This window comes from Phasianus colchicus, chromosome 8, assembly GCF_987193195.1.
Source record: "Phasianus colchicus chromosome 8, bPhaCol1.hap1.1, whole genome shotgun sequence".
Taxonomy (NCBI): Eukaryota; Metazoa; Chordata; class Aves; order Galliformes; family Phasianidae; genus Phasianus; species Phasianus colchicus.
Genome location: NC_143443.1, coordinates 29,459,059 through 29,602,635, shown reverse-complemented (window position 1 = coordinate 29,602,635; position 143,577 = coordinate 29,459,059). Strand labels below are relative to the sequence as shown.

General features: G+C 41.6%; 3 protein-coding genes across 12 annotated transcripts; 2 read left to right on the top strand and 1 right to left on the bottom strand.

Annotated features, from left to right (window-relative positions):
• Positions 1–12,065: 12,065 nt before the first annotated feature.
• Positions 12,066–15,456, top strand: VAX1 (ventral anterior homeobox 1). Its single transcript, XM_031597263.2, has 3 exons — positions 12,066–12,303; positions 13,862–14,049; positions 14,905–15,456. Exons 1-3 carry the CDS (start codon positions 12,066–12,068, stop codon positions 15,454–15,456), a joined length of 978 nt encoding a protein of 325 aa, XP_031453123.2.
• Positions 15,457–39,599: 24,143 nt separating this feature from the next.
• SHTN1 (shootin 1) lies at positions 39,600–119,844 on the top strand. Of its 5 annotated transcripts, none has more exons than XM_090145550.1 (22): positions 39,802–39,938; positions 40,018–40,149; positions 40,987–41,123; positions 41,348–41,506; positions 41,966–42,034; positions 60,879–62,163; positions 70,038–70,090; positions 77,077–77,137; positions 80,795–80,889; positions 82,936–83,104; positions 86,288–86,385; positions 87,378–87,459; positions 89,448–89,542; positions 99,207–99,353; positions 99,440–99,593; positions 101,520–101,625; positions 103,397–103,479; positions 105,918–106,027; positions 106,227–106,280; positions 109,512–109,632; positions 109,858–110,041; positions 117,825–119,844. In XM_090145550.1, exons 6-22 carry the CDS (start codon positions 62,106–62,108, stop codon positions 118,033–118,035), a joined length of 1,881 nt encoding a protein of 626 aa, XP_090001676.1. In that variant the 5' UTR covers positions 39,802–39,938; positions 40,018–40,149; positions 40,987–41,123; positions 41,348–41,506; positions 41,966–42,034; positions 60,879–62,105; the 3' UTR covers positions 118,036–119,844. The 5 variants fall into 5 exon arrangements, with proteins under 5 accessions (XP_090001679.1, XP_090001676.1, XP_090001677.1 ...); XM_090145551.1 differs by having other exon boundaries at positions 39,802–40,149; positions 60,879–61,102; positions 61,602–62,163; XM_090145552.1 differs by having other exon boundaries at positions 39,802–40,149; positions 41,966–42,030.
• ENO4 (enolase 4) lies at positions 104,213–137,734 on the bottom strand. Of its 6 annotated transcripts, none has more exons than XM_090145554.1 (15): positions 137,518–137,734; positions 136,305–136,433; positions 135,273–135,463; positions 134,298–134,431; positions 132,374–132,540; positions 132,039–132,170; positions 130,628–130,693; positions 129,818–129,880; positions 128,780–128,947; positions 126,722–126,847; positions 124,358–124,553; positions 123,352–123,419; positions 122,673–122,790; positions 120,295–120,491; positions 104,213–104,660 (listed from the first exon to the last, which is right to left on the bottom strand). In XM_090145554.1, exons 1-14 carry the CDS (start codon positions 137,650–137,652, stop codon positions 120,316–120,318), a joined length of 1,869 nt encoding a protein of 622 aa, XP_090001680.1. In that variant the 5' UTR covers positions 137,653–137,734; the 3' UTR covers positions 104,213–104,660; positions 120,295–120,315. The 6 variants fall into 6 exon arrangements, with proteins under 6 accessions (XP_090001680.1, XP_090001682.1, XP_031453279.2 ...); XM_031597418.2 differs by lacking the exon at positions 104,213–104,660 and adding an exon at positions 119,988–120,169; XM_090145556.1 differs by lacking the exon at positions 122,673–122,790.
• Between the last annotated feature and the right edge of the window lie 5,843 nt (positions 137,735–143,577).

Sequence of the window (143,577 nt, the reverse complement as noted above, 5' to 3'; positions counted from 1 at the left end):
AATTCAAAAAACAATCCATGAGAATTACCCTGCAGACTTGAGAGGCTGTTATACTCCCAAAGCTCAGAAGAGAGAGGCAATGTTAATAAGGGTTGCTAAAAATGTTTTCTGATGATCAAGTGCATATTCGTTCTGGAGGTCTGATTTTAACCCATAGCTTTATGATGAACATCCCTCTGACAGCTTAAACATGTGTTCTCTGCTCTCCATCCATACACCTGTCAGCACGACCCTACCAGGTTCTTAATGCCTTTTTTATGTTCCCTTACAGAAGGTTAACAGAGAAGTGCAGTTTAGGGCCTCGTTCTATGCAGGAACATGACTACTTAATTATGTCCAAATTCTTGCTTTTTTTTTTGCTTTTTTTTTTTTTTTCCTTCCCATTTAGGCACAGCGATGACTGATTTTTTTCTCTGAAGCAATTGGAGAAGCTGGAATTTTCTTTGGTTTGGCCCCAATAGGCATTCAGTGCTGTTTGTCAGACCTTCATGCTGGACAGGTGTACCCATCACAGAACAAGCACACGGTGTGACAGCACAAGGGAGCTCTCTGGGGCAGGTGAGTGCATTTCATGTCAGATTCTTGGTGTGGTTTTACCCCTGCCTAAGGGATGGTGCCATTCACCCTTTCCTGGCAGCTTTCCTGACTTGGGCAGCTTCTCCATCCTCACCTCCAACACAGAGAGAAGCCCTGGGATGAGGTGACATAGCCTGTCCTTGCCCTTCTGCTGGTGGTCAGAGGGCTGTGCAAATCTAGACTCAAACAAAGCTGTCCATTAGTGGTCCTCCTGCCTCCACAAGCCGTGCTCTGTGTAGGATAGGTGCAGTTCTCCCCCAGGCTGAGCTGGATGCAGACCAGGAATTGCCCAGGAAACAGTGAAACAAATGTGAGACAAAGCATTCATTTACACCACTTTATTTCTGTAACAATCAGAGAAACTGGGATGGACCATTGTTAGAGATCACTATTTCCTGCGCTGCAATAAATGCCTCATCTTCCCTGATGCTTGTTTATTTTATAAATGTCTCTGCTTTGGCTTTCATATTTAGCTACCAGCAGGACACCATTATTCCCTGACAGCTTTCTGTTCCTTCTCCATTGTCCTTACGGCCAAAGTGATGCTATATTGCTGTGCATGGCTGGGGTGGTGGGGCTTTCTTACCTTGCTTTTCCCTTTGCTTTTCCAAGCTGGACTCACAAAGAGGCACATAGGTTGCAATGCTAAAAAAGCAATGCTTTCTTGATTCGGCACTGCTTTTCGCTTTAAAAAGCAAAACAAAAACCACAGTCCTTTATTATGATTTTTCCAAGCACCACGGGAAGAAGCCGGGTTTCTGCACATGGGCTGTGCCTGCATTGCAGCCCTGAGGCTGAAGGCACTGAGCAGAAGGTTGGGGGATGCAGGAGGAGATGCTCTGGGATGAGGGCAGCAGCAGAGCCCAGTGGGCTGGGAAGCAGTGACTCTGAGGGCTGCACCCTAACCCTGTGCCCATGCAGTGTGATGGGGACCTGCCCATCTGCACATGGGAGTAGATCCGAGTGCCTGTGAAACACAGCAAGATTAGCAGTGTAGGGCCTGCTGTAGAGCTCCTTGAAGTCAATGAGAGCATTTCCATTGATTTCAAGGGCTCTGGATTAGACTCTTTAGCATCCACAAATGAGAGATACTGTATTAGAGCAAACCGTTATTATTGAGGGCCACACTGCCCATCTGTTGTGCTGCTCTCAGAGCATCACCAGCAGATCAGCAAAACCAGCAGAGCCCCATTGCGTACCACTCTGCCTCTCCTTCAAAATGCTGAAATCTAATAACCCACCTAATTCTCACGGCCCTCAGAAACAAACACTGCATTCCCTTTAACGTGGTCTCTCTTTTCTTTTCTTTTTTCTTGACAAAATTCCCACGTGGAGGTATCAGGGCTTTCCTACAGCTCTATTTCGTTTACAAAATAAGTGGATCGTTATTTTTCTTTAAGAACCAAACTTCAACTATAAGTAATTTCTAGAGATGTGTCGAGTGGCTCAGCATAAACGTTAATCTTGATCTATTGGTTTGGTAGATATGTTTACATCCAATCAGTTAGCTCTCCTTAAACAAAAGTGATTTAAAGCCCTTTCTGGAGAGCATGAAAATGATTCCCCCGGCACTCAGGGCCATAATCCAACAAAAGCAGGCTTATCTTTAAGCATATGAGTAGTCTTGCCAAAGTCAATGGGGCTCCAGATGTGTTTAAAGATAAACACACACTTGAGTGCTTCCCTGTGTTGGAACTCTGAATGTTTTATTTGCATTTCATTTCCATAGCAGACTTTCATGTATATTGAATTTTGTATGCAGCAGGAGGGGATTGTTGCTGGGTGTTACACTGAACTATGATTTTTAAGAATATGGAAAGAAAATCCCCCAGTCAACCATATGTCTTTTAATGATTTAAATTAGTTATCTGAACAACGGGTCCACATTTGAATTGATTTATTTTGGGCTTGTAGCAGAAATGCTGAGTGATGGCTTGACCCAGCAATTTAGCACCTGGTGGGAAAGCAGGGCCAACCCAGGGGAGCTCAGGTGCATGCAATGCAATGCACTGCACCTGAGTAACCAGAAGGGGTGAAGCCAGGTTCCACCCCTTCCCAGACCTCATTTAAGGGTTGGCAGTGGAGGTGAAGGTATTTTGCTGGAGATCCCTGTGTACCTGAGGCCTTCTGAAGGTAAGCAGCTTTTTTTCCTTTATTTCTATGGATGTTGTGTTTGAGCAAGTCCTCACTTGCTGCAGCCTAGGGCATGGCTGCTCTGCTGTCATTGCTCACTTTCCATCCTGTTACAAGGCTTCAGAACAGAAGTGCTGCACACATGGAATTGGGTGGCAAAGCCCTGCAGGTCCCCACCCCTGCTGTGCTACAGGTCTGTGTCCCACTGAAAGCGTGTTACCTCATGTGCATCCCCTCACTGCTGCAAATGTGAATGCTGTCAGCATTCAGTTCACCTCACTGCAGCTACCCATGGAATGTTTGGGTTGTGATTTGGCAATAGGCAAATCTGAAAGCTGCTTCTGTGGATAAAATAAAATGGTGAAATTCCTGATCACAAAACCTTACTTGAGCAAAATATGCTTCTTGAGCCATGCAAGTGTCCTAGGGGTTAAATTAACCTAACAGCAGCTTTATGCAAACATTTCTGAGTGGTTCTTAGCATTTCTCAGAATGAGCCCAGTTATGGATGAGTGAGCTCAAGGTGAAGGTGTAGCACCAAAATCACCCCAGAGAGTTAAACTAAGCAAGGTGAGCTTTCTAACACAGGCAGTGGCCTGCATGGCCCTCTCTATAAACTGCTTTGAGCTGAGCTGTGTTGTTTGGACACTTGTTAAGGCTGTTCTATAAACATCTTTGGCAGGAGGAAGGATGAGTACTGCATGTGTCACCCTGCTCAAAAGCTCTACAAAATCTGTGGTGTTTTGCCCATCTGATACCGAACTCTTTTTGGCAACTCATCTTCTCTTTTTCCCTTGGGATTTCTTGGTGAAGAAATCTGCTGGCTGCTTTTTAGCCTTGAAGACCAGTTTTTCTGCTGTTCTCTGCCTCTGTGCAGTCATTTGTCCTTTCCTTCCAAATCAGCCCCACTCCAAACAGCCCTGCGAGGCTCAGTCCATTATTCTTTCTCCATGAAGTGTTTTTGACTCTTCATATGTAATGCTCTCTATAAAAATAAAACACATTGTGCTGTTTTAATAGCATAATTCTTTAACAGTTATGGCCTCGTTCTCTTTCATTCAAAGTGCATAATTCCCATTGACAGTAGTAGGAGCTCTGCCAACACAATAGTGAATTAGTTCTGTGATAAAGGCAAATGGTTAGATACTGGAAGGTCCAATTCTCATCTTCATTAGGATGAAATGAAGGTGTAATACACACAAAGATAGAACTGAGACAAAATTGCATAGAATGGCTTTATATGAACCAGGCAGCAGGTTACCAGCTGAGCATTCCTGGGAATTGACCCCAATCTGGTAGGAGCCTAAATCAAGAGTGATTTTAATAACATGAGCAACACTGAATCTTGGTGACAGAACTTCAGGTGTGTCACAAAGTCATAGAGTTGCAGAATCATTTGAGTTGGAAGGAATCTTTAGAGCTCATATGGACAAACTCTCTCAAAATGGGGTCCACAGATCTGCATTTTGCTGGGCTAGAAAAGGCTGCTTGGAGTGGATGTTGGCTTCCCATGCAGGTATGTGGGGATTTGAGCATTTTAAGAGCATGCCTTTGGAAACAAGCCAAGAAATACTTGCTCTTCACAGCCAGATACCACGTCTTTATGTCATGTGTGTCTTACTGAAAGGTAGAGAGTGGGTAGCATCATTTCCACACCTTAGAGCTTAACAATGTACCTTGGCAGGTGTTCAGCAACCCTGCTGAATAACCCTTCTGTTTTCTGAATGTTTTTTCTCTTCTGGTGGTTTAGAGCATGGCCCTGAAGACCTCATTCTGTTCCTCTGATACTATTGATAGGGCATAATGTTTTTTGTTCTTCTCCTCCACCAAACCAAAATGTGGTTTAATACAATAATATATCAAAAATTAAACATCTTCTTCCATCTATAAATGTAAAATAAACCTTATTTCTTTCTTTATCCAATTGGTCTTGTCCAGGTTGTAAGCATAGTCTCCAAGCATTTGCCAGTGCTACAGACTTCAGGCTTTGCTTTACAAACACAACTTGTGGAACCAAGCAAAGGACAAGCAGAAAACAGCCCGTGTCCTCAGCCTCACAGTGCATGGATACCTCTTGTAACTTCCTTCCTCTGAAGTCCCAACTGAGCACAAAAAGTAATGGAGGAACCTTCTTCAGAGAAGAACAAACCTAAACTTAATGGCAATGCGCATCTCTCACCTGTAAATATCTCCTTTGGGTGATGGATTTCCATCTTGGGATGTAAGATTCAATCACGGTTATCACTGTGTGCAGCCCTGTGTAATGAGATAATCCTAACAATGTCCAATTCACTTTAAAATCAAGCCATGATACCTTCTTCCATAACTGTCTGCTGCAGGAGCTCTCACAGGTGATGAAACGTGTCTGGGCATTTTCTTTTCATTCTAAATTTTTCACTTTTTAATTTAACTTGATTCTTGTCCTCGTATTATGTGATAAAATGAAGGTCTGATGCTGCGTTCTTGAGAATTTTGACTTCTGCAATCAGCTCCACTTTAATCTTCCTCTCAGCAAAATAATTCCAGACTGTGCCATCTCTCATATATTAATCCTATCAGCTCTGTAATTATTTTCATTATCATTTCTCGAGCATTTTTTGGACTCTTCTCTCAGGAGATATAGCAGCGGATAAAAATATGAACGCAGAATTAATGGAGATCTGTGGCATAATCCTGTGTTATCCCAATGGTTTGGGCATCCTGCTCTAGTTTTGTTTAATAAATGTAAACAATCCCTTTATAGTTTTAGGCTGCTGCTACAGATTGAGCAACATCAGATGCTGATGACTCTCAGTGCAGGTTCTTTTCCCTCAGAGGTAGCTGGAAATTCAGAGCTTTTCAGATCACTGGAGCTATATGGCTAATCACTGATGATTTGCATTACCTTGTGTTTAGCCATGTTCAGAGCTGTCTGCCATTGTGATGCTCAGCTTCCCACTGTGTTTAAATTCATTAGGCAAAGTATCCTTCAGAAATCCATGCACTGTCTCTTACAGATCCTTACAAACCAAATGGTGATGATATTTTGTTGTTTTCCATCATTTTCCTTGACAAAGTGTTGTTAGGAACTTTGCTGAAGCATTCCTTTTGGCACCCATCTACAGGTAGCAAAAACCTTTCTACATTCAAGCTAAAGATCCAGCCCAAAGACTTCCTGTAAATGTGGTCACACTTCTCTTTATGATATGAATTAACCTTCAAGTTCTATAGCTCAGGGATTCCCAGTTTAGCTTGCACCTCAGTGTTCTAGTTGGCCATGACTGAAACACTCAGGCAGGCAAACCCTCTAAAACATTTAATGTTTATGGTTTATTCTCATGGCTCTGGCTGAAACTTCCTGCTTTCATGTGGGAGAAATAACAGTAGAGCAAAGCCAGTAATAAAACACCAACATCTGTATTTTAAAGATCTCCACCAAGTCTGCTGGATGCTATACCACACCAGCACCAGGGTGATGGCAGAATTATTTCACTCTGTAGTGCAGAGTGTAGTAGAGACAGTGTTTGTTCTCTGAAACCCCTCTAGCTGTGAGATGATGCCTGTGGGGCAGGTTCTACCCAGCAAGGCTGTGCTGCCAAGCCTTCCCCCAATGGCAGGAGGTTGGGATTGTGTGATCCTTAAGATCCCTTCCAGCCATCACCATTCTGTGATTTTCCTGGAGAACACAATGATATTTGAGGCATGCTTTGTGTTGACCCCGAACTGAATGAAGCACTTAAAAGAAAAGAACTGAATTGTTTTAACCCAGAATAGGGCTTTTTTTTTTTTTAAATTTATTTTTGTATTTTTGCTTTTGTTGTAGAGTATATCTTCATGGTTTAAAATGGAAGTGCTGAAAAGAGTACACGCTGGGTCTGCTCTCCTGACCGTGTCACCTTAGCAAACTTCTCCTCGTGAGCTGTTTAAACCTTCAAGCTTGCTTGTATTTGCTATGGGAATGAATAGGATTGCAGGAGCTTTAGCACGCAGCAGAGGCTCGTGGGCTAGCAGCTTTTGAGGTTATACCCATGAGTGCTCGAGCAGAGCTGGTACAGCTAATTCCTCTGTCTGCAGAGGGTGAAGTGAAGGCAGAGGGAAGCTGAGTGTTCAGTGCTGATGGTCACGGAGGGAGCCAGAGACACGGCCGAGGCTGAATCTGAAGGCTCTCAATGTGCTGTCAGAGAACAAATAGTATTTCCTCTTAATTCGCTGTTTTCCCTCATGAAAAGAATCATGTCTCATGGTTTTCTCTCCCCATTGTTCCTATGACTCACATAAGCCACGGGCATGATACAGGCAATGAAGCTTTGCATTAATCTACTGTCCAGATTGATAACTCTAAGGAGCAGCTCATAATGACCAAAATGTGATTAATCATGATACACGTGTGATACCCATGCTCATTATTACTGGCCTCCAGAACAGTGCTGCTGATTCCTGCCAATATGCTCATTTTCGTATCTGGAAGAGACAATACTGTAATTACTGCCAAAGTATGCAGGAAAATTAAGCAGCAGCTCGGTCTGCGTTCTGCATCAGGCTAGTGAGGAGGAGTATAGAAAAGCATGGGAATCAACAGCTACAAGGAATAACAAGTATTTTCTGTGTATACTTTATTTTAAATAGATGTTGTCTGACGCAGCCATTTAGTTTGAACTGTTGCCCTGCAGAATTCTTTCTGGAAGAGGAGAGTGTAGGGCATGTTGGACACAACAGCAGGATTAAAAAAAAAAAAAAAAAAAGGAGCTGATGAAGCATATTTAGAAAAGGATCTGTCCCTTTATGATATCAACGCATTTTTCTGCAGAGCTGTTTGAACAAACTTGCCTACCTGTAAGACAAATTGTCTTGCTGCAATTGAGTTCTTGTGCACCTGTGGCAATAACTTCACGTAGAACACACCAAGAGATAGCTTTTGTACCATGGTATGGGGGCCCATGTGGCAGTGGTCAACACAGTAGTTTGTATATGTTGAAATTCACAGATATGCCCATTTTCTGCCTAGGACTGACTAATGCCAGGGGGCAACAGTGGCTCATTATGTCATGCACTGTGTCAGGGAGGTGCCCCACGCTCGTGGTGACCAGAATCCCTATGAGAGAAGAACTCTCTGTGTGTATGCACACAACAAGGAGGGATTTGGGTTTCCCATTCATTTGCCTTTTGCAGTGCCCAGGGGTTGGATGTGTTGGAGCATGTTCTTGACCCTTTTACACTACGTAACTCTACCATTTTCTGTATGTTAGAAGCAACCAGGAAGGTATTCAGGCCCCGAGATTCCAGTTTAGGAAGTTAAAGCAATGATGGACATCTTTCCTACTCATTGTTTGAAAGATCATGATAACAGCAATAGAAATGAGGGCAGGCAGTCAATGAGAAATGAAGTTCTTAGTTCTCCTCTGCATCGGAATACTCTGCAAGCTGATAAACTGTGTATGGAAAGCATCACAGTAGTCTGTGTAGCAAAGTACAGCCAGGGAGTATGCATGTGCTAAAGCATTTTTAAGCAATATTTAAGAGGAAAAGAGGTAACCCCTAATCTGCTTATCCAGCGGTGCGTGGGTAAACGTGCTGATGCTGAGGAGATCCCTGGAGCTATGGCAGTAAGAAGGGAAAGCAGGGAACCTCATTCCAGGGCATGAAAGAACATAATATGCAGGAGTGTTGTATATATGTCGACTAGGGGAAAAAAATGGACAAAAATAGGGGAATGGAGTTGTAGTGGCTGTTACACTACAGAAGATGTTGACTTTAGGGATGGTCATAATGTGGATTTCCTGCGTGTGCTGTTTGTAATGTGTGAGAACAAATTTAACTCATTTGGTGGGGAAGTTCTGACCGAACTGATGTCTGTGGACAGAAAGGGGTTTGTAACACAGTTGTTAAGATACTGCATGTTCAGAACAAAGTTTCCTTGGCCTTCACTGGGTTTTGGATCAGGCCCTCTTTGTGAATAAAAAAAAAAAAAAAGAGTATCACATAAATACTGTATTAATTCTGCAGATATTCTGCTTCAGAGTAACTGAGTTCAGCTGCTCCATTTTTATTATTACAACAAATATCCCTATTCCATTTCCCTATTAGCATAAGGAGAACCGAGGGCTGAAATGCCACACATGCTCCCATGCATCTAAACAAACAGAATCTCTCTCAGCGTTTTGCAGACCTTCTGCATGAATCATTGTGCCTGTCCTGCCTTAACAATTATTTCTGATGTAAAAAGTGCTCGCAAGAGAACTTTGTTTTATTTAGCATTAAAGAAATGTATCCAACAATACGCTGTATCCGTATTTATGTGCCTCACGCAGCAAAGCTGCTACCTGCTAAACACAAATCTATACTTTGGCCACGTGAGAATGCCCCGCTCATCAGCTCCACTTGTTGCACCTCTCCTGGGATGGCCAAATCTCTCTCAAATGTGTAGTTTTATGAGCATCCCTCGGCACGGCAGGTGTCAGGCAGCACTGCAAATTCATGGAGGAAACGAACTCACTCCATCCTCTCTCTGGATCTGCATGGAGCCTCACACAATGGGGCTGTGATTTATTTGGGGCCTCTGGGTATGACTGCCATACAAGTAGTAACTAATGACAACAGACCACCAGAGATTGCTGAGGTTCGTTTGCTGTAAGGAGGAATAAAACCGGTCCGTAGGACAGACGTTGCACATCTGCTTACGTGCATAAACACAGCTGATTAAAATCTTGGGGGCACCTCCTCAACGGCGAGCTGGATTTTTAGGCAACAACAACAATAAATGATTTTATTATTTGTGGGAAAACAACCAAGATTTATAATCTCCACTAGAGTCCAACTCTCTGAGGTGTGTCTGTGAACTGCCCGTTTCTTTCCTCCTTCTCTCTTTCCTGCTTTCTTCTTCCTTTCTCCTCCTTTTTATTTTTTCCTTTTTCCAGTTTGTTCGGTTTTCTTTTTTTCCTTCTTTTGTTTTTTCTTTTTTCCTTTTTTTTTTCTATTTTCCTTTTTTCTTTTTTTCTTCTCTTTTCTCCCTTTCTTTTTCATTCTCATTTTTCTTTTTTTTTTCACTTTCTTTTCTTTTTTCCCTTCTTTTTCCTTTTTTCTTCCTTCCCCTCCCCCTATTTTCTTTCCCAGTGTGTTTTCCTATTCTTTTTCTTCTTTTTTTCCTATTCTTTTTTTTCTTTTTCTTATTCTCCTTCTTTCTCTTTCCCTTTTCTTTCCTCTTCCATTTTTCTTTTCCTTTTTTTTTTCTTTTTCTTTTTCATTTTCTTTTTTCTTTTTTTCTTTTTCTTTTTTCTCTTTCTTTTTCTCTTTCTTTTTCTCTCTCTTCTTCCTTTCCCTTTTTCCTCTCTCCTTTCCTCTCTCCTTTCGTTTTTCTTCTTTCTTTTTTCCCTCTTCCCCTTCCCCCCACCCCCCTTCTTTATCCTGCGTCTTCCCTCCTTCATCCTGCTTTTTCCCCTCCCTCCCTTCCTCCCCCCTGCGACCACTACACCGGACGGTCCCTTCCAGGGCCGGTCCCAACAGCAGCTCTCACACCGCGGGGCCGTGCGGGAGGCCGGGGTTCTCCAGGTGGGTGAGACGTGCCCTGGGGGTGACACGTCGATGGGTGACACGTCGGGGGTCGGCAGCCCGGGGCTGAGACAGGAGCCGCCCGCCCGGTGTTCGGCGCTTGTGTGGAAAATTCTCAGGGAAAATTCTTTCTCTCTCTCTCAGGCCCCCAAACGCTTTGTGAATGGGGCAGTGCAACATGTGGCCTTTCACCTCGGCCGAGAACCACTGCCAGACAGCCACACTCGGAGAATTGTTTGTTAATAGTCCAATTAGATAATTGCCATCTTTCACTCCTTTCGTTCTACGTTTCCCATAAAGGAATGAATAAGGAGAGCAGCATGAAGAGGGCTTCTGCCCCGCAAGGTGACAAGAAGGGCTGGAGCATGCTCTTTGCACAAGGCCATTTGCTTGAATTGAATCATTGTCGCCTAATCAATGGTCTTATTGGATTACGGGCTGTTGCGGTTCTCAGAGATATTGTAGCCCGGACAATGAAATCGCTAGAGTAAAACTTTTTTCCCCCTTCAGCGGATCACGCAGCTGAGATTTTCCACGGGCTATCTCCGCTCTCCCTCCGTCCCCCTCTCTCCTACATTCTCCCCCCTCCTGGATCCACTGCACACACAAAGCTGGCTCTTTTATTATTTTTTTTTTCCTCCTTCTCCCCCCTACCCTCCCCTCAACGAGCACAGCCTCTGCGAATAGGTTCAGTGTTTGTGAAGGTGCGGAATTCACACACACACACACGCACGCACGCACGGCCGCAGCGCGCAGAGCCGCGGGGCGCAGCGCAGCGCACGGGGATGGCGCGCAGCGGGGAGAAGCGCTGAGCGGCCCGGCCCGACCCCGCGGAGCCGCAGACGGGAGAACTTCGGAGCTGCGTACGCGGTGCGACCCGTCGGGTCTGGTGGGATCCGCGGGGGCTTTTTTTTCCGCACCCCCCTCCTTCCCCCCCCCCCCCTTCTTCATACACACACACACACACCCCTTTTACCCCTCCCTTCCCTCCAACTGCATTTTTCCAGCCCTTCCCGGCAGCGTTATTCACATTTATTTGGCGTGCTCTGGAGAAAGCCACTCTATCATCGGGAGGTCAAAGGCGTACCGAAGAAAGTTAATAATGGCTGCTAATGGTGCGAACAATTCCGGGTGAATCTTGTCAAAAGTTTTTTTTTTTTTTTTTTTTTTCCTCCTCCCCCCCTCCCCTTTTCTCTCTCTCTCTTTTTTTTCCCCCTCTTTTTTTTTCCCCTCTCTCTTTTTTTTTTTTTTTTTTTTTTCCTCTCTCTCTCTCTCTCTCTCTCTCTCTTTTTTTTTTTTTCGGGAAGTCTCAGTCTTTTGATTGTGTGTTTCCTGAAAGCAAGACCAATCATTTCGGTTTATTCACTGGCTAAACTCCGCTTGATTGGGGACAAGCACACAAACCATCCATTACGATCTGATATATTATCCAAACAATTTAGTGTATTCATGAGGTAACCTAAATGTGGAGGCTGCAAAATTACCCGTAATCAATTGAAGCAGCGAGTGCGCGTCCCCGGGCGCCCAGCAGCCGCGTGGCTCCGTGATAAGGCGGACACAGCAGCGCGGAGCCGGAGCGCGGTACCTGCGCGCGGAGCGCAGCGGGACGCGGGGAGCGACGGAACCGCAGCTTTGCCAGTGGGATCGACCCCGACCTTCCCTCCTCGAGGTGCTGTGCGGATCCCACCGGTGTGACCTGAGCCGTGCAATATCCAGCGGAGACTTCGCCTTCTTCTACCGCCGCCACTCTCTCTTTTTATTATTATTATTTTTTATTATTTTCTATTTTTCCTTTTTTTTTGTTTTGTTTTGTTTTCTTTTTATTGCACTACATGTTTGGGAAACAAGACAAAATGGACGTTAGATGCAGCACAGAGACTGAAACCAATCGGGTCTCGAAGAACGGACACAAGGAGGGCAAGGACAGCAAAGGGGCTGAAGGAAATATCTCTACTTCTTTTCTGAAGGAGCAACAAGGGACTTTTTCTGCCTCCGCAGCTACCGAAGACTGTAACAAAAGTAAATCTGGTTCGGCGGACCCGGACTACTGCAGGAGGATCCTGGTCAGAGGTACGAGCCCGGGGTGCTCCGCGGGGTGGGGAAGGTGCTCCGCGCTCACGCCGCCGTATTTCGGCCGCATCGTTTCGCTCTGCCCCGGGCTCGGGCCGGGCACAGCCCCCGGGGGTGCGGCGCTGCCCCGTTCCGGCGAAGGAGCCCCGGAGAGACGCGGTGCATCGCGGCGGAGTTCCCCGCTCGGTTCCGCCGCCGCCCGCGGGATCCGCCCGGCCGCGGCCCGCAGCGCTTCTTCCGCGCCCCACGGGGGCCGGGCAGGGTGCGGGGCCGTCCCCGTGTGCCAGCGCTCAGCCTCCCCGGAGCGGGGGTGTGGGTGCAGCCACCCGGCCCGAAGTCAATGAGGAGATGACGAAGGGCTTTGTGTGCTTTTTACACTCGGGCGGTTTGTTTCTTTCCTTTCTCTCTGGGCCGAAATGAACGAAATCGTTCCGTTATCACCCCCTTCCAGGAAAAAAAAAAAAAAAAGAAAAAAGAAAAAAAGAAAAAAAAATAGATATATCCGCGAAGGAACGGTGGTTTTCTCAAGGTGCGATGTGGGGGGAGGAGGGAGCGCAAGGCGGAACGTGGGGCCTTGGAACAGTCCTTAATCCTCGCGCGACCGATTGACCCAGAGAGGGGCAGATTACGGCGGGTGCTTCCCTCTGATTTCATTTTAGAGGGGAGGTAAATTTGCGGGCAGCGAAGTTGGGAGGGATTCAGGGAGCGCGGATGTCTGCCCTGGCAGTGGTGCCAATTGGGTCTGTCCCTTTCCTTCGCTCGGTGCTACAGAAAAGGGTTCGGGGCCGCTGGGAGCCTTCCATGGGGTTATTTCTACCCTCGTTGCTCTCCTGTTTGCCAAAAAAATCCCCCACGATGCCGAGCCCTGGTGTCCCCATGCTGGAAATGGGCAGGCGGGCCGCAACCCGCTTTTATAGCCTGAGAAACTTGTTTAAAGAAATAAAAATTAAAAAAAAAAAAAAATTAAAAGAAATCTAAAAAGATGGTTTTATATTTTAGGAGGCTGCCGTTGGGGGCTCCCAGCACACCCACAGCCCCGGGGAACAAAGGGCTGCCCAAGCCCGTGGCCACAAAGCCCGGCCCGAAGCATCCCGACCTCTCGAAGGCCGAGCGGGGCCGATTCGAGATGGGTTCAGAGAGGCTGGTTTATTGCCCCATCGCCCCCTCCTTCCTGCCCTCTCGGGTTTGTTGTTTCTTGTTCCCTTCCTTGGGTGCGGCCCCGCAATATCAGGGCCAATACCCCAAGCCTGGCTGGGATCTCTGTCTTGAAAGAGGGGAGTAGAGGCTCTTCTTGCATCCCTTAGGAAGAGAAAAGGGAAAAAAAAAAAATAAGGACGGAAAAAGGAATAGAATAAGAAAGGAAAATAAAAAAAAAAAAAAAAGGAAAATGGTCTAAAAAGAAAGAAAGGAAAAGGAAATAAAGGAAAAAGAAATGAATGAAAAAAAAAAAAAAAGAAGGAAAAAGAAAAAAAAAGAAAAAGAGGGGAAAAAAAAAAAGAAAAAGAAAAAAGGAAAGGGGTTGCCTGTGTGTAAAGCTGACTGCGCCTTGCTTTGCCAGATGCCAAAGGTTCCATCCGAGAGATCATCCTGCCCAAAGGCCTCGATTTGGACCGTCCCAAACGGACCCGCACCTCCTTCACGGCCGAGCAGCTCTACCGCCTGGAGATGGAGTTCCAGCGGTGCCAGTACGTGGTGGGGCGGGAGCGCACCGAGCTGGCCCGGCAGCTCAACCTCTCCGAGACTCAGGTACCACCGGGACCGGCCCTGTTCGGGCTGCGAAATGCCGCGTCTCCCGTATTCCGGCGGCTCCGCGGCCCTGCGCGCATTTTGCGCGCCCCGCGCAGGCTCTTGGAACGGAGGGTTGGGAAGGGTTGTGTAGAGGCCGGGCCCGAGGTGCCCACAAGCCGCGAGGACGCGGAGGGGGAATCGCGGAGCTGCGCGGGGAATCGGAGGCCCTGAGCCGGCTGTGCGCGCTGCGGACAGCTCCGAGAGCTGCTGCCGGGCTGCGCTGCGCTGCGGCCGGCTCTGAGAGCCCGTCGTGTGTCCGAGGGGAGGAACGGCCCCGCCGGGAGAGATGGCACTGAGCAGGGAGCGGCCCCGCAGCCGCCTTCATATTTCTGCAAAACATCATCCAGCAATAAATCCCCCTGACAAGCTAATTGGCTTTTTTTCTTTCCCCTGCCGGATAGCGGTGACAAGTTCAATAGTGGTAGGTTACAGAGACCGCCATGCTTTTTTTATTTGGGGGGGGGGGGGGAGTGGGGAGGGTTGTTTTTTTTTTTTTTTTTTTTCGTATGGGCGCAGGTTTCCTCTCTAAAGCCGGTTTAAAGAGACGAGGGAAGTGGGAGAGAGAGCCCGTGTGGGCCCGGCGGTGCGGGAGCAGTGCGGACCCGGGATAGACACGGCCCGAACGGGGCGTGCGGGGCTGCGCGGAGCTGTGCGGGGCTGTATGGAGCCGTGCGGGGCCGCAGCGGAAGGAAAAGGGCCGGATCCGCTGGCAGGAAGCTCCCGGCCTGCCCTAACCCAGCGGAAGGCCGTGGGGGAATCGGGGCACCTCTGCTGCCCCCGCACCTGACCCTGCCCTCTCTCCCCGGCCCGCAGGTAAAGGTGTGGTTCCAGAACCGACGCACCAAGCAGAAAAAGGACCAGGGCAAAGACTCGGAGCTGCGTTCGGTGGTATCCGAGACCGCCGCCACCTGCAGCGTCCTGCGGCTGCTGGAGCAGGGCCGCCTGCTCTCCCCGCCGGGGCTGCCCGGCCTCCTGCCGCCCTGTGCCAGCGGAGCTCTGGGCTCGGCGTTGCGGGGCCCCGGCCTGGCTGCGGGCAGCGGCACGGCGGCGGCGGCGGCGGCGGCGGCGGCTCCGGCCGGGGGATCCCCGCACCCCCCGAGCGCCGGCACCGCGGCGGGGCCGCCCCCTCCGGCAGCGCTGCACGGAGCGGCCGCCGCCGCCGCCGGGCACGGGCTCTTCGGGCTGCCGGTGCCCACGCTGCTGGGCTCGGTGGCGGGGCGGCTCTCCTCCGCGCCGCTGGCCGTGGCGGGCTCGCTGGCGGGCAACTTGCAGGAACTGTCGGCCCGCTACCTGAGCTCGTCCGCCTTCGAGCCCTACTCCCGGACCAACAATAAAGAAAGCGCTGAGAAAAAAGCACTGGACTGACTCGAAGTAACTTCCCCGTATTTATATTTATAGTATCTATTTGTGGCGATATTTATGCCCCCCTCCCTCCGTCCCTCTCTGTGAGGCTCCTTCCGAGGGCCGGGGCGGAGCGGGGACCCCGCAGCCCCCGCCGGGCCGGGAGCGTCCGTCCGTCCGTCCGTCCACCCGGGGCCGTCTGTCCGTGCGTTCGTCAGCTTCGGTAGGAAAGGGAGAGCGCACAGGGCGCTCGATGCCCGGAGAGGAATCGGGGAGAGGAGCTGCCAGGTGATGCCCGGGTTGTTTTGTTTTGTTTTTCTTTCTTTCTTTCTTTCTTTTTTTCTTTCCTTCTTTCTTTTTTTTTTTTTTCCCCGGACTTCAGTGACTTAAGCACAAAGGTTTGGCTTTACACACCTCCTCACAGCACCGCTGCCCGGCCCTGGCCGCAGCCGGGCACTTCCCGGCGGCCGTTCCGTTCCACGGTCGATCCCCGCTGCGGACGGAGCGCTCCGAGCCCTGCGGGACGCAGCACCGCTCCGTGCCCAAGCCGCGCTCAGCCCGCGGGTTGCAGCAACGCCCTTTTTGCCTTCCGCCCCGCTCTGCTAAACGAGTCCGCAGAGAGAGAACGGAATCGCGACTCGATTTGCACCCAGATCCGTTGCGATGGTCGATTTTATTTTATTTTTTTTCCTTCTGTTTGATTTTTTTTTTCTTTTCCCACATAACTGCAGTGCGCATCACAAAGCCGTCAGCGTTCTTCCTCCTAAATAACCCTCTCGGTTATCGCTCACACTTCAATTAAAACGAACGTAAAATATACAAAGCGCATCTTTTGTTGTTATTTTTGTACTTTAAGATACATCTCTGTAACGGCCTTATCCCCACCGCTTCCCGCTGCTGTTTTCTCCACCACCGCGTGTATCACACCGGCCACATCCCGCATCGATCTCCCGTTCGATTTCAGTACTTGAATTTGCCAGAAAAGGGATTCTGTATTTACTTAATTCTTCGGGAAAATAATAATAATAATAATAATAATAATAATATTTCTTTGCTTTGGTTTGAAGTTTCTTTCTCTAAACTTTAACACATGGCGTTTACAAACTGTATAAATGCGTGCCACCAAACTGTAACCAAAAAAAAAAAAAACAAAAAAAAAACAAAAAAAAAAACAGACTGACAACGAGTGGAACGGTTTCTGTAGTGCATAGAATTAATAATAGACCAGAAGTGGACAGAAGGAGCTGGACAGAAAGAAAATAGTAATTTTATTGTAAATTATTGACGTCGGAAGTCTCTAGGCAACTAGTCGGGAAATACGGAACGAACCGAGCGCTGAGCCCTTGCTACTAACTTTTGTTCTGAATGTTTTGGATATTTGGATGTTTTGTATTTATGTGGTGAGAGTGAAATATATTATATCTATATGACGACGGAATTAGGTGTATTTTCGTCTTATATTCGTAGCACCCGAACTGCCTCGATCGAACACTCGCGCTGCCACAAGAAAAACAAACAAACAAACAAACAATCCCATCCCTACAGAACTTCCCTAATTTTGTATTTTTTTAAATTGATTTATTTTTAATTTCTTTTCTTTGAAGCGGATGCGGGAGCCGCGAGCAGCCGGGCCGGATGGGGACATCGCGCTCCTCCCGCAGCGCCCGGCGGCCCCGGCCCCGCTCCGGCCCCGCTTCTCCCGGTGCTCCCGGCCCACGGGCGGCTCCTGCCCCACTGTGCCGGGCCTGGGCACACTGCGAGTGTATCTGTCTCTCTTTAAGTGCATGGAAACACACACGCGCACACAGGCACGTCTACAGGCGTGCGGAATGATGGTTATTTAGAAGGGTTTTCTTAGCAGCTGGTGCTTCCATCCCGCTTGGCAGCTCAGCCCTGAGAGCGGCGCGGGGCAGTGGCTGCGGGCAGCACCCACGTTTCTCAAAGCTCCCCCAGCTCTCGGCTCCCCCAGGGCCGCTGTGGGGCATCAATGTGCCTCTCCCTGTGTCCCACCGGCAGTGCACTGCTGGGATGCTATGGGGCCTGTCCCGGATGGGATGAAGAGGGAATGATGAGGTGGCCATAGTGGTTATTTTTTAATATTATTATTATATTTGTGTCTTTTTTCTTTCTTTTTTTTTTTTTTCTTTTTCTTCTTTTTTTCTTTTTCATGATCTGAGGAACGGCAATGTGGGCAAAGGAGGGTTTCGCAGGTGACTTTTGAAGAAGCAACACTGCAACTGCTGGTCAAGGTTGAAAAAGTGCAAGGGGAAGCAGCGTTAGAAATATAAGAGCGGAGCGTGGCAAAGCAGAGCTGCCTGTGGGAGATGGTGGTGTTTGGACTTTGCCTCGCCCGTATGGTCGGTGCAGCATCACCACAGCCCCATGCAGAATGGGGAGCCCAGACCTGGCTGCCTTTGCCGAGGAGGTGACCACCATCCCTGGGTCCCCAAACCAGTGTGATGGGTTCACCTCATATCACAGGGAACTGTCTGCTTTGTTGGTGGCTGATTCCTCACTGAAACCCACTGCCACACGGGGACATGAGCGGCAGTGCCTTGCCAGGGCTGCCCGTGTGCCTTCAGCCCAAGCTGAGATTTATCCACTACTTTATGTTTTTCAGCTGGGGGTTTCAGTCCCTTCATACGGCTCTGTGAGGCCCCTTTTCCTCCCCAGTCCAAGGAGTCATGTTCAGTGAAAGCTCTCTGCTCCTCACCTAGGACCATTTGAGCCACTGTCAAGCTCAATAGTCTGCACCAGCACCGCGGCCACAATCCTTATTTTGCAGCTTTGCAGTCCTCTTCAGTGTACACATGAAAAGTAAATATTTTTTATTATATTATTAATTATTTACAAATATTTCTGAATAAGGATGTGCCCTTGGCTGCAGTGGAGTCTTGTCGAAACATTCAAGTAAAAGAAATACTTTGAGAAGTTCTTTTTTCCTAATACATTTTTATTTTTTTTTCTTGGCTCCAAATCCCACCTGCCCCAGCTTTCTTATGGAGGCTGCACTAGGGCTGGAGGTAGCAGAAATACCATACACTGCACCCCACCCGGGAGGGAGATTATTTGTTTGTATTTAAATTCCCCACACCTCAGATCCATGGGGTTCTCCCATTTTTGTAGCTGGAAAAACTAGAGTACATTCACCTGATTTTTGTAAAAAGAAAAGGAATGCCACCTGTGGCTGTGTTGCTGCATAGAGAAGTTAGAAGCCGTGCTCACACACATCTATATGTACTGTATGTCTGAACCAAAACTGCTGACAAACGATAGCCCCATTTCCTTTCTTTGCCAACTGCATCAGCACTGTTCTGAGCCAGGCACGCTGCCTGCTTCTGTTGATGTGTTGAATTTCTTTCTCCTGGAGCAATGAACACAAACCTCCCTCCTGGAAGTACTTGCTGCTAAAAGCGTTAAGCTACATCTCATGTGGAATCATTATTTGTGCCCATCCCTGAGCTTAAACAGAGGAATATTTAGTAGTCAAATACGTAAACAAGATATAGACATATCTCCAGTGTAATTTTTGAAGGAAATAGAGGAAGAGTTTCTGTGGCAGGCAGACCCTCATCAAACTTCAGCAGCAGCTGCACTTACTCAGGGTGATGAAGCAACAATAAAAGAAAGGGCTGCTCAGGTTATCACAGCTGGTTCTGCTGAGTCTGAGGACTATTTCACAGGTACATCACACAGTGTTAGGTCCTGCAGCTCTCAGGAGGGTACAACTCCCAGAATCAGCTCCAGGGTGAACACAAGACAGCGTTCACCAGGTCCATGTAGGGGGAAGAGGAATTAGTCTATTTAGAGGGGTTTTTCAAAAGCATTTGTCCACCCACTTAACGTGGGCCCTGCTTTATTTGCTGCTCCTCCACTTCCCTCATGCCAGGGATTAGTGCAGCCCCTGGCCACTTTGTCTCCATTTGCAACCCTGTCATCAGCCCGAGATACATGACCTTGTGACATGTAAAAAAGCACACAAGGTCCCTGATTAACTTCAGAGTATTTTATTTCTTTAGAGAAAAGAAAAACACTTCAAAAGAATAACTCTTGAACAGAATCAAATCGCAGTCACTGGCAAGTGTTTAACAAAATTACCAGGGAAGCGAAAGTGAAATCCATCGATGTAATGCTGTCTGTGCAGCAGCCATAGCACAAACCGTGACCCTGCATCGCCGCCGTGGTCCTGAGCTCTGTCTGGCAGGAGCCAACGTGAAACGTTGCTGACACAGAGGTAAGAAGCCTTCAATACGCAGCTTAATCCCCACGTTAATTTTCTTCTGATAAGTATTGAGGAAATTTAAGCTCAGTGTTATTGCTTCTACACGTCGTCGTTACAATTAATGCTGTTGCTCGTATCTATAGGGGTGAATGACTCTAATTTGAATGCTGTCTTAAATGTTTTTAGTGGCAGCGAGTCAATCATATGGAGAAGAAAAATTACATTTTGCGTATCCGTCTTCTAGTCTGTAGCAGTGTGACTGGTCCCTTGTTCTGTCATTAGAAGCAGGCAATGTAGATTTCACAAGCTATCTTCTGAAACACCTTCCTTCCTTTTTAATTCTCTTTTACACGTTATCTCTCCTTCGTTTTCTTTCTATATGAACAATCAAAATCCTTTCAACTTCTTTTCATATGTGATTCTTACAAACTGCACTTAATATAACTGTTAGCCAAGAGGGCTGCTTTTTCTTTTTTATTCTCCCTGTGAGAAAAAGAAAAAAAAATCCCACAGAAATAATAAAAATCCCAGAGCCTTTTTTTCCCTTCGACTCTGCATCTCATTCTTCTGTTTGATCCCCCTGCTGTGAGCAAAGATGAAAACATCTCATCGGTAGGGACTCACCCTGAACACAAACCTTTGCCTGACACATGGTGTTACGACCAACACAAGAGGGCTGGATCACAGGGCACATCTTCTGAGCTGCCAGAGTGAAGGAAATGGCATTTCTGACTTTCAGCTGAAGCAGCTATCCCACGAAGCAGGTGTAGCACAGGACAGATAACACAACCCAATCCACACAAAGCTAAGGAATTGGTTATTCCTTATGTATTTAGTGATTCTGAATCAACAGGATTGGAACTAGATCTTTAAGGTCTCTTCCAACCCAAGCCATTCTCTGATTCAACGATTCTCTTTCCAATAGCCTGTCTGTGCTGGGTGACACCCATGAATCTGCAGAACATTTTGCAAGGAAACCTCTTGGCATTCTTATCTTTTTCAACTTCCTTCTCTACTTTTGTTTGTCTTATTTTAGAGCACAGAAAATGCAGAGGTATAAAAATAAACTCATGCTGGGAAGCATCATGTTGGCAAGTCAGGAGTTGCAGCTTCAGAGCTTTAGAGTGGACATTGGAAGGAAGTGACCTAGAATGGACAGAACTCAGGAAGATTCCTGAGACCTCGTTTAGGAAAAATTTGAAGACTGCCGTTCAAAAAGTCAAACAAAAGAGGCCCTCACCCCACATACACAAATGTTGTCAGAGAGAGGTCAGTGAAGGACAGAACTGTACATACAGAAGCATGGAAGGATGTTCTTCATGGCTCCAGAAGAAACACAAGAAATTAAGAACAGGAGAGCAGTCCTTGTTTTATTCAAGACAAATTTAACAACTACTATAGTCAGCCATTTCCTGATACTAGCCTGATCTTTCTTTCTTTCTTTTCATGGCTGTTCTTTTTAATTTAAAGCCTCTAAACACAGCCTACTGCTATATGATCATAATCTCCTTGAGGCCTTTGAAAAATTTCTGAACCTAATCCTAAATGGAAATCAGAAGAAGGTAGGAGAAATGCCTGTTTCCACAGTGAGCTAACTGGGGATAAATACGCAATCCTAGCCATTCTGAGTGCACACTCCAAGATAATCTCCACACTTCTCTGGACACAGCATTACAAGCATCCTCAAGATCACCTGATTACTGAGATGAATTAGTAAATAAGAACCCATTTCATCAGGTGTTGAGGAGGACTTTAATTGTGCTTGAGCTACAAATGTGAAACTTCATACCATGGCCACAGCTGTTAAAACAACAGAGTCTTGTGAAAACGGTCTTGGATTACTGGCCCCATGGAGTGAAACATTTTTAATGAAAAGGGATTACGCTTATTTTTTCTTAATGCATTGTGTCTTTTTAGATATCCTTACTGTCATTGTTATTATTTACCAAAAGAGCTGATACACACTCCCACTTAAATATGTTCTGGCACATACTTAATACTTTATTCTATTGGCATAGTTCTCATGCAGGCTTACAGAAAATAGTATGAGATAAATGAGTTAGTTACCCTTCAGCATGTACAAGATCCTGAGAAACTCAGTGTGTTTGTCTGCTTCTCTCTCACTTGCCAATTCTCCTATTGATTTACTTGATGAAATCAGATCCCTTGTCAGGTAGAACTTAAATAGTGTTTTATGAGCAGATGATCTACACAGATGACACTAATGCTTCTGTCTTAATATAGGCAATTTGTGTTTATAACCACTTTTCTTTTTAAAGTGCATTGGGAGATCCAAGTGAGTAAAAACCTAGGAGAACTGATTTAAAATTATAAGTGTGAAATTTATCCTTTGCAAAGTGAAAGCATCAGCCATATAAGCTGCATTTTCAGCTTTATACATTAGGCTGTATTTGATTTCCAACATGAGATAATGAGGTTTTTATCCAGAATCATGGCAGTCGGATCTACCAGCAAAGCTGCTCTAGGGAAAAGCCTTGTACAGTTCGCACAGACCTTCACAGAAGTAAGGTTTAAGATTTATACATGGGTGAAGAAATGTCTATTGGCCATCTAATCAGCTAGTGAAACTCTTGGCACTCTATGGCACATCTTCAATGCCTAAGAAATACGTTCGACACTGAGAACGAATACATGAAAGCTGTTTAAGCAGACTGGATTAACAGGGAAAAGATGAATAGGATAGAATAGGGTAGAATAGAATATAATGCAACACAACACAATAGAATACAACAGGCCTCTCAGCCATCTCTTCTCTAGACTAGACAACTCAAGTGTCCTCAGCCCTTTACCAGCCTCGTTGCCCTCCTCTGGATGCTTTCAAAGACTTTAACACCCCTTTTATATTGTGGAGCCCAGAACTGCATGCAACACGTATCTCAATGTATATAACATTTGCTATAAATCTGTTTCAAAGCTAGTGATGAAGAAAAGCCATAATCTTAATGGAAGATACTGAAATTGTGCTCTTTAGACTATTTCCCTAGGAAGCTCTTTCTTTGAATGTCAGTTCTGAGTATGTAAGTACCCATTGTGAGCATTGGGGGACAGTGAATACTGTTTCAATGATAACATGGTGTTACTGACAGAAAACACTTCTGTGAGTCAAACCTTGCATCCAACAGGATATAACGAGTATAAAAACTAAGATTTGAGCTTTGTCTCTGCCTTTTCGCCTGTAGGACAGTCAGGCTTGTGAATCTAGAAGGGGAAGACACAATGCAATCCTTCACAGAACCAGCTCAGCCAATGAGGACAAAGGTATCACACTTTCAGACAGAAGCTTTCTGTGCAAGCGTCCTGAGCAACAGTGATGCTATGAAAAAATTAGTAACAATATCAATAATGTCTCCTTTATGCACGTTCAGAGAGAAGCCTGCTCCCACGCGGTGCAGCAGGCCCAGTTGTGTCTGGTAGGCTTCTGTTGGACTTCGCGTTGTCTTTCTCCACAAGGAGCATGATGAAGGCATAGACACCTCTAAACTTGAGACCTGACAGCATATCCATGGCAATCTCCACCAAACACGGTTGCAAGAAACGTGACAGCGAAGCTTTTCCCCTGTGCGCAGGGAGGTGGACGCGCGGACCTCGGGCGCCGCACGGGCTCAGCACCGCGGACAGCGCCCGCCCCGCCGCGTGGCCGCGTTCCCGCGTGTGCGCGGAGCCTCAGGGGCTTCAATCTGAAGCCTCCACTGCTCTTTCCAGCCCTATAATTGTGTCTGGGAATCTGCTAGGAATATTGCACTGTGACAGTCGGTCAGGCCAGACCATGCAGACCTAGGTTGGTATTCAGAAAGCCCCGGTTCTAGCACTTTGTCCATTAGTTTTCCCTATACGTACTCCTCCCACGCTCGTTTATACCATTTGCAGGTATAAACTCTCCCCTGCTATGCATTTACATAATTAGGCCAGTCATTAAGCACTGCTTTAATATGAATAACAACAATAAATTGCTTTTCTATACTTCAGCATACAGTAAATGCTGAAAACTATAGCTTCAACACCAAGCTATTTAATGAACTGTAATGCCAGTTTATATTAAAACCAAGATAAATGATAATTTTCTACCTGTGGATACAACACCACTATTAAATACAATTGTTAACTTCCATGAGACTATATTAATGAAAAAGAGATTTAAGGAATTCAGTTGTTTGAGAGCTTCCAAGAAGTTAACTTGCTGGATATATTTACACATAAACATATGTGTATATGCTATGAGAGTCTTTGAAACAGCCCAAACTTTGTGACTAACTGGCATGCTGCAGATAACACAGAAGGCAAGATGGAGAATTTCAGTGACAAATAAGATTTGCCATGTTTAATTCTATTGGCCAAACAGTGAGAATTCCAACAGGAGAACAAATCCAGGACAGACAGGTAATAGTAAAGGAATAAAAGCATAAAGCAATTTATTTCCTGTAAGCTGCATCAACGTGGAGGGATCCTTGAGGAAGTGTTTCTGCCTCTACATGGCTCCCTAAGGTATGTAGATGGGAAGTATGATTTCTTTCAGTCAAGATTCTGAAATGGCTCTGGTGCAGTAACTGGTGAAAAGCTGAGTATTTTGACCTTGATTACCCAAAACTTCATTGCTTAAGATTCAAAGGCAGAGACAACAAAAGTTCCAGCAAGGATTTTCTTGACTTTTCATACAGAATTATTAGATGTCCCCCTGTAAGTTCTGGATGTGTGAGGATTTGTGGCATTAGAGGCAAGAGGTCACAAATACCAGAAGAAAGAGAAAACCTCATTCAGCTTATGTCAGATACAATTCTTATATATGATGTGCTTCCTGTTTAACAGCTGCAGATTAAGAAGGTGGAGGACTTCTGTACTTGCAGAGTTTGATTTGGCAGGCAGTTGTAGTTAGCAAAGCATGGGGATTACCCAATTGTGTATGGGTTAATATCAAATCTACTAGTTCCTGACAGTTCTTGAATACCAATCAAATGAGTTCGTTCCTTTTAATACATCTTGCAACAACACTAGCAAGAAATATCTTTAGTTTCAATTAATGTAAGAGTTCATCTGCTGGAAGATTTCTAAAGTACTGTTCTAGAGCTGGTATAGCAAAGGGGTATAGGACTTGCATTTACAATTTTTCCATAGTTGGAAATGTTTATTAAGAATGGACAAATTTGCCTCTGCATTCAGGATTCAGGTCCAGAACTCAATGGGATTCAATTCACATGAGGTGCTGTGCTTTCGTATACCTAACAATTTAAAGAGATATCGAAGAAAATTTGCTTTTGGAGCAATGCATTCTATAACTTAGAATGTGATCATTTAGTTCACTAGTTATGATCACTATTAATATAATGTGGCCTATTGCTATGTCATAAACACAGTTCCAAGCATAGTTGAACACAGAGTGCATTGAGAGAGGGGAAAAAGAGTAGTACAGTCAGCACCTCTATTTTCATTGATCACGCTAGGAGAAAAAAAAAAAAAAGAAAAAAGAGTAGTAAATATTTCCAAAATTACACAGAAAGAAGAAATTCTCTTATGAGCAGGAAATAATTTGCCAGCCTTAATGGTAGGTTATTTTTTTTACAGGAGAATATTTTTTTTAAAAAAAGGTGTTTAGGAATTCTCCAGTGGAGACCTTAAAACTTGTATCGCAGAATTGCACAAGAGAAAGCTGAAGGGAAAGCTTGGAGTACAAGCTACCATTTATCTGGTGCTAAATACTGGAGCATGATCCTGCAGCCCCATTTACAACAAATTCTGTCTGACTGTATTTGGCATCGTAAGGCCTTTGGGGTCAAGGTGCTCAGTTTCTAGTTTTGCCTTTTGGGTCTCAGAAGTATGGAAGCATTTCAAACCTTGTGCTTCAAAAAGAATTTAGGAAATGCACAAGAGAGCCAACTTTTAAATGAACTGGAAAGATTTTATGAGGACAGAAGATCAACAAGTGACCAGGACTCCAACTGTGAAAGAAAATGTGAGAAACAGGCACCTCTTCTACTGTGAAATTGGTCTAATTCTTGGGGCCTTTAGAGTGGCAGTATCAAACAACTGGCCAATATCGTGTACACTTTCTGCCATCCACATGGCATCAACTCCATTACCACATTCTGTGAAGCACTCAAATTTGCCACAGGTTTGTTTAACCCTTCATTTGAAAGTGGAGATGGAAATTTCTTCCCTCACTGAAAGCTGAATGTGCTTTTCCTACCACACCTGGGAAGCCAATCTCAGCCCACAGCTCCAACCTACGCAGAATTAGCTCTTTAGAAAAACAACAACCCTGTACAGCTAGGTGCCATATGAAGTGAGGATGCAGAGGTATCTGATCCATGGGCTGCAGGTGCAACTCCCTTTTAGGAGGCTGCAGGGTAGGTATGTGGTGTCACGTGGAGGAATGAGTATCACTGGGTCTGGTTGCCGGCTCTGCCGTAGTTTTTATTCTGTGTCTGCATCACTAGTAGTGGATTTCAAATCCACTACTGTAAGACTCTATGGTAGCAAAAAATGCAGTGTACAGAGTACCTTTTCCTTGTTCTTTGGGAAGCAACTCTTGCTAGTCTAGCCACCATTACTGTTTATTGACAGCATGCAGGAGTAGCCTTTTAACGAATGTATGTGTTCTTGTGTGATTGTGTCTCTTTCTGAAGGGCAAGTCAGGTAAAACTGCTTTTTAGTAAAAGTGCAAACACAAAGAGAAAGAACTGTGAGATTCCTTAAACCAGCATTCTGGTTCCTTAACTGACACAAATTCATAACAGATCCTGGTTCACAAAGATGTATTGATCATCTTTCCAAAGGAAGGAATCTCCGCAGCGATATTATTGAAGAAAGGAGGAACATTTTGTTGAGGAGCTGTATTTCAAGCAAAATAACCCTCCAAAGAGCATTCACTTTCAAATCAGTAACATGCAAGTATAGCTAACTCACAAAACAGCAGCCAGTTATATGCACAGATTTCAATGAGGCTTTTACAAGAAACAATGGGTCTGTTTTTAAGGGCGGTTGCCCTGTTGAAGTGCATTTCTCTGAATGGATACAATGCTGTAGTGCTGAATGGATTCAATGGTTCTGTCTCAAACACGTCCAGGAGTGTCTAGAAGTGGGTGGAGGTAGAAAGAGCTGGTGAGACCCTTCTGGTGGTTGACTCAGGCTGCCTCCTCCAATCTTTTCTTTGCTCTCACTGGGGCCGAGGTTTCCTTTCCCTCTGCAAAAAGCTTCCTTCTCTGCATGAATTTTCCCTGTCTGGATATAATAGACTGATTTTTTTTAAAAGTGGACTTAAAGAATTCAGGCATAACTTTGCCCAAATGAGATGTCTGAGAGGCAGAGGAATCTCTTAGGAGAAGTCAGTAATGTCTTGGTGCCTTGGCTATTTGAAACTAGGGAGGAAAAATACATGCACAGATAGAATATAACATAGGAATCAATCCTGCCTTGGCCTCTGTAAGGAAAACAAGTGACCTTAATGATCTATTCTCTGTCTAGAGCACTCACAGAGAAAGCCGTGCTCGTTCCAATTCAGCTGTGTGCCCAGCACACAGCACAATGGATCTCACTCCTCAGGAAGCTCTAAGTGCCACTGCAATACAAATAAACAAGTTCTGTGCAAGATGGTGAGGGCACCAGCAGCCTACAAAATGCAGCTCTTGGGGCCACACGGAGATTGGGAGCGGGGGCTGTGCAGCAGCAGCATTTACTTAAGGAAATTCACTTCCCTCGTGGAAGGCTACACTTCAGTTCAAAATGTATGCTTCCCATTTACCTTTGTCTAATTTCACATGCCCGCTCCTCTGTATGTCAAAATAGAAACACAATGACTGCAAGCTTATGGGTGACACCAATGAACAATGCCATAAAATACAAGAGATGAGGCAGAAATATATAAATAGCTGCAGGCCATGATCTGCTCTCACTGCTTGTGTGCAGCTCTATTAATACTAATAGGAGTTAAGTGTGCAGAATAAAGTGACAGCTATTGCCCCTCAGCTTTGCCAGCAGTTTTTAAGTACTGCAGTGTCCAGCCAGCACTTCTACATGCTAAACAGGGCTGCCTCTGCCATCGTGCAGGAGCTGCCATCAGACCTCAGGAATAATGTGCTCTTCTGGTCCTGCCTTGTGGTGTAGGATGTTTTTTAAGGTTTTCACCTCCAGTCTCTTCCAGGCTGGGATGAAACTGCTGAGTGTGGGCTGGTAGGGCAGACAGTTTCGTGAGCACTGTGTAATATTCCCAAAGAAATCCTTGGTCTGTTCTCGGAATGGTATTAGAGGGGTGAGAGGGATCCTCACTACTTTAGAAGGTGGTGAAGTTATTCGATGTTGGAAAGGATGATGAATGAATAATGTATAAAATAAGGATGGTGGCTACTTCTCTGTTCTTGGATCCCATTTTCAAAACCAATTTCCAATATATTTTTAAAAGCATTTTAAATGCAGCTCACCTACGCTCCAGTCCCATTCCAGTGGTTAGCAGGTTTTTATGCACTGAACCAGACCTTCAGGGGAAGTTGCTGCGTGAATTACTTGAAGCTTTTATTCATCCTAAGGTCTAACCATGTATGTGTTAGCTCACACACAAGTAAAAGAAGTTTTCTGTTTGCTGTGTGCTCTGCTGTAGAGCAGATTGCCCTTGGAGGTTCAGCACACTTGGACACCTGTGCTCTACTGCCAGTGTTCAGGGTACATGTTGGCCAACTCATCTCTGCTGCAGGTGTGCCATCATAACACCAGCCCAGCCCCACTCAGTCACAGCCCTCACACCCCTACAGACCCCATGTTCCCATGCAAAATCATGGGAGCTTGGGACATGATTCACACATCACCCCTAAGAGGATTCTAGGGACCTGGAAGAGATTCTAAGACAAGGCTGTTGCTGCAAAATTAAAGCTACAGGCAGAACTGCAAGGTAAATTTTCTTCTAATCCACAATTTAAAGGGAGTGATTTCTCCCTCTTGCCCCTACTGCGATGCCCACTACTCAGGCAGGGTACTCAGACTTGGCTCCAGAAGCAGAACTTGAAGCTTACTGTGCCTTTTGAAAGAAAATATCGAAGGGCCCGTTATATCTCTTTATTAATAGGTTTTGACTAATCCTCTATTCATTGATGTCCATTATGAGATTATACAGCTAAAATTAAGTTAGTACATACAGTATGTCTACAATGAATTCAATAATTGTGTGTTTCTAAAGGAAAAAATGGTTCAATAATTATGGCTGAGACCAGCAACTGGCATCACAGTCTTTGTTGGCTGAGGAATATTGCTAAAGTGGGGCAGCTTTTATTTGCCTTTACGAGTTAAACCCCAAAATTGAAGTGGTTCTGCTTGCTTGGAAGAAATGTTAAGGAGTAGTAGTAGTGTGCAAAGGGCACAAGCATGCATTTTTAGGAGGAATCAAAAGCCCCAAGCTGGTATCAGCGAGACGTCTGGTGGCAGGAGCTATTCTCAGAGGAGAAGAGATTTATTAGCGGTTACATTTGCGGTTTATTTCTGTCAATAGGATTTGTATTATGGGAAAATATGTCGTATGGTCTAAATCCTTTTTTGAAATGACTATATAAGTGAAAAATTAAATAGCTTTTTTTTTTTTTTTTTTTTTTTTCCCCCCCAACTAATTACATGTATTTTTAAGAAGTCTTTTTAGTGCGTATAGTGCATATACTTGCTTTTGACTCTTGCTATTTCTCATTGATTGACAGGTCATTTTCTGCAGAACTTAGATCTAAAACGAGGTAACTCCATGACAAAATAAAAGGGAGGGGGAGGATGCAATTAATTACCCAATCCTTGGGTTTATAAAGCATTTAATTCCATGTGGTAGCTTGGAGGTGGATTTGTGACAGCAGCACTGGACCTGAAGGCCAGGGACCTGGTATGAATCCAAGCTCTACAGCTGTCTGACAGCAATGACAGCAAAGACCCTCTGCCCCCTTAGGGCACAACACTCTGTGAGCTCCTCCTAGTCTTGCTCTGCTCCTCAGAGAAGGACTTTCTCACAGCTGTGTCTGTGTAGCAGCCCACCCTGTCTATTCAGGTGACCTCTTTGAGATGAGGGGTTATGTGTCTGATAAGTGTCTACTGCAGTTGTGCACAAATGTGGTATCTATAGTCACCAACAAAGCCAACCTGCATTACTTGCTCCTGGGAGGCTTTGTGGATCTGACACTCAAAGCACTACATCGTCTGGGGACCAAACTGTGTCACGATATTTTGAAGATAAGGTTTGTTAGCTGCTTTGTATGAGGAAAGGTATTTCTGTGATGCTGAATTAGCTAAAGCATTACTTTCTATTAATTGTAGTTTGTTTTGTATCTGGTTCTTATTGTGATCAGTCTTGGATGACACCAGCAGTTTTCTATGCTTAAGACGACAAAAATAGCATACCTAAAATATTGTTCCTGCTTGGTCACGACTTACATAAATAAAATTTGGGCACAGGTGCCTTTATGAGGAGCTTCCAGGAGATGCAGAAGCTCACTATGAAAATAAACAGTCCAATACAAGAGGTAAGTTAATGCTTCCGAGAAAAGTCAATACTGTATGCTTCAAATGGCTACTTGCTGTGCTAAGCAGATGAATTGTAAGACCTTTGCAGGATGCCTGCTTCTAACCATGGCAGGTTTTGGCTCTCCCAGAATCTCTCCCTCTGTGTTGGCCTTGCTCCTGGCTGTGCTGCCTGCAGGATGGCACCCAGGAACCAGGCAGGGTGACCTCTGCAGTCCTTAGGCACACTGTTACTGACCCGTGCAGGTGTTACTTGTACAGTCAGGGTAATACCTTTGTTTCAAAGGGGAATCATCTAAAGGGCAGCTGCAAAGAATGAAACAAGGCAACATGAGAGCTCCCATCTTCACACTGCATCTTGACAGTGGGTGAAACCCTGCCCTCATCAAAGTCAGTGAGATTATTGCCTCTGACTTGCAGAACCAGGAGCTTCACATTTTAAATAGATGTGATATGATCTCTGCAGACGCCTGAAAGTACTGCAAGACTGACCTGAACGATTTCCCTCTCCAAATATGATATATTGATCTGACTCATGCCACTCACATTAGCTGTGTTGCCTTTTAAATCCTAGCCTGCCTTCTTCTCTGGTCCCTGGTGTGTGCACCAGGCCCAAACTAGATTTCATTTTCTGCTGCTCCTCTTTTTGTCCTTATGTTTAGTAATAGAAATCGGTCACTCTTTGAGCAGAGGATGACTGCTACCGTGCTTGGATGGGATGCAAAGCTAAAGAATCCCTCATAGAGAGATAGCATCCTTGGTAAAGCAGGCAGTGATATTCACATCCAAATCCACACAGCAAAGAAGCATCTAAGCAGGCAGCGAGCTCCCTATAGACCACGGAAGAGCAAGGAAGGAAGGAGAGACGTGCAGCAGAGCAGGCAGCTGAAGGGTAATTCTTAGAGCTGTAAAATTTCAGGCAGGGATTTGTAGTTCTCAAATCTTTCTAAATATTCTTTGTTCTTGCCCTATCAGTCTAAAATCAGGAGCAATGCAACGTATCATGGATAGCTGGTGCTGCCAGTTCTCTTCTTTTGTGTGCTTGCACTCATCCAGTGAGAGTTTGCACTTTGTGTTACAGAAATGGCAAACACTGAACCCCTGCTGTATGCTGTCTCTGGAGAGATGCTCATGCAAGACATTCACCTGGCCATTCTGAACAGCAAACTGATTTGAAAACAAACAAACAAACAAAAAAAGAGCCCGAGCAAATTATTTCTCTCGTATACTCATGAAAAGGAAAAGAGATAAAGTCTTTAAGTACATTACTGGCTATAAATCTTGCCAGCCTTCATAATCATGTTCAGAGACAGTGGAGGAGAACAAATGCAAATGATATACGCCTGTTTGCAGAAAAACTAACCTGGTTGGGTAACAGGAAAACAAGTAGGAAAAAACCCATTAGGAAAATATTTCACATTCTGTCAGCTTTTGCCTTTGTCAGACAAGAAGTAAAAAGGCAGGAGAGCATGATATTAAGATGCCACTACCTAATAATTTCTTGATAATTGCCCTTCAAGAGCAAATGACAATGAAATGAGTAAGGTAGAGCTTTCACCCACTCTATCCTGATTTAGGCAGTCTGCTTTGGTACACACTTCCTTTGAGTAAACAGTACCTATAGTTATACGGGATCTATTCACCCATTGATGTACCAGGGATTTATGTAGGTGAGTCCCATTAATGCTAATGGAAGTTATGTGTGTAATTCCCCTTTTTCAGCAATGAGAGAATAGACCTTTATGTTTCTAAAGTAATTACAGCCTTAGCTCTGGCGAGGCTGTTCTCCCTACCCTCCCCCCTTTGATAACTTCTTTGCTTCCCTCCCCAGCATTGACTCTGGGAGAAAAAAAAGGGATAAATTCCTCCATTCAGAAAGGAAAATTGGAGAAATAGCTGAAAGGTGAAACAAATGTAACTAGATCCACTCATTGTGTGGAGGAAATGCAAATACAGGAAGCCAAGCTACATCCCCTAGGTTTGCTGTGCTTTTGGGGACAGAAGTAGATTCATTTTCCTTAAATTGTGTATTCACTGTGTATTCAGTTTGCTGGGCATGTCGGTTATTTAGAGAGAACAAGTTGGGGTTTCTTTTTGGCACTTTATCCTTAATCTGCTTTAGAAAAGCTTCACGTCTTGATACTGCCAGACTTTTGCAGAAGGTGGTAAAGAGTAAAGTGAATGGAAAGTTTCAAGAATGAATTAGTTGATTCACAGATACCACTGTTATCATCTGCGACTGAGCTGGGGGACCGTGTACCTCATGTGGGAGCTCAAGCAGCCTGGAGGTCTGTGACACCTCGTCTTAATGGGATTTCTCAGCCTGGGGCTCAATGCAAGTATCACTGGGCGTGCTGTACATACAATCAGACTCCCAAGTTGTAATGTTCCGTTCCTGATTTTGTGACAGATTATTACCAACAGTCATATGCCAGCCCTTTTATTAAGCCTCCCCATCGCTAAAGTATAGGTGCTAATATTCTCTGAAGAGAGGGAGTCAAATTCATCGATGCATACAGGGTGTGCAGAACACAGCTTTATCTACCTGTTTGGTTACTGGAGGCTTATCTGTCAAGAAAACCACGGTCACAATATTTAGCATCCTTTTGGAAAGCCTAGGTCAGTTTTGCAGCAGCTGGCATCACGTACACCGTGAGCCCCCTTCCCCAAACACCAGGCACAACTGCCTGGTTTGGGGCTCACTGACACCTACAAGCAAGTAACAAGGACTGTTCTGCATCCTGCTGCCCACTCTGCCCATATTTTGGGGCAGCCCCAGCACCTCAGAGCCGATTCAAGCAGGTGTGAGCACGGCTGTGGAAACCCTCTTTCCAGAAAAGCCAGAAATGTAAATCCAAAGGTGGGAAATGCAACTTTAGGAATTGACAGAGGCTACGTAGCACACAGCTCAAAGTTTTTGAATCCCACGGCACGCTCTGCCTCCGCTGCTTTCTTTCATTTAAATTCTTCATCTTTTTTTCATCTGCAGTAGAGATCAGCAAGGACAGACAGGACCCAGCAGGATCAGGCCCTCATTTAAGAATCCTTCTATTTTGTTAATCTGCCATAAAAATGAGCTGTATACTCTTGTGGGTCTTTGCCACCTGGCAGGGCTAACAGCAAATACCCAGTAGTTTCCTATAGGCTCACCCAGAGTTTAATACCCCTCCTGCCATGTCAAGAGAAGAAAGGAAGAGTGGGTGGAAACTTTTTTTTTTAAAGTATCAAATCAGTCAGAATGCTGATTTATTTTCTTAAAAGCTCAGAGAGAGATTAACCCCAGTGACATTTACAACACACATACATTAACTGGATTGAAATACCACTGGAGCTGTGACTGTGAGGGGGAGTGAAGGGAAATGATTGGAATGGGGAGGAAAAAAAAAGTTCAGCCTACACACTATGCACTCACCTCCCCAAGGACGCCAAAGTGGTGTTCAGAGGCCACTTCTTTCCCTGTTATTTTTTTTTTTAAGTGCAGTAATAGCAAGGGGAAAGCATGGCTTTGCATATCTTGGACTGGTAGCAGACCACAAGCTTCATCTGAAAGCCCAAGGAAAACCAAGAACTGCTTGGTGCTTTGGAGAAGTTACTTTTTCCTCACTCTGGAAATAAGTAAAATTTGGATTTTCCTTTTTTTAATTATCCAGTCTGTTTATCAAGGAAAGCCTTTGCTTTGCATTAAACTTCATCTTCTGCTCTGGATCCCAGGCAACTCAAAAGCCCGGCAAGGTTTGTGGGAGACACAGGTGAGGTCACAGCAGCATCCCTCAGTCAGTGCATTCCATCTGTTTTGCTGACTTCAGGCTTGGTTTGTAATGAGGACTTTTTTTTGTTGCTGTTGGAATGTCTCAAATATGCCTCTTTTTCCAGAGACAGATACCTTGTGCTTGTAGGCAGCTCCCCAGGTATGTGACAGGACAGCATGTGGTAGCTGCACCCACCAACATCCCACTCCCCAGTCACTCCAAATTCCTTCTTCTTGCCTTTGTTTGAGTCACGAAGAAGTCAATTAAAACAGAAATAATCCCATAAAACATGCAAAGTTATTGACATACGTGCCTATGCTTCACAATGACAAATACGCTGAGGGCAAAGGAAGGGTAACAGCACTTCAACATTGGCAACTAATTTTTGACATTTCCATTCCCTTCATTGTTCAGCTTCTGAGCAAATATTTATTCAGCCTGATCATTTAATTTTTTTATCCTTCAAAATACCTTTGTGGTCTTGCACTGTTCCCAGTATGTATTCCTTATCTCAACATTTTAAAGCAGCTGGCACAGAGAGCCAAGCCAGAGATGATGATAGCAGTGGATCAGTCAGTCATTTTGAAAATGCACTGTGAGATAACATAAATATCCAAGCCCTAGTTTCTATCATGTCGTTATTTGGCATCAAAAGAATATTCATTTTTCAAAACACAAGCACAGAAGATGCCAACGATCTCATCTGCAGACCTTTCAACATCAGAGATCTTTTTTGCTGCTTTGTCCAAATGGGTACTCAGTATTTCTTCAGCACATCATATTTTGAAGCGCTGGTTGGTTTGTTTGACACAATTAGTGCAGTTGTTGTGCCTTTGTCTTACCTTCCATTTCTAACTACAAGTCCTTGTTCTTTAAACAAGTTTGCTGGTTAAGGGATCTATCATTTTATATGCCTCAAGTTTTGTCTTGCGTTGCAAATGCTCATGGAAAAGTAGTTGTTCTTTGGTGCAAGGATTGCTACTGTAGTTTCTTTTCTGCTTACACTCCTGTTCTATGGAAGCTTTTATTACAGGGTTTTTACATTTAACACCTTGAAACACTTCCATGAAAAGACTCTCCTAAGTGTTTTGCCCTTGCCTGGAGCAGTGTCTAACGAAAAAGATTCATTACGAACAAATGCGCAGATGAAAATATACCAAATGTATTCCGTCTAAAAACTTGCATTCAACAAGATTATAATAATACACACACTTCATATCTTTCTACTTTATCAGGCTGTGGGAGGCAAACTCCTTTGACCTATGAAGTTGATCTGTGAACTGCGTCAAAAAATTCAAAACCTCGCGGTTGAGGTTTGTGCATTCTATTAGCATAATTTACCACCCAAGCTGTAAATGTACACTTTGTACAATGGCATGCTGAACAGATAGCATTTTACAGCGTCCTAAGGGGGATTGTTTACATCTAACATTTCTTCTGCAGGTTTGATTATAAGATTGCAGTAATAGCTGTTTTTTTTCTCCATTTTTCCTTCCTCACCTCTTCCTCCACCCCCCTCCAGCTGCTCCGAATGTGCCTAATAACAATGTCTTCTCTACTTCATTCCCTGGATGCTTATTTGTGGCCCAGAAAGGGCAAGCGGAACACAGAGGGAAGCATGCTTTGGCCTGGGCTTGTGCTGCTCCGCTTGGGTTATGGAGAGGCCATTTTGGGCTTGTATTCGGTCTGGGCTTGTGCAGCTCCCTGTGGGTGAAGGAGTGGCCATGTTTGGCCCTTATTCAGCCTAGCTTTGTACAGCTCCCCCCCAGGCGATGGAAGAGGCCATGTTGGGCCCTCACGTTGCGTTTGGGTTTCTGCTTCCACAGCCCCCGGCCTTCCCAGATGCAATCTGTGCACTGGCAATGCCAACGTGGAAGAGGAAAATCCAAACGTGGGGCTGACGTGCACGCAGCCTGCAGCTTTTCGTGTGGAAGGGATGTTTGCTGAGCTTACTTCACCGCTCCTCCTGCTTTGTACGCCCGGCTCAGAACCAGGAGGATGTTGTGTGCCGTCCCCCCGCTGCCACAGCCCTCTAGCTACACCCTCCCTTTTTTTAATTCCTGAAATTAAAATGTGTTGGAATGCTCAGTGCCGCTTTTCACTCTCTTTTGAATGGGCCCTTTAGTTTTTCACACCAAGGTGTCCTTTGGGGTGCCAGGTCAGGCTACCAAAACAGCTTCTAGGAGGGGATTAGGACCAATTAACATCTTTGTACACAAAAGCCACTGGCAGCTGAACAGGCGGCCTGGTGGCCTGCTCGGGAGCTGCATTTTAAATAGGGGCCTTCTGTACTTGAGCTCAAGTGGGAAGAGGCGGAGAAAGTTTTTATTTATAATTGAAAATGCTGCTCCTGGATAAAGTCTAATGAAAGGCAGAGTGGTGTTCAAAAGTATCTAACAAATACCATTTGAATATTGGCCTTTATTGTATGATTTCCATCAAGGATAGCGTAACAATATAGTCATTTCTCCTACATATTGAGATGGAGTGATTTTTCTTGTAGAGGAAAACAGCTAAATCCACACGTTGCACCGGCCCTTCTAGTTTTCATTTCTTCTTTTAAAATCAGCTATACATTAAAGGCAGTCGGCAGGGCGGCTGCTCAGGAGTGAGAGACATCTATACATCTTGGTGCTTTCTAGGGGAAATTCTGCTATTCATCCACTTGATCCACCAAAGCTCAAGCCTATAGGAAAAAAAATAAAAAAGAAGCAAATTTAACTACATACATCAGCATGGAGTGGGAAGGAGACCTACAAGGGAATCTCCGTGTTTTACACAAGTAAATTTGCATTTCCACCCCTACAGTTTGTGCAAAGGGAAAAAAAAAGGGCTCAAAGTCTGAACCGTTGAATTCAGCTGAGCCAGATCCTCAGTAAAGGTAATGGACTTTGCAGCTTGGCCTTGGGTATTTTTTGCACCTGACTTAATATCTGTACTCATGCCCTGCTTTGTTTTCAGCACCTATCACTTCTAAATCATCACTCTTGCAATCTGATCAGGCATTAAAGCTGGGGAAAGGGAAGGAAATATACGGTGTGTGAATTACTATTGTACAAGAACCAGTAATTTACAAAGGTTTGTAAGTGGGAGTTTTGTGAATTCTAAGCGATACTGTGTTACAAAGATTGTAATGAGACTGATTTCTGTTTGTTGAGGATGAGTCTTTCTCAAATACAATATTTGTAATCACCACATAAGCCTCCGGCCTCCCCCTTTCATAACAGTAATAGCAGTGCAGTTTTGCATATTTTCATCTCTCGGAATGAAAAGTCATTTCTAGAAGTTTTTTAACCATGCGTTTGGTAGGGAAAAGATTCATGACAGGAAAAAATTGCATGACTGTTACAAGTCATCCAGGCAACCTGGAACCAACACGCTGATTGATATGGCCAAAAGGAAGGAATTACACTCTGGAAAGATGGTGCGCAAAGTTTCTGAGAGGCTTGCAACCAGAAGAAAGAAAGTGAATAAGAAGGAGACCATGAGCCCAGTCTGTGTTGGCTTAACTGCACTGATGTGTGTGAAGGATGGGGTATGTCAGAAGAACGCTGGATGTCATTTGATATGGTGTTTATACATTCACTTTTGGTATGTAGCTAAAATATGGATTTTTCCTTCAGTTGACGTGAATAGAAAAACCCTAATCACGATCATTTTCAGCCTCCCAGCTCAAATAAATAATGAGAGATTCCACAGTGTGGTGTTCTGCAGCAAACATTAATACACTCTATGTGTGGCTTTGCCCCGTCCTACCCCCTCTTTAGTTTCAGATACTGTATTGTATTTCTTCCGACATGTTGATTCTACCTAATGTTAAATGGTAATTGGTAGTAGTATAGGTGGGGAGAGAAACACTGTTATATTTTGTTCATTTTTCACACTTCAGCAGTTATCCCTTTCTCTCTCTGGCTGTACGCTTATTAGTGTATGAAATGCAGGTGTGTGGGAAATGGCAAGCACACATTGACAGGTTATTTTGTTGGCCACTGCCTAATTAGTAGCATAGTGGATGCACCCTGCTAAGCTTTAGTGTGGTGCAGTAGAGCTGGTCTGTTCTAATTTCCTCACAGCTTTGATATTCAGCAAGAGATTGACGGTTAGCACAAAGAGCCAAAGCGCGACGGAGGCCTGCAGAAACAATGGCCCTTCTTGCTTGTAGACACCACAGATGTGAGAGAAAGCTGACTAAAAACAATTGGCCGACACTGTCTAATTGTCTCCAATGTCAGCATCATTAATGTTTTCCCATGTAAAAAGTAAAAGGCCAAGGTTGTATCCTCCCTTTATTTTGAGTCACATGATTATGTAACTTACTGAGATTCAGATTAAGTGTTAATTGTATTTGTGCAATAAAGAAACTGAAGCTACCTTGAATTTAATGAATATGTACTTAATTAATTTTGACAGCCTTTATCTTTATTACCTATTGAATAATCACAATCAGAATTAATAACATTTATAGGCAATTAAAATTACAGCCTATTTAATGATAATATATGTTTACATCTTTTGCTGAGATACAAATTATGAATACTTATTAGAAAAGAAGTTGTTTCCCTGCCAGGAGGGTTTCTTATCTGTGTTAACAGCAACAAACAACAATAATCAGTTCAGTGTGTAATAGTGCTTTTCACATCAGACAATCTCCCAAAGCACTACACAAGGGCACACGAGAAAAGGCTTCGCAGAATTTAAAGGTAATCACTAAATGGCAAAAATTGTAGTGTGCCTGGAACAAATGCTTCGAAATTACACACAGTAAGACAAGTCCGACAATATTTTAGCAGTTTTAAAGCTTTATTTTTTCCAAGAAAATACTAAAAATATAGAAGACCTTCAGGGGTGCAACATCAAATTCTCCACTGACGTGGTAATATCTGACCAGAACCAAACACCAGCATCCAGAATGGCTCTGCCAATGTCACCGTGGTTTCCTTGGCTTGCAAGAGCTAACAATTCTTTTGGGCCCGAGGTTTTACACAGAAATCCCAGTTCCTTGGTACTACAGAGCTGGAACAAACACAGCTTTGGTTTTACCAGTGCCCACAAGAGTAGGCAGAACGATGGGAAAAGCATTAAATCTTACAAATAAATATGCTTTGAAACCATGAATTCTTTCTGCCACCCACCAAAAAGCAGTAGGGCTGCTGCAAATAAAAAGAAAAGAAAAAGTCTGTAAGCAGCAAGGATACAAGCCAGTCTGAGCCCCTTGTCTTCAGGAATACCGATTTTCCTTGGATCTCTTTTGTTTATTAACACATATATATACATTGTAATGCATTTCCTATGAGCAATCTTTAGAAACCATCCATAGCTGACAAACTAACCCTATCCCCAATAAAACCAGCCCTATCCAGTATGTGGAGAGAACGATAACAATCTAAAAAAGGGGAAAAAAAAAAAAAAACCCAAAAGGAGCAAATAGTGTGACACAGGTGTGAAAAACAGGACCTCTAGAACTGAGGCTCTGACAGCTGTTGCAAAGAGGCATGCAGAACCCCACTGCTCTCAGGTGGCTGTTTTCCCAGGTGCGTGGACATGGGGCTCCTTTGCTGGGAGCAGGGCTGTCCCAGCTGAAACCACCTATCCATTACTGGGGAAGAAAGAGCCTTCCCTAACTCCTAACTGCACCTGTGGGTACTCTGCTGAGTGATGGTATTTAAAACAGCCCCACGGGGAGGATGTTTTCCTTCAGTTCATATCAACTTGTTTTGAGCATTCTTCAGATTTGTGACTTGTGAGGTTTTTTTTCTGACCTTGCGTTACTGGCCTGTGTGTCTTCATGTTCTATCTTGACTATTGGGCTAGCTTGTAGCACCTTCGTTTATGCATTAATTTTTTTCATTTAAGCAATTTTTGTATAAAAACCTTTAGGTTCTAAACAAGCAGTGCTTTTCTGGAAAGTAAGTGTGAAGATAAAATCCTATACTCCTATGCTTGCTGCTTATGGTGCCTATGTGGAACTCATGGGATACTGTGCTTGAGTGACTGTTAAGGAAGCAATTGCCTATGGGCTGCACAGGAGAAGAGGAGTAGGACAAGTGAGCTAAGGGCTAGAAGAGATTGAGGAATAGGGAGCCTATCAGAGAGGCTAATGGCTTTGTTTGCTTATCTTATCAGACTGAGAATGGAAAAGTGAAGCATAGAAAAAAGCCCTAAGGGAGAAAAGCTGTTTAAGCTATAAACTAAATTTGGTGCAATTAATAGGGAGCTAAAGTCCATCTAACCTTTGGGTTATCTGCTGGTAACCAGGTAAGTGTGAGCAGTGTCTACCTTGTCCCCAAAGGGAGGTTGATAAGTGTATGAAAGGCGTGGTATGAGATGATGTGCAGGGCTGGGCAGGGCATCCTAGATGCTCTATTGCAGCTGAAGTTTCCTGTGCAATAGAGGATCTGGTCAGAGTGGATGTGTGCAGGCATCTTTTGTGTGAGAAAAGGGGTTTTCTATCTGTCCTGACCTCAGAATCTGGGCTGTTAAATTAAACTGGAGTAACAAACAGAATGACAGAACTATCTGGACATTACATCTCCAAAGGAATGCATGCTAATGTTCCTAAAACTGAAGTAGCACATTTGAGGACTTCTTACTCACTATCTAAAAATTAGTCATGTGACTGACTTCCAGATTGGTCTTCTGCTAATTGGCTTCACGTGCAGGGAGGGATCAGTCAATAACCAGTAACTGCTGGGCGTCGACAGAAGCAAAACAGTGCATTGCTTTAGAATAGCTACAGTGTATGAAATCATTATGTTAACTTATAAAATCAATCAGTGACTATATATTACTACACTACTCGTTAAGCTGTGGAGCACATAAGCAGTAAGTACTTTTACAACCCTGAATGTCTGCTGCAGTCTCTTGTATTCAAATACAAGACCAAATTTGTTAATGCCATAATACATCAACTTTGTTATACTTGAGTCTTTTTGATCAAGCTTAAGGAAGAGAGTTACTCATCCGTTCTGCAGCTGTGTGTCCTTACACTGGCTTCACTCACCTTAGAAATGTGTACTTAGTTGTATCTAAGATAATTGAGAGCTCAAAGACAGATTGCTTCAATTTGGGGCTGAATATTACCCTTTTCTGCAGTGCAAGCAGGTGCAGGGAGGCTGTGCTCCTTGCATACCTACTCAACAAGTGTAAAACAGGAGCAGATGCTGCTTGTGTCAGAGAGCGACCTGGGAGGCCAGAGGCATGTTGGCCTTCTGATGGAATGACAGCCAAAGGTGAGACCTTGGGGGCTCTTTTAGAGCTGATTATTTCCAGGGATTTTATTTCCTATTGCAGAGGTCCTAGGGCTCAAGTCTTACCAAGCAGTTAATTTTTAGTTGTTGGGTGGGTAACTGGTTTTCTCAACTTGCTCAACTGTGCTGCAGACTGAGCATGCCTGTAACAGTGGCTTGCATTAAAACATGAGTATTCAGCTTGGTTTTCCTCACTTGATCTCTAGGCAAAGGGTAAGCTACAGAGGTCTGCAACTTCTAGGGCATCATCTTTTCCTCAGTGTGGCAGAGTGAGCGGTGCTGACGGATGGTTGTTCACAGTGAAGCACTGCCCTTGCATTTCTCAGAGCTCTTCAGTGCCATACTTGACAACAAAATGACAGAAGGTGAGCGCTTGTCAAAAACACTGCAGCCATATAAAAAAAATCACAGGTTCTGTCTGAATTATACATTTCTAGGGAAAATACATTTCTCCTTTCTTCTGCAAGGTGCCTTGAAAAGCCTTTAAGGGACAGTGCCTTCACTACCTGTGCTGGGAGGCCCTGAACCCCAGATGTTGTAGGACACAGGATTCCTTTTCCCAGCTAGGAGCTTCTGCACCTAGTAAATACCAATTTTCTCCTTTAAAGTGGTTGGAGTTTTGCCTCTAGAAATTACATTGCATTTCCTGACAAAAGTACAGATTGTATATACGTTTCAAAATCTAATCTTCTGGAAGTACTCTCCTTACCTTTTTTTTTTCCCTGTGTCTATTTTCTTAGTGCTCTGAGAGTTTACCTATATGTGTTTTGTTTATCCTAATAAAAGACAATTTAAATAAACGGTCACATTTCATCCATTACTAGTACCCATCAGAGAGATCAACAAATGAAGTGAATCTTCCTGGAAATAAGGAGGCCAAGGAAAAAATGTAGGTGAGTTTTCTAGTATCATTCACTTGGATAATGGCAGTATGCAGTAATGTATGCAAGAACAACAGTATCGACTTGTAATCCATTACGAATCAAGGTGTTAGCTTTGTTGCATGGTCTTGTTTTCATTTTCTAAGACTTCCCAGTGGCTTTTAATACTTTACATCTTCATTAAGGATTTTAAAAGCAAAGATCTTTGCTTACATTTAAAATACTTTCCTAGTGCTGTGATGAAGCAGTCACTTGCTAATGGATTTCTGAATGCCATTTTCATTACAATATTTTTCTAAGACCCCTCTCTTCCTCTATTATTACATTTGCTTTAGTAAAATGGTTGAGACTGCTCATCATGTACTTTAGGTCCTTTAAACATTGTTCATATTTACCATTATGTGAAGAGTCAGTGTTTTATTTATATAAGAATAAAACCATAATCCAGTTTGTATTTGGCAGCTAAGTGCGTTCATGCACATACATTTGTTCCCAGGATGGATAATAGGCCATCCTCCTTCAGTATGAATCAGTCATGTAGTTCACTTTGAACTGTATGTATGGAATATTGGCTGAAGCATTAGTCAATGCAGTCTTGTAAGTGTGTCGGGATTCCACGATGCCATAAGACTAAACTCATCTGCATAGGATAAATGGTGTTATTTAGGGGAGAGGAAGAGCTGGCAGCTTGACTATCTCAAGCCTGTGTAGCCTGTACAAGCAGAGGAGGATGAAATGCTATGAAGTCCTGCTCGTACATGAAAAGCTGCTGATAGCGGAGGACACATGAAATTACCTTAATTAAGGCACTTTTGGGTGGCTTAATTAAAGAGGCTTTGGTACAGAGTCTACCCCTTTTTTTAATGAATTAGTCCCCCAGTCTGGCAAGACACTACCAACCCAGCAGACTTTTCCTTGGCTGCTTTTCTCCAGTCTCTTCAGAAAACTAAGAATTAGCAGCTCATGGGATGGGAGCTGAGAGCCCAAACCTTTCCCTGTTACTCCATGCAGTGCCTGGGAGATGAAACAGATCCTTCACTGCTGCTGGCCAGGCTGGTATCTTGGTGGAGGGTTTGGCTTGGAGGTAGTTCTTCCAAGGTCCAGTACCTCTTTCTGCTTTAAAATTCTCTTCTGAACTGTACTAAAACACAGAGGGAATGCAATTGTTATTAAAATACAAATATTTCAATGGCAGTCACTCTATCATCATCCTATATTACAGCTATCTTGTTAATTTTAATTCAATAGAAAGATGAGCTGATTTTTGTTATTTCCTGGATATAGTTTTCCAAGTTGATGGCCCTAGAGAGACACTTGTACCTTACATAAGAAAAAACTAAAATGTATGTTGTTCCTGGCTCCACAGAGTACTGAGCAACTCTCTATGAAGAGTGACAGCAGTAAATACCAATAATGTTAAGATGCCTCACAAAAACTGCAATAAAATATTGTATTTTTACTAATCTTTTCTAGTTATTCCTGAACAAGTATGTCAAGAAGCTGACTCAGCAGCTCAGGATTTGCTCCACTGGGTAGAAGTCAAGGAAAGAGAAGCAATTCTTGGGCTTCATGAGTGTTATATTCTACCTTAATGCATCTTTTAACTGATCTGTCAGAAATATTTCAGACCTATTAATCCTGAAAATCTTCTTTCAGTTCGTCTGTGATTCATGCTGATAGCTCTCCTCTCTTGGAGCAATGATAACAATGCTTTATAGAATTCCTACACAGTAAAAAGCAGATACTACCCTTATGAGAGTGATGAATGCCAGATGTTGAATGTGCCAAAGTGAGGACAAAAGGCCCAGAGCCTTGAGCCTGAGGGCTGCTGATGGGCAATAGGAGACGTGAAAAACAGCAACAGAGGTTGTCTAATGACAGTACTGGTAGTGCTTCCTTTCTACTGATTTCTATTCTCGTTATCTATTGAAGATGCCTCTTCTTTGGAGGTGGATGGGGGTGGAGAGGTGTAATTGCTACATACTGTCTCCAGGCATTTTTATGACAGCTAGGATGATGAGCACAGGGCTCAGTGAGAGCTGGATAGGTACTACTAGAAAGCAAACACTGGTTACTGAATGCAACCCAAACAATTCCAGGTGGGGAATCCCTGCCCCAGCTCCAAAAGGTGGCTATCACAAGCAACGTAGCCCACTGGATCAGTGTCATGTTTTCAATCTGCTGAGCAGGTGAGAGAAATGAAGAGGGCAGGAAGGCAGGGGGAGACAAAGTACACACTAGAAGGCTGATTCTTATTAAGCTGTTCAATATTGTCCGCCTTGTTGAACGCTCATTCCTGTTATCTGATCTGCCCTTTTGTTTGATTTTTTTTTTTTTTTCCCCCCCCCCCGCATCAGTTCTGCTTCTAACTTCTGCTGTTTGACCATCTGTGGACACTCTGAACCTGTAGCACCAGTGGGGTGGATGGCTCTGTGTTAGACAGCAGGACAGGAGGGCACTGGGTATTTGACTCCTGTGCCATTGATGAGAGGATGATTTTTCTGATGTTTGACAAAGCCAGTTTGTTCTTAGGCTGGAACTCATAAGCGAAGACCTGTTTTGAAAGCATTACTCAGATACTAATTGTACAGCCTAGGAACAAAGGCCATGGAGCATCAGAAGCAGCAGAATCAGAAAATCTATATTGTAAGTGCAGCTGGCTTTTAGTAGCTGAGGTGGTGTGGGAATGTGTTCTGGTGCAGTGGTATAAGAGGAGATGGAAATTCGAATATCAAACTGTTCATCTTTAGGCTGTCAGCTCAGATTGGGTCAAGGTTTATTTGCTTATGTCAATAGCAAATAAAATTCTAGAAAGAGAAAGGCATTTGCATCTGTCAGTGCTGCTAAGTTTAGACGTGAGTTGTGGGTGTAACAGTTTGTAGTGGCTTTTAACTGCAGAGTGTTATTCTTCAGCAGAAAGAGTAAGAATAAGGACTATCTCACCATTGGGATATGCCAAGGTCTTTATCAGATCTGGATGGGCTTTGGGCCTGCTGTGATGCTTACACCAGAGTCTGCTTAGAGGTGCTCTGGGACCAGCAGCTCTGACCTTAGCAAGCTGCCTGTTTCCAGACTCTGACTGTCTGCAGGTTTGGTTGGAGGATCTGTCCTCACTTCCATAAAATACACCTAGTTCGTCTTTAAAAGTCAAGTGATGCTTTGATGGTGTAGAATATGCTGTTCAGACCTGCTAGTTAAGCTGGACTGTGATTCATGCAATACACAAACATGTATTTTTCACTAACCATGCCAGAATGCTGCCTTTAACAGCTTAATAAGTGCATGCTAGTAAAACAGACACTACTCTTGATGTGCTGTGGGAAGGAAAATATAAAAGTATAATTCTTGCCAAGCATTTGTTCTGAAGAAATCTGCTGCTCACTGAAGGCTGCGTGTCCTTGGCTGTTCTGCCTCCAGGCAGGCTCGCGGCCGTGTGTGTGTGCACGTGTGTGTTTGTGTTTTTGTGTTTGCTGGGAGGAACAGAAAGGCTTTTTTGCTTTTTTTTTTTTTTTTGGCAGAAGATATTGTGGCTGTAGGTCAGTTCATTCAGCATGGGACCCAAAGCCAGGATGTGTCAGTGTAACATTTTTATTGCAAGGTTATGCTATGCCTATTTGGACAGTTAAGCTGCAAACTTCTAAGCTGGTCCAGGATGCTGCTGTACAGAAGGATGCCTTGCCTCAGTAGTCTCACGTGAGCAGTGCCACGAGAAGGGACAGCCTGACTGGCTTTTTTAGATTGGAGAAGAGAAGGCTCTAGAGAGATATCATTGAGGCCTTCCAGTACTCGAAGAGAGCTTACAAGCAGAAGTGGGACTGACTTTTTATATGGCCTGATAGTGGCAGAACAAGGCAGAATGCCTTTAAAGTAGAAGAGAGGAGGTTTAGGATAGATGTTAGGAAGAAATTTTTTACTCAGAGGGTAGTGAAGTGTTAGAACTGGCTGCCCAGAGAGACTATAGATGCCTCATCCCTGGAGGCATTCAAGGGCAGGTTGATTTAGTGGCTGGCAATCCTGCCTATGGTAGGAGAGTTGGAACTGGTGATCTTAAAGGTCCCCTCCAACCTAAGCCATTTTATGACTGCAGTGACATCAGAGAATGAAGCAGCTCTGCATCTCCCCCTGTCCAACCTTGTGGCTGTAGACAAGGATGCATGCTGTACCAGCTCAGGTTAACAGGGGTCAGTGCCCCCTTGGCTGCACTCCCCTTTCACTTCCTTTCTCCCACACCTGCCACTGTAAATTCCTGCTCCCCTGAGGAACTGTGAAGATTAGATCCTTTGTTTAGGGCACTCTGACCCAAATCTTTTATTTTCTACGCTGAGTGCCTAAGTTAAGCTCCTTGTAAGGGTGATAATTTTGTATTTGTCTTAGAATACCACTTAGAGGCCTTAGCTGACTTTGGGTGGGCAAATGCTCAGTTTTTTTTCTGGAAATCACAATCCTTCAGGCTTTTCTCTAATTAGATGCTTCCTGGCAGAGACCAGAGCAGCTTACTGATGTTACTGAGCTGTGCAAACCTCTTGCAGCAGGGATTACTGCTTTGCAGTGACAGCCTTGCAGATGTTCTGCTCCAGATGTGTATTACATCCAACAAGAGGGGATGTGGCCATTACACTGAGCTCTGGCTGCATCTCCTGGATGGTTCAGAGTCAGTGGACATGCTAGCTACCTGACTATTAAGTCTGAGGGTATCGCATCTAAAAATCCAAATGGAGAATGAAAATGAGTGGAAGTTGTAGGTCAAGATGTACAGAAAAGCATTGAGCACTCTTTCAGACAGCAGCCCTGCAGCACGGCCACCTGTGAGAGATGGGACTGTTTCCTACCATAGCCAGGGTGCTATTCACATAGAAAATGAGGTGGTATTAATGCTCAAATCTTCATCATCCTCCTTTCTACACTGGGGCTGTGTGGCATTACACCAGGCTCAAGCAGCTCTCGTAGGGATGAGCTCACTTGTGGTATTTCTTCTTAAGTGTGCTAGGCAGCAGGATGAGTTTCCTGTCAGTAGCCAGGTGATGATTTCTTGTTTTATTTGGGATTGCTTGAGCTGGCATGCTTTGTTTTGAAGAGTGCTAGAATAAGCTGTAACACCTGATGTATTTGAAATCGTGCTTTTAATTCACATGTACAGCTGCTGACTGTTGTGAGGAAGTTCTGTGCTGTGAACTCTGTCCTTAAACTAGATCTTAATTCCCTGTGCTCGAGGAAACTTTACACTTAATGTGGAAAATGGAATTACATTGTCAACAAACAATATGAAGTCTCTCAGACAATGCAAGCAACAATCTTAGCTTGAAAAAGAGGATTGTCTTTAATAGCATATGGTAAGACAAGCCAGGCTTACTGTGGCAACAAACTTCCAAGCTTTTCAGAGTTGAATAATGCTAGAGGTTACATTCTGGATGCTACTTCTGAAGTTTCAGAATATTAACACCTAGGAGAAGAGGGATAGGCAGATGGGAACATCCTGGCCCTTCCCTCCCTGTCTTCTGTTTTGGAAAAAACAATCTGTGTGGCCAAGGTATCCCTGGCTAGCCATTAAGAATGATGGCAAAATCCTAGAGCTTCTCAAGCAGCTGCCAGTATTTTTTCATTATCCAACACCAGTGGTAATATAAACACTGAAATGTGAAAATCTGATGTTAGACAGGAACATGCTCCTAATAGCTTCAGCCTAAATATTTTGGCAATGCTAGAAACAAAGACAAGCTAGCCCTTGTAATGATATACACCTGGCACAAGGAGACCTGCTTTTTGTTTAGTCTGAAAGCAGTTTCAAATATTTTGATTCCTATACATTTGTATATGAACAGCGCTGTACCTCTGTAGGAAGTGTCAAAAAACTAACGTATTGTAGGGTTTTTAAATAGTTATGTGGCCTTCTGTGAAGTCTGGCTGCAGTACAATGCCCACCAACCAAACAGAATCACAGAATCACAGAATGACCTGGGTTGGAGGGGACCTCAAGGATCATGTAGTTCCAACCCCCCTGCCTAGCAGGGCCACCAAACATACACCTTTACTAGATCAGGTTGCCCAGAGCCTCGTCCAACCTGGTCTTGAACACCTCCAAGGACGGGGCATCCACAACATCCCTGGGCAGCCTGTTCCAGGACCTAACCACCCTCCTAGTAAAAAACTTCCCCCTAACATCCAACCTAAATCTTCCCTCTTTTAACTTAAAACCATTTCCCCGTGTCCTGCTATTATCAGCCCTTATGAAGAGTTTATTCCCCTCCTGGGAGTAAGTTCCCTTCAGATATTGAAAGGCTGCAATGAGGTCGCCCCGCAACCTTCTCTTCTCCAGGCTGAACAAACCCAACTCCCTCAGCCTGTCCTCATAGGGGAGGTGCTCCAGCCCCCTGATCATCTTCGTGGCCCTCCTCTGGACCCTTTCCAAAATCTCCATGTCTTTTTTGTACTGAGGGCTCCACACCTGAACACAGTACTCCAGATGGGGCCTCACAAGAGCAGAGTAGAGAGGGACAATCACCTCCCTATCCCTGCTGACCACCCCTCTCCTGATGGAGCCCAGGATCCCATTTGCTTTCCGGGCTGCCAGAGCGCACTGCTGGCTCATGTTAAGTTTCTCATCTATCAGGACCCCTAGGTCTTTCTCTGCCGAGCTGCTCTCAAGGACAACTCCCCCCAGCCTGTACAGGTGCCTGGGGTTCTTCCGGCCCAAGTGCAAAACCTTGCACTTTGCCTTATTGAACCTCATTAGGTTCACCCGAGCCCAGCTTTCCAGCCTGTCAAGGTCCCTCTGAATGGCCTCCATTCCCTCCACCGTATCGACTGCACCACTCAGCTTGGTGTCATCAGCAAACTTGCTGAGGGTGCACTCCATTCCCTCATCGATGTCATTAATAAAGATGTTAAAGAGCACCGGTCCCAAGACAGACCCTTGAGGGACACCGCTCGTTACCAGCCTCCACCTGGACATAGAGCCATTGACCACCACCCTCTGTCTGCGGCCTTTCAACCAATTGCTTATCCATCTAGTTGTCCACCCGTCAAATCCACTTCCCTCCAGTTTGGAGATGAGGATGTGATGGGGGACCATGTCAAAGGCCTTGCTCAGGTCCAGGTAAATGACATCAGTTGCCTTCCCTTCGTCCACCAATGCCGTCACTCCATCATAGAAGGCCACAAGATTAGTTAAGCATGACCTTCCCCTGGTGAAGCCATGCTGGCTATCTAGGATCACGTGCTCGTTCTTTATGTGATCAAGCATATTGTCCAGGAGGATCTGTTCCATAATCTTCCCAGGCACGGAGGTGAGACTCACCGGCCTGTAGTTACCCGGGTCCTCCCTGCTCCCCTTCTTGTAAATGGGAGTGACGTGACCCTTCCTCCAATCGTCCGGGACCTCACCTGACAGCCACGACTTCTCAAATATGATGGAGAGCGGCTCAGCAACCACCTCAGCCAGCTCCTTCAGGACCCTGGGATGCACGCCATCTGGCCCCATAGACTTATACTCATTCAGTCTAAGGAGGCACTCTCGGACTTGCTCAACCCTTACAGTGGGGAGGGATTTACCTCCTTGGTCCCCACATAGAGGTATGGGGGTGCAAGACTTAGGGACATGAAAAAGACTAGAATCCTGGCCACCAGTGAAGACCGAGGTGAAGAACTCATTCAGCACCTCAGCTTTCTCTTCATCTGTTGAAGCCATTTCTCCTTTTAAATTTACCAAAGTAGGTACGCCCGTTTTGGCCTGTCTCTTCTGGCCAATGTACCTGTAGAAGGTTTTCTTATTGTTTTTCACGTCCCTGGCCAAGTTCAGTTCTGCCTGCGCCTTGGCTTTCCTGATCCCACGTCTGCAAGTCCGGACGGCATCCCTGTATTCTTCCCAGGTGACACAGCCTTGTTTCCAGAGCTTGTACACCCCTTTCTTCACCCTCAGTTCTCTTAGCAGGTCCTTGCTGAGCCATGCCGGTTTTCTACCTCTCCTGCCCACTTTCTTAATCAGGGGAATGGAGACCTCTTGTGCTGCCAGGAGGGCATCCTTGAAGAGCAGCCAGCTCTCCTCAACGTCCTTATCTTTGAGGGCAGCGCGCCAGGGGATCTTGGCCAGCATTCCATTGAGTAGCTTGAAGTCTGCTCTTCTAAAGTTCAGCGTCCTGGTCCTGCTCTTTACCAGGCCCACATCGCTTGAGATCACAAACTCAACCAGGGCATGATCGCTGGAGCCTAGGCATCCTCCAACCTTGACGCCTTTGATGATCTCCTCAGCGTTGGTGAGCAGCAGGTCCAGCAACGCTTGACCTCTGGTCGGTCTGTCCAATACCTGAACCAGAAAGCTATCATCAATGGATTCCAAGAGCCTTCTGGAGCTCTTGCAGCTCGCCGTGTGGTTTTTCCAACAAATGTCCGGATGGTTGAAGTCCCCCACCAGGACAAGAGCCCGTGAGGCAGACGCCTCACGCATCTGGAGCAAGAAAGCCTCATCAGCAGCCTCCCCTTGGTCAGGTGGCCTGTAGTATACCCCTAATACCAGCTGACCTTTATTAGTCCCATCTCTAATCCTAACCCACAGGCTCTCAACCTGTTCTTGACTGTTTCTCATGGGGAGCTCCTCACAGTTTATCCAATCTCTGACATAGAGAGCAACTCCCCCACCCTTCCTACCTCTCCTATCTCTCCTAAAGAGTCTATAGCCGTCGATGGCAGTATCCCAATTGTGGGAGTCATCCCACCATGTTTCTGTGATAGCAACAATGTCATAACTTTCAGAATGCATCACAGTTTCCAGTTCCTCCTTCTTGTTACTCAGGCTTCGTGCATTAGTATAAAGGCACTTCAGCCGGGCTGTCCGTCTCACCACCTTCATAAGCGATCCAGGATCCGCTAGAACAGCAGCATCCCCAGCATCCCCCTGCCCTACTCCCTCCTTTTGCACCCTGCCATCATTGCCCACATAGTTTGGTACAATCCCTCGAATGAACCGTTCAACCCCAGTAGCCTTTATTTTGCCCCCTTCCCCCTTCATTCCTAGTTTAAAGACCTGTCAATGAGTCCCGCTAATTCTTCAGCTAATACCCTCTTACCCCTCAGGGACAGGCTGCTTGCATCAGCAGCCATCATGCCAGGTGCAGTGTAGATTGCCCCATGGTCAAAAAAGCCGAAATTCTTGTGTCTGCACCAGCTCTTAAGCCATCTATTTAAGAGTTGGGTTTTTCGGATCCACCCTGTACCTTTTCCCGACACCACGGGCGTAGAAGAAAAGATCACCTGCACCCCAGCTCCTTCTAGTATTCGCCCCATTCCCCTGAAGTCTTTCTTGATGGACCTCAGGCTTTCCTTGCCAACTTCCTCGCTGCCAGCCTGAATTATTAAAAGTGGGTAGTAGTCTGAAGGCTGAATCAACCTAGAAATTTTCTTTGAAATGTCCCTGACCCGTGCCCCAGGAAGGCAGCACACTTCTCTGCGGGTGGGGTCGGGCCGGCATATAGGGCCTTCTGTTCCTTGCAGAAGGGAGTCACCTACAACAATCACCCTTCTGTCCTTACGTGTAGAAGCAGTCTTGAGGCTTGATCAAACCCTTGTTGATGTCTATAGCCTCTGGCATTACCTATCAGATCATTCACTGAAAGGTGCAAAGACTGACTTTTTTTTCCCCCCTCAATTTTCAGAGGCACTTAGCAGCAGCACAGCCCATCAATGTCTACACATCTAGATCTAGGCCTTCAAACAACCAGGAAAAGAAATGCTGTCTCTTCGGTTTCTTTATTTGAAACATAACATTTTTAAGATCAAAGCTAAGCTTTTTTGTGTGAACTCCTCTCCAGAATTTCAGCTCAGGAATGCAGAAGCAGCGTGATTATTTAGTATCTCAGGCAGACTTCTGCACGTCATCTTTAAGTGGCTTATACGACAGAACAGCCTGATCTCCAACAACAGCATCCCTTCCTTAATGCTCTGTTGAGCACTTTTGTATGCAGCTGGTGATGATTCAGAGTTTAGTGCTTGGCCCTTTGCCTACGAGTGTGCAGCAGCAGTGATGGAAACGGCATCCTGCAGGAGCCACCGTGGGAATGGTGCTGCGGGCCCTGCAGCACGTCCTGCAGTGCGCTGCCCGCATCGCTTGGGTTGCATTTTGCACGTAAACTTTCTTGAAGCATTTTCATCTTATTAGGAGTCGCTTTCTATGGCCAATGTAAATCATATCCTTATCTTCCTTACGCAGCAAAAGGAGGAAATAATAGAGTTAGGGATGAGGGGATTGCTTGGCATTCTAGCACAAGGCTGCCATTGCAGTGTGAAGCAAATATTTCCTGTTGAGCAAACAATCAACAATGGCAATTGTTGCTGGTTCACTTGCAAGACAACGTAGTGAGTCAATGAATGTAATGTCTCCATCTGAGATGATGGTAGTGGGAAGCTCTGCTGCAAACACTGAACTTGAAGCTTGAAGTAGCTCAAGCCCTACTTGGTTAACAGCTTTCCCATCCCTACAGATCAGGGATGTGGATTGGAGGCCACAGCTGCACGTCTGAATGAGACAGTCAAGTCAAAAGTATCCAGTGCAAATCAGATCACAAGCATCTCATTCTGAATTTCTCAGCTGAGTGCTTTTGGGGGGAATAATACAAGACAGCCATGCTGAAGGCTGCAGGGACAGTGTTGCTCTATTCAGATGAACAGCTAGTACAATTTGTCTGCTTTTTTTCTACTTTTTATCCTTAGGAATAACGTTCCCGAGGAACCTTTTGATTTATTAATGCTTATCATCATCTAAATTGCTTTTGTCTTTCAGTTATTGCCACATATTATTGTAGGTGATGTTCATAGGAACTTCTGGAGAAAGAAAAATTATTAACCCCTTTTTTGCCCTTCCATCTTCTCTTGATTTTAATAAGACATGAAAGGCAAAAATTTGAGACATCTGTTGTTTCTTTCAGCCATTTCCACAGAGACATTAGATTGCATTTCAAGCACTCAGCTGAAACAAAACAACTCACCTTGCGATAACACTGCTTTATTAGATTACTGCATTGCACTTGTTTGGTATGATGTAGTTTCTTCTGAGTCTTCCTCTATTTCTGCATTAAAACAGTGTTTTTGTGCAGTTCTATGGTAATTTATTATACACGAGTAAGCATGTACGTGATATGCAGAGAATGAAAGAAGTTGGTTTAAAAAGTGCAACTAATCCCCTGAATCTTCTGATCAGATCTAGAGATGTAGCTAATGCAGGATTTGCCATCCACCTTAATAAGCTGTAGTGTAGAATCTATATACCAAACAAAAGCACTGACAGTGAGAAAATGATGCACGCTCCTTCTGGTGATAGAAATAGAATGTTACGACTCAAGGAACACAGCAAACTTCACTTTGTTAAAATGGGAGTGAAATAAATAATTTTAAAGCCAGGTAGCTAATGAAAACTAATCTTAGCATGCTGAGCAAGGTTTTTACAACAACTGTTCACTCTACGGAGTTCTTCTATGTTCTGTTTGAATGAGGATGGTGCAGTCAGTGTCATGGTCTGCTAGCTGAAGTGCTCTGCACAGGGCTGTGATTCCTCTGTTCACACTCTGTTTGCAGCTTCAGACTCCAAGTAAGAGCTTCTGGAAAGGCCACGTAAGTCAGAGAAGTTACAGGGCAAACCACTGGCTCCAGCCAACCCATGCAACAAGTACATTCGGGTGGCTGAGGGCTTGGAGGAACGAGCTGTTCTGCATACGTGCCAAGAGCAGGGAGTCCTCTTACATGCTAACAAACACTTTGGGCCAGGCTCAGTGCCAGAGCAAACTTCTTAGAACTTCTGGTGCAAGAGAATGGATTTGATCCATTACATAATTCTCTCTGTATATAGCATTGCCAGGAATAGTGCTTGAGGATATGGTAGCAGCTGCCCTGTGGTATGGCATGTCAGCAAAAATGAACACGGTTGGAAAGGATGTACGTTTCTTTTCCACGTGATGATGAACAGCTGGGTAAGTGGGAGAAAGTTTGTCTGATAGTTCTACGGAAGTAAATGTGTTTGTTCCTTGCTCACTTTCTGTCCTGTTGAAGGACTTCCAGATGTGCTAGCTAACTTGGTGAGAACCCTTATGTCAACTTGGAGTATTGTAAGAATTTAAGGCCAGAGACAAAGTGCCCGATTTTCTACTGGCATGAATTAATAGAGCTCTACAGCATACATTAATGCTATGGTGATTTTTATCAGCAAAATACGTGGCATAATTATCTTAGCACAGCAAGTGAGGTCAAGTGGTGTAATGTAATCCAACGCCACCTAAAGAATGCATGTGACAGCTTTGCTTTGCAAGAAGGGAGTAGAAGGGCTTGCTGGAAGGAGAGCCCAAATGCTCTTTAATTCACGGAACTAGCATCTGACCCTAATTATCTAGTGAAAATGGAGGTAGTGCAGGCACCAGAAAATGGTCAAGTCTGCAATGGGAACAAAAGCATCAACTACTGTTGAGGTCTATGTAAAGTTCAGCTGAGAGGAGGAGAGAGAGAGAGAGGCAGAGTGGCTCCAGTTGCACATAAATACTTGATGGAAAGTGCACTGAGGAAGCAGGGCATTGGGTTATTTCTCATAAGCTGTAAAATTGCTTATAAGTGAAATGAATTGTTCTTCCTGGAGAAATTAATTATGAAAGTAACTTTACAGAGCACTGTAATAAGGATGTAAGCAAAACAACAGTGGTATTGAATTCAAAAACTATGCATAATGAGAGGGTTATTAACATGTCTATGATCAGTACCAAGAGACCTTGACTGTTGTACAGTAATGTAAGTTTCTAACTGATTTTATTTTGCCTGGCATGATGTTAGTTGTTTACCAAAGAACAAGGTCTAAAACAGCATTATCAAATCCTGGAGTAACTTAGTATGGAATAACTCTTATTCAGTGACGCTTCATTATCTTTCAGTCTGTTCTTTCCATATGATTTCTCTCATGGTAAACGTCTGTGCTTGCTAAAATCTGATTCTGTCCTTGTTCAGCAGTCAACGAATGGGCACAGAGATACTTGGCTAAGATTATGTGACTAAGATTTATTTTTTTCACCCAAGCTGATAGATCACACCTCATTCCTAGGATAGAAAGGTAACTTGTTTACTATTGTCATTTATCATCATTGCACAGCCTGTCAGGTAAAATACTGCGACTGTTTAGAGGTCTCAGAATTGGGACTTCTGCACTCCACTCCTGATTCAGCCCAGGACACCATCAGCCTCCTCTGTGACAAGGGCACATTGCTTGCTCACGTTTAATTTGGTATTCACTGTGATCCTCATGTCCTTCTCTAGAGACCCACTTTCCAGCTGGATGGTGCCCAGCATTTGCTACTGTGTGGGGCTGCTCCTCCACGGTGCAGGATGTTGCACTTTCCCTTGCTGAACTTCAGGACATTCTTCAGGATCCCAGTAAACCCTGGTGGGTCCCTTCCAACTTGGGATATTCGATGTTTCTATGATATTCAAAAAGAGTGTTCGTGGTGCTGTAGAGCGCAACAAAAAGTTTATTGCCACAATATTCTCATGCAAACTTGCTCAAGTGGCCCGTTTTATCTAATGAGCTACAGAATACACCGGGGAAGTACTTCAGAGAAGTGCATGAGAGACACTGCAATAACTACTGGAGGTTATTACAGCCTCCCCAGTGTGATACTGGTGAAACCGGGTCCCATGCCTCAGGAGAATGTTCTGGATACTGAGTCACTTTCTTGCTTTCCAAGAGTGTGATATTTGTCCCTGACAGGCTGGGAGCAAGTGAGATCTCGTTCTGCAGGTAGGAGCATAGTGAATCACTTCTGAGCTATTTGCTCTCTCTAAATGTGTCTTTGCACTCGTTGGCAGGTGTTCACATCTCAGTGGGAGAACATCACCACCTGTCTGTCCTTGTAGATAAAGGGAGCACCTATTTCATCCAAATTACATGAAGTGAGCATCCATAAAGCAGGGTGTACTGCTATGAAGGGCAGGTTGCTACAATTTGCCTAGTTATCCTTTATAGCTGCAAATTTAATTTGCAGCATTGTTAATTACAACACAATTAAAGTATTTTAAAAAGCCATGCTAAATGCTTAATCTTCTGATTTATCCTCCAATCAGTTTGTGCCTTTTTTTTGTGCATAGACATGACTGCCATCCTAGGAGGGAGGAACAAGGAAAGATCATGCCACTACCTCTAATCAAATGGTTAATTTTTTCAAATGAATCCATATTATCTGGATTTTTTATTTGTAATCATACTTGTACTCTGGTTTGAATACCTGCTGATTAGTTAGTTGTCATCTTAGGGGAACATGAAATTCTTATATTTACCCAGATATATTATGCCAGCCATTATTCAGCACTGATTGGTTTCATGAAAAAATATACATTATTTCAGCAGATAATCTGCTTAGTCTTATTCATTGTGTCAATTATGTACTCAAATAGCTATTCCCATTTCATTTTTAATGGAGTTTATTAATAATTGCTTATCTATGCAGTGATTGTGTAGTTTGTTTTTTCCTTGTCCTTATTCTCTCCCTGTTCCCCTGAAATGCCTGCTATAAAGTGGTAAACATATGGCTGCAGTCATGCCCTGAGGGTAACTTCAGCCTGTAGCCACAGTGGTATCCACAGGGCAGCTCTCCTCAACAGTGCTATGACAAGAATTAATTTAGGCTTCGCAAGGGTGGATGGATGTCACTGCTCTAGAAGAAACTGAGAATGCAGGGACAGTCACAGCAGGTTCATGCTCCCTTCTTTCGCATAGAATGAGAGGTAATGACTTCAAGTTGTAGAGGAGGTTCAAATTGGATACTAGGAAACATTTCTTCTCAGAAAGAGAGGTAATAAATCAGCACAGGCTGCCTGGCAAGCTGGGGAAGTCAATGACCCTGGAGGTATTCAAGAACTGTGGAGATGTGGCACTGAGAGATGCGGTTAGTGGGGATGGGTTGGGGTTGGACTGGATGATCTTAGTGGTCTTTTCCTACCTTTATAATTCTGTGATTTACTGTATGAGATACTAAGGTTTTATTTACATATGGCAGGTGAGATTATCTTTGTGTTCATTAAAAGCTGCAAGTAACTTGTAGTCTAAATGAGGAATAGGAATATGCACGTTCTAGCATGGATAATAGCTACAGTAAATTTGACTGTAATGCCTATTTGGTAAGGTACCACACTTGATTTCTGCAGGTACAGTTATGTACAGCGCTCTCTTAAATAGCTTAGTTATGAGAAAAAATTATATTTTGCAAGGATGAACAGATAGGATTCAGAATCTGCTGTCTCTGGATCATTCTGGGTAAAAATTATTCATTCACAAGATAGGTGTTTCTGATGCCCTTCACTGTAAATCCTATGGGTTTAGAAGGCATTTCAAGTGAAAAAAAATCACTAGCATTTCCTTCAATTTTGCAAGTCGAAAATCTCACAGAATGACAAGTCTGCCTGCCTGAATACTCATCAAAGTCCCATCCACGGGGAGAGCAGGCTTAAAACATACTTTTAACCGTGGGGGGGGGGGGGGGAAAAGGTGAAATGTTAAGCAAGCTAATTATTAGTAAGATTTTGCTCAGGTACAACAGTATGACTATACACATGGTGGGAGCTGCTCGTTTTTATGATCTCCAAGCATTAGTGAAAACAATGAAAGGTGACCAAGATCTCACTAAGATCTATCCCAAAGAAAGAAAGTTAAACCTTTTAAGCATTTTCCTTTACTTTCCATTTTCTTTAGTGTTATCCTACTTGATATGGTTTATGGCTATGGTGAAATTGAGGATCTCACCCAGATTCTTATCCATTGCAGTTCTAAGTATTCTGTTATTTGTGTTTCTCTTACTTAACCCAACTGCAGCACTCTCTTGTCTAGTTCTTTGGAGCTGTGGAGCCATGCATGTGCCCCCTTCGGAACAGGTAAGCTCATATGGCCCATACCTGGCCCAGGGAGCTGCAAAGAACAAAGCAGTTATGCTTCACGGGGTGCAGCAGTTGGGCTTTGAACAAATGTCAGTGTTATTTTCAATAAAGCTTACTGAACATTATCATCTGTGAATAACACTGGAAGCTAGAGATATGGAGACTGAATCATCTTTTAAAACACAGACTTTGCAAATCATTCCAGATACCTGGTTTGGGTTTTCATGTTTGGAGATTCAGCAGGGAGGAGGTACTGTCATTCAGCTCTAGCTATCTCTCCTATCCCTCTTGTAACTTAGTGGCAATCACCAGTTCCTGTGTCTATGTAAATCTGCATGGAGATAGGAAATTGTGAAATGCTGGAAGGACTCCATGGAAGATCTTTTCATGATATTAACAATTTTGCAGTAATCTTAAACTATCATATATATTATTATTCTTTCCCTCAGTTTCATCTACAACAAATAATCTCCCCAAATGCACCCTTATTTTTTCTTGCCAAGTCTCCTCAGCTGGCCTGTGCTTCAGTTTGAAGCGTGCCATTAGAAGCTGACATGCTGTTCTCTGCAATGTCCCACCAGAGCTAAGCACAGCATGAAGAAACCACCGTGTGTCTTATGTATGTGTTTATATTCCAGTATTTGTCTTTTGTTTGCAGCCATATATTGCGTTCACTTAGTGTAACTTCCAGAAATGATGCACTTATTGTTGCATGTATGGAATAGTTCATGCGTAGAATAGTATAGAATTGTGTATAATAATACCCAGCTTAAATCACTGCTCCACTTGAACAAGACCTGAATTTTAATCCCACTTTCTAAAGTGCTTCTAGTCTTCCCCTACCAGTTTATCAGCTGTGGTTCTCAAAACCGTGCACGATCTGTGATAAAGCTATTCCAGGTTTTGGAAGAAGAGGTACAAAAGGGTAAAACCTCAAGATAATGGTGAATCCATCTGAGTTTGCCTCTCCACAAGGATGTGCATAGCCATGATGTCATTCACTGACATGAGTTTTCCAGCAGAAAGTGACCTAATCCTGGACTTTCCCCCCATCCCAGTGCTAGTACTGTCTGGGAACTGGGTAAGTTTTTGAACACATTCAGTCTTAGCTTCCCAATTTAACAAAGGAGAAGTGATATTATTGAAGTGCTATGACAAACTGGCTCTTTATGCTCAAAGCACAATCTCTCTTCTTCTTTTATACAGGAAGCAATAACTAATCTCTATGTAAACATTGTGAAATCCCATGTTGGAAGCTTGTATTGCCTCTGCAAGCTTTTTATGGTCTTAATGGTTTATTGCATCTGCTGTCAAATCACAATACATATATATTACTTATTACACAGAATCATATGGGCATTATGGATTATCTCTTATTTTAAAGAACTTGGAAACAATGAACTGAATTCATGACCCAAGCAAACACTACTGGAGATGTGAAGTACTTATAGAGCACAGGGGCATCCATTAGAAAATTCAGCCTGAGTTAATTTCTCTGTTGTCTGTTAACTCGGGGAAAAAAAAAAGAGAAAAGTAAGCTTGTCTGGCAATTAATGATTCATTAATTTGAATATCAGTGTGGCTTTCATCCTACTTGTTATTGCAACCAAAAGGGTCTGCAACAAAGACATCATGCTCTAAATGCTTACTTTTCAAGGTACTGTAACTTGACCTAGTTCAAAGTGAATAAGAACAACTCTGAAGCTGCAATATTGAAATTATGGAAGGGAAATGTTTTGACCCATAATGCTTTAATTTGAATAAATAAATAAAATAATGGAAGAATTGCCTTAGTGTCTCTCTGGAAATCAAAGAGATTTTATGCTCTGTTCTGGCAGCACACAACAGACAGAACATTGTTGCAAGATGAAGATGTCCAGTGTCTTGGCACGGTGCAACTCTATACAATGGTTCTTTTGCAAATCCTACTATTGCACTGTATGAAAGATTGGTTTGGGAGTAGAGAGGGTGATATAAGCAAAGTGGTGGGGAGTTTGGAATGAAACCTGTGGCTGAAGGGAAGCCAACAGGCAGCCCAAGGAAGGATGCTACAATTCAAAACACTGGCAAAACTGCTCTGTCTTAAAGTGGGGGCTATTTGAAACCAAGGTCAGTCCAGAACTCTGAAGACTTAAATAAGACCTCTGTGTTATTCAAAATGGATGCATTTATTGATGTATAATCCTATTTGTAGCCTTCATGTTCAGCTTCTGGTTGCAGACACAGATTCTGGTTGAGTCTTTTCCACTAAGCCAAAAAGCCCTCAAGTACCAAGGATTTTCTCCTGTAAAATTAACATAATCCAATAATTTGTTTTCTCAATTAAAAAGATCAAAAGTTTGAAGATTTTCTCCTCAAGCCTTGGATCACTTTTTTTTCCTATTTTGTTTTTTCTGCAAATGACTCTGTGCCATCTTTTGAAGAGCTGGATTATAGTATCATTATTTAGATCCTGTTGATGTCATGGGAGAATTTTTTTCCTGTAGTTAGTGAACATCCCATTCTGCTGCAGCATCTCGCTGGCAGTGTGTCTGTAATTATTTGCACGCTGCTTCCCACAGCCACTACAGAGCCTTTGTTTTCCAGCATAATTTCCCCTTCTCTGTTATGGCTGCCTGCAGGAGCGTGGATTTATAACTTCGCTTTTGGAGCTGTTAAATGCGTTTTATTTTGCTGACTAGTTCCAAAGAAGATGACTACCTTCTGAACTTTCCCACGTGGCCTGGGTAGCTGTACCTGAGCATATTGCACCAGTACAGCTCACGTGGGCTCCTGGCTCCTTTCCAGGGCACCATTACACGTGTTATTAACCAGCTCTAAGGCAGATAACACTACTGAATAACAACACAAAGTCTCATTGTTTTTTAAAGGTTTACTGGGTTAAGAAGATGACGGGTTGCAGTCAGACAAGAAAGAGGCAGGAGGTCTGAGCAGCAATTCACAGTGAAGTTTTTTTTCCTTTCTTTCACAGATCTTTCTAACTAAGGTTGCCACGTCTGGGGCAATGTTCCATGTACTGGGTGCCATGGTGTGCTACGGGTGCTTGCCAAGGAAGGAGATGGAAAAGCTGTGCCTTTGCCAGTGCTTAAAGAATGAATCTGAAGACTGCTGCGGTTCAGTGGACCGCTACTGTGAGCAGCTCCAGCGTGATGACAGGAGGCTTTTGAAAATGAGCTCAACTTCAGATTTACCCTGGTACTGTCCATTATGAATCGTGAGACTTGTAGCATTTGTTTAGTTAACAACAAAGACAGCAATTTTACTTCAAACTTCTGACTTTAAAGTTTCTGAAGTTCAGCAAAAAAATAGGGTAGAATCAAATTCTGCAGTGACTGCATGCATTCAGTGCCAGGCTCAGACGAGCTTGGTAGGGTCACTGCTTTAGCACAGAGATAGAATCATGGAGAAATCTCTTTGGTATGTTGTGACAGGACAACGGGAAATGGTTTCTAACTAAAAGAGGGGACATTTAGACTGGATGTAAGGAAGAAGTTTTTTTTTACAATAGGGCTAGTGAAGCACTGGCACAGGTTGCCCAGAGAGGTGTTGGATGTCCCATCCCTGGAGACACCCAAGCTCAGGCTGGACCTCAGCACCCGATGGAGCTGTAGGTGTCCCTGTTCACTGCGGGGAGTGGGACCAGATGGCCTTTAAAGGTCCCTTGCAACTCAAACCATTCTGTGTTCATTGCCAGATCCTCTCCTTGTCCCCTCTGGGATTGCTGGGAAGAACAACCGTGTTGTCCCAACGTTTTGTCCGCATCGGACGCCGGAATCGCCCCGCAGCTGCTTCTCTGGAACCTCTGGGAATGCCGCTTTCTGCGAACGGCGTAAAAGCGCTCATGAAAGCCCCTCGTGCGCATTTTCGACACCCCTCAGAGCAGCACCCCGAGTGCCTCCCGGCGACCTCCCGCCTCCTTCGCGTCCCTCGGGATCCCGCTTCCGCCCCGTAGCCCCGTGAGTCGCGGCAGGGCCTCAGAGCGGCCGCACGACCGCCGCCCGTCAGGGAGGTGCCGCGCACAGCCCGGGGCGCGGAGCCGCCGCACCCCGCACATGCTCACTGGGGCGCCGCGGGAGTCTGGGCATGTGCAGAGCGGAGCGGGCCGGGCCGTTCGCCGCGCCCGCCGCGCCCCGGGGCTGCGAGAGCCGCCCGAACGTTGCCAGGTGTAGCCGGGAGAGGTGAGGCGGAGCGGGGCGGGATGAACAGCTCGGACGAGGAGAAGCAGCTGGAGCTGCTGGTCAGCCTGAAGGACCGAGGTAGGGGCGGGCGGCGCCTCCGGCCGGCTCTGGGCGGACCGGCTCTCCCTCCTTCCCTCGGCCGCCGCCGCGGGCTCGGGCGGTGGGAGCGCGGCCGCGGGGAGGCGCGAGGCGGCGGCGCGGAGGGCTGTGCGGGGCCGGGGCGCGGCCTGCGGCGTGGGGCCGGCGGCGGGCGGCGCGGCCTGGGCGGCCCCCGGTTAGCTTAGCTTTCGGGCCCCTGTGGGGAAAAAAACGCAGGCTTGGTAAACGGGAGCCGGCGCGACGCGGCTCCGCGCCTGCCGGTTTTGTGCGCTGTCGGGGTGGGTGTCGAGTGAGTGATGGCGGGGCCGGCTGAGGGCGAGGAGCGCGGCACGTGTCTGGGTGCTGCCGCCTCGTGTGCTGGGAGCCCTCAGCGACAGCTGGCTGTCACTCTGGCCTCCCACGGTGTCGGTCCGTCCTGTCCCCTTTGGAAGAGGAACTCGACGGGAGTGCCGAGGCGTGGAGAAGTGAAAGCGTGGCTGAGATGGGCTTCCTGCAAAGGCTGTTTCGTGAGAAGATCCTCCTTGTTTCTAAACTCCGTGTCCCTGCTCTGTTGTGCGTGGCAGGAGCTGTTAACCAGCTCGTGAAACATCCTCTGCTCCACTCCTAATCACTTCCCGGTGATACGGCCCACGGCTGGCCCTCATATGCCACGAGTTTCTTTGCTGCCTTTGTAGTTCCAGTGTAAATGAACGAAGGGCGCGTTAGGTTCCCTGTGTGTCACTGCTTAGTGCTTTTGTAGGGAAGTTCGATGCTTCAGCCTTATGAACGCTCAAGTCCTAAGATATCAGAACATATTGTGTTGTTGGTAAGGAGGGACAAGGAAAAAAGTTGGATACTCAAAAGGTAGCCTGCATCTTCACTAGTCAGTCTGTTTCCAAACCAAACTGGTCTAGAAAAGTTTTCCTCTTGACTGTTTAGACAGATGACAGTCTCTGGGCTTAGTTATCAATCATCTGAGTTGTGAATGTTTTTTGTGAGCATCTCTCCAGAGACTGGAGTGCCTCTTGTTCTCAGCTTCGTATGCAGCAAACATATTACAGGCTATAACTGGATTGGGTCACCTCTGCTGTGCAGTAGGAGCTTCTCTGAAACTAATTTCAGGTGAATGTTTGTGGTCACCCACTTTGACACTTCCTTTTTTCCTGTGCCTGTACACTCTGCATTGTAAATTCATGATGTTTGGTTGTCCCAGCTGGATTCTGACTTACAAGGATTACAGTTGTAAAATTCATGATGATATATAGGTATGAGTTTTAATAGTGTGGGGCCAAAAAATAAGGCTAAAAAGTTGTTTGTTCCCAATTAATCGCTTCCTTCCAGTGCTGTTGGCTTCTGAAGAGTTGTCTGTACCAAAATGATGGCTGCTAAAATGGCAATGCTGAGTTGCTAACAAAGCAAGTATAGGTTATTCTTCAGAAATGCCAACATCTTGAACTTTCTTTGAGTTTTCTCATTGACTTCAGAAGAACTGGGGTTTCAGTATTGATGTCTGAAAGTCTTCTGCTCAGGTAGATGAGTGTCCTTTAATGTCTAGAAAAACTTTATGGGACTTCAGGAGTTATTTCAAATGAAAGGCACTGTAACTTGAGTGCTAGCTGCCCTAGATCCTTTTAAGCTGTTGAAATAGAAACTAACAGGCAGATCCTGTCCTGTAACACGCTGTTCTTGATAGATGTTCTCCAAATGTAGGAGTGTTAGTAATTTGTTGTGGGACTGACAAATGTTATTGTAATTGCATGGCTGGCTGGGAAGCTGATTTTTATGGGAGAAGAATTATCCAGTGGAAACCTAATCGAAAATACTTATTTTTTGATATTGCATTGTTTTAGATGCAGATCAGCGCGTTACGCTAACATGCAGTTAAATGGTGTTAACTGAGGGGACTGAAGTGTCCCGAGTAAAGATCCCAGAGATGGTTGGAAAGAAGAAGAAAAAACCCCGAGTAATTTTTGTCTTTGCTGCTTCTAGGTGTAGATACAAATGTTACACCGAGAGTATATGGTGACGGAATGACCTGCGGTCTCTGAGGGCTTGAGATTCTGGGTGTATGTACTGCTCAGGAGTCCTGTGTTTATTGCATTCAAAGTGGTATATGGCTTGAGATTTATTGCGGCGTTACGGTCTGTTGTCAGATTTCTGGTTACACACATTGATTTGAAGGAGTTCGATCACATTCTCTCGGTAGCCTGCATTCAGTTTCTTTTTCAGGGTGTGTTTTTCCAGTGTTGAGAAACAGCCTGTATGTGACTCCAGGTGGCTGCGCTGGCTGGGTAGGTGGAGAGGGCAGCAGTTGTGTACGTGGCTGATTGCAGAAATGTTTCAGTGCTGCTTTTACTTCCCTTACCAAGGTCAGCAGGTTGCACCTGAGGCAGGTATTTGGTGGCTGCTGTGCAATTCTCAGTGGCAGCTGTGACACTGACTGGTGTCTGGACAAATTCACTTGGCTGTTTGGCACAGCTCTGCGCAGCGACAAGGACACTGAAACTGTCTGTGAGCATGATAAGCTTATCTTTCACCCATGCTGAATTTTCCAGGTCCTGTGGATTAGACCTGGATACTTGACACTGTTTGTTCTTCAGCTTGCTCTGTTGCCAAGTTTAAGGTGAACATCATGGAGAAACACGATCTCTGTATCAATGATATTTAAGCCTTAGAAGTATTATTTGAGTTTTCATTCTATAAAAAGCTTTCTGAGATGGCTTGATTAGATGAAGCAGGTATGCTATGAATACTAGCATTACCTAAATGTCCCTTTTTTACCTAAAAGTGGTGTTTTCAGCAGAGCACCAAACCAGCCTAACAGCTGCATGGTAGCCAGCATGGAAGACTGCTATGCTTGTCTTTGGTTTTATTGGTGCTGCTGAAACTTTGCTCTTAAAGAAGCACCTTCAGCTGTGTCACATCTTTGTTTAGCTGAAAACAGCAGTCAGCAACCACAACATCTGGAGTTATATGTTATGTAAGCACTTCTCCTGCCACTATCACAAACTCCTGGTGACTTAGCAAAATTACTGTAGTTAATGACCACCATTAACTGCAGATCTACTACACATGATTTTCTTAATCTATTTTAAAGGTCTTACCTTTGTGTTGGTTTTTTCTTTTTTATGAAGTGTGATGGTTTTGAGTCCCTCATCCTGAACGTTTATTATTATTTTAAGATCTACTCACTCTCTTTAAAAAAAATAGCACCACAAAGTTTGAATGCATCTTCTTTAGAACTTCTTTAGTCTGGCATGAAAATCTGAGAGTGGTGCTATGTATGTGTTATTGACAAGCTCTTAATGTGATTTCACAAATTTGTTCTTTGTGGCGGAAAGGTGATCTTTATGGCCAGAGGGACTTTTTTATTCAGTTGGGATGCCCTGTTGGCTTCTGTGTTTCCTTCTGTAGGCATCTGCTCTACACACTTTTTCCTATGTAAGCGTGTTTTTTGGGTTTTTGTATGCAGAAGCCATCGTTTCCCCAGCAGGACCGATCATGTATGAATGCTTTCTTCATTTGTTGGAGTTTAACAGTGTTTCCTGCTTCAGCTTTTTGGTGTAACACTATCCGTTTTTTCAGAAAGTTGCGAAGGCAAATTGTTTGATATAAGCTTAATGGTTAGGCTTTATCAGGCTGTGGTATGTTTAATTTCCCTTTCTGTTTTCCAGGGAGCTGTGGGACTCCCAGGGTACAGTGCAGGATACAGCAAAGTGTTTACTAATTGAATCTTACAGTTTATACGTGGCTGATACTACCAATGCCACGCCATGTCCTGCTGGAAGAGTGGTTGCCTGGGCTTAGCAGAAGGGATCTTTGACCATAAGATTGGGAACAACAGAAAAATCCAGTCCTTCTGGCATGTGTTTTTACTCCTGAGAGCAGTTACAGGTCTTCTGCACACTTGGCTTCTCAGGAGATTGTTGCACAAACTGTCTCCCAGATAGCAACAGATTTGGCCCGACTCTTTGTTTTCCAGGTACACTGGGATAAGCAGCCAGCCTGATGGAGCTTCTCTTGTGCTCTTGCTGTCAGGGATGATTCTCCCTCTCACAGTGTCCAAAGCTGCCAAAGGCCAGGTGTGAATTTGCTTCATTAGGATAGCTTTTTGCACTGAAAGCTTTGGCTGTTGCCTGCACCAGTAAATACATGCCCAGCCTGCAGCCCAGAAGGACAGGTAGTGGAATGACATGTACTTTTCTTGTGCACTACTTATTTTTTTGATTGAGTAAGTCTGGAATGCTGAAGTGGCATTATGGGCTGATTTGACTTGGAAGGCTCTCCATCTACTTGAAGGCCACTCTGGTTTGCAATATAAATGCTGAAGTATATGAGTGTAGAATTTTCTTATTTGTGGTTTTTAATATGCAGCTTTAGAAGGTGTTTTTTTTTTTTTTTTTTTTTTAAATAAAAGACTGGGAAATCTCACTGTGTATACATGCAGGTGTCTTTTCTGTTGTTCAGTGTAAATTATAATCATAACATAATTGTAACTCTTTTGACCTTGTTTTACTAATAAGTGCTTTTTAACATAACGTGTATATAAATATATAAATCAACTAATTGAGGTGACACATCTTCTGTTAGTAAATCCAGGTTCAGACTAGTTGAAAATAAGATCAGTGCTGGCTGGGAGTACGTTTTGCGTGGGTTGGGAGCCGTAGCCAAGAATATTCTGTTCTTTTTTCTTTGTAAAATTTTTGTTTCCTTGGTGTTGAAATCAACTTGCTGTGTTGCACCTCGGTCTGCAAGAAGTTAGCCTGCAGCAAAGGAATTTATATCTTGCTATGTTACTTCCGTCACACTACTGTGTATCAGGGATAAGTCTGTTAAAGATGAACTGAAATCTGTCAGGCAGTGGCAGTATTCCAAGGTATGTGATAGGTATTTAGTAAGGTTCTTCAGGGTTCGTGGGAGGTGAGTGGATACAGAGTGGGAATTTTACTATTCATGTGTGTTACAGTGCTGATTCTTTAAGGAAAATGATGTAGAGCTCCAGAATTTCAGTAGCACCTTTAGTATAGCATCTTCCCTTGTTTGTTTCGCACACTACTAATCTTTATTTGCAGGATAATGTAAGTATAGCATAATCTGAGTGAGCCAATGTGAGACATAAAAAGATTTAAGATGCTGGGATGCTATTGTCAGGGGTACGCTGTGTGGGAGCCTTTGTGAAATAAGGAGAAGTGGTAGTCCTGGCTTCTACAGAGGAATTAGGTGCTGCTGTACGAGGACTTGCCTATGGCTTGTCAATCAAGGGAAAAGTGATAATGATACTTTTTCTCCCAAAAATGTTTTTAGGGCTAAAAAACTCTATATGAGTTTTACAACATGAAGTGACATCTAGTTGCTGCTGTATTGGTTTTCCTAGGACAGCTTTAGAGTGATGAGATCATTTCTACCTTTATGCAGTTCAGCACTTTAATGAACATTAGTTGGACTTGTGACTCTTTCAGGGGCAGCCTCAAAACTCTGTTGTACATTAAACTTTGAAAAGGTTTATATAAAATCTCTATATAATTTAAAAAAAACCCACACAATCTCTATTGTTAAAAATTACAAGATCCACCAGCTTTCCGTTCACCCTTCATAATTTATAAGTTCTATTCTTTGTAGAGAATCTAACTTTCCTGATAAAATGAGCATTAGTATTTTGTAAATCCATACCAGAAAATCTAAAGAGTGAGGTCTGTATGGAAACACAATGATCCAGGAATTGCCTTGCATGAAAATCTCAAAATAAGATAGCAGAACATTGCTACTTATATTCTAGAAAAAAGTAATTGTTTTCTTAATTCCAGCAAGGGGGTGGGCATGGTGAAAAGGCATTGCAGTGTGAGCTTGGCATGAAGCAGCTGATCATAGAATCATGGAATCACAGGGTTGTAAAGGACCTACAAGATCATCTAGTCCAACCATCCTCCCATTACCATTGCTACAATGATGATTTTGTGTTCGCATTCCATGACAAATGTGTTGTGTTCTACCAACAGCTGTAGAAGAGGGAATGGCTTCCTCCAGCATACTGTTCAATTCCCAATCACATAGGTGAGCTGTTGGCACGGGTTGTTGGAGTGTTGTGTAAGCTCCTGGCTGCCTGGCTTTGTGGGAACTTGTTCCTGTGTCCCAGCCTGAGGGGCTTATGACTTCAGAACTGTTGGTTCACAGAGCAGATGAGAGCTGCACTCACATTTTTCATTGCATAACAAATTAGTTGGCCTTAAAAGTGAGCATGTGCTATCAGTTTACAAGGAAGCAGTATCTGTAGATACAGACTTCATCCTTTTCTTGCATCTCACTGCTGGTGTTAGAAGCCTGCCTCTGTTTTTCTAAAAGGAGCACAGAAATGGCATAGTAGTAGAGCAGTGATCAGGAGACATAGATTTTACATTTCTCTATATGAAGTGTGTTTTGTTTCACTTCAGGAGCTCTTCAGGTTAACCTAGCAGCAGAGTGTTGCCATGGCTCTGTTCCTGGTCTGGGCACACCAGAGCCCTGTGTTAGAGGGACTGACCAAGGAGCTGCAACTGCAGTCTGTCTCCCAGACTCCTTGTACTTTGCAGCCATGTCTCTACAATGAAATGATCTTGGAGAAAATAAAGTAATTTGAGTTTGTTATGTTTGATATATTTCTGTGTGAGTAACAGATGTGCTTAAGACAAGCAGAACTGTGATATCTCAGACATAGCTTTCAGTAGTGAGTTGAATTTGTTTTATTTCAACAGATTTTGAAACACTGGGGGTAGGGTAGAAGAGAAACATCACAGCAGTGCACAGCGTAACTTGATTTCTAAGAGCTTCGTGTTTGAAAATGTTGGGGTATTTAAAGCTGGAAAGGAATAGCAGGTTTTCAGGTGGCTCATCTACCAGACTTTGCATGGTCGTGTCTTCAGATGAAGTTTCTCTTACCATCTTACCCTAAAACATCTCTGTCATCTGAAAGCTGTGTATTCAAAACCTTTATCCAGTTCTGCTTAAGCTGGGTTAAAATAACACTGGTGTGCTGGTATAACTTCCTCTTGTATGTGAGAACATTTTGAAGAAGTGGGTATTGAGGGGCTGGAAGAAGAGGTAGGATAATGTCTTATTTTATTCATATAGTATGCATCTTAAATACTGAACAGAGTTCTGTTCTAACACAGTTTCTTTACTACTTTGGAGTTGTGTTCACACTTTTTCATAATAATAGTAGAATTTCTTGAAGGTCAAAACAGTCCTGGCACACACAAGAAAAATCCCATAGACTGATTGATTATTTCTGTGCATCGTTTACTGGTTTGAAACAAGGGACCTTCAGCATCCCAGAGGTTGAGCCGTTCCTTGCTGATCCCTGTAGCCGAGTTCTTGTGTGATTTTGGATAAATTGTGCTGTCTTCTTATGTCTTGCTCATGGACTGTAAAGGGAAAAAGCGTCTCATAGGACTTCTGCTGTGAGAAAATATTTAAAGAAATAAAAAAGGTGCTCAGCTCTTCTGGTGGTATATCTGCGTATCTATACGTAACAGTATTGCATTAACAGTGGTTGCTACCATTAATCTGTAACCTGAGCCAGTGTGGGTTTAAGCTAGTGTCTACAAGCCAGTGCATTCACCTTGTAATTTTTGAACTCAGTCAATAAGATTGTTTAACTTTCCATTGATCAACAATTGATTGTTTTGAGAGCTACTATCCTTTTCAGATGCTTTCCAATTACTTCAATTCTAAAAGGATGTCCAGTTGATCCATAGGCTATTAATAAAGTTTATGACCCATGTTATTCAACGTATACGTAGACAGCCAGAAGAGCTTTAAAATGAATAAGTAGAAAGCTAATCTGAGTAAAAGAGATGTTGCAATGTTAACCTTTTTTTTTCTTTATTTTTCTTTTATAGCTATTGGCGAATATGAAGAGCTTAGAGCAGAAAATAAGAAAACGAAAGAGGAGGTTTGTATTGAAGGATCATTTCCTTAATACTAAAATGTTAAATATCAGAATATTTTATTGAGAGGTTATTGTCTGCTTTTGTGAGCTCAGCTGATTATTTAAAATGGCATCAATAATCAGTACTTCTTGTACCTATATGTGTTAAGGAGCAAAGGAAATAGCTCCCAGCAGCTGTTCTAGCTGTCTTAGACCAGAAAAGTTGCTATAAATATATGAGTATATATATTTAAGTGACTATATCTATAGCTGGTTTACATTGTCAGCGTAGGCCAACAAAAGTGTTTAAATATTCTTAGGAAAACTTGTTTCCTTTGGATCTAAACATTGTTATAATACAGCTTGATTTGTGTGCTGAATAGGAATTAGAACAACTTAACGAACAGGAAATAGAACAACTCCTGCCCTAACCCAGTCCTTCTAAAAGTTCAGAATGTGGGAGTACGATTTCTGAAGGTACTCAGTTCTCTCTCTCCACAAGATTTCTTTGAATAGGAGATGTCTCACCTCAACATTAGGAGTGAAGCTTAAAACAGATTTGCAATATATTGCATATCCTGCTGTGAAATATGTGCACCTATGTAACATGAAAAGAGACTTTGAATTTGTGGACTTAATATCATTCATTACTCTGGGCTCTGTTTTTTTAATGTTCTGAAGTTTGGTGATACAAACATAAGGGCCACTTTGCAGATTTGTTAATGTAATTATGGTAAGCTGTCTTCCTAGTAGTGAAGTTCAGCTCATTTGGCAAAGTATCTCTCCTCACCCTGGACTCCTGTGAGGAATCCCAACAAGAAGAGATTCCACAAGACCTTGGAGAGGGGCTTGATGACAGTGTTGTGCTGTCTAAATCATTGTCAGTGTGCAAAAGGTTTTTAGCAAGTATCTGCCAAAAGAAACTGTGATCAGGGAAAACTTCTTATCAGGTCTAGATAGTGGGGAAGGCAATGAGGGCACTGCCACTTTGTATGGTGAGCAGATTTCCCTTTCTCCTGTACTAGGGAACATTATTAGCTGCCAGAGCATGAAGGTTTAGTTCTGCTTTCTGTGAAGTCATTTCTAAAATGTCAATTTTAGTCTGGTTGTCATAAACATTGCAATTCAAAGCTCTAATGGGGAGACCTTGTCCTTAACTTTCTCATTATTAAAAAAAACCCTCAGAGCTTCTTTTCATATTTTGTTTCAACAGTGATGCTGTATATATCCACTGAGCTCAGCATATTCTGCTTCACTCCCTCCTTCCCAATGATACCATTTCTTTTGTGCTTGTTCCTGCATTCCCATTCGCTGCCCTACACCAGAACCCAGATATCCCAGGAAATCTGTCCTTGATATTTACTATTGAGAAAACTGGGGCAGTTAACTTCTAGTGGCTGTCCAGCACAGTACACAGTCTCTGGCAAAGCCAGCAGCAGAGAGGGAGGGGTGTAAGATCATATGCAATACCTCCCCAGAGTATTCCTCTAGTCTGCAGATTGTCTGTTACCCATATTTTGAGCTGTGTGTTTTCTGTGTATTCTGCCCCCAACAACTCTGTCTTTATTGCGTGTGTCCAGGCTTCCCTTGAGCTGATGTTAGTGAATTGGTTTCCATCACATGCAAGGAGTTCCATAATGCTCCAGCTTTGCCCTGACACCTTGGGAGTTTCTTCAGCAAAGTTTTCTTTGTGTCAGGGAAAGGACAGGGATTATTGTTCAGGACGGTTTCTTTGAACTGCATTTTTATTAACAATTTGTTTTTTCAGAGGCAATTTAAATGAAAAAAAAAGTCTTTCCAAAATCAAGATGAAATGAGAGGTTCTGAGGTTACTGCTACATTCTGCTTTTCTTTCTTTCTTGTTCCTCTTTTCCATAAGATGTCTTATTACTGCATATATGTAATCACTCTTGTGTGCTTCTTCTGAAACTTGCTATGATGTTTCTCAAAATACTTGCATAACAGTTGAGAATCCTCTAGCATATTCCTAACTGATTTGCCCAGCTGTAAGATGGGAGATGCAAGAGCCTCCATCCTGCAGACTGGTGAGCTTATGTATGCAGTTCTGCTTAATTGTTGAAGAGCTTGGACTCAAGTGGTTAAGTGTGAGGCTGTAAGTACATTTCTTGTACACAAAAAGAATCTACTGTTAAGGAGTTCATGGCTGTGTTTACTTACAGCACTAATACTGGAAGAAACTATTGTAGGGCTGTGTAATCCTGCAAGCTTATTAGTGTCTCTGTAACTGTATGTCTAGTCTATGATTTGCAGGATCAAACATGATGCTGGAGGAATTGTGACACAAGCTGTCTGTGTTTTTGTCTCTTGGAAGCTGCAAGTAAATTCTGTTCCAATTTCTGCCAATGTCTGTCAGGGTGTAAGCTTCCTCTGTATCCATTATGGACACCACAGTTGCATCCAAGATGCGAGAGAATTTTTTGAAGACTTGCAGATGATTTGTGGGAAGTACCACCTAAAGTTAGTCTTTATGTCTGTGCTTTTGATACGCTCAGTGGAATTTTTTTTTTCTAAGTCACCAGTACACATGTATGACTGAAACATGAGCTGTTTCTGTTTAACTAATGGAAAAATGATCCTGCTTAATATTAGATCCTACTGGAACTAAGTGCACTGCAGATGTGTAACTCAGAATCAAATGTAATTTTAGTTTTTGAAAATACATGCTCTTTATCCCATTTTTTTTTTTTCTTTTTAAGATTAGAAAGTCAGTTGTCTTTTATGTATACGACTTTGTTTGGAAAACCACTGCTTAAGAGAATGCTACTAACTTTGGCAATTCAGGAGTACAAGATCAGATCTTTGGTCCATTGTGTTTCTTCCTCAGTCCCTCGTTAAACTGCCAATTTGGAGATCTCTGCTGGGGTCTCTGACAAAATTGGTGCGGGCATTTTTTTAATTTATATTTTTAAATACTTTGAAAATCTGGAACAAAAATGACATTGGCAGATTACTTCAGTCTTTCTTTTAATTGAAGTAACTGACTAAAAATTTGTGCTAGTTCACAAAAAATAGAAGATAACCAACATTCAGTTACACACAAATATAGTTAATATGCAGTTCTGACATATTCATAGTCAGATCATGAATAAATATTTGACTACTTGCTAATCAGCCAGAAATGACTCCAAACACTGGTTTTGACAGTGTTTTGTCATTCTGCCAGTAGGGGAAAAAAAAAGCAAGACAGCTTTCCAAAACAGTAGGTGTAATACTGTATCTCTGATACATCATTCATGGTGTTTGTTCTGTTAAAGCACGTGTACAGAGTGGATTATATGTTTTGTCACCAAATGGGAACAGAGAAGGGATTCTGCCTTGATGACATGCTCATTCTTTCGAGGAGCATAACAAATGTCATGGGATACTTTTGCACGCTGCACCAAACTAATAATTTTAGAACAAGCATTAAGTCTGCATAAATTGTACAATCTGTTTAAAGGGACAGAATGTATCTTGTGTTGCTTAGCAATGGCTTAATTGACTATATGGCTGCTCTGTGTACTTCTTGTATTTTAATATCTGGGCTGAACAATCTCCTTCTTGTCTTTGCCCTTTGAAGGCCTTTTACTGAAAGTAGTAGGAGCTTATGCAAAAAGTAGTTGACGAAATAGATGACTGCTAGATGAAAATCAGAGAAGAAATCCACCAATTGCCTCCCTGAAACTAATGGCAAAAAGTCATGGGGTGAGCAGAGTGGGTGTGCAAACCACAGCCTTCCAGGTGGTTGTATGCACTGTCTGCACAGCATCGCCTGTTTGTATCAAGTTCCCATGCTGGCAGGGTACCCTCTTGCTACTGTGCTCATTCCCAGGGCAGGCTAAGTTCATTTACTGTCATTCACAGCACTGAATATGCAGTGTGAGCACCAGTGTTTGCCATGTAGGTGATTTGCTTCTAAGCAGTCAGCATTTTAGTCTGTTCTCTTTGCATTAGAAAGGAAAGGATCGTCTCTGATTGTTTGCCTCAAAAGCAAAAATTTTGTAGTGAGCTGCATTGGCAAAAGTCCTAAAATTACTGCTCTAAAGGTAAAGAATTAAGGAATTAAAAAGATGAATTTTGGAAACCGAGCTGTTACTTCTTTCTAAATGGGCAAATGCAATGACTTCTTATTGCTGGAATTTAATAGTGGCTCCTGTACCTAGTTCAGGACTGAAATGTCTATTGCCTATTAGCACTGGTTTATATTGGAATAATGATGCTATAAATACTAGACTAAAACATAGTAAATAAAATGGTATAAATGGTTATTTTGTTGGAACTCAGCATAATAAAGTTTAAAACAGAAGAAATGGCTGACAAGCCAGGAGTAATCTGCTTTCATTCCATTTGAGGATATTCTTGAGTTTGGAGCTGTTGGTTACTTCTGACAAGGGAATAAATGCTTGTAAACTGCTCTTTCCTTCATCAGTTCATGCACTTAAATGTGAAAAGTGAGCAATGTATTTTACAGGAGTAGAACACTGTTTCTCTTTTAACATTTAGGATGAGTAGCGTGCTTGTTAATTAACAATTCTGCTGTGTATGCCTCTGCTGCCTTTTTGAACTGAAGAAGTCTTGAATTTTGATGACTTCTGTACATTTTGTCAGACAGCTAATATATCTACATTTGATATTTTTCACCATTTCCTATCAGTGTTTCTTGTCACAAATCTTAATCATTTTGTGTGAATAGCTTGCAGAACTTTCAGGTTATAAACAGTACAAAGAGTTAAACATAGTCTCAACTTTCTCTTATTTTTAGCCAATTTGAAGATAAACTTTTGTTTTTGCAGGGCTGTGTAATGGCTTTGCTTGTGCAGGTCTGATTGCAAGACAAAAGGCAAACTGCTTTCCATTGATCATTTCAGCAAGGGCAACAGCTCTCTTTTCTTCCTGCTCTTTTATTCTGAAGCGCAGCAGCCACCAAAGAAAATATTCAGAAAGCTGTAACTGGGAGCAGGAATTACTCTGCAGAGACCCAAAACTGCACACCCTGATTGTGCAAAGAAACATGTAGCTATCAGGAGAATCGTCTAGTTTGCTGTGGTCCGAGTGGAGCCCTCTGCAAATAGCACTCAAGGTGAAGTGGAATGGGTCATTTAACTTCCCCTTTCACTGTACAGGCAAAGCTGTTACACTTTGCAGCATGTTACTGGGGGGATTTCAAAAGGAATTTTTTCTCCTGTGATAGAGGATGCGATATGCTCACTACATCAAGGTTTCCATCAGCAGGAAAGCATCTTGTTGACTTCCATGGGCAGCGGATTAGATCCTTAAAATGCTAATTTTTGTGTATATGTTTTTTTAAACTGAGTATTAAAAATCACTTTCTCACTTCATATGCAGAGGGCTGTAAGCCTGCAGAGTGCAGAAAAGTCCGTGGGTGAACTATGCCAGTATAGTACAGTGTCTCTGTTGTAAAATGTGAAGAGGCAGCAGCTGCAGCAGCTCACGCTGCTCCTCCTTTGCAGTTCAGCTGTGCTGTGCGGGAACAATCAGAACTACTTCCTTTCTTTATCTTTCTGCCTTCTGTTCTTAGACTGTGCTGCTGCTGGTAAGGTAAGACAAAATTCTGCTGAGGAAGCTGAGAGGGAGGGCAGCAAGTTGCAGGATTCTTGCACACATTTCCCTTTCCACTTTTCCTATGCAGGATGCTCCTAACTTCTTTGACACCCCACAGTGCCGGATGAAACAGCGTCGGGCGTGTCATGCTGCTTGGGCAGCATGGCTTGCTCCTTCTGCAGCTCTTCCCTGTTTCACAGACCCTCATCCCTACTCAGCAACTGTCCTTCGTCTCATCACACCAAAGCAGCAAGAGTGCTCAAGTGCAGCTCCTGCAGGCAGCCATCAGCAGTAGCTTCCAATGCTAGCACTGAGACTGCTCCCACGGTGCCACCGATGACAGCCTTTCCTTATCCAAGAGCAGGTCCTTCTTTGGGCTTCATCCAAAGTCCTTAGGGGCTGAGAGAAGGGCTCTCGTGAATTTGGCTTCCTTTGAATCAGGCTCTCCTCCTTGTTACTTAACAGCAGGCTCCTTTCCCGGCTAACTCAAAGTGGGTCCTCATGTGGAAAAACTGAAAATCGAGCAAAATCATTTCAGCTTTCTTCTTTTCCCAGTTCTGTTCCAGTGATTGGAGTCATTGTAACTGCAGGAGGAGTTGCACTGTAAGGAACTCAGTCACATAGATCTTTTCCAGAAGTTGATTTATGATCTTGAATACGCATGGCTGCGTGTGAGGAAGAATGTTGGTACACCATGAGTGTGAGATGTGTTATGTGCCAGTCGTACTTCCCCCTGGGTCATGTGTTTTTCAGTGTGGTTAATCACTCACTGTGCCTCTTGTGAAGTTTACTCATTTCTGTGGTTTCTTTCATTTGCTTCTAAAAGGGGTTTTATTAGAAAAGTCTATTGAATGTCTGTTTTGTTCTTTGTCTTTGATGAAATCTTTCCATCGTAAGATAGATGATTGCAATGCTTTGTAGTATTGGTGTTAACCTGAAAATTAACGAAAGGGAGATGGTATGAAAATGAGTATCCTTCCCTTTTCAAGATTGAATCGTTGTTCGTAGTGTTACGAAACTCAATTGGATGTCCCTGGTTACTGACTGTGGATATTTTTATTGCATGTGGTATGAATAGAAATGAATGTATTTTTTAAATCTATTTGTTTTAAAGACTTAAGGCATATTCATGTCATGTGGTTCCTGGATGACTTTGTTTATATCAGTTTTGGATAACATAGGTTTTCTAAAGCATTTTGAGTAGCACTGAAGGGGAGCCAAAAATCAAGTACAACTTGCCATTCTGTAAAGAAATGCTCTGGATGATGACTTTTAAATTAAAGCTCCCATCAATCTAATACGACTGAAAGTAAAAAGATATTATGCTTTGATAGGCTTCTGTACATTGTTGTTCCAATAGGTGATCTTTGTTTATTTTTGCACGTTGTGGCTGACTGCTAATTAAGTATCTGGGATCAGTGTTTCATTTCAGTTTTCTCTTTTCCTAGTGTGACAAAATCAAGCAAGAACGAGATGAGGCTGTCAAAAAACTGGAGGAGTTTCAGAAGAGTAAGTTGTCGTGTTAGTGGAAATTTTTTTTATATGAAGGAGTTAAGAATATAGTTCTGCAGCCTATAAAGTGATGTTCAGGATGCTGCGATTGAGGTCCTCTTGATGTTTCTCCTTCAAAGTCTTCCTTTAACGAGCTTATTGGTAAGACTTCGATTACTGCCAGACAAACTGCTGTCACAGAGTTTACAGGTTCTGACACAGGTAGCTATTTTTAAGGTACAAAGTGGTGAAAATAGTGGTACAGATGTGGCTCTATCTCACCAGGACTTTTCAGGTGGCTTTGAGAGTAACACATGCTTGGAGTGAATGGGATTTATCCTATAGTTGAAGCTACTACTACTACTACTATTTTTATCTTGAAGGCAAAAATATTGCTTTAAGCACAGACACACCATCAAAACTTTTTAGGATGATCTGATGTCTCTTGATAACTTTCAAAGCAAGTTCTTTCTCGCCTAGTCTGTGTGAATGTTGATATTCAGTTCTGCACTTCTGTGATAATGGTTCTATTGAAACTGTACGGTGTCTGGAAGCAACAAAGCACATCTAATGGGAGTGGAAGTATCCTGGTGGACTAGCTCCTTAGAAGAGACAATTACAGTAGGATTGTGGTCTGTTGTGTCTGGTTTGTGCCAGTACGGTGAACTGCACGATGAAGCATTAGAAACGTGGATGAAGTTAATGCAGGATAAGGAAATCACATGGTCTGTACTTTTGTGTGACTGTGTTAATAGAGGAATTTGCTTGCTTCTGTTTTGTAATTGTTTGCATGATAAAATTATGGAAAATAGTGTAAGATCAACAGGAATCATCTACTGCCGTAAATGGTCGTAGAGAACTATTCTGTGAGGCAAGAATGTTCTCTAAGAAGCCTATTTCTTCTGGGAAAAATTGAAGCCCGTTTTGTTTTTGTTACGATACAAGGAATACCAGAGCGTGGCAGAAAATGCCAAGTAGTTAAGACATAAAATTTGAAGTAATATTTGATGTTGTAAAATTTTATAGGTTTCTTTTATCTTCCTTTCACATTTTTAAAGGACATACCTTGTAAACATAGTGATAAAATGCCAGAAATATTAGGATTTTAAGGCAATAATAGAGCCCATTATTTAAACGACAATATAAAAGGCAATTATATTGATGAAGAGCTACATCGGCTTTGTGTCTGTGAATAAACTTGGCCTGTACTCAGCTTCTATTTGTTCTCCTGGCATAAACACATATTGTGTGTGATTCCAGTTTAATGGGGCCCCGTTTGTATGCCAAGCAGCTGCATTTTAGGCCCTATTGCGTGATTTCATAGCTCTCTGAAAATTGGTTCTATTGAGCACAAGAGATAGAAGGTGGTGGTGGGGGGGAAAGCTTCAACACACAATCATTTCTTTTCAATTGGAGCCAGCAAGGTTGATGACAACATGACCATTGTGTTATAATGATAAGACCACTAAGGATCTGTACCTCTCATCAAGGCTTTCACACAACAGCAGATACAATTTAATTCACTGCTCTGTCAGCAGTGCTGATACCATTATGCCGTCTGTCTCCACAGTTATAATCACTGTCCTCCGAGAAATGCAGTTGAAATGATCTTGAGCAGTCAAAGAAACTCTCAATTAAGGCTGCCACTTCCAATGTGTCAGATTGTGTCTTATGCACTTGGTACAATTTTCACTTCCAATCCTGTTTATTTACAATGTCTACCAGTAATTACGCTTAACATGTCATTTAGTGAGGGTGCCCCTGCCAAGGAGATTGTTGGGTGCTGTAGTACCATTGAGTGGGAGTTTCTCGCAGTCAATGCCATCAGCGGCTTTTAGTCCCTGATGGGATGCAGTAGTAATGTTGATAATGCAAGTATCGTGCTCATCAAGTCATAATTAGATGCCACTCAAATGTGCCACTTGTAATAACAGTGTTGATTCATGTTTTCTCGGTGACTGCAACTACTAATTAGTTAAGTGGTTTTTGGTTGGCCTGCATTTGCTGCGGATTATTATTACCCCTGAAAAAAACTGTCAAGGTTAGAGATGTTTCAGGCCACTTAGTGCTGCTTTATGAATTTTAATATTGACATAATAAGAACTTTGGAAAGACTTAGGAAATAATATATTTTTGTATTTAATTTGGAAAGATTTTTTTTCCCCTGAGTTAATCATAATTGCAGGTTAATTAAGTTTAAATGAACCAAGAGTAATCCCTAGTTCTACCATGTGAGCCCAATCCTTGTTTCCTAACTTGTGCTAGCTTGATTTGGGGGCACTGGATTTCTGTCTATGAAATGGGAGCTGCTCTGGATCTCCATGGGCCCCTCGTCCTGACTAGAGCATTTCATTGCTTCAAACTTCTAGAGCTAAGTGGAATAAAAGCAGAACAGAGATGGGCGCATGCTGCCTGAAGCTTTCCCTCATCCAAATTAAATGTAGCCTCTGGTAATGGCATACTTAGAGCACAGAACTTCTCTAAAGCCAAGAAAAAAAAGGAGATAAAAGACAACCAAAGAAAGATGTGGTGGTTCTGCTATTAGAAGAAATTATGAATACAGTTTGTGGACCAAAATTTTCCAGTTTCCCCCTTCTCTTTTTTTCCTGCTTTGGTGGGCAGTTAACAGTGCTTCAGAGGACTGAACTGCAGTCCTTCAACTCAGATGATCTGTGGAATGCCATTAAAACTGCTTACATTTTGTAGAACTTGTTAATTGCATGCAGCTTCTGACTTGGCAGCACACTCCAATGTACTGCTGGCTTCCTATGTGATTAGCTATAACATTAGTTAATATTGACCAAGTATCAATAAAAGTGCTTAAGTGAAACTTGCCAGCAGTCAGTGTTTCCTATCCTGAAGCCTTGTTCTGTAGCCATTAAGATGATCTCTGGATGTCAAAGGGGACTTAAGTGTTTCTCTTCAGGTTTCAGGGAAAAGTCTCACCAGAGGACTATTTGCTATTACTGTTATTCTCTTATGGTAGTACTTCTGAAACCAGAAGACTGGAAGGGAGAAGTAATCTCTTTGTAAAACCTGGGTTAATCTTGTAGTGTAAAAATATGGAGGTTCTCATTTTATAAAATCTGCATCTGTGCCAAATTTTCATAGAATCATAGAATGTCTTGGGTTGGAAGGAACCTCAGGGATCATGAAGCTCTAACCCCCTGCCGCAGGCAGTGCCATCAACCTCCATATCTAATACTAGAGCAGCCTGCCCAGGGCCCCATTCTACCTGGCCTTGAACACCTCCAGTGGTGGGGCATGCACAGCCTCTCTGGGTAAATTATTCAATTTTCAATTGAAATAATGATGGCAGTATTGAGGGACAGTCCTTAAGATATCACTCTGATTCCTTGAGTGTCAGTGAAGTAAAGCTGGTGAATAACGATGATCAGCAGAAGCGTTTCTGCTGGCCTTCTGCTTCCTTAAGTTCACTCTCGATTCTTCAGTTCCCTGTCTGGTGCTGCAGGCATGGCTTGAGGGAGTTGCTTAAAGCAGTGATTCCAATATTCAGTGTTCAGAGCAGTTCCTATCCATACAGGTTATCTAATTATGTACTTCTCAGTTTTTGAAATTTTTATATAGAAATTAGAAAGGTGTAATACTTCTGATCATGGGATGCATGTGTCAAATGCAGGAAAACAGTGACTAATTTTCACATTCTCCCCATAGTTTCTCACATGGTTATTGAGGAAGTAAACTGTATTCAGAATCATCTCGAAATTGAGAAGACATGCCGTGAAAGTGCTGAGGCTTTGGCTTCTAAGGTGAGAATTACAGTGTTTTTATTTCACCTGATTTCTTTTTTTTTTTAAACTTGCTATTGTGTGCATTTCCCATATATGTTCTTGCATAATTTTGTGGATCTTTGAAATGGTTTTGAAGTAGCAAAAGCTAACGCCGTACGTGAGATGCAAAATACAGTTCCTGACTGTGGATAAAAAGAACCCATTTGAATTTTTTTTTTTTGTTATTTTTGAAGAATAAGTCACAGACCAACTTGTTGATACCAACACTTTATATGCATTTAGGTTAAATGGAAAACAAGTTTTAGAGCTGTCCTGTGTGAGATATAAAACAGTAATGAGCATTTCAGTGTCTAAATCAAATGGAAAAAGTCAACCACTGCATTACATTTCAGGTGATTGTTTGTGAAAGCAAAGCGAGGGCAGGGGAAAGGTGACCTCCGCTGCTCTGTTGATTGCGTCTAGTCTGATGAATTTAGCAAGTGTGTAATTTTCTATATTCCATCTCATCAGAAGTGCATTATTATTAAAGAATGTTTTTATCTCTCTGTTGTATATTTTTGGTTGTATAAAATGCATCTGAGCCACTTCATCAGAAAATGGATTACAGCAATTTTGAACCAAATTTCATTAGCAATGCTGACTGCTTTTTTTTCCCCCCTTCCTCTCCTCCCCATCCCCTGCCCAAAGTACATCTTTAGATATGGTAAAAATCACACCAGCAAGAAATCACTTTAATTTAGATGCATTAGCAATGTACTTTCTGGAGGTATTTACTTAATTGTTTCCATAATGACACTATATTAGAATTCATAAGATAGGCAATCAGCATATACATAAGAAAATGAATGTATTTATGTAACTTTTCTCCTTCTCTGCACTCTTTCTGTAATGGGCATGCAGAGGCAGTTCTGAGACTAGCTTTGTCCCTTGAGGCTGCTTTGCCAAAGCGGATTTGGTGCCTTAAGCTGACTGAACCATGTAAGGTTGCATACGGCCTTCCCACTTTCTCAGTTTTGTTCTTTGGGAATGAGATGAAGTTCTGGGATAAATCTCCTTTAGTTAGGGGGCTGAGGAAAGGGTTGAGTCAAAAGCGATTGCTCAAGCAGGAGGTCAGGGTTAGCTTAACTGTTTTATGTTTTATTTCAGAGCAGAGGTTGGACTTCTGAAGTGTAGGTTGACTGGAATGTGTTGTGTGGAAAACTGAGTGTTATTCTTAGAGCTGAATCCAGGGAGTGCTTGGCCAGTGGGCAGACACTCTAACACACACCTGTCTGCTCCTGAGATTAGCAACTGAGAGCTGTTAGCAGAGGTGGTTATGTGTAGAATAGTGAAAGAAGCTTTGAAAGCGAACTTCTGCAGTAATCCCTGTTATTCATTTTTTCCTGGCACCTTGGTCAGGATGAGATGTGTTATGAACCAGGCATGTGCTTAAGCATCCAGCCCACAGTGGTTTCTGTCTTGAGGTCTGATACATAAAGAGTTGGTATGTGATATGGCTTTCATTTCACATATGTGACTTCAGAATTTTGTGGTAATTCTGTCCTCACTGGCAGTATAGTAATTGTTTGTTATTTGTAGTTTACAAGCTAAGTAAGAGGTTTCCTTTGACCAGTTGATAGAAGTGGCAAAACCAGTCAAGCTTTTAGGATCACAGCCCTTTTCTTCAGGTCATTCTGCTGGGGCTGCTGTTGGTACTGGTACGTGCTTGACGGTCTGGAGCTGAAGCAGCTATCACAGAGACAGCATAGCATTATGAAAGCTTAATAGTAGATTTGGTTTGAGCCTATGCAGGTTGTTTACTAGTTGAAAGTGTGAGAAAGGAATGTCTTCCCTGATGGAAAAAGGGCATAGATGACGTATCGTGTTGAATTCCAGCCTGCTTAGAGAAGAAGGGGAAGCTTCCCATCTTCAGACCATTTTAATACTGAATGGAGCATTTAAAATAATGTCACTTTGTCCTGCTCTTTGTTCTTTTCAGCACGGGGGAAAAAATGTTTTTTTCTTGCACAACAGCTTAAAGAAAGAGTAACCAGCTTCTTACTGTTTGCACTCTTGAACTTTCAGCTGAACAAAGAAAATAAGACCTTGAAACGAATTAGTATGCTTTATATGGCAAAACTGGGCCCAGAAATTATCACTGAAGAGATTAACATTGATGAGGATGATCCATCCACAGATACGGAAGCAAACTCTGGATCATGCAATTCTGTGCACTGTCAACAGCAAATAAAAGGTAAGCATTGTTGCTGGGCCTACATCACCAGAGTAAAAGTGGTCTAGAGGGTGGTCTGGGGTTAGGTATCTGGCTCCAAATTGTGCTTCTGAGAGTGGTCCTGAAAGGATTTCTGGGAAAAACTGTAAAGAACATGGTAGGCCTGTAGTGATACCGTATAATGCATGTGATAGATATATGTCCTGCAGAGTAGACTGCAATGCAATAGGAAAAAGGGATCTATGCAGCCTAGGGAGTTCAACATTACTGAGTTGGTAAAAGAAACAGTTCCTTGTATCTTTAACAAAGCAAAAGTTAAGCAGAAGGACAAGGTCACCTTGGTATTCAATGGCACTGTAACTATTGCAGAGCTTGTGAAACAAGACCCTCTACTGATGTTTCCATTGTGTACCTTTGTATACACAAACTTTGTTTATATTCCAGAGTTACTGCCTAATAAACAAATTAAAAAAAGACTGCTGTACTGGGAAAAGCAGTGAAGTTTGGAAAGTTCATTGCTATGAGAAATCTGTATTAATACAAGAAATCTCTGGTTTCTTTTTGACAGGCTATTTGTATTTTGATATACAAAATCTGCTATTTTTTTCTAATCTAACTCTGTGAGAAGTCCTTGTAATTCTGTGCGCTATTATATCACAGTATCCAGAAAAGGAGGATGCTCGTATTCTGCATTTTGAGATAGAGACTTATTTAGTTGGTCACTTTAAAAGAGCAACCAAGCAAAAACTCTTCTTGGTTGTTTTTTTCCTGTTAATAAGTTACAATAACAAATGCTGCATAAGTACAACAGTCTTGAACTTTCAGCTTGACCTTGTTAATTGTTGTCTGTCTGAATATTGCAGCCTCGAAGAAGGGGTTCAACATACTGCTGAAAAGAATAGTGTTTTAAAAAGTTTTCTTTTTTAATCAACAAAAAAACTCTCAAGAAATAGAAGAGTAGAATGACATCCTATAATAAGTAATTTTCCATCCTACAGATGTAGGACAGGAGGCAGAGAAGATGTGATCCACACCATGCAACCCATCTGAATAACAAATAAGATTCTGGAGTTTCTCCTGTTTTATATTGGAAAAAGATGTCAAAGATACTGTTAGAGTGGGCAAAGATTCTGGCTGCACATCAGAGGATGGTGTGGGAGGGTAAAAAGGCCAAATGTGAGATTTCCAAGAAAGCCTGCTCTGTATATGCTTTCTGCCTCGCTGAAGAATTCACTAAGTAACAATGTAAAAAATATAGAACTCCTGGTTTCTTCATCATTTCTCTGTCCTTATTAAATGTTAATGACTTTACATTTATAAGTACTGAGTACTTTGAAAGCACTGGATGTGGGAGGAGATACTCTGGAAAGTTGGTGTGTGTGTGTATGGGGTAGCAGAGTGATCTAACAGCATGTACCAAAAAAGAATATCAAGGCTCTGTCCCCAGGCTAAGCCAAACTGGTTGGCATTTGTATTGAGGAAGAAATCTAGTTGCATCTTGGATTACCAGCAAATTGAAAGATCATGTACTGAGAGGTGTTTTCAGATATCCTCTTAATGTTCTGTGGTGCTGCCCAAGTTGTTGGTGCTGCTCCTCTTCTGTTTATGTCTATGCTTTCAAGCAGCACTGTGTTGGAAATCCCGGAAGTCTTTCAGCTTTTTCAGCACAATACTGGATGTTTCTTTCAATGATTCACTCCCACTACTTTTCTAGAAGTTGATAAGGTAACACGGTTTGAGGTTTGATAAATTCTCTCATTTATTGAAAGGATAAAGTTTTGATCCTAACGTACAAACATAGAGAAAGGCAGCTCATCCATTATGGAGAGAAGATGGCAAATGGAAATGGAGGGTGATCTCAGATCAGTTCCTTAAATTTGCTTATAGGTTTTGCTTTTTTTTTTTTTTCATTGTAGTTCTTCTTTTCAGATGTAACAAGAACTGAAAACTTGACTGTGCTGGTAAATCAGCTTAGTATGTACCTTGTCTGGGAAAATAAACATTTATGCATTTATAAAGATCTAGATATATGGGTGTGCCTCCTCCTCTATATATAGAGGTTGGTAGATGTACCTGAATTAATCCAGTTACCATGCATTTCAGTGAAAGAACTTTTTCGCATTAATTTCACTGAAAAGCATACAGAAAAAAAGGAGACTTGGTTCAAGAACCTTCTGGGAAAAAGAAGTCATCTTCTTCACTTCAGAATGCATGTGTCATTAATTGAGAGGAAAATAAATCTTTTGAATTGGGAGGGGAGGGTGGGGGCACTCGACATTTTGAAGGTTGGAAACAAAAAAAATGACATCCAGTATGTTGTCATCATCTGCAAATGATTGGCAATGGTTTTCTTAACTGGTGGCTGGTGTTCGTTGAGCAGCAGTGTCATGAAATACTGGAAGCAGGTGGGAAATGAGAGCACTTACTGAAAGCTAATATATATCAATAAATTTGTGTTTTTGTGGTGTTTTTATGTTAACCTAAACCTTGATATATTATGTATGCGAACTGATCTCCTGTTAGGAAGTGATTATAATCAAATGGTTTGTTCCATTGTGAATTTAATTTATTTCATATTTTCATAATTAAGGAACAAAAATTCTGAGGGGAAAATTACAAGCATTAACTCTTCCATCAGTAAAGGTTATATTCTGACTCTGTTCACATAATGTTACAAAGACCAAAAATTGGCAGCTGTTCAGGACAATTTCTTCAGTGCAAATCTCCCAAGTATTAACTGCCTGTTGTTTTGTTTATTTCCCTTGTGACAAGAACTCATGATCCAAAAAGAACTGAAGTGCATTAATTTGTTTCAGAGGATGCCTATTAAAAATTGCTTTCTGCTACCTGAGTACCAGAGTCTCTGTGATGTGACAGTCTCCCGAGTAGGACTGAGGATGCTTTGCAGTGACAGAATTGGTCCTTTTATAGCACAAAATGAATCATTCAGAATGCAAATCAAGACAGCAGCACTGAACAAGGCAGGGTGCCACAATAGGGTAAATCTGGAACTGAAGCCCAGTTAGGTATCTACTACTTAGCATTGGTACAAAGTTCCTAAATTATTGCAGATGTGCCTTGAATACTTCCAGTGTTTTGTTCAAGGTCATTTTGTGTTTGTCTGCTTGTACTGATATGATGTTTCTTTTGTTGTTTTCTTCCAAGAATAAAAATATATTTTTCATTTCCTTCCTCAAACTGTAGAGCTGCGAGATCAAATCATATCTGTTCATGAGGAAAAGAAGACCTTAGCCATTGAACTGGAAAACCTGAGGTGCAAACTTGTAGAAGTAATTGAAGAAGTATGTATTGTACCATGGAAGGCGAGACCACGTTAGTGTGTAGTCAGTACTTTTTGTATCTAATTTTGCTAAAAATGCTCAGTTGTGAAGTTAATTGAATACTGTCAAATTGAAAGTCCTGCCAGCCTGCCCATATGATGGTGCATTTAGAGTACATGTCTAGAAGGGACTTTCTACGTCAGAGTCCAGTCTTGCTGCTCTTACTCACAGATGACTCTTCATTATGTGTTCCAATGCATGTATTTTCATTCTTACCTCCCCTGCCTGACATCTCCCTTATCTATCAGCCTGCTGTTGTTCTTTTTTTTTTTCTTTCTTAAACCTGTGCATGTGCAGTAAATACTTTTGAAGAATTTCTGTTTTAATCACTGCTGCTTGTTCATTGAACATGTCCTTGAGTTTAGCCATTGGCAGTGCCCTGTCATGGTAATTAGACCAGCAAATTGGCTTTCTGAGCCAGCAGAATTTTATTTCTGTTTGAAAACTGGATAAGCCATGTACTGATGCAAATCAGGACTTAGTGGTTCTTCCTGTCTGTGTAACACTTGAATTCAGAAAGACACAGCTGACAGCTCTTGGACAATGAACAGAGCTCAGGGGAAAAGAAAAAAAAAAACTAAAAACCAGCAGCCTGTCTGTATTAAGAGGCAAGCAGTCAAGGGCAAGCTAGTAATTTTTTAACCAGGTGCTATTATGCCTCATCCAGACAGGTTGAAAATATGTTGTAGCTGGGGATGATACATGCTGTGAGAATGGGCCATGGAAGCCCCACGGTAAGGGTTAGTTTGTAACCCTTTAATCCTGCTTGTGATAGGGGTCTGTAAGTTGGGATCAAAATTCTTTCCATCCCACAGGAAGCCATAGCATCAAGACAATACTAAGAAACAGAATTACTGAAAGAAAAATGTTGCTTACATTATGTAATGTGTTGCATGCCTTATGCTTCTAACTAAAATAGTCTTATTTTTTATTTGTTCTTTGTAATTTTATAGGTGAATAAAGTGAAAGAAGAAAAGGCTGCTTTGACAACAGAAGTTAATAAACAGCAAAAACTGTTGGAAAAATGTAACAGAGGTATGTTGTCTCAGTAGATTTTCTAAAATATATTATAACCGTTGCAGAAAATTATATTATTATTTCAGAATTTTTATGTAATAGTATGAAGAATGTATTGCAGAACGATGACTGCAGTCTAGAACTGAAGCTTGGCCTTACTGCTATAGGCACTGCATAAATGCATGGACAGTTCTAGGCTTTCTGATTTGTGGAAGCATGGCAGAATAAATAGCAGGTGTAATGGAAGAGTAGGAAAACTTTTGCTCTGTGGCAGAAATGACAGACAGCCACATCCCCATTGCCTAAAATTGTTACAATTTATTTTCGAGTTCTTCCTCTGTAGTAATGTTCTGTCTGCTTACACAAAAAGATAAATAAAGGCACTCACAGCAACTTCATTGTGTTCTGAGATGTTTGTCAGGTAGTGAAGGGAATTGCCAAAGCTGCCAGTATTGCGCAGGAGGACTTGCATCCAGCTGCAGGCAGGGCATAGCCATAGTGAAAAAACAGAAGTGCAGTCCCTGAAATAATGAAGATTCCTATTGTGCTGTAGCCTTTTGCTAATAATGCTCTCTTTTTCTTTGGAAAAAGTTACAAAATGCACATAGTCTGTGTTTTCAAAGAAACAGATGTGTGTTGGATTACAGAGAAATGTATGAGCTCCTAGTGGGACAGTATTTTACCTTCTGTGGATTCTGCAGGTACCCTTTGGTGTAGGGGGAAGAGATTTGCTTAGTAGTGCATGTTCTACAAGCTTTCAGGTGTTCTCTTGTCTCTGTCATGTGTCTGCACTGCTTGAGCCTGTGACAGGCTATACTTGAAGACTCTTAAAACATCAATCTTTGGTTAGATTAGTTAAACAGACTAGCCTGAAGAAGCTTTTGATGGGATCGCATTACAGATTAAAGATTTCCAAAATGTTTTAATTTTTCCTAAGCACAATCAAAAAAACCATCCCTTATTTCATGTTTGCCTGTTACTCTGGCCCCATGAAATCATATTGTGAAGGGAAATTCCAAACCTCACTCGACTGGGGCTGGCAAATACAGTTGCCTCCAACATACATAGTAATGCTTGGTAGCTTGAGCAGGGCTCCCCTGAGGCTTTGATTGCTCTCACACACAAAAGCAAAATATGATCTGTGGTACTTAGTGTCTGTTACTGGAGTTTTGAGTCTGGGCTCCACTAGAAGATGCTCTATCTTTATTCATTAAAAAGAATTAACAACCCTGGAGCAACAGGGAAGGAGAGAGGAGACAAATTGAATTTTTGTGTCTGCCTGGATGCTTTGCTTGAAGATTTTCTAGGACAGAGAATCTGTTATCCTTTTCTTTCATCTAAAGAGCAGTGATGAGGAGCAGTATTCTCTGAGAATTATCCACCAAAACATGTGTGTTTTTTAAGTCTCAGTTTTTAGTTTTGCAATTGTAAGCTGTATTTTCTTGCATTTTCTTGCATGCTTTTTAAGGTAGTAGCTTATAATATTTAGCCTGTAAGCTTAATAACACCCAGGTGTCAAACTTTACCCTGCAAGATGAGTAATGGCATTTCTGTGGAGTTGTAACTTGGCAACTTGGAATATATCTATCTAAACTAATATTTGCAATATTTGCAGCATGCTGTTTTGTGGAACAGTCATGAAAGAACAGGTGAAACTGCTTTCCCACAGGCTTTCAAACACCTGATTTTGTGGTACAGCCTTTTGATTTTGAGTTCACAAGTCAGCACGGCAGTAACTTTACTCAGCAGTGCAGGACAGGAGGAGTGTTACTCTGTTCAGAAGATGAGTATTTGTGTGTATGTATAGTGAGGTTTAGAGCAAAGAGGATAAATTCTGCATTGTTGACTGTATACAGGAAAGAAAAATTAATTTGCAACTTCATTCAAGAATTTGCAGTACTGAAGAATAAAGCCTATCTGTATAAATCAAGCAGTGTTTTCTTCTCACATGTTGTTTGATATCCATTCTGCTTTTACTTCTGATTTTCTTCCATTCTTGTAAACAGTGTCCGTGCTAGCAGTAGAGGAGTATGAAGAGCTTCATGTAAACTTTGAACTGGAAAAGAACCTACGGAAGAAAGCAGAATCATTTGCCCAAGAGGTGAGTAATCAAGAAAAAAGGATCTTTTTTGATCTCTTTTGATCTGCCAAAGCCCAACCAGCCTACTTGATTTCAATTCCTGGCTCATGCAACAGCTGTCTTTGAATTTCCCTGTACTAATATATGTAACTAACATATATTTCATACATGAAATAGATTTACTGTCTCACAGAACATATAAAGCATTCCACAATTATCCATGCAATCTTGCCTCTTTCCTTTTTCAGGTGAAGCTTTCAAGTTACAGTAGGCTTAGTCAGCCACAGCATTTCAGTTGCACATAGTGATAGGGTCTGGGAAGGATAGTCACCTCTCTAGAGGCATTGAATTATTGTGTTTTTCTTGAAAAATAGCTAACCTCACAAAAATCAACCCTAAAACAACCAAGTGATAAAATAGAGCATTAATTGAGTTTTATGTGAGTTTAGACTGCTATTTAACATTTGCCTTTTGAATTGCCTGCTGCAAAGAACATTTGAGTTGAAAAATTGCTTCTGTGTGCTATGAAAGATATAAACTCCTGAAGAGGAAAATGAGGTGCTGGGTAGCAGTATGGAATGGCTAGTGATTGCTCAGATGGCTTCCAGCTGGCAGTGTTGTTTGCCACAGAAAACACTGACAAACTGTCATTCTGTTGATAGACCAAAGCTATATAATTTTTTTCCCCCAGGTGCATTTTCTGTTTGCATTCTGGATTTTGAGAGTTCTGCACTTGGGTTATATTGCAAACTTTTCTAACCTGTGCCTTGTGTGCAATAATTTCCTGAGTAATAGTTGTACTTCCTAAATAATTGTTTTTCCAGGAGCTCTGCTTTTAAAGGCCATTATACATCAGAATTGTGCGTTGTCATTATTGAAATACTGTAAATAAGGAAAACAGCTGATTTCAGATTTCAAAACTATGACTGCTAGAGGCGAATCTTTAGCCTTGAGGAAATGAGCTTTGCATAGAGACTACTTTTGCTTCTTGTCTTTGCTGCTGCTGTTTTTTTCCCTCACTCTTTTTTTAGTGGGAATAATTTTTTTATTGCCCTAGATCTAACTGCATCCAGTCAGGGCTGGTAAACAAGGGCATACTAGTAATTTTGTGTTTTGTGCTGGCTATTTGATTTCTTTGGGTATGAATAGAATCATATAGGAACATTTTAAGCAAAATGTTTTGTGGAATTGAGATAAAAGTGTATGCAAATTAGAAAAACCTGGAAGGTAGTGCTAAGAAAGTTGACCAGATATTGCTCATGGTCTCTCTGTCACGTGTGCCCTCTCTGACTGTGCTGTGTAAAGGCTGAAGAGCTTCACAACAGCTGAGCCAAGGGTACTGCTCCTCTTTCTCCTCGTTGCACCCATTGCACCTCTTTTCCGTATTCAGGCTCACCATGTTGACCTCTCAGGAAAACTATAGCTGCCATCTCCTGCCTGTTGTCAGTACCTCTGCCACGTGTCTGAAATGTAACTGTACTTCAGGCAAAGCAAAGGCAGCCGACACATTTTTCCTCCAAAAGAATAAGAAATAAGAAAAATGCAAATAATTTACTAAGTAATAAAATATCCATCTACTTTCCAAATTTGTGATGTGAAGGTGGACTTAGTAGGATGCTGTTAAAATCAAGAGATACTGGAGAAAAATTGCTCACGAGGAGCAATTTCAGAAGTCAGAGAGGCTGCACATAGAGCATCCTTCAAAACCCAGTTATACAGAGCTCTGTGAGATGGAGCCCACGTTCCTCTGCAGGACAGAACTGCCCACCTCCCTTTGCCACAGCTTCAGTGCCATTTGCACATTGAAATTTTGCTGTGGTGAATTTTTGTTTGTTTGTTTTTCGTTTAGAAATAAAAAATCTTCAAATTCCATTGAAATAATTTAAGATAGAAACATTTATTAGCAGCTGTAAGTTTTTAAGTAAAATGTTGCCTATGTTTATTAAATGTTTGTTTTGATTTTTTCAAGACTGTTATCAGTTTGTTCTATAGGATGCACAACTTCTAAGCATTTCTAAAATTTGGGAAACCTGTAATATTTCTTTACCCATATTTTATGATAAATATATTAAAACAATGCATTTTTTAAAGAATCTTATGAGGCTGTGCAGTCATTCTTGTTTTATGAGCAAGTTTGGTTGGCTGTGATATCTGTGGAATTATTATTTTCAGGAAACAAATTCCTAAGAATGAAGCATGTTCATTTAGCATGCATTATTACAATATCTGTCTCACATTTCATACTGTTGCTTTGCTTTATCCTCTGTATAGAACAGTTATGTGCTTCTGTTCATTGACTGACAATAGAAGATTGTGTGTAAAGGTCTTGCATCTCTCAGATATGAGTAATTTGTAACTGCATAGTTAAGCTGGCTTTTGGGTCATACAAGAATATTCTGTGGTACTTTAGGCCCAGAATGTTGCTTTTGTTCAGATGCATTACTGTGGCATTCAGACATACATTTTGGAAGATATATCAAGGTATTTTCTGAGTTTTGAATAATGAACTGACACTCCAGCAGTTAAATACAGTGCCAAAGAAATTCTGGTTATTTGCTAACCAGGTTTTTTGTGGTTTTTTTTTTTTTGTTTCATGTCATTATGTTAAGATGGAAATATTCACAAATTAAATATCATAGAATCCTTCGAGTCGGAAGGGACCTTTAAAGGTCATGTTGTCCAACCCCATGCATTGGGCAGGGCCATGCAGAGCTCCCCCAGGTGCTTTGTGGTGGCTGTCCAACAGCGTGGTGTGTTGCTTGAACTCTTTCACCCCTGGAGCACTTGGAGATGGGAAATAGGCTCAGACTTGTGTGCTTGTGTAGTATATTTTAGTGTGTTGTTTTAGTCTGTGATGTCTCCAATAGCCTATCTATGGACGTAGCATATGCAGAACTCTGCACAAAAAGATGCCACGAGCAGCTGCCACAGCTGTGCTCCAAGTGATGCCCTTTCCATCCTGTGCTTCTGACAGGAGATGGGGATTTGCCACAGGATGTGAGCAATTGGGACTGCTGGTGTGAGAGAACAGGGAGGGGAGTGAGTGTGTGTGCAGAAGCAAATGCAGATGGGGTGAGAGAAAAGACAGAGAGGGAGCAAGTGCACCAGGGAGTGAGAGAACACTTGAAAATCAGCTTTTGATTAAAAAAAAATAAAAAATCCAATGCAGCTTTAATTATAGTCATGCTGCTGGCACCACCATAATATATATTTAATTAATCAAAAATGATCCAACTTCAAACATTAGAATTCATGCTCTTTAGAGATTTTAAAGAAACTGAGTAAGTATTGTCAGCCATGGTGTGGAGAGCAGGAAGGAAAAAGAAAAGGGTTTGAAGTGAGTCACAATCCATTATGAAAGGTGCAGGAATCTGCATAAAGGAACAAAATAAATAGAGTGTGTAAGGGGTGGGGGCATGGAAAAATCGGTACCTACCTGAATAAAACAGGGTTGTTAACACAGGAATCTTGGCAAGCTTAACCAGAATTCTAGTGTCATGTTTTAAGAGACACTTTAAGATCTCTCAGCTCTTTGTAGAGCAGTTTATAAGCAAACAAAGGAAGGAAGAGAGTATCTTGAAGGCCATTGCAATAATATAGAGGCTAGCCCTGAAAAGCACTCTTCCACAAAGATGAGCAAAGTACAATACATCCAGCCAAAGCAAGCCAAAAGGGGTGGAACACAGTGCAAGATATAAACTGAAAGTCTTAACAGTGTAAAAATCCTAGGAGTTTAAGGGAAAATTTCTGGCATAAATGATTGATTAAGCATACAGCCAGCCTTGCAACAATATTTTGTAAAGTGAACAATTTATTACAATTGTGTATGCTGGCACAGGGGTGACGGCTGAACCTAAAATTACTTTGGAAGCCTCCCTGAAAAGAGGCAGTGTGCTTCCAGAGTTAGTTGTGAGCTGTTCCTATCTCTACCCTGCATCTCAGGTAAACACAAATGGAGTGTCAAACTGCTGATCAGATCTGTTGGGTTCCTCACACCATCATTGGCTCCCCAGATGTTTATGGCTATCTGTAGAGTGTTTTGTGATTCATGAAGCTGCACTCAGAACTGTCATCCAGATAGATTAAAAACAAAGTCTGTAATATGCCTTGTTCATCTTTTCCCTGCCTTCGCTCCAATTCTCACTACTTATTAATTTGTTTCCCTCAAAGTGTCTTTACCCATTACCTGTACCAGTGCATAGCTGATGTATTACTTAATCTGAGATTGAATCTTCCAGAATCGAGTGGTAAAAGGTGGCTGTCATTTTATATCACTCAGGAAAAATTACTGTATTTCTTCACAGATGTCTGCACTACTCATGGGATTGATTATGTGCTATGAGTTCAGTTATCTCAGTGGTTTGTGTGCAAGCTCTGGAAGAACTCTTCATTGGATGCATTTGTGACTTTGGGGTTAATTCATGAGGACTTTTGTGTTAACGTGCTACATCTGCAAAGCCAGCACTCATAGAGCAACTCTCTCTGCTTACCAGTACAGCACTCTGTGCACTGCCAAGGATGCTTTGACAGAAACTGGTGTCTGAAGATAATTAATTTGCAGTCCAGCTGATTGAACTGGAAATAATAATTAAAGAGAGTGGTTAGTGCTTCAATTCCTCTAAGCTTGGATGTTAGAACTTTTGAAGCATGATCCAACACTAATATGTTTCATCAAGCTTTTTCCCAGGAACAGGCTTGTGAAATGGTGACAGATTAACAGATGTATATAGGAAACTTTGTGGTCTCTCTTTTTTTTTGTTGTTGTATTTTACTGTTCAGGCACTTACTCTGTTGGGGAAAAAAATGAAGAGATTTCCTTCTCTTTCATAAAATATTATGGATCATCTGGAAAGAGGGGAGTGACTGTTGGCTGCCCATTGCTCTGCGTTGCTTAAACCTGTGGTCCTGATTGACAGTCAGGTTGGTTCTGTGGTAGTTTGAAAATCTGGGGTTAGTCATTAGCTCCTTTGAAAATCCCAATCTGTGGAATTACTAGAAATGCTCTGGTTTCCCATAACTCATGTTGTTCTTTGTTAAAGAGAATCTCATTGTGTGCCACCCGTGCCCTCCCTATTAGCTGTTTTAGTAATCCTGTCTTTCTGTTTGACATCTCAGGGTGGTAATTCTCTATAGGAGTAGATCCGATGCAAGGCAGGAATATAAGCACCTGATACAGAATTTTCAGATCTGAGTAATGACGTGTGCACTTAAAGCTAAGCATGTGCTGAAGTAAGTTACCTTCAGAACCATTTATTTGTTGCAGCTTTTTTTTTCCTGAGTAGTGCTTCAGAAACCTATGAACCCACTAGAACACACAGGCTTTGTAACTCACACTGGGCTAATGTCACTCCTCAATATGTAGCATTGAGCCTGAGTGTAGGGGGAGCATTTCTAGGTCAATGTCCAAACTATGGCTGAGTTTCTTAATGTGCTTTAATGAGGTGTGTCTGTTTATCAACTCTTCTGTTAACCCCCCCCCCCCCAACACTAGGCATTGTTTCCTGCTGTAATATTCGTATGCACTGAAGCTCACAAGCCCAGATGTCCTTGATGATACGGCACAGTTCAGCAGTTATGAAGTTGAAGTGTGTGTGTATACATATTTTTCCTTATTAGCCATTGAACTAAAATGCACGCTTGGAGTTGCATTTCAAATCCAGAGTGCCTCCTGAATTTAGAGCCACTTAGTGCTCTGTCAAGCCATAATCAGGCAAGATCACTCTTTCTCCCACATCACATAAAATCCTCCATACAGCCTGTTTGTTCCACTGGGGAGGTACAAGTACCTTGATCCTGCCTCTCCTGGGGACTCAATGCACATACAAAGGCAGGAATATAAGGCCTCAGGTTATCCGTATTGCAAAAGACATTGGCTCCTGTAGATTATGGCTTATGTAAATAAGTGCTTTGCCACACCATGAGGTTGATTTATTGATTCCTCGGTAGGGTTTGGAGGAGATGGAGCTGTCCTGCCAGGGGATTTGACATCAGGGCCAGCTGGTCAGTTGACTGATCTTGTTCTCTTTTCTGTTTAAGCTTCCAGATTTTGTCTCTGCCTTCATACGTACGTAGTTGTATTCTACTTGCAATGTTTGCCTTCGACTTTTCTTTCACTTTATGCTGCCGGTGGTTGCCTTAATATAGCAGTGCTGCAGTATTCAGATGTTATTCTGCTCTTCAAATTCTAGCTAAGACAGGTATTTTGTGTAGTGAGTACTCAAATGAGTAATAGTTTCATAGAAATGTAGCAGCACATGGATATTGAAGCATTTCCTTTGGCCTCATTTTGCTCCTGGGAGAAGAGTTAGTTGGAAAGCATCCAGTTGTACCCTCAGCATTGCCAGGGACTTGACACCGACAGGATTGCTTTCTAACTTTTTTTTAATTAGGAAAAAATATTTTTTGTGGCTCTGTAAAAACCAGCTGCAGCAATCACTCTGTAGGGTGATGGTTAAAGCAGGGGTCTGAGAATGAGGTGTGGCCTCATTGAGGTCAAAGGAAAAGCCTTTATTATTTTCAGGATTTCACTCCCCTCTCTCCTTCCTTCCCTCCCCAGTTTTTGTGCAGACTTTTGATGGAACGTGGCTCACAGATTTTCTGCACTTCAGAGCTTCTGTTTGTAAACTTGGGAAAAATGTGCAGCTGGTTTGTACAGCACTCGCAGATTTGTGAAAAGAGGATGATAGGTGTACATCCTTCGTGGTCTGCCTTTGGTTGCAGTTTCCTCAGATTCCCCCAGCACTGACTGATGTTTCTAGCATTGATGAGGATACTCAGCAGATAATTGTTGAGCAGGTGGCAGAGTCGGAACTTATCCATCAATTGGTTAAATTCCACCTGGTCCAAATAATCCTGTTAGTAGCTATTTTGCCCTTTCAGCAGTTTCTTTAGTTAATATTCAGGGTTGTGCAGGCAGACAGGTTCCAACCTCACTAAAGCAATAATTGTTTTAATTTAAAATTAGAATTGATTTTACAGGTCTCTTTTGTCCTGTGTCAAACACGCGGTGCAACCTCTCGTAAACTTCCAGCTGGTTCATCACCAGCCCTTTTCTGTGGTATCTGCCATGACCATTGTGTCTAGTTTTGGCCTTTCATTTAGAATATGCTGGTACTTTAAATTACAGGAGTGGGCCTCAGTTCTGGAATAGATGGGATTCCCAATGAAAAATTGGTTATCATGTATCTGGTTGCAAGAATTAAGTCAAAAGCAAGAAAGATTTCTTTCGTGGTGGTGAAGACCCTTTCACGTATATTGTAAGAAGGAAAATAATTAATAAGGCTAATTGGAAATGAAGGACTTCTCTTTTCTCAGGTGACAAGTGAGAGGATGCGAGGCGATGGTCTCCCATAGTGCCAGGGGAGGTTTAAACTGGATGGTGGGAAAAATTTGGGGTGGTTCTGCATTGGAAGGAGCTGCCCAGGGCAGTGGTGGAGTCTCCATCCCTGGAGGGGATTTAAGAGACATTTAAGAGATGTGGGAGTGTGACACTAAGGGACGTGGCTTAGTGGTGGGACTTGGTACATCAGGTTGGTGGTTGGACTTGGTGATCTTGAAGGTCTTTTCTAACCTAAAAGACTCTGTGATTTAGAGATGTATGACTTTTTTCAAGATGCAGTCTCTCCTAAGAAGATAAAAGGTTAAACAAATGAAGGAATCGCAATACAAAGGTAAACCTTCACAGGCTGAAGTGGATAGCACTGATTCCCAGCTTCCTTTGCCTTCAAATTGTTCTTGCCACAGATGTGACTGTCTTGGTTTTGGGATGGGAAACCAATACACCATGTGCATGTCGGCTCGAAGAATGCACAGAGTTCACAGTGAGCTCCCTTCCTGTGCAGCACGTTTGCTCCATGTGGCAAACTCACTTCTGATGACATCCGTACAGCTCACCAGAGAGGCCATGCACTGAGTGCAGTGAGCAGGGGCTGGCTGTGATCTCCTGCTGCCTGCACACAGCCTCTGATGATGGCCGTGCCCCAGGCCTGCTCGCAGCGAGCCGTGCAGAAAGCAGGGGGAGGGTTATGCTCTTACCTGCAGTAAGTATTGGCAGTTCACCCCGTTTCATTGAGTAGGTCAGACAGGAAGAAGGCAAGCTCTTTCTTTGCTCTTTGTGTGTTACAGTGAATTTGTTTGGGTTTGTTTTAAAACAAAGCATAGTACTAGAGCCTGCCTTCATTGTTTCCCTTTCATCGAATGCTTCCAGTTCTTTATCGCCTGCCTCGTGGCGCAGTGCTGCCCGATGAAGTGTTCTCTATTGGGTTTATTAGTATTAAGGCTGCATCATTTGGTTCTTCTTGGCACGCAGAGTCAAGCAGGGTATGTTACGAGTTCAGAGTTCAGGGCGGTCAGGAGGCTTCTCATTCTGCATATGCTGCCAGAAGAGAGGTGCTTTCTAGGGAGACTCAGAAATGTCTGTGCAAATCACAGAGTACTTGCTTACAAAGCTGCATCAGCTGATGGTTCTTTACAATCCGCTTGTCCTGAAAAAAATACAAATCACCTGGCAATGTAATAGCACTGAGCAGGAAGAAACCATCAGTCAGTGTGTAGTACCTGGAATTTTGGCTGGTAATAAGCAGTATAGAAACCTGGCAAAAGCTCATGGGACTTTTATACTTGAAATACTGCATTTTTTAAATATCACCTCGCTTTTGCTGTGCTGTGGAGCAGTGTTTTCACAGTCTGAAGGAGCCTCTGGCTGTTCTCTGCTCTCCTGCTGTAAGTGGCACGCTTTGCTGAGCTGTGCACACTCATCTCAAATCTCAGCATGACCCAGTCCCTCTTTCTGCTGTAAGAGCAGAAACAGCTGAGCTTTGCAAAAGTGCAGACTCCTGTTTGGTGGGCACCTTTCTACCTGGAAGAGATGTCAGGATGCAGAAGAAATTCACCAAGGAATTTTTTGGGTCAGGAAATATTTCTTCTTCTCCAAGCTCCTGAACAGACTTCAAGAAGCAGGTTTTCTCTCTTAGGGGAATCTCACATGCTGATGTGGGTGAAGCCTAGGAAAATGTGTGATGTTTGTATCAGTGTCATGCCTCTAAATGGATGGATTTTTTTCCTCATGTGTCCATTCCCTGAATCTAAAATATAACTGAAAAAGAGAAAACATGAACTTCAGAAGTAAAAGTCTGAAATGGATCTGAGATGCCTTTTTTTTTTTTCAAGGCAAGTACATACACTGATTACACAAATATGGGCTGAAATGCATTTCCCAAAGACGCTCAGTCATGTACATACCCAGGTGATGGTGCAGTAAGTGGGCTGTATGCCAAGGCTGGCAGATGTGGTTGAGGAGATAGCATGTGAATTCATAGGCTTTTCTTTCTCCACTGTGAATCCCTTTAATCTTTCCAGAGCTTCAGAACAGGGATGTTCATTTTTCCAGGAAATAAATCAGACACGCAGTTAAATCACTTACGCTGCCAATGTGCAGGGAGTAGAGGTGTAGCAGTTCTGGTTGGTTTCAGTACAGGCTCGGTTCTTGTAAATTTTACTCTCAGACTTTCTTTTTCCTTTTTTCTCTTTCCATCTTCTCCTCTATTCCTATTGTATTAACTCAATCAAACTTTGTCTCTTCCTTTCCAATTGCCTCTTCTTGGCTTTTTTTTTTTTTTTTTTTGAAGATAGCATCAGACTTTGCTTAACTATTGTTTTTGTTTGGGGCTGGGTGTTGTTTTGTCAGATGTTTATTGAACAAAACAAGATGAAAAGGCAAAGCCAGCTGCTTCTGCAAAATTCTGCTCCTGATCAGCAGCTTTTGAAGGCTTTGGATGACAATGCCAAGCTAACCCATACATTAGAAGAAGAGAGGCTTCAACATCAACAAAAGGTAAAACTACTTTGCATTTCATGCAGAAATCCTTGAAAGCTTCTTGAATTCAAGGATGAATTAATGCCGTGGTTTGCCAACTACAGGTCAAAGAATTAGAAGAGCAGCTAGAAAACCAAGCACTGCATAAGGAGATTAGTCGTCTTAAACAGCAGCTGGAACTCTTAGAAGAAGATAAAAAGGAACTAGAGCTTAAGTGTCAGAACTCTGAAGAAAAAGCAAGGGACCTAAAGCATACAGGTAATGCGTTTACTTTTAGAAGTATAATAGAGTGAGTGAATGATACACATTTAATGGAATTACATGTGATGGATTTGAGATCCAAGAAGCAGCAGCTTTAGTGTAGCTGAGATCATGGAGTCATAGAATTGTTTGAGGAACTTTTAAAGGCCATCTTTAAAAGACCATCTGGTACAACTCCCTGCAGTGAACAGGGACACCTATGGCTTCATCAGGTGCTCAGAGCCCCAGCCAGCCTGACACTGAACATCTCTAGGGATGGAGCATCCACCACCTCTCTGGGCAACCTGTGCCAGTGCATCAGTACCTTTATCGGGAAAAACATTTTTCTTAAATCCCCTCTCTTTTAATTTGAAACCATTTCCCCTTGTCCTGTCCCAACAGACCCTGCTAAAGTGTCTATCCCCTTCTTTCATATAGTCCCCCTTTAGCTACAGAAAAGTTAATCTCAGATCTCCGTGAAGCCTTCTCTTCTCCATACTGAATAGCCCCAGCTCTCAGCCTGTCCTCATAGGGAGGTGTTCCATTCCATGCATCATTTTTGTGGCCCTTGTCTGGATGCTCTCTAGAAGGTCCATGACTCTCCTGTATTGAAGACTCCACATTTGGATCTCAAGATCCAGACATGCACTTCCCATGATGAGAGGCTCAGCAATTGCCTTCAGCTCAGAACGGTCATGTCTGGAAAGCATGTGAAGCATAAACATTGTAAAACTTCTGTAATATATAAAAACTCTGTTCTTAGATTGCCCTCCATCTTATAGATGGATATGTACATCTGAGTGCATTTCTGTGTGAAAGAGTCATTCATATTTTAAAAAGGGCTCCTGCTGTGTGCAGCCTTACTACAAGGACTGTGGGCCTATGCTTTGTTAATTTGGTGGCACAAGTTTTTGTTTTCAGTCTTTTATTCAGCTGAAGGCCTAAATAGATACTAGTTTTAATTATGATGCCTGGTCGTGAAAACACTTGAACCCCTGTCAAAGTCCCAAATCCTTATCATTAGATAAGACTCCATGTATAGCCACAGTTTTCTGAAACATATTCTTAAGAGCAGTATTATCTTAAAGCTTGTTTAGCAGTGTTTTTGTTGGAGTTTTACATTACCCAGCCTTAAAAATACACCTAAGCAGGCTTCAAAATTTTTCTCAGCTGTCTTTGAAAAGATCTAAACATGACAGCAGATTTTGTCCTTCCAAATTAGTTTGTTGTTCAGAAGGAATTTGTCAACATAAAGTTTGTACTTGCGATTTTAGGTCACTCCATTATTTAGTTTCCTTACTTAGTAAAAGGTAAAGACTGGAATTTCAATTGGAATTAATCATAATGAGAACTGAAGAATTATGTGCAGAAGAGAACCATATCAAAGTGAGATAATCCCATTCCCCCGCAGCTTGAGCTATTTGGTGAGATAAAAGAAGCCAAAATCCATCAGGAAGACATGATAGCAGTTTCTTGCCTTATCTTCGTTAATTTCTCTCATCTCTTACTTGGTTTGTTATTTATGGCTACATATGATTCCATTTTGTATTCTGATGTATGTGAGGACTCGTTCAGCTTCCATGGAAATGCAGGAGGCTGATGTGGAGCCCACAGGCCTCATGTAGATTGTAGTAGCACGAATGTGATGAACTTTTATCCATCCTGAGATTGTATAGAAAGAATTCCGTTTGAGGGGGAGAGTCATTTTAGTTTCAAATGTAGGCCAGGTTGCAGTGAATTGTTTAGTGGGATTTCTGTGCACCTAGGAGACTGCTATTAGTAGAAAATGTTGCCAAAAATAGGACTTTGTAGCAACTGAGTGGTTTTTTGGTTAATTGGTAGCTTTTTTTTTTTTTTTTTTTTTTTTTGCTTAAGAGGCCAAAGTTGTTTTTAGAGCAGATGTGAGAAGCAGAGATCTCACTGAAGGTTTTTTCTCTTGCACAGTTGATGAACTTCAAAAACGAATACACCAATCTGAAAATCCTGCACCTCCTCCTCCACCACCACCACCTCCTCCTCTTCCTCCTCCGCCTCCTCCTAACCCTATACGGTAAGTGCTTAAACCAGGAGTCAGTGCTCTTCACTGAAGAACAAGTCAGAATACAGAGTACCTCACGAGCTTGCATTCAAAGAGGAAAAGTGTCTTTAAATAAGAAAGATTTTCTCTGTCTGCCTTGGGTTTTATTCCTTCCACTTGCCAGCTGGACACTCTGCTAACAGTCTTGCACCCTGACCAGTTGTGAACAGTGTTTGTCTTCCCAAACCTAATTTATTGTCTGAACTGTGGCTTTGGAGGAGGAGAGACACCTGTCTCCTCTAAATTTAGGAGATTTTTCTATTATTTATCTGATAGCTATAATTATAGACTTGGGAAATGCTTGTCTGAATCTGCAGCTAAGAATACCCCTTTGAACCAGAGGATATCTTGGGTCATAACTGTTGTGCCTTCCTGTCAGATAAAATTAAGATTGAATTTTTCAAGGAACCATAAAAGAAGTGGACCAACACCATGTATTGGGCAGTAGCCACAAATAACTGGAATCTTAAAGTTTTATTTAATTTTAGGAACACAGCTGATGTTCATGTCAGCACTGCCTTTGCTTGAAATAAAACACGTACTGCAGTGCACTGCTGACCTAGGGGGATAGATATTGGCATCCCGTTTTCTTCCATAACAGTCTCCATTTGATTTAGAAATACCACTTTCAAAAAGTCTTGGAAGTCTAAGAGCTCTCCTTGCCTTGCAGAAGCACTTGTTTTTGATGTTCTTTTCCTCCATTTTAATTTTTTTTATTTTTAAATGAACTTGGATAACACTTTCTAAGCTCTGTAATGGGAAGTACATACGGATGTCTTGGTAACTACTGGATTCAATATGTTAAGACAAATCATTAGCGAGGAAAATTCAGACCTCTGTTCATCTTACTCTGTTTTTAAAAATCTAAACGTTTTCTGATCAGTTGTGTTAGATATTTTACTCCTTTTATCTTCATTAATTCATTTGGTTTGCCTGCTTTATTCTCATTAACATATAGCACAAATTAACTTTTGATTATTTTTATTTTCTTTGAATCCTTTACTAATTGGGATAGATAGCACTATCTACTTTAAGCCTTGTGGTAGCTAGTTCAGAGCATTTCTTTCAAGTATTGTAAAATGTATGTGAGCATAGGCTATTTCAGAACCTGGGTGCTGGGTGCTCTTTTTATTCTGGGGTGGAGCTTTGACACTTTATCTCAGGGTGGTCTCCCAGCTTCTTAAGGAGCAATGGGGAGTGATAAGCCCCACTGACATACTAGATGCCACTAGGAGCATGTACTTAGGCTTTAAAATGAATCATTTCCTTGCCTGGATTTTTACGTTTTGACTGTAGTGAAGGGATAATTGTTTAACACTGTAAGAAGATTACAAACTTGGAATTGGTGAGAAGATACTGATCACCATATTTAAGTGTCCTCTGGAGAATAATACTTCACTTTGATATCTACAGCTCTTCCTTTTTTTTTTTTCTTTTTTTTTTAGAGCTGGAACAGCTTCAGTTTGTCGTTTGTCACAATGAGACACTGTCCTTTAATATTCAAATCTGAAGTGTTTTGATTTGTGCCTAATGTCTGTTAAAAAGAAATAAATTTCTCTGGTGCATTTTGATGGGAGGCATTGTGGGGGGTAATTCAGAACATACATCTGCATTCAAGAACTAAATGAGTGTGTTGTAAGTAGCTGTATAATCAGGTATAAGCAAGCTGTTTGTGTAGTATGTTCAGAGTTCATTGATGTAGTAGAGGACAGAGTCATAGTCTGCAGTTTTGTTTTCCTCAAAGGTCTCTCATGTCAATGATTCGCAAGAGGTCTCACTCCAACACCAATGTGAGCAAGAAAGAGAAACCACCTCAGCAGGAGTCAGGTATGGCTCATCCTTTCACAAGTTACGTATATTGTTCACTAGACAAAGCTAGTGAAAATGAACTGTGTGTGCCAATTGTTATGCAAATGCTTGCAGTTGTCAGCATTAACGATTGCTGTCCGTGTCTCAGCATATTCATCTACCTTACAGTCCAGAAATGTGATTGCAGTCCAGTTATATGAGCTCTGAGATGACAGATGGTGTCTTTGGCATTGTAGCTTTGCACATGTAAACCCTATCAAGATCCCAAGCAAATTTGCATAACCCTCTTTAGTTATCCCCCAACAACTGATTTGTAATCAACATCCAATGTATTTTTTCCAAATGGATTTTAGTATGAGCATTCATAAGCCTTGGAGAAGACTTGCTGTAGCCACAGGGAAGATCTTATCTTCCTACTTCTGGGTGTCATGGTTATTAGAGACATCAGGGCACTGATTTCACTCACTGATGTGACAGAGAAATGTATCTTTCTTTTTTATTTTTCTCCTGTGAGGAGACGGGTGTTCATGTTTATCACAGATTTGCAGGAAGGACCTGACAGGGTGAGCACTCAGCTGGGTATGGAGATGTGGTGGGTGAAATGGATAGGGAGAATGTCTGGGTTCTGTTTAGGCTCCATGCAGCTCGCTGGGTTGCACTGTAGCAGTTTGGCACTGTCTGTAGCAGTTACACTACAGCAGCATTGTGAGACACAACTAGTGTGTAGCAGACACACATTACAGCATGATGCTGTAGCTGCAGCACGTCCAGTGCTATACCCATCCACAGGCTTCTAGAAGAAGCAGGACAAGCCAGCAGTCATGAAGCAGAGAGCAAGTTATATATTAGATAATAGAGGGAAGCTTCCTGCTTAGAATGGCATCGATTTTTGTGATTTCTTCTGTCCAGAGGCTTTCCATGGGGCTAGTTTAAATGCTACAGTTTTTATCCCTTGATTCATATCTTACGAAATTACCTCTCAAAGTTGACTATACTGCTATCCTTTTAGTAATACTAAAAAAGTAAAACAAAACAGTCGTGTGCTGAGGTGGTTCTGAATGCAAAATAACAGCTGAAATTCCATTTTATTGTTGTTTAATGGAAGCTGGAAACTTAGTAGGTTGAGAATGGGAGTTAAGTACAGATTTATAGATGATCATGTGTGCCTGAAGTGGCAGAGGTAGTCATGCAAGTGTTGCCTGTTAAAAAAAAGCAAGATTTTCCTCATTATTTCTCTCTCATAAAACAGTAGAAGTTTGTTTGTAGCAAATTGCTTACCTTACTTGGTGCCACTTAAACAAAGAAGAGGGCTAGAGAAAGGAACCAGGTTGAAATGATGAATATAGGGTAAAACTGTTACAAAAGAATTACTGCTAGCTGATGGTTCGGTATTGCAAGCATGGCTGGATTACTGGATGGGACCACAAGAGAAAGAGGAAAGGAAGCATTATCAACCCTGTTCTTTAAGGGAGGAACTGAGGAGTGGAGTGAACTTGAACTGGGGGAATCTTTGGGAACTGGTCATCAGTCTGAGAAAAACAAGATTGCTGGTGTGGGTAAAATGATGAGACATGACCTTGTACTGTGATCTCTGATGAAGAGTCAGTCTTACCTTTCAGTAGCAGTTAAATTATGTTCCCTTTGTTTATCAAGTTTACTTACCTTGAAGCATCCTAGATGTTTTGATTGTGTCTTTTTGTTGAGAGATAGAAACAGTGATTGCAGCAAATACTATGAAATTTACAACGAGTTCTCAAAATTCTACTTCATCATTTACTAGGAAACTTTAACAGTTCTGACCTTTCTTCAATCATGTGAGTTGCTGCTTCTCTTAATGCTTGAATTTTTCTTAAAATAAAAATAAAAAGGGGGAAAAGTTCTTTCTTGATTGAGTTGTTATATCCACCCCAAGGCTTGTTTTGACCCTCGTTAAGGACTTAGAATGAGTGGTTTTGATCCCATACCACCAATTAAGCTTTTATATTTAACAGCCTATTTGTGAAATTAAAGCCTGACATTAAATTGGCTTACAATACAGAAACTGCATTTCTATGAATCATCAATAGTACCCTGACAAGTAAGAGATCAAAAGTCTATTTAAAATTCTTATTATGTAAGGTACAATGTTGCAGCTTTGAATAGCATCAACCATATTTTTGCGTGTGTTTCTATTAAGTGGTCTTTTTTCCCTTTTTGTCTTTTGTTAGAGTATCCAGAACTCTGAAAGGTTAACAGGTACTGCTGAGGTTCATCACATCGCTTCCAGTTTCTCCTGAATGTTTTGCAGTCATGACAGAGAATCTCTTGAAAATCAGCCTGTTTGTTTCGTGATATTTGAGTTTGGGCTGGATGTGGCAAGCAAGCTGTTTAGGAGACTGTTTAACATCTTATTTTCTTTCTGCTATTCCTCTGTAGTTTGTATTTAGAATGCGGTATACTCTTTGATTTTGGAACAGGTGAAGAAGTTACAGATCTGAAGAGACAAGCTGTCGAAGAAATGATGGACAGAATTAAGAAGGGAGTTCATCTCAGACCAGTCAACCAGTCAAGCAGACCTAAAACAAAGGTTTGGAATAAATAGCAAAGCAGCAATATTATCTGAGCATAGTGATTTATACAAAAACCAAATTTCTATAGAAGATTCAAAAGAATACATTTGTGTTGCATTCTTCCTTTGCTTTGCTTTGAGTTTGTCATGGTCCATTTCATCTGGGCCAGATTAGTAAGCATATGTTTTTTAACATGTGTGTTGTGTTTATTTACAGCCAGAAACACCAAAGCCCTCTGAAAGTGCAATGAAGGAATTAAAAGGGATCCTGGTGAGATCATACGCAATTTATATTTCATTGTTTTCTTCTCACGGAGCTGACATGACTTTCTGTGCATGAAAGCCTTTAATTGAAAGTTCTGTATTAATATTTTGCTTTGAAGCAGCAGAGCAGTATTCTAGTTAATCCCTCAGTCATCCCCACTTTTGACTTCTGTGCTACTGAAAGAATGGTTGTTGAGAGAACTAACTTTTGGAGAAAGCTAACCTGTTAATTGTGCTCCAGGTTTGTACGTTCCTGCCACTAGAGGGGTTGTTATGTTCTGCATCTGCCATAGGATCTTTGGAGACATTTCAAATAGTCACAGTAGGGATACTTTGGTAGGGAAACTAAAGCCCCTGAAATGCACATCTAGATGGTCTGGTATTAAATGGGGAGGTTGGTGGCCCTGCATGTGGCAGGGGTGTTGGAGATTCCTTCCAGCCAGGGCCATTCTGTGATTCTGTGATGGATGGAGGTCTCTTATCATTAACTGCTGTCTCCCAAGGCATGAAATTGCTTGGTAGCATAGACATAGCAAGAGCTCTCTAGTCTTTTTATATTTATGTCTATAAACAAAGACATTAGGCTCATATTTGGGCTTAAGCTTGCTTTTGTTTTGTCCTTAATTCATACATTGCATTGCTTCTTTTGCACAAGTGCTAAAATTGTACCAAACACTCAGGAACAGCCATAGTTCTTGCTCCCTGATTTTTGTGATCGCAGAACTTTTAAAGTTGAACTTTGGCATATCAGGTGAAATTTTGCCTTTGTAAGGTGGAATATGGTAAAATCCTACCTATGTCAAAGCAGAATACATCCACAGTAAATAAGGCTTTTTCTGATCAGCCATAATTGCACCAAGATAATAACTTCAGTATTGTGTTGGGTGATGCAAGACAGTACAGCAAAGAGAATAGTCACTGCAATACAGAGAGCTGATATTGACTTAAAATCATAACATACTAAACCGAGTCTTTTCCCATCACGTTAAATGAGACAGCTGTTGGAGGGTCCAGAGGAGAGCCACTAGGATGATCAGGGGGCTGGAGCACCTCCCCTTGAAGTCAGGCTGAGAGAGCTGGGCTTGTTCAGCCTGGAGAAAAGAAGGCTGCGGGGTGACCTCATTGCAGCCTTTCAGTACCTAAAGGGAGCCTACAAACAGGAGGGGAGTCAACTCTTTACAAGGGTAGATAACTGCAGGACAAGGGGAAATGGTTTTAAGTTGAGGAAGGGAAGATTTAGGTTGGATGTCAGGGGGAAGTTCTTTACTGTGAGAGTGGTGAGGTGCTGGAACAGCTGCCCAGAGAGGTTGTGGATGCCCCATCCCTGGAGGTGTTCAAGGCCAGGTTGGATGGGGCCCTGGGCAGCCTGGTCTAGTATTAAATGGGGAGGTTGGTGGCCCTGCCTGTGGCAGGGGGGTTGGAGATTCATGATCCTTGAGGACCCTTCCAGCCCTGGCCAGGTGATTCTGTGAGGGGGAGAAAGGAAGAAATAATCTGGAGAGCCACCAGACCTTAATGCCAAGCTGTAATTAGAGCATACTTAAATATGGAGGTAAAGAGAAAAGGAATAAAATGCAACACGTAGGGTGCTTTAAATTGAACTCCATACGTATGTGCATTGTTTGCTGTGGTGTGCTGTTTGTACTGGTGCAGACTCAATGACCCTGCTGAAGGCCCTTTCATTTTCTAATAGCAGTTTCATTTCTTTGATGCTGTATCACTGACATCGAGGGAGACTTGATTATGTACTTTAGATGAAGCAGAAGGAGATCTATAGTTACAGTGTCTGACTTGTTTTTGAGTTCTTAAGGATATTTGCAGTGTAAGACATACTAAATAAAACCCAATTCCAGTCTGTTCTTGAGACCAGTCATTATGCACAGTCAGACAACAAACATGGGGGTGGGATGTGATGGAGTAAACGTTTGTTGTTACTATGCTAATTATGCATTTCATGTAGACCTCCATATAACTGTTACAAACAAAGCATTTATGTTCAGTAAAGCACGGAGTTGGAGCAACTCAGTTGCTCAGGTTGCTTTTGTATATGTATGTTAATACAGATCTGCAGCACAGCGCTCAGAAATAATGTATTTTCTCAGTTAAATTTCAAATAGGCATCAAAGAAAATGTTTTGGGAGCAGGATGTGGTGGCAGTGAGGATTTTAGTTATTGTGCTAGAAGCCTGAAAGCAGCTCAGTTTTTGTAGCTTATGGTGACGCTTCCTTTTGTCATTGACTGTTCCCACTCATCTTACATGTTTGTCAAAAGAAGTTGTTAAGAACATTTTATTTATGCTCTGGAAAGAATGTATAGGAGTGTGACATGTTTTGGAAGACTGAGTTAGCAGATATCCTAGAGATTCCCAAAGATGGCAAGACTTGGAGGGAGGCTGAGACAGCATATGGATGCCACATTTTCAGTTATATGATAAATGTTTTGGAGGAAGTTTACATTCAAGTGGATGCTCTTCCAGTAACTGACCTGTCAGGTGGGAAAGGCATGCAGTATTTTCCATGTGCCTGTTGAAATTCGTGTGGGCACCTTTGGGAAGTCGTAGGCTTCAATTAAAGCCTTCTCTTCCCCTGAAGCAAAATGCTGCTGTCACAGCTTAGCTGATACAAAATGCTAACACTGGCATAAAGCAGTGACAACACAGCAGTGGATTTCTATTGTGCATGTGTAAAACACTATTTTAATCTGAGAGCTAATCCCGTGTGTCAGAGAAACCATCAAGTACGTGGAAATATGCTCAGATTTATGTCAGATCAATCAGATTCTATGATATAATGTTGCAGTTGCAGCTAGTGCACGATGATTTCTCCAGGTGTGTGCACACCTGAGTACAACACAAGCACACTAAATGCACAACATGCTGGGTAAGTGAAATGTGGCTCTTCGGCATTTTGCTAATAGAGACACTGGGCGGTGTTTGAAGATTTTTTAAATTTTAAGAGGGAGGAAGGCAGTGTTTCTCTGCAAGCATCAGAGTTTGTTTATTGGGGATCCACAGCGTTGTTTCTTAAGCCTGATATCAACCCTCAAAGGTAGGCAAGTATGGTTAATCAATAGATAAGGTTTAGGTGCTCTCTCTTCAGCTGTAGGGAGAGTTTTTTCATTGATTTAGAACTGCACTTGTCTTCCAAAAGCTTAGAAGGTTGTCACATAGCACATCTGGGAGGTGTGGCACGGTTTGTTGTATACTCAGAGAGCTTTGTGTGCCTGTTTCTTGCTTTAGGAAACACTGAACAAATCCACTAGTTCCCGAAGCCTGAAGTCCCTCGAAACAGACAGTGGTGAAACAGAGCTAGAACGAGTTCTGCGACGTCGGAAAGTGACTACTGACCAGGACAGTGGCAGTAAGTGCCCTGACTCCTTCATAGACCTCTTCCTGCCCCTGCATTGAGACACTCTTGAAGATTTACTTTCTCTTCCACACCATTGCTGTTTCAGTCATTATGTCTTTAAAATTGCTCTTTAAAATTCCATTTTGATTTCTGCAGGTGATTTGAGTTCTTCTTATGCTTTGTCTCTAGACCTGTCAACTTGGCTAACATAAGCTTTAAACTTTCTTTGGGTTTTAGATCCCACTGGAATCTTGGCCACATCAGAATCCAAATCTCTGCCTGTGTTAGGTTCAGAAGCCAGTGGTGTACAAACAGCATCGAAGAAGAAAGATTTGGAGACAGAATTCAGTTCCAAAGTATCCGATTCAGGTCCTGTTTCCAACCAGCTGAAAGGTGTCACAGATTCCAAAGCTATGTTACAGTAAGTAAAATATGGTTTTCTGGATAGCTTTCAGATCTTTTCAGCTGATGCACTTTGAAAGTGGTTTCACTTCAGTGTTGCTGATCAGGATAAATGTAGTATCTGCAGCTGTTTGCCAGTGACTCTTCAAATAATTCATTTTCATGTGGTGACAGTTGAATTTCCTGCAGTAAAGCTCTTTTCCTGTAGAATCTGTGATGTTGTTTAAAAAAAAAAAAAGTTCTTCTCTACCACTGAAGATTTTTGGAGGATTAGCAAAGTTGAGGGCATTTCCATATCCTGAAGAGCACATTTAGTTACATAGGTAACCCTTTATTTTATTTTATTTTTTAAGATCGTTTTAGCTCAGTATTTTCAGTATAACAATATTTTCAGATAGAGTCATAGAAGTCATACTGGTCTGTATGCAGTTGTGCTGGGTGATTTCTGTTGTAATGAAATGAAGGCAGGCTATTACTCTTATACATTTTTTGATAAAAATTGTGACTCAAGATTAAGGTTCTTCAGAGGAATAATTAAAAAAAGCAGTTAGTATTGTATTTGCACAGACAGAGAGGGATCTTTTATCACAATGGATTGAAAATCCAAAGTGTCAGTTTGGTATCAAGGAGTTAAACCTGCTTCAGAAGTATTTATTTCAGACAGATCTGCTGGAGGATTGGCTTTGTAGCAGTACCACGCTCCTTGTGAAGCTGGACTGTGCACTTGTTTGGGCATCCTCCTCCTATCTATTTTTGTGATCTGATATTTACTTCATTCTCCTGCAGGTACTTTTATCATTTATTTTTGAATGGTGAAGAGCCCAATTTCCTTTCTGTGCCCTTCAGTTTTATTTAATTTATACTGAGTTTTAAAAGCAGACCCCTTTTTCCACTTGTGTATTTTTCCCATTTTATTTCATTAAAGTATTCTTAGAAGAAAGATGATCTTCATTTTAATTTAATCAGAAAGATGAAGATTTGTTCAACAGGTAATTGGATGTGAATAATGCTGTTGCATTTTCCTGGACTGCCAGAATGGTTCACCCTGACAGAAAAGGTGAAGTTGTTCCTGAAAAATCCTGTGTTTGTAGTTTGTGGATTTCTACAGTTTTGAGCAGATAACCTTTATCAAAAAACACAGCAACTCCCACCACCTTTTGTCTACCTTTTATTCCACCAAACTAAGTGGAAATTGCATTTGCAAGAAAGGAAATGAAATAATTGCAGGCCCCAAGGTCTTGTAGAATGCGTGGTGAATTGACAGTGAAAAGGATCTTGTGTTGACAGTCACAGTTGTTATGTGTTATAAATGCATACGGGAAGCTCAATTTATTTCTCAGCTTGCCTATTCAGTGACATCCTAAAAGACACATTTCATTTTAATTTATCTGTTTAAAGCATTAAAACAAACGTGATGGGCCGGATTCCTCAGTGCTGCAGGGCTTCTTTGCGCCCAGTCACCAGCATAAACCTGGAAAGGCTCAGCACTGAGGGTGGTTTTCCACTGGGAGAGGGAAGGTGCCTGGGCACCCCCGGGCACCACTGTCCTTCTGCTGGGCTGGCAGGGAGGAGTGGAAGCAGCCAAGGTGCTGCTGAAGTGCAGTTACTTTTCTTTGCCTCCTGGGTGCTGCTTGTAGCAAAAGTGAGTAGAGGCAGCCTCCACGCTGCAGGGAGTGCAGTGCTGCTGTGAGACGGGGCTTATTTGAAGCAGATATCAGAAGGAAGTTCATTTGTCGTACACATCTGACAGCTTAGATCTGTATGCAGGCAGTGTTGCAGTGTTCTAGGCTTCCCTGGGCACATCTGTACAGGCAGTTTAGTTTGGACCACAGTGCTTTTCTGAAGGGAATCTCCCTGTTGTCCCCTTTTGCTGTGCTCAGATGTTCACCCTGCAATGGTTTCAGTGCATGAACCAGATCCCTGGGTTCACTGAAGGGTGAAGCGAAGTCAGAGATGTGATGCAGCCTTTAGTGGCTCGCCCAGGGACTGCACAAGAGCTAGTTCAGTGCATAACCCCTGAAGGGTACTGTGAGGACAGGGGTGCAAAGCACAGACTGTTTCTCCCTGCTGCACTGCTGTTTCCTAAAGCGGTCTGCGTTAACTAAACAAACCGCGTGCGGCTTTCACCAGGAACCCTTCCTGACAAAGACACACAAAAGACTTATTGTGGCACTTCTCCTTATTCATACCTGAGGTAAAACGTTGCAGCTGTCTCATCATTTGCGATTCCTTGAAATCTGACAAAGGTGTGACCTCCCTCAGCTGTTTGCAGCAGCCGAGGGAACCTTTTATAGCACGGCAGAGGATTGCATGTCTCATAATCCCCAGGTGTCTCTTCCAGAGCACTACTTAACTCTTTTTTTTTTTTTTCCAGCTAGATTTTAATGTGCAGCTTCTTACAGAAAACCCTGCAGATAGTCATGCGTGAGGTGTTCTTCTTTGCTGTGCTGTCCCTGTACTAAGACTTGTGGTCTGAAAGAGGCAGGGTAATACTTAGAGATATTTAAATGCTGCCAGCCCTGTGCATCTTTCTTTATTCACACTAAGTGCACCTGTTCTCATGGAGTAAGAAGGATGCATGTTGGAAAATGTCTGTGAACAACAATGACAGAAGTTGGCTCGTTGAGTGAAGTCCTGGTTCCCACACCAGCACCGACTCAGTGACAACCTAAATGCTGATGAGCCAGTGAGATTGCAGTCTTTGTTTCAAGCAGGATTCCATTCATAATGTGGTTATTGCTACAGCTCAGTGTTTCCCAAGCATCACCCCCAGCAGAATCAGGTGGGCCGCAGACTGGTTGCCAAAAGAGGGATAGAGGAAAGAGGCTGTAATGTAAGCCAGTGTGGTTTGCTCCAACATTTCCTGGTATTCAGAGTAATTGATGATAACTCGATTAATTCAGAAGGAAAATGTAGGGTATGAACCAGAAGGTTTGGGGTAATTTCAGAACAGGAAATTGCCAGAACAGAGGTGTGCTGCCTTGAAGCAGATGGTTTGGAATGTGTGAAGTTTAGCTGAGTTGGTGGTGAGGGGAGATGTAAATAATGTGTCCTATAGAGGGACTGAGAATTTATCTTGGTATTCAGGTAACTTCCTCTGGAAATCATTTCCCAGATGTTTAACCCAGCATGGGTGTAATTCTGTGACAATTGCTTAGAAGACAGTAGGTGAAAATGTGGCTCTCTTGGGAGTGCAGTGTGTTTTGTGACTCCCTGCGGTGCAGAGACACAGAAGGGAAAGGTGTGTCTGGCTCTGCCCCGTTTGGTTTTTTTTTCCTGTTCCTCCCCCCAGAATTTGGTAAACATTTTGTTTCTGGGCAGCACAGACCTCTGTTAACAGTGAACTGCAGAGAGGGTTAGTCTTAATCTCATGATTTTATACAATTAAAGGATTTGTCCTCCTTCTTCTGGCTGTAATCTTAGTACCCCTGAATCATCCACCAGCTCTGCAGGAAGCGGCTCAGCCGCAGTGAGGCAGAGCTACAAAGGTTTTCCAGGGCAGCTTGAGCATGGGCAATTTGGTCTGAACAACAAATGAAGGAAGCGATGGGATGTTCTGAGAGTTTGAGGTCTCCGTAGTTTTAACTATTTTAAAAGCTACTGTCACATGTTTTTCTTAGACTGTACACTGTGTGCTCTAACTCACTGCAGGCAGAAGCTCTTGAAGGTTCCTCATAGAAATTAATGTGCTGATCTTTTTTGAGCGTTTTCAAAGCGGTGCCTAAAATGGGAACGCTTTGCCGTGACTTGATCCTGCATAGCAGTCAGTCTGCAGTTGCATTCTGCTCACTGCTGCATCGACCACTTCTGCTTGGCTGATTGTAGCAGAGACACTCCTGAAATGGAGAATGCAGTGGAGAATGCAGACACCAGCAGAGGAAGGAGCCAGCAAACTAATTGACTTGCATCGCTGTATTCACCTCCTGTAACTTGCATTGGACAAATATTTAACTGAAGCCTTTTTCAAGCTTGTAATTGGTGTCTTTCTTCCTTTCAAAGGAACTGTTTGGTTCCTTTGGTTCCACCTGTTGCTGTGTTAAAAATTCTGAAGTATTTAGTGAACAAGGAAGGTTTTGAGGAAGATAAAAGTGAGCCAGGTCTCAGCTGGCAGACGCCGAGGGTGGCAGTATGGAGGGGACATTGCAATGAGAAGTGCCTGGATGCTGCTCTCTGGAACTCAACCAAAGGCTGATAGAGATGAGTTTTGTCACTGTTTTTTGTCGCCCTGTGAGTGCATGAGCTCCACTGCATGAGTGATGGTTGTCTTCAGTATTGGGGACTTGAAGGAAAACAGGAATGGTGGGAAGTACATGGGTGGTATTTACAGAAATGAGAAGCCATGACCACGATTTTTAAGCTTCATCAAGGATTTAAGTGTTGGTGAGCAAAAGGCAGGTTAGCTTAGTGCTTTTGGGCAGCAGGGAGTAGCACTGGTTGAGTTTGATTTGGACTTTAAGAGCAGTTTTATTTGAAGAGGGGCTACAGGTGTCTCAGTGCTCCGGAGCAGGGACCTTGCTGAGAGACAAGGGCTGCTAATTTGGTGTTGTGCTAATGCTGGCTTTTCTATCAGAGATCCCCAGCCTGGGTTCTGGGCAGAAGACCAGCATGCAGCTCCCCATGCTTGTACAGTGGGCGTTGTTGGAGTAGATTTGGGGCAGTATTTTCTAAACAGAGTTTAAAAAAAAAAAAAAAAAAAAAAGGAATTTTGCTTGAATGGTCCAGTTAGTCTTTTGCTTTTACATATTGTTAGAAAATGGGATAAGATTTCTTCCAAAAATTTTTTGCAATATTTATGTAACATCCTGGTTTCTAATAGAAATATGTTTCAATAATGTCATGAACAGAGCATCAAGGAAGGTTAAATCATAGTAAGATTATAATCTGAACTGGAGGAAGCAAAGAAAATCCACGTCTTAATTGACTGTCTGATACTTAGTTTGTCCTTTTGTATTCTCACTGTAAATGATTTACAAAAAGCCCAGCAGCACTGCTTCACTGATAATCCATTGCTTATAACCCTTCTATTGCTTTTGATCTCCTATTGCAAGCAGTCCTTCTTAAAGCTGCAAGGAACTTTGTGTATCCCATACCATTAATCTAAAAAGCATTTGTCATTTAAATCAGGATTTGATAGTACAGATTTTATGTATTGAGTCACAAAAATATATGCAGACCTATGAACAATTATGTATGAATAATAGAACTAGGAGCTCAATTTCTGACTTAAAGCTGTAGTTGGACAAACAGCAAGAATCCTGATAGTGATACTAACAATCTCAATGAGGGAAGAGCTTTGCATAGGGCCAGACAGAGCTACCTTGGCTGGACAAATCTGTCATCATTCAGAGCTGGCTAACTACAGCTATACTAATTGCTTTTTCCAAGCTTTATTTGTAATAGCAAAAACTGTTCTTTGAAAGAGGGTACCAAAATTATGTTCATTCTTACACTGAAATTTTATTATGCTTGCATTCTGCTCTTGACAACTATTGAACAGGAACTACAAATACCTAATAAATAGGGTTAATGATTTCCAACAATACCTCGGCTCTAACAGCAGCACTGTCAGGCTGGTGCTGCAGCAGTGTAAAGGATTTGAAGAAGGGGATGCTAGTACAACACGGTCTGAATAGTAATTCTTATTTTTATGCTTGAAACTCTGGTTTAATCACTGCTTTTCTCCATTAAAGTACTTTATATCGACATCTTTCGTTTTTCTGACCTTTGAAGGTGGTAAATATGATTGCAGTTTTATCCATTTTTGTTATAAATGAAACAGACTTCAGAGCGTTTGGCCGTGCATCAGTTGTTGGAATGCTGCCATACACTAATGCAGACTCCCCACTGTGAGCCCAGTGAAGAATTATACTTTGATTCACCAGATTGTATTAAATAGTCCAGCTGTTGGGATTTGAAAGATAGTTACCTCCAAAGTGAAATAGAAATGAACTTGGCATTTATAGCTTTGACCATTTTTATAGTGTTGGGCAATCAGCTTTTCAGAGGTAGCACTTTTAAAAATAACCCTCTTCTGGTTACGCTGGTTTAAAAACTTTAATTTGCTGTAATGTTTAAAATACTTTACCATGTATTTCCTGGAATGGTTGGCAACTTTTGCATAAAATAAACAGTATTTTCCTTATGATATCACTAGCTTCCTATGGCAATCAAATGAGTCTGAAACTGCATCTATTAGCACCAATTTCTGAATTAATTAACTTATACCAAAGTTCTAGTGTTAGAGACAACTCTTGTAATTAAGGCTTCAACGTGGAATTTCATTCAGTACATCCAGAGCTTCAGTAGAGACCTGAGTTAATGCTCTCTGAAATGGTGAGTGTGACAGCTGCAGTTTGTGGGAACATTTAAGTGTCTTTAACCTGCACACTGACTCTCCTGCTCAGGTAGGAGCCAGCCATGGCCAGCTGAGCACTCTGGTTGTGGAGCAGGTGATCTCTGTCTTCTCTGTCATTTTCTGTAGGACAAAGACTATCAAAATAAAGGCAGTTCATAGCAGATGGATCCACCAGATGAATTCCTTTTTTGGCCTCCAGTAGGTTCTACTTTTTCCTTTATAGAATGTGCTACCTTTGCAGTACAGAAGACCATTCCTTATGAGTAAGCATGAATATAAAAAAAAAGTGGCTCTAGACTAGGAAATGGATGCAGTGCACACAGGGCCTTCTTCTGCTAAGGTTTTCTGTCCAATTTGGTGTTTGTAGCTATGTAGTCATCCGTACTGTATTCACCCTGTGGCGTAGGGCCCTATGTGAAGATGTGCTGCATACAGATGTGTAGCCTTAAGAACCTCTCTCTGAGCATGTCTGGTTATATATCCACAGGAATTAGATCCAGCTGCTCTGGAGGGCTGGTGTAGGAGCCCGTGCACGTGAGCTGTCTGCCTGCAGAGCAAGGCAGCTCTCGGGGCAGCCTGAGGATGGCATAGGAAATATCCCCACCTGTCACGTGTTCGGGTCATGCTGTCCTCTTGTTGGCCTTGTTCTATTCTGGTGCACGTTAGCTAATCTAAGGATTTACCTGCATGCTCTCAGCAATAAGACAGAGCTTTTGAATGTGGACGAGTGCCGTTAGTGTTTAAGCCAGCCTCAGTGTATAATCCTGGTGACTCTGACCTTTCCTTGCTCTCTACTTGCTCTGAGGGATTTTCGTCTGCAAGAATCTGCACTGCAAGCAGTCAAGGCACAGTTCCATTTCTAAAGCAGGGAACACAGGTCTAACACTGCTCTGAATTTCAACAAACCCATTGGGTGAATTTTCAGATCTCACTTGTACTCCCTCCCAGCCTGTTGGTGCTGAACCACAGTAGAAAATCTGGTTTTGCTTCCCTTAGCTTTTGGTGTGCAGTCAGTTGTAGTATAGTGAAAGCCCTGGGATGCAGATGGAAGAAGCAGCCACATTTTGGGCTACAGAAGACAGGAACAGGTAGCATTTTCTCTAGGTCCAGCTGCTGTGTTGGACAAGGGGATCCTAAATTCAGCTCAGAGATGATCAGAGAGAAAATAAATTGTTAAATTTATCTTGAAAATGATACTCTGTAAATTCATTTTTGTAGTGAAGTATCTGACTTCACTTATGTAACAAACGATTCAGGAAGGGTAGTGTGACTGTTGCATTTTGTGCACTGCTATCTGTATGTAAGAGCTGTAATCTGTAAATCTGTTTATCAGCCTAGTAGACCTGTCCTGGTCACAAATACTGGCAATAACATACATGTTTTTCTGTGGTTTTCTTAAATATATGCGTTGTTATCTGTATTCATATCTCTATCCTTTTCCCTTTAGATCACCGAGTCATATGGAATTTTCAAGAAAAGCTTCTACTAGTGAGAAAGAGACAGAATCTGTTGTAGTGTTAGATCCCGTGTCCACCAGTGGAGATCAGATGACTGCAAACACACTGAATCAGAACAAAACAAAGGAAGAAAAAAGCAAGTCGCTGCATAAAGAAAGTAATGTTGAGAAAATAAGAGAGACAGACAGTTCTAACTGTTAATCCCCATTCTGAAAGGCTGTAACTTTTGGGAGTCGTGTCGATTGCTTAGGTGTGGTACTGGGGGCTACAGTCTGTATTCCAAACAGTTTTCAGTAATACAAATTGAAATGGTCTTTTGTATGCAGTTTTGTTACGTGCTTTAGTGTTAAATAATTACATATCACTCAAAATCCCTTTCCCTTTTTAGTTTTGCAGGTATGGTTAATATTTCCTTAGATATGGACAGTTACCTTACTTTTCTTTAAACTGCATTTGAAAAGGCTTTTTCAATTATTCCTTTATTGAGAAGCTGCTCTGTTAAAGGTCCAGAAGCCCCTTGTGTCCCTGTTGAGTTTGGGACAGAGCGGGTGATTGCACTCACCTCAGCTTTAGTATGGGGGTATTTTGATAATGAAAAAAACAAAACAAAACAATTTTTAGACACGTTGCTTTAAAAATATTTTGATATCTACTTGAAAAAAAAGTTTTGTAGATCTGCTCACAGCTGCCTCCATGCAGGCCATTTGGATGACACTGAAAGCACAAAACGTAACACTTCTGTTCTAGTTTCCCCAGCAGACAGCAAACCTGGAGATGGAGGCAGCACAGCGTGCAGTTTTGGTACCATGCCTTCTGGTAATGATAGTGCCAGAAGTCTGTGGATAGAGAGCGGTGCTCTCTTCTGGATTAACACCTCTTCAAATGAGGATTTATCTCCTGGTTTCTCTTTCAGCCTTATGTAGCAGTTTGGTACAGATGTAGCTGAAGTCTGCGTGTGCTGCTGCAAGAATGAGTTATGGTGGGCTTCTCGGAATTCCTACATTTGGGATTCAGCCATTCTAGGATTGCAGGTCATTTGGAGTCAGCATTTAGAGAACTCCCAGGTGAAACCCAGTAGCATCAACAAAGAATCCTTTGCTTTGATCCTAGTACAGAGCGGGGGCATTAAGTTTTCTTTTAGGTAACACTTTAGATTTCTGTATTTGGTAACACAGCTCCCTTATTTCCTATGAAAATAGGCAGATTGGTGCATAGTGGATTTGCTGCACTGCCAGTTCACATTCCACTGTAGCTTCTTTTTAAATCCAACAGGGTATCTCATTCTGTTATAAAGAACAAACAAATGTAATCAGGGAACAAATGCAAACCTAAGGAAGATCGGTGTAACTGAAATGGCGTGGTCACGTACCTGACTGCACTTGGGTTATTTTTTATTTAATGATTTGAAACAGTGATAATATTGAAGGATGACTGTTCTGAGTTTGTTAGTTTGGCTCTGCATGCAACTGTCTGGTGCTTTTTCTCCAAATAAAGTGATAGTAGCGAGTGTGGTGGTTTCACATCTTTTCTGGTGTTTTTGCATGTTTGCTAAGATAATCTTGGATTTGATCTAATTACTGAACTGTGTTTAATTCCTAAACCTGGGGAAATTTGTCTCTTCTTATTTGATACTTTGCTTTCTGGAGGGTAGTGGTGGTTTTGGTGGTTAATTTTTCACTTACGTATCTGTTACACTGAATACAAAATGCAATGTTTTATATGTGTATTTTTCCTTGAATTATTACTGCTGTATTATATATGTTCAAATTTTCAAATTTAAAAAAAAAACAGAAGTTAAAAAAAAAATACTTCTTTTATGTGAACTCTTCGTTACCTACAAGATAAATTATTTATCTTTTCACTGTTGCTTATTAAAAAGACTACTGACAAGTTTCCCAGACCTTGTGAAGTTGACTTGTTATTCCTTGCTTCAATCTGAAGTGAGCTTCCTAGTGATGCACATTACAGCTTTGTGCCCTACATTTGGAGTTTGCACTGATGTACTTGTATTGATAGCTCGCTAGAACTGGAGCAACATTTCCCTTGTAGGCCAGATCTAAGAGCAGCATTGAGGGGTGTGGGGGGGGGGGAAGGAGCAGCATAACAGTCAAGGCCTTTGTTTTTTGTAAATTCTTTTTTTTTTTTTTTTTTTACTGTTTGTCAATAGCTTGCTCTTTGTGTGGAGAGAGATCTTTCTCAAAACAAACATTTAGTTTTGAAGTTAACACAGAGGTACTTGTTTTGTCAGTTTGTAAATACAGCATAGAATTTTGCGGTGTTTTCAAACTGCAGTCAGTGTTCAGTTAACTTGGGTTCAGCTGAAAGCAATGGTCTCCTGGGGAAAGAGAAATGAATATTTGAATGCTTTTAAAAAATTTTAGCTGAGGTGCTGGAAAATAAATGGATTAAAGAACAGTCAGTGTATGGGTTCCTTACCAAAAATAGTTTTTAGAAATTTACCTGACAGTTATTTTGGGCGACCTAGGTCAGTGTGCTGCTCTCCAGGAGCTGAGCAGGCACGTTGTGACCCTGCAGGGCTGGCACAGAGAGCTGTGAAGGCACTGATTCCAGCTGTGGGGGAGGAAGGACTTCATGCTGTTGTTTTTCTGGCTGTAATTCTTCAGCAAAATCGGTAAATTCAAAATTTTCATCGTACCCTGCAGTAGAAGAGAATAAAGAAGCCTGTTCTTATCTTTGCTGAAATCTGGTTTCTTGAAATGTTTTCTGATGCAATCAGATTTTCTTTTCAAACTTCCAGATAACGCTTACATCAGTCTTCAAACATTATTAAGGGTTTGGTCTTAAGAACCAAAGGAGCAGAGCTCCTGCACTTTGGTTACAGGGTTAGGACGTGGAGCAGAAAGATGGAGGTGTCTGGGCCCACAGCAGGGCTGGAACTGGATGAGCTGTTGGGTCCCTTTCACCTCAAACCCTTCCATGATTCACAGCAGCCTGAGCTGGGATGTTTATTGCTTTTCCTTCTTCACATACCACCTTACCTGCTGCTTACTACCCTTGCTCTTGCTGCCCTTTCTTTGAACATCCATCTTCCTCTGCACTGATGTTCTTGTAAAAGTTCCCACTATCTGCCTGTGCCTCCTTCCTCCTCAACCCCAGTCTCTACCAACTTCATATAAGCCCAGGTTCAGATGTTGCTTCTGACACTTAACCTCTCTCCTTACTGCTGTTTTTCCTCAATCACATCACATTCGTTACAGATTATTATTTTTTTTGCCATGCATACAAAGCCTGCCCATTCACTGGCACATCTCTGTGAGTTTCTAGCAAAGGGTTGACCAATCTGTGATTTCATCTTATGAGCAGTTCTCGTCTGCCTTTCAGATGTACCTGGGGGCTGAAATGCAGTATCAGCATTGGGGCTGCAATAGATGGAGAGTTCTGTGCAATCCCAGAACCTGACAGCGAGAGGGGAAGATAGCAGGCAGAGCCTGGCTCCCTGTAGCTGCAGTGCTGCTGGGCCCAGCTGTGTGCCCAGTTCAGTCAGTCCTGGGGGGGACTCCTGATGGGTCAATGTCACCTTTCATCCACAAACCATTTACAGAGACCTCCATGCTCAGCCCTCCAGTGTATTTTGTAGCTTGCAGCCCAGCCAAATGAAGAGTTTGGTATGCAGCTCAGACATGCTATCTCAGTATTTCCCTGCTGTTGATTTAATTACTGGATTTCATTTCTGCCAAATGATTAACAGCTTCAGGAATTGTTGCTATTTCATTTCATGAGATACAATTTTAAATATGTCAAACTCAAGCTCTTTTGTTTAGACTATATCCATTTGAATAGGGAATATATTAATATTGCTAAGGCAGTGAAAGGTCATCATTCTTAGTAATTATTATGACTTGATTTTGAAAACATTCTGTGGAACTCATCAAAACAAATCTGTGTATATTTCTGTTTTTTTTTATGATGACTATATGTGAGCAAGTGAAAGATGTCCCAAACTTGAAATATTTTCAGTAATTTCTTTAAAAATACCTTTTTTTGCTTGTCAAACATTGCTATTCCATATATAGAACATAAAGAAAACAATAATAATAATAGAAACAAGATCAGATGACTTAGTTCTCTTTCATTTTCCTTCACTTAGCTATAATAAATCCATGCAAACTCTTTTCTTCCTTTCTGCCTCCCCTTGTCTCTGCCCTCCCACCCCCAAGACTGTATGCCTTTATCCTGTCTTGATTAATACCTGAGCAAGTGAGAAATGGCTCTAATGAACAGTTAAGTATTTAACTGTATAAAATGGTGTAAAAAGAAATGTAGATTACGAAATGTGGGCAGATGCATACAAGAGGCTAAGGCTGAATGTGCATCCTCAACTTGGATTTTTTGGGGGTTTATTTAGTACTTATTCATGCAATCGTAGCTTTCCAAACACATTTTGCTGTACATATAGCACACAAAAGGCTGGTGAAATGAAGTTTTGCTAGGAATATATATTTAGGGACTTAAGAAAAGTGTGGGGTATTTGGCCTAAAATTCCATTTTGGCAGCTCTTCGGAGCCTTATATGCTTGGTTTTTGCTTTGTTCCTTTTGCACTGTGGGCTTCAAGACTCCTACCAATTAATTCTGGAAAAAGGCTTAATGTAGGCTACTCCTCAAGAAGGGGTCTATTTTAACATTCAGTAAACAGATAATCCATTAGGACAACAATATACATTGTGGCAAGTGCTATCCTAGGTTTTTTTTTGTCAGCACTTATTTATAGTCTTTTGATTTCACTTCCCTCCTGCGGTGCGGTTTCAATCATTCTCCCTCCAATCTTTGTTCCCGTATTCATTGCAAGCTGAAAACAAAGTAAGAAAGAAGCTCATACGTAGCGTTCTATTCTTGGCCAGTTCTTCCTCTATAGCAAGAAGGCGGTTGTATTTGGTCACCCTTTCTCCGCGGGAAAGACCTCCCAACTTGACAAACCTGGCACCCAGTCCAACAGCCTTGAAACGAGAAAGTGCGTATTTTAAACCTATTTGGTTTGGGGTGTGAAATCATTTGTAATAATTATACATGGTACCCTACTTCCAACTTAACAATTTTCTTATCTTTTTACAGATAATAAACCTCCTTTAAATAGAAATAACATCTCTCGATGAGAGATTTGCTGGATGCAAACAATAATTTTCACTGGCGTACAAAGTGGAATTTTATTTGCAAAGGTAGCTTTAACACAAAAAGCCTAAATATATCACTGTTTAACAATTTTATAGATAATACTATTACCATCCAGAAATGTTTTAAGTACCTCATTTTTTTTATAAATGAATGCAACCAAATAGATCATATACCCTCGTGAATTTTCTCCCTGCTTTGGCAAATTTCCTGCATCTTCTCTTTAGACTCAACGATTAACTTTCTGTGGGGGAAAAAAACAACCCTAGAAAAAGACGGTTTTGTAAAATGTTTCTTTCTCACACAGAAACAGGCTTTCTCCTAAAAAATAATTCATGTTAAAAGCAGTGCTTTGGCAATTCTGCAACTGAATAGCTTTCAGTACTTACCAGATCCACAAGGCTATCATCAGAAGATTCTCCATCTGGACTTCCTAATATGGTAATACGTCTTTGACCTATATGTAACAGCAGTGTACAACCTTCATTAGTATATATTTTATAAATTCAACAGAGAAATTGTTTACATTTTTTATTCTTTTTTTTTTTTTTTTTTTTTTCCATTGGGCTAAGATTAAATGAAACTCATTTCATGAAAATGTAAACTATACCGGTTTGCTACAATTATGGCATTAATGGTACATTTTCTTTTATTTTCAGCACGAATAAGGGAATATCTAGCATCCTATCCTACTTACCTCTAGCTGATGTGTCCGGTAATGTATGGTACACACCAGGAGGCTGTTCTATCTCTTTAAACATGCTTTTTCCTACAGTAATGATTTTTCTTCGCTATGAAAAGGAGTTTACCCTCATGACTGAATGAAATGTTTAAATTGCTATTAACTCACTTTGATGTAGTGATTCTGGAATTTTTGAGGGAATAAGGAGAAGGAAATTATATAAAATTTGTCCATCTATTTCTTGGGGATAAAGATGAATAGAACAAAAAAAATGGTGCGAAGAAATCTTATGTAAGAAACCACACAAGTTTCTAGTACTTCTACCATAAAGGCTCAGTAATGTGTAAAGTGCCCTTTCAAATATTTTAGACTAGTTTGCATTTCTTAATTATTAATATTAAGCAAAATACAAATTCCTCAGCTATATCATTTGTTTCATTTTAATCCCGACATCGAACTGCATGACTCTTATCTGCATTGCCAAAGGGCATCCACATTCAAAGCACACGCAGTGTACTCTCTAAGCCTGCGTCCTGTTTCAGGCTCCTGAATGAGAGATTTGTGAACAGAACATGACTCAGTTTCTTCTGACAAACACTTTCTAAAATAGAAGTGGTACTGATTAAATCAAAAGATGTAATATTTATAGGTGTTGCAACACAATTTATTGACTTGTAGGGCTTGCAAGCAAGCCTTTTTACCTCTCTACTCACCATCTAGACGTCCAGTCAGTTTGACGAGGTCTGATACCTTGGTTTGATTAACATATTTTAGGACAACACCACTGCACATAGGTATGTTTATGTTCTGGTCTGTTTTAAGTTTGGAAGTGTTTGTGGCAGCATCTTCAGCAATCAGGTAACATTTGGAACCAAGAGCACAACACAAGTTATTCCATTGTTGTCTGTCCTGCATAAATGAGCAAGCAAATACCTGAAGTTTAAAACACCAAACTGAATGAAAACTCTAACCCAGGAGGCACAATTTAAAACTGGAAAAGTTTTGTTTGGATTTCATCCCACTCTCTATATAAAGATATATTTTATATTTTGAATCTCTTTCTATGAAAATATAACGATTTTGCTTGGCTTTTAAGATTTTGCTAGAAAACAAAAATTTGTACCTGGAATTAATCAAAGATAGTTGCACAGCAGGACAGTTTAAAATACTACAAATTAAACTAACCGTAGGTCTTTGCTATTTTAATTTCCTTTCCTGCAGTGTATTTAATTTAAATGGATGACAAAACAATTTTCTGTTGTTTTATTTAGGATTCATTCTTGTGTTCATATTTTAAGTGTCATTGTATCTGTTTGAATATAAAGTAATGAGACAGTAGGCAGCCATAGATTCAGTGAAGTATATCAGGAGAGGATGATCAGAGCTACAAGACTGACCCATAGGGAACTGTGGAATACAACGCTCTTTTTCCAGCAAAACTCCAATTTTTTTAGGCTCTTTGTTTCTTAATTTGAATGTACTGTCCACCTGGTACTGAGATTTAAAGATAAACAGAGGATGGGAGTATATAAATAATTTGTAAAAAAAAAAGAAATTTAAAAATATGTTTGTTTTCTTTGTGTCCACAGAATGCAAAGTTCTCACATTAAAATCATGTACAATTTCAAGTTAATAATTCTGAAACTAATAATTCTTGGTCTGTGGATCACATTGAAATGTGTAGCTTTGCAATATGCATGGGAGTCTATTCCCATAAAGCTGTCAAATGTTTCACAAGTAACTGAAAATGAAGGTTTGACATATGGTCAAATGTTTAAACTTAACCACTTAGGTGTTCTTCTATCTGGCGGTGGATTGTTGAATTGGTACCACAGCTAATCCTCAAGGACCTCATTATCTGTGGCAAAGATGTGGCTTGGGTTAGCTTCATAGATGGGCTGCGGGGGGAGGAGGACAGGCATTTTCCTTAACAGTACTGTCTGTAGCAATCCTTCCACACATTTTCCTGTTACTATCTTTCCTCAAGAATTTGCATGGAGGTCTGCAGCCCCGGCAGGAGCAGGGAATAGCAGAGTGTTTTGGAATATGGGGATCAGTTTGAAACAGGGCAGGGGAGCAAAACTCACTAGAGTGAGGTAACAATATAAACCACTATCTGAAAAACAAGCTGTTAGAATTTCAGCTAAGAACTCAATTTTGCAGTTTTCATCTATTACAGAATTATCAATTCAGGCACTTGGCAGATTCACAAAGATACTTCAGTTCCCCCTTCATTCATGCTCAACTTTTTTTTCTTTTCATGAAAACAAAAGACATATTTATTTTAAAATAAAGTCAAACTTCCAAAGGAAGAAAAGTTTTTGTTAAGTTGTGCAACTTTAGAATCTTCTACTACAATTAAATTTCTATCTTTTGGTAATACATGGAAACTGAATTATATGTATAAATGCTGATCTCTGAGGTTATGCCATCTCTTTCACCTATTTGTAGCTTGCTAAAACATTTGTGTTCTACTTTATTGTTTTAATCTGTTGCCCACACTCAATTATCTCCCCTAACACTGATCACAGTGATAAAATGCTCTTTACAAATTCTGCTGAGCAATGCTGCCAGCTACAGATTTGTTCTGGCTTTGGGTATATATCTCAGTCATAAAGAAGAACAGCTATGTCAGTTTTCTGAAATGTTCTAAGGAATGTACAGCTGTCTAGCTATGTAGAAATTTTTAGCTTCTTCCACATAATGTCATTTATATATCACATGAATTTTGTAATTTGATTTTATAGTACAATTTGTATTATTTGTTTTCATAAGAAGGAAAATGTAATATATAATATGACAGTGCTTGAGCAAGAAGGATTGGGAAGAATTAGCATTTTCTCATAATAATTGTGCTACCCATATTCTGTTCATGTCAGGATTATTTTCTATCATGAATTAGCTCAAACATTAAAAAAAAATCTTGAATCATAGTCAATTAAATATATGCAAATGAATTAATGCATGTGTTTTTTCTACTGGCGTTTCTGTGCCTAAACACTCTGAAAACAGATGCTTCATTTTTGGTATGTTTTGTAAAAGCATGAAAAGTTCAGTGGTTTCACACAAACTCTTACCTCTTTCCTTAAGGGATCTACTAAGGCAATAATAGAAGGAAATTTATTAACCAGTTCCACGTACGTGTCGACCATTTCATCAGGACTTCTGAATGTTCCAGTAAGTATTTCATATTTTCCTTTCACCTAGAAAGTACAGGATAAAGTATAAAAGAAGGGCAATTCTTTAATTAGACACAGTCCTAATACAAGCACGCAGGTCTTGTGACTCTGATATCTCCTTTAGGGCATTGGATTGTGTGTTCTTCAATAAGCACACATTCACTCTGCTTACTTTATTCTATGTCTGTGTGAACATTATTATGGAAATCTCTGCCTGAAGTAACAGTAAGCTCGTGCCAAATACACCATTCCCAAAACAAGGGAGATCTCTTTCAGCATTTCCTAGGCAACACTGTCAGTTTTACACAACTTTGTCATAAAGTTATCAATATTTGACATTTTTATTAAATCTTGCATGAAAAATCTCTTTTCACTTCCAAAAAAAGAAGGTTAATTCTTAGTCCTTATTTGCATAAGAGAAATGTTGCTATGAGAAAAGGAGCACACTCTCCGTACTCAAAAATAACATATTGCCTTTCCTTGGTGCTTTCTCATTTCCAACAAATAACTAAAAAACAAAAAGGGGGAAAAAATGATCAAAAATCAAAAACATAAGGAAAAAAAATCCAATCAATCAAACAAAAAGTAATTCTCCCCCCCTTCTCACTCCCCCCAAGAAAAAAAACCCAACACACAGAACCAAAACAAACAAACCCCCACTCCACACACACAGAACGGCCAACCCAGCACCACCAAATAAAAGCTCGTTTCAAACCTGTCCCATCTTTATGGAAAACATAAACCATAACACACGAGTAGAAGGATTATTAAGGGATTATGAGTACACTATCAAATTGTGCCAGAAAGAAAACACTGCTTTATTGACTGCAGCAGTTAAAGAACAGAATTACTCATAATTCTTTAAGATGTTGCTCATTGGAAATTGTCAGGAAAGCAACTGTTTTCACAGAAGATCCTGTGCTAATAGGCAGCTTGTGAGTACAGTGTACCCAGACACACTAAATGTCACACGATGCTAAATCACAGAGAGCAGCAAGTTTCTTTTTCTGCTCAGAGAAAAAGCTGACTGATCTTGGAACAAGGGCTTACAACTTTAAGACTTCAGCTGGAGATTAATAAACTTCATCAAATAGAAAACCTGAAATATAATCATTGTATGTGAATGCTGATATGCAGTGAGATAAATGTTACCGGGTATGCAGTAATGTAGTAAAAATATACTAAAAGGTCAAGAACAGATGTAGTGTAATAAAAGGGAGAAATAAGCATCAAGTGGTGCAAAGGGATTACAGAAGTATATTTGCATAAGTAATTTCTTGCTCTTCATCTTTAAAGACAAGACAGATAGAAGATTAATTTGAGATAATTGCTTAATTTACTCCGCGTGGTGAACTGAACAAAACAGTGTTTGCTGCCTCCTACTCTAATTCAAAATCATCTGAGATGTTCTGTGACAGGAAGCCAGTTTGCTGAACAGAAGGCAGTAGGTGCTTGCCTATTAAAAGTTTGCTACCTTTAACCCAGACCCATCAGAAAAACATTACTAAATAAACAAGCAGAGAAGAGGAATAAATGTGGCTGACACAGGGCGGCTTATAATGATAAATTTGTTTGATACGATAAAAGTTAAACTGTGAAAGTAGCAGAGATTTTTGTAGGCAGGATGCAGGGCATAAGGAGAGGCTGCCTTGCTCCACTGAGCCTTTCCACATGAAGTGTGTCAGTATGCTGCTACAGCAGCAGAGGAGGAATACATACCAGCTCTCTGCACTGGGCAACAAAAAGGATGTCTGCATATTTTGCCCCTTATGCTTACAGTCCAATAGCACATCTGCTGAACTTGTAGCACTGATTCAAACAGATTTGATAAATGCAGAGATCCTTCTTTTTCTTTGCTTGTGGAAAACAAAGTCAAAAGATTCTGGGCGAGAATCTGCATTGCAATAGTGAACTGTTAACAAATAACTATTTTAATAAACAGCAGAAGTAACTTACGTAGTCCATTAATTCATGAGCAGCACAATTAATTGCTAAATACATATCTGTTCCTAGCTCCAGACCTATATTGTTGCAAGCTGTTTGCATTAGGAGGAGAGGTTGCTCTAGATTATCACATCCCGTTATTAGGCAGCCTAAGTGTGATACTCTTTTTAGGGCTGGTGGCTGAAAGCAAAACACAAATAATCAATTTATTTACAAATATATAAAACTTACATATATATTCACTGTCATTACAGCCTGCCTTCAATAATCAACACATAAATCCGTTCTCAAAAACAACATTAGCATCTTTAAGGATAGCTCTCTATGAATGAGGGTTTACAAAGTATGAAAACTTTTTTTCATCCTGTGTTTTGTACACTCCACAAAAGCAGGAGTTCTTATCTAGTAATATTTTAATCATCTTACCATGGGAAGCAAAGCATGGCATCCCCATCCCACTATTTCAAAAACTCATCTATAAACTATGGATTTTGAAGTGGAAATAAAGAAACAATAAAACCACAAAAGATCATTTGAGTCACATCAAATAATGCCCTGCTACTATTGTGAGTGCTGCCCTTTAGCTGCTTTTTCTTATCTGCCATTATCTATAGCCTCAAGTAGGAACTGGGAATTCAATGCAGCATGGCTAAGAGGGGAATTCCGTTTCCAGTGTTTAGGAAGCAGCACGATACACAAGTCTTACAGGTAGCAGTTCTGGGCTTACAAGATCAGAGGTGCTTGTACACTGCTAGTGCAATAGGCCTACAAAATGCTCTGTTGGAAGACTTGATAGGTTTTCCGTATCAGAAAAAATGTCCAGGTTCCAGAAGTATTCCCCCTTTCTGTTACTGTTCCACAGGAAGGGAAGGTATAGTCAGAAGAATCCAAATTATTATTAAAATAGGGGCATTTGGAGTATTTAAAAGTCTTGCATTGACCTTCCCAAAATGGCAATGCAGATTTATGTTTCATTTCTTAAGAACATTTTGGTTCCCTTCAGTTTTTAATATCTTGCTGAAGACTTAAGCTTAAAATCTCTTTTCTTACCGAAGCTTTCTTCTCTTTGTTTCGTGCTCTGCCTTTCTTACTGTCTGCTAGTTGAGGACTGGGCTGTTGGCATTGAAGGAAGACAGAAACAATGAAACAATGTCACTTAAAGGTCCAAAAATGACAGAGAGACCTCAGATTAAAAAAAATAAAAATGCATTCACGAAATTTTGGTCTGAAGAGATTGCATATATTTAATTTAGGAAATAATATTCAAGACAAAGAAACTATGAGCAATTAACTCATCTTATTTTGTAGTGGTAACTCATTTCACATATTCATTTCTATGTATGCACCACCCCAAATATCACCTGTTTTTCAAAATATTCCTACCATGACTATCAACAATACAGATGTTCTAAGAAGTGAGAATCTAGACCCTGTATTAGAAGAAATTTAACAACCTGCTTGCAAAAAGTATATGCAAATACTGAGCTTGATAAACTACTGCAGTAATATTACTTTGAACAGTACATGATTTATTTGTGTGAGACTTAGCAGAATCAGAAACATGCATCAGAAACATGTTCACTGTGACAGTATTTTTCTTTAGCAGACTTTTCCTGGTATATGTAATGAAATAGAAAAGTCTTCCTATACATAGAACAATGTTTTATTCTATCTTCATTAATGTAGTATCACTAAATGCCCAATGTTTTATTCATCTGTCAGGGAGACACACCTATTCTGTGCAATAAAACTAAATATGAATGATAATATGTGAAATATTCTATGTTTAAGGTTAAACAGACAATAATAATAGAAAGGCCAAATGAAGTTCATCACATTAATAACACATTTTTATTGTACCACTTTCTCTGCAGGCTCCAGCAGTCTCATCATTTCTTTCTGAATGTCCAGAGCTCTTTCTATGCCCTGAAATTAAATATCATCATTCTTCAAAAGAAAGATAAATTACTTCATTCTCACTGCTTGAATCAGAGCACTTCTAAACACAGACCTCAATACAAAGTCCTTAAAAAATATATATTACAGACATCCTAAGCACAGTCTCCCTCTTATGAGTGTCTAGAACTAAAGAGTTAGTAGCAGTGGAATGATCAGAAATATTTGATTATGCCATTTAATGAGATGGAAAAAAGTGGCCTCTTCCACAAAAAAATAGAAAACCCAAACCCTTTCCAGATGAAACAAGTAAGCAACATCTTGGTCTGCCTAATATCCGAGGAGTGGGAGTGTCCACAAATGTGAATTTCTCTAAGACTACCTAACTGAAAACTGACCAAACTGACATTTCCAGACAGCAGGGAAAGAGATGCTGTCTTCATTTCTAAAACTAGGGAATGGAGGAACACTCCTGTAAAATGAGTCCTCTGCTTTTAACACAAGACTGTTTTCAGCTGAGTTAGGAAAAGTTTAATGCTGACTTTGTAAATCATATTTCAAGTTTCCTTTATCTGTGCTTGTAAAAGAAAGCTGAAAAACTGAAGGGGGCAGAAGTCAGTCACAGCTGACAACATATCAGCACAGGAGGAACTGCTGTGCTTACTGCACTGCAGCAAACAGCTTGCTGCTCTCCCTTGAGCACTGGGAGGAATTAAGTCTTTGAGAAGTACAGAATTGGTAACCTTATTATGAGCTCTATGTGACAATTCTGAAAAGTTAAAGGAAAAGGAAGAAGAAAGAATTGAACTCAGCTATTTGTTCAGGTCACCAGCATACAAAATAGAAATCACAGCCCTAATGTAGGCATCTTGTGCAGATACATTCTTTAATGCACCATATGGCTAAACAAAAAGAGGGTGTTGACCCAGTCTGTCTCATCCATCCTTTCTGCCCCTTGAATAGATTTTGTTCTGCTTTGTATTTCTTTCTATCTTCACAATTTCATTTTTAAAGCAATTTGTTCTCAAAGATTTTATGCTCTGCTGTGAATTTGTTGGTGTTTTTGTTTTGTTTGTGCTACAAATAACTAGTACTATTTATAATCTAAAGTCACATTTTTGAAAAGACTCAAGTGTTTTGTAACAGATTTCTTTATCTCCTTCAATGCACTGATTTTGTTCTGGTGTCCTAACACACACAGAATTTAAAAAATGTTAAAATGTGGGCCTTACAAGTAAACAAAAAATGAAAGATGTACTTTCTAAGGTTTCTATTGAAAAGATCTATGTACTCGCTCACATATATATGAAATGTGTAAGATATATTAATTAAAAAAATGGAATATATTAGTAAAAAAAACCCAACAAAACACTACCTGTTTGAGCGATAACTGAACTGGTGGTATGAGCATAACTTCTTTCACTAATTTTAGTTTTAAAGGTGAAAATTTTTCACAGCTCAACAGAGTAACCATTGGAAGTGGCAGAGTCATTTCTTTAGGTGAATCCTGTAATTGAGAGTGGCAAGTAAAAACAGAAGTGTTAAAAAGAGAATCATTTACTGTATGTTTTAAGTATGGCACAGGGCTAGTTCAAAGTCTGCTTCTTAAGAAAGTATTTTATGTTGTCTATTAAATCCCATTTTCATGGGAGATCCCCAACTTCACATTGTGGTAATTAGAATAAACAAAATGACAGAAGTCACACGTACCTGACTGCATTTCAGCAGTGCAATGTGTAAGTACAATGGGATACGATTAATAGAGGCACCAGCCTTAGCTATAGCAAGTGATGTTCCCCCAATGGCTAAGCTGCCACAGAGCACTGATTCACTGGGTTCTGCAGGTGGGATTGTTGTCTCTATATTTGACTTCTTCCCTGAAAGACAGAGAATAGTAGCTAAATATTTTACTGCTTGAAAACATGTGCTTAGGTACCGGGGTTATGCAAGCAAATACAATATTCACATTTCAGCGGTGCACTCAATGTATTACAAAAAAAAATAATAATAATTAAAAAGAAAATCAGTTTTTTAATTTAATCTTGTCATTTGCTGTATATGAAATGACCTTACAAACAAGTAAAGTACCTGTCCTCACTCTAATTGCAATCTATGTATGTTTACACAGAGTACTGTCAAACCATTTTTTAGGTTTTTGGTGTTGTTATTTATTGCTCTCCTAATGTGCTCAGCTTTTGCATAAATGTCTTGGAATATTACATCCTAAGCTGATTGGAAGTACACACACTTGATTCCTTCTAATAATGAGCATGAAAAAAATTGCAGGCCTATTAGAATTGGATTTTCCAACAAAAGAACATGTCTTTTAAATATTCCACACACACTGACTTGTTAAAATCTTGTTAAATTTTCAAAGGAACTTATTTCCCTTTCAGACACAGTAGAATAACTTTTGTCAAAATGCTTGAAGCCCAGCAGTTCCCGCTATTATTACCTACCCTGCTAAGATGTACAGCAAGCACCTATGTGAAACTGAAATCATATACATGGGGTACTTTTTTGTAACTGCTTTGGTCCTTAATAAGAACGATATACAAATTTTCCTTCCCTGTGGAAGTTTTTAATAAAACATTTAGATAGTGCAGCATACAACTATGGTAGGCAACAAAAGAGGCCCAGCACGACTGGATATGCTGATTAGATTAAACATTATTTGCATACTGTATACAACTTTTATACCTCTTACATTGAGGATAAAGAGCTACACACACAGAACATCAGTAATCCAGTCCTGAGACTCTCTGGTAAAAAGACAGCTGCAGATGTTCCATTTCAGGTTAAAGGTGGATTTATTGTGCACATGTTGAACACATGAACTGGGAGGTTTTACAAGTATTTTATGACAGTTCAAACTAAACTGATAAGCAACTGATAATTTGCCAAAATGGTACAACTTCCAGTAAATGAAAACAGGAGATCTTTTTTTTTTCTTTTTTTTTCTGAGGATAATGTATATATGGAGGTAACATATTGTGCCTTTTTTCTTTCTTTTTTCCCCTATATAGTAATTCTGTTTCTCTGCTCTTGCACCATTTTTTATTCAGTACCATTATCTCCTTACTTCTTTTTCACCCTGTACAGCCTGTCTTTCCCATCTCATCCCCTTCCTTTTTTTCTCTTTCACTTCTCACCTTTATTTCCTCCCTTTGTCAGTGTTAGCCACAATTTTCCCTTCCTCCCTTCCCCCATTAATTCTTTTCAACTTCTATATTCAAACTATTTCCATTTTCCTTTTCAGTTCTATGATTCTTTTCTTTCCTTATCATTTTCATTTTTATTCTTCATTTGCATCCTCCTCCATTCTTATTCCTCATTCTTAAGAGTAATAACCTCCTGTCTAAGCCAACCATAAAACAAAGGCAGAAACTCTGTTCAATAAATGCAAGCGAATGATGACAAAACTGTGTATTTTCCTCTCTGTTTCTGAAGTAGAAACTGCTGTGATCAGAAAGAAGAAGGGCAGAAAGAAAGAAGAACATTTGGGACAGACTAACCTAACTCTCTGAACATGTGACATTAGTCTTTAATGTCTCTGAGATTACTGCAGGAAGTGTTTTAGCATCTTTGTCAATTTTGGTATTGCAGGAAATATTACAAGGAAATCAACAAAAACCTGTTTTTGCTTCCTTTTTTTGCCCAGATTGTGCCACTGCCAATGGAGCGCAAGAAGTTATGGAAAGAGTGTCGTCGTCTTCTTCCTCCTTCTCAATTTCTTTTTTTTCTTCTTCCTTTTTTGAAAAGTATTCACTGAGAAAAGGAACAAAGATTGGTGGCTCAAAATATTGTCATGCATGTCAAAGGAGGCACGCTATACTTGCTGAAGAATAAGCTGGAGATGGATTAAGAGCATCTGTTTGAGATTCTGCCCTGATTGTGTGAAGCTGGAGAAGTCAGTAAATTCCTGTTTTTGACAGTTTTCTGCAACACTGGATAATCAAAAAGAACCACAAGCGAGTATAACAGTTCTCAGCACATGATTTTCAGGCTGCACTGGTTTGAAAGTAAGCTCTTTGTAGACACAATCTCAAAGATAATCTTAGTTACAAGATCCCCATTTACTTGGTATGCGTAGTACAGTGGTAAACTTTCATGACCTTATGACATGTAACAACTTGTTCTAAGTTGCTAATTCAGTAGGTCAGCTGTGCACTGTCAGGCAGGTGCTTGCAATCCCAGAGTGGCTGAGTTCAACAGCCTGCATGAAATGGAAACTGCATACATACGTGGTCACAGCCACCCAATTCAGGCAGACTGAGTATATAAGCTACATACAGTAATGTAAACAATGCATTAAAATCATGTCTAGATTCACCTCAGTAGTCTAAATCTAATTTGCATAAATTCTTATTAGAAATGGCATAATTTTTATATCAAAGTTGTGAATCAGCAGGAAATCATACACTGCAATATAACTGAATGCCCTTTTCATGTTAAGCATACAATATAATTTATATAATACACAAAAATATTTTGAAAAGACATTAATTATTGTATATGCTTTTCACTTAGAGTATAAATTAAAAGTATTTCAAATGAATAATTTGTTCTGCAGTAGCTTAAAAAAGTAGAAATTATATGCAAGGCTTACCCAAGCATCTCATCAATTTCACATTGGTCAGTAGGCTTCAAGTCTCTTAACATTGTGTTTAGTGATTCATTCACCCATTCCACAGCAGTGGTAACAGAGTCATTTCTTTCTTTCTCACCAGCTTTGGTTGTTTCAGATAAAGCATTCTCAGGTATTTGATAATGAGAAGAAATTATAGCAGAACAAATCCTCTGCAAAACAATATAGAAAAACTGAAAACACTAATTCTCACTTGAAAATGTCTTCTTAAAGATAAAGAAGTAGATGTCCTTATCAATGTTACAAGTACCCATCTGCAAATCTGTTTGCTTCACTTCACTGATCTTTTTTTGTCCAGCACCTCCTTCCTGGTCTCTTACACCTTGGTAATCACAGACCGTGTTCAAGTTTCTCAATCTAAATTATAATTACTTAAGAAAAAAACTTCTGACAGATCTGCTTTACATTTTGTTATCAGAACAGGTTAATTCTAAAGATCACACTCTTGTCATGGCATCTTTTACTGCAGCTGTTGTTAGCCTGTTGTACCACAATTCATTGGCATTTATGTTTAATGCCATTGCTCAGGATCATGCATATGTTGTCTTATTTAAGCCTATCTTTCTGTACCACAGAAGAATGAACAAAGCCCACTTAATAAAGACATCATTTACAAATATCACAGAGTTGCCTTCATTAATGGTATTAACTTTACATACTGTGAATATCTTTGAAACTATAATAAATTTCTTTACGTTGTCTCCTTTTTAGGGATCAAGAATTAAAAGAACCAAAGTTTAACAGCAGGTGTTTGACTGAACTATCACCCACATCAGCCTATTGGCTCAAAGAAAAGAAGTTCCTTCACCAATACTTTGTGGATACTGTACAACAGGTTTTTTTTTAACATCACTATTTACTGAACTGTTGAGTTACCGGGATTCACATCCATTCACTAAAGCTGCAAAATGAAATGCTCACTAGGATATGAGTAGAATAGTACATTTCCCTGACAGTGTCTTATTACATAAATCAGGAAGGAGCAGCTCACACCTTCTCGTGGTTTTTCACTGTGCAATATATTTCCACTTCTAATGTTGGTTGACCAACTCCATCAAGAACTTTTCTTCCAGCCAGTTTGCATATGACTGGAGCTTTTGAAAATTTAGAGAAGAAGTTAGCCTTAAATGAAAGAGAAAGAACTCATTAGAAGGCAGTTTCTACGCAAACAGGTTTTTATTCCATTTAACAAATTATATCCACCATTGAGCAAATCCATTTATTCGTCCCAATGTCAAACATACTCCTGTTTATGTCTGCATTATCTGCTTATGAATCATTGCAGGGAACGGATCCAACTCAAATCTCAGCCTGAGAAGTCCAAAACCACATCCAGGTTAGATAACATGTTTTATTTTGCAAAGTTAGTGATGGGTATCATTAAATGCATCCATAGCCTCCTAGAAAACAGGTGTTTATCCAAGGTTTAACTGGATTTTACGCTATATAACAAAAATAATTGTGTTATTTGCCTGCTATTCGTGAAATCTGCTAACATGAAGGTTCACATGGGAAGGTTCTCATCGTGCAGCGAGTCGATATACCATAATTATTTTATCTGTGGATAAAATCTTGGGAAAAAAAAAAAAAAAAAAAGCATCTCTTTGTCTGGAATGTGTCAGCACAGAGGAAAGATTCCAGAAAAGGACAGCCCTCAGAAATGCAGGCGGAGCTGCGCCAGGTGCTGTGTTACCACAGAAGACGAGTGAGGCAGCACAGAGGTCAGCGCGTGGTGAACCTGGGGTTTCAGATGGAGGTGCAAAGCAGAGCGCTCTGAATTATTTATCCAACAAGGTCTGCATGGGCTTGGCACTGACATCATGGGCCGTGCGAGTATAGCTGGGGCTCATCTGTATTTCATGAACACCAGCGTCGCTTTAAATAAAAAATCACGTTGCCACGTGAGGCTTGTTACAGGCTTTCCTGGCAGTTTCATCCTTTGGACAGACGGTCACCAGTGCAAAAGCACGGCTTAGCTCGCGAGGAACCAGGAAACAACAGGGGCCGAACATCCAGCAAAGCCGGAACAGCGCCAGCTCCGTTTCCCACGGGCGACGGCGGTTCACTCGGAGACAGGAAACACTGTAACGTTTCCACAGACACCGCCCAGCCCTCCGCCCCGCCCGCCACAGGCAGCGCTCCGCTCAGCCCCGCCCCGCCGCCCCTCACAGGGAGCGCCTGCGCGCCGCGCCCCGCCCCGCGGTACCAAATCCCCGTAGAGGTCTGCGGGGCGCAGCGGGAAGAGGGTGTTGAGCGCCTCCTCCATTCGCTGCGGCACTCGGTGGTCTTGGTAGTACTCCGCCGCCTCCCGCCGCAGCCGCCCGACGGTATCAGCCTCCATCGCGGGGCCGCTGCTCTCGCGAGACTGGCGGCCGCCCTCGCGGCCGTTACCCTGAGGCGGGAAAGCCCTGAGGGGCGGCGGCGAGCCGGGCACCTGCGGCGGGCTGGCCGTGAGGCGGGGCTTTGTGCGTCCTGCAGCTGCCCTTGGGGCGTTGCAGTGGTTGTGTTGTTTCTTTGCCTAAAACCGTGGGCTGCCTGCCCGCTCCTTCCTCTCGGGCTGGTTACGAGCAGGTATTGTTGAGTTTTAAAAGTCTCCGAACAACAAAATTGTGTAAGATTATCGTCCTGAAAGAGAGACAGATTACGGTCTGTGAAACGTCTGGTGAGGATAACGCTGCAAAACGCAGTTCCGCTGCTGCCTTTAAAAGCCCTTTACTTTCGATGAAAAGAAACGTTTCACAGCCTAAATGATCATTTTTAGTCTGCGATTTCCTACAAAAACTTTCACTTTGTTACGCTGCCCATTGGTAATTTTGTTGGAGTAACTGAAAATGGAGATACTTAAAAAGCTGTTAGCCACACGCTTCCTCGGCTCTAAAATCAATACGTGTGGACCTCTGCTCATTGTACGTTTGCTTCTCTGGGCTGGGTGATAATGAAGAAAAATCCCCACTGAATCATTTTCTTTTCCTTTCGCATCCTTCAGAAATAACATGGTGCCTCTCCAGAGAGTTAAACCCTCTTCTATTACTACTTTTTTTTTTCTTCTTTCTTTCTTTCTTTTTTTCTTTTTTCCTTCAGCTTTTTCCTCTGAGGGGGTTTCAGAGCTGGCATTAGCCATGCCCCAAAGAGAGTGGAAATTGAATGTGTGGTGAGGCTTTCCTGGCTCGGAGCAGCTCAGCATGGTGTCTGCTGCTCCTTTATCTCATAGAATGACCTGGGTTGAAAAGGACCACAATGATCATCTGGTTTCAACCCCCCTGCTATGTGCAGGGTCACCAACCACCAGACCAGGCTGCCCAGAGCCACATCCAGCCTGGCCTTGAATGCCTCCAGGGATGGGGCATCCACAGCCTCCTTGGGCAACCTGTTCCAGTGCATCACCACCCTCTGTGTGAAAAACTACCTCGTATCTAACCTAAACCACCCCTGGGGGGTCACTCAGCTGGGTGTGATATGAGGAGTGGGTACCAGTACTTGATTACTGGGTAATATCATGTGGTTTGAGGGTGATGCCTGCTGCTGGATTTTGGTTTCCTTGAACTCTGTTTCCCACCTTCTGCTTTTTAAAGGGTTCAGAGTAAAATGTGGAGAAACAGCGTTGTTTGTGGCTGTGGGGGTATTGATCAACAGTTGGGGAAGAGAAACTTGTCAATTTCCCTTGCTAGTTTTAGGAAAACAGTGAATCGAAGCAAGTTGGTAGTCACTTTCTAGAACAGCCTTGCATTCTGTCTAAATTCACCGTTTGAAATAGTACCAAGGATTCCAAGTATTTATCACTTTTTGCCTCACGATCAAGTGAACATTGCATGAATTATTGGCGTAGTCATGTAATTTCCATTAACAGGAATAGGAGCTGTACACATGTAGAAAGAGGATGGCTTATCCTATGATCCGACCTATTATGAAGTATTTAACTGATTAGTTAGGGCGCTGCAAGCCACTTCATACCATCGGTGAACTCTCTACAACCCCATTATCTTCATTAGGCTTGTGTGGGTGTAATTAATTGGTGTTTAGTTAACAGTCGTGTTGAATGAAAAGAATTTAGTTCTATTTCTCTTAGTTTTATTGGCCCCATAGTGCTAACAAGCTAAAGTGTAATTAAAAACTCACTAATCAAAGTGCATGTAGCAAGCTCTAAGGAACTCACAAGAGAGGGAAAAGCATGTGGTTGTTGTGGATCTGTCCTTTGCCAAATGAGCAGGTACGAATGATACCCTGCTGTAGTTCTTTTTCAGTTTTGAATTACAAAGATGATTCAGTTATATAGCATGTGCTTTTAAACAGTACCCAACCACAAAGGCTGCCATTACCCCTTTCCTAGGGGTGTCCGGTAACGCTGCAGTGTGATGTCTTCTTAACCAATTTCTACTCAAAATGTTTATAGTTATATAGAACTTTATATAGAAACTAAATAACTACATAGTTATTTAGAACTGGTTAGATAGAAAAATCAATTTTATACTCCTTTCCAGAGAAGTCATGTGTAAATTTTTGTCTCCTTTTGATTTTGCTGTAACTCTTTTGTCAGGAAATACTCTATGATCAGCTGCTCCTCATTGATGATACCATATTCTGTGCATTACTTTGTTTCCCCAAGCTTTTTAAGTCTGGCTTGAGTCTTGTAGGAGTGATTATCAGCATAATGCTGGGCATGCTAAACCCAAGTATGGTATCACATGCCTACGTGTTGCATAAAGGATATGATTTTTGCCATTCTGAAATGTTGCTCTAAAGGCATAAACGTGCCCCTTAAATCAATTAAGATCATGGTCTCCCTGACATATATGTTTCTTTAGGATTTCACAGAGGAGTAATGTGTGCTTATTCTGCTGGCAGGGTTCGTTGAAGTCAAGTCTGAGTGCATAAAAACTGCATGATATTTCCAATGAAATCAGGATTGCCATTTTATCTTGGCAATAAAAACACTCTTACACAAATATATTACTGGTTTTAAGGCATCTTCATTTCTTAAAAAGGCTTTTAAAGGTTCTTTGCTTTACATGTAAAAATAATTCTACTGTTGTTAGTTTTTTTTTTCTAAATATTCTATATAGGGCAAACGTAAGTAACAAAGTTACTCACAGGTTTATATAAAGGACCAAAACAAGGCTTGGGTCATAGGATGCAGCTAAGCATAATGTTTAGATAGAACTAGATAAAAACTGTCCAAGAACTTCTGCAATGTATCTAATGGATATTAGGAAATACATGTTAACAATTTAGTTTCTTTTGTTTTTTCTTTTTTCTTTTTTTTTTTTTTAATTTTTCCTCTGGTGTTGTAATTTTCATTCCCAGAATACTCATATAAGTGTTCATTTGCCTTGAGTAATTGTTCTCCGCTCCAGTGGTTACTTCAAGTTGAGTGGGTTTTGGTACTAATTTATTTCTGAAGTTGGAGGATTCTTCCTGTGGCTCTGTGTGACTCATGCTGTGCAAGGGTGAGCCAGGCCTTCTCCAGAGGAGGCCACAGGCCTGCAACATGAGAGCTGATTGGCTTTCATTTATCATTCCAACTCTGAAGGTAATTTGGAATGTGTAGTACTTCAGCTCAAGTCTTTCAGCTGATTTTTCAGTTTACAAAAGACTGTCCTCAAATTTCTGTGATGTAACTGCTTTTTATAGTGTAGATTATTATTATTATTATTATTATTTTGTAATGTGCCACTTCTTGATGAATGCTTTGATAGTTTTATTCCATGCTATCAGGAGTTCACTACGTGATTTCTTTGTGCATGCATTTTTGAAGTACCCATTATGAATTTTAAGTCATTATTGAAGCCTACATGACGGGTGGATTATAAAGACATGATGGATTATAAAGATTTTTGTCTATATTTTCAATAGGATACTCTGAAATGTTAGTACTCTTGTGAATATTTACAGAGTTAAGATGGTACTGGGCTTTGTAAAACTCATATACAAACATTTTCTATGACATGAAGAGTGTCTGTTCATGCATCAGTTACTCTGTATCAGTTGTTGATACAATTTCATAGATCATATGGCAAACTGGTCGTGCTGCATTTGGTACTCAGACAAAGCTGTGATCAAATTCATAGGTGAGCAGAGAGCTGAAAAGCAGGAGCTTCTACTTAAGTTTTTTAGGTCTAGGGGAAAAAAAAACTTTTACATAAATCAGTGGAATTTATTCTTTCATCTTTTTTTTATTATTTATTTATGGTCAGAATTATTTCCTTGGATGTGTTGTTGTTTTTGTTTTAATTTTTTTTTATTTGTGTATTTTTATTTTTATAAATCTTTCTGTTTTCAAAGAATGTTGCCAAAATTATTTTTAATCTGAATTATATTTTAGCTTTACCCTTTGGGTTTTCCTCTTTCTTTTAAGCATCTCATATTTTATATTGGATTGAAAATCCCCTACATTTTCTCAACCATAGTAGAAGCATTACTCATGGTTCCAAGTACAGAAAGTTTTTGGATGATTGGAGGCAATCTGTTCCTGACTGCAGATCAAAGGCTTATATGACTGAGTAGCTGAACTAGTGCAGGTTATCTGTGAGATGCATGAAAATTAAAGTTTAAAATCAGATTTACATAGGAGCTTGTAATAGTTGAAGTGTGAATATTGTGATGAATGAGAAATAGTGTTAACTGAATTCTCAAGTCCTATAACTTGCTGACAGGTTTTAAAAAAAGCTGTTCTGTTTCTTTCTGGGAAAAGTGAAGCTGATAGCAGAGGATTTTAAGGAGTTCAAATAAAAAGGTAATTTTCGCATTACTGCTTAGAACTGAGGCTTTTCTATGTCCTGTATTTTTTTTCTTCAACACGTTTTTTGGGGCCAAACTGAGTATGGAAGAAAAGGAAGAATGGCATTTTTTTCCCCATGGTATATCTCCTGATTTTTGCAACCTTAATCACTTGGGGCATGTCTTGAACTTTTAACCTTCTTTCTCCAGCAATGATGCTGTGAATAATGGACTCTCCTGCTTGACACATAACTAGATTGCAGTTCAAAGTGGATGTCACAAACACTATTGCACCATCTGGAACAAAAGCTTGACCTATCATTTTGGGATAAGCCCACAAGATTATACGAATTTATAACTGGCTTCATGTTTGTATTAGAGACATCTAAACTAGTGCAATTGTAAAAATATTTTTCTAACAGCTTTTGCCTCTCTGGATGGTATTTTTTGCACAAAACCCCCAAATTTTCAAATCTCAAATGAAAGTGAGTGGGGGAAACCCTGTGCACCTCATAAATATTAAATATTTCCCACGAGGCCAGGGAAATGCTGTATTCATTTTGACACTAAAATTCCTTATTTCCTTCTATTTCTGTTAATGCCATTGTTACCTTTAACAGTTTACTTCAGTTTGAGACTTGTTCAGTAAAAAGAGAGAAATATTGTTCCTACATACTCTTGGAAGAAATAGTAATAAAAGAAGCTGGATGCAAACTGGAAAGCTTTTGAGAGCGTACCTCCTGAAGAGTACACGGTATTCACAGTTCCTTGTAAAATACTCAGTTACAAATTTGAATAATATCCAGCAGCTGCAGTGAAACACATCTTCTTTTGAAGAATAAATTTACTGAAAGGCATTACTGTTTCAGTGTGTATTCATCAACAAAATATTGTTTTGGTAAATTCTGTGTGCTGATAGAATTATGCTAGGAGCTACTTGTGTGGCTTGGCTGCAAGCACTGATTTGGAGTGAGCTCAAACACCTTTGACTTTCCTCAGAAGTCAGCGAGACTTATAAATCTGTAGCATTTCTTACAGAATGGCTTGAAATTAGGTGGAACTATGGACATGAGGTCAGTCCAGTGGTTTTGCAGTTGTCTTTTAGGGAAAGAAGGAACTCTTATAGAGACAGTACTGCATGGAGAATAGTTTGATTTTCTCTTCTTTATTACCTCCCCCCCCATCAATTATTTGTATGGATTGATCAGATAACCACAGGCCTTTTCCAATCTGAAGAGTCTCTCTCTCAGTTTCTCTCAATATGAGAGATGCTCCAGTCCTTTTATCATCTTTGTGCACTGTGCTGAACTCACTCCAGTAACTTCATATCTTTCTTGAGTAAGTTGCATGGACAGAAATTGTAAAGGCATATTTGATGATGCTAGCGTAAGGATTTGATGGTTTGATGGAGGATAACTGGAACTATGCTTAAGAATAGAATTCAGTATCAGGCTCTGCATTTCTATCAGGATTTATCAAAAAACCTGTGTGTAAGCCACTGAAAATATTACAGACTCATTCATTACATATAGCATCGATAGGAATGTACCTT

Coding starts and splice junctions, on each gene's coding strand:
- VAX1 (XM_031597263.2), top strand. CDS start 12,066: ATGTTTGGGAAACAAGACAAAATGGACGTTAGATGCAGCACAGAGACT. Junction 12,304..13,861: donor CAGGAGGATCCTGGTCAGAG/GTACGAGCCCGG, acceptor TTGCTTTGCCAG/ATGCCAAAGGTTCCATCCGA. Junction 14,050..14,904: donor TCAACCTCTCCGAGACTCAG/GTACCACCGGGA, acceptor CCCGGCCCGCAG/GTAAAGGTGTGGTTCCAGAA.
- SHTN1 (XM_090145553.1), top strand. CDS start 62,106: ATGAACAGCTCGGACGAGGAGAAGCAGCTGGAGCTGCTGGTCAGCCTG. Junction 87,460..89,447: donor GTTGGAAAAATGTAACAGAG/GTATGTTGTCTC, acceptor TCTTGTAAACAG/TGTCCGTGCTAGCAGTAGAG. Junction 99,594..101,519: donor AAGGGACCTAAAGCATACAG/GTAATGCGTTTA, acceptor TCTCTTGCACAG/TTGATGAACTTCAAAAACGA.
- ENO4 (XM_090145554.1), bottom strand. CDS start 137,652: ATGGAGGCTGATACCGTCGGGCGGCTGCGGCGGGAGGCGGCGGAGTAC. Junction 129,881..130,627: donor TGGAGCCTGCAGAGAAAGTG/GTACAATAAAAA, acceptor CAATGCCAACAG/CCCAGTCCTCAACTAGCAGA. Junction 122,791..123,351: donor ATGATAGCCTTGTGGATCTG/GTAAGTACTGAA, acceptor TCTCGTTTCAAG/GCTGTTGGACTGGGTGCCAG.